The following is a 144,179-nucleotide window of genomic DNA, read 5'->3' as shown; positions in this document are numbered from 1 at the left end:
CCCGCACACATATTTCCTACCTACCAACAACGGCACACGGAAGAAAAAAAATATTCTAGCTACCAAGATGCATGCTTCAAATATATAAAAGCAGAGAGAGACATAAAATACTTATAAATCAAAGCCAACTTATGCAAGCTAAGAAACAAAGTTACTTACTTTTAGAAATTCTGCAGAAATGCTCTTCACTAACGCTGAAAATAAAACACAACTTTCTACACCAGCGCTTTAAGTTTTATACGGTTTTCTAATAACGTCAAAAATAATATGTTAGCCAACGCAACGTGGACCAATAGAAATCCAAGAACCAAATTCTCTAGAACATTCTCCCCTTTTTCTCTCTTCTACATTTCAGCCACATTATTTCGCAACTATGCTTGGTGGCAGAGAAAAAATACAATTCCGGTTATTTATTTCGTAGCCCCTGACCCCGCCTCTGCACCCACGAGAGCGGACGCTACTTCGTGTTTTCATTTCGCCGGTTGAATACTGTTTTGAATCTATCTTCAATAGATGCTCATTGAAATTGGATTTAAACCGGAACTGTATTTTTTCTCTGCCGCCAAGCATAGTTGCGAAATGCATGTGGTGATTTCTGGTTATTTGTATAGAAATAGAGCAACGTATTTTCTGTCACCGGAAAACCCATTTCCGCCCTAGTCAGATAACAAAATTGTCAGGAAAAAAAATGTACGGTTGACTACGTATTTGTTGAATTTTTGTCATTGTGCCAACGTTGATAGCATATACAGAGAGAGGGAACAAAATTGTCGTTTTTCTAGATATCCACAGGCAAAAGCATAATATTTTTTTCAAATACAATATGACAGTCGCTTTTCGATACCGAAAAACTAAATACAATAAGTATATATATATTTACAATATTAATATTTATTTAACAATATCTACCTACGAATTTGCCTCGAACGAAAACATGTCATAGAAAAACATTTTTCCAACCGTAAATTCAAAAATTTTGGCCCCCGCGCGCGCGCGTGTGTGTGTGTGCGTGTGTGTGTGTGTGTGTGTGTGTGTGCGTGGCACATCGTTCCCCCGAGAGAGAGAGGTTTACAAAGGTCACGATATACAAACATTGCCGGAGTTGGAAAATTACGATATGGCGCATTCGCTCACCACCGTTGCCAGCTATCGGTTTTTCTCTCTCTCTAGCCCTTGCCATGTAAAAAAAAATGTAGGTAGGAATTAATAACACTGCGAGAAAATAGAGCTCATGCCTTACAAGAGAAAACCATTAAGGCGAGCTCCACCGAGCTCCACTTTCTGACGTTGAACCCGTGCAGTGTTGCCATCCACCCATCTCTCTCTCTTTTACGGCAGTGCCGACTCTCCTTGCCCAGTGTGTGTAGGTTGGCAAAAATTGCTTTATGCACTGTAAGGCAAGCCTCAAGCAAAGTTGCCAGCTCCTTGCTTTAGGTTAGGTTAGACCAAGAAAAAAAAGCTGTAGGTAGGCTGTCGGTTGTTTAACTCTTCCCCCACTCTCCTCTCTCTTTTTTTTGTAAAAAACCATGGTAAAAATACCAGTAGGTTGGCAACCTTGCTTTATGCACTGTAAGGCAAGCCTCAAGCAAAGTTGCCAGCTCCTTGCTTTAGGTTAGGTTAGACCAAAAACCTTGGTGATTTTTTTCGAGTAAGATGTTGGTAATACTGCGAGAAAATAGGGGGGGGCTTATGCCTTACAAGAGCAAACCATTAAGGCAAGCCCCACCGAGCCCACTTTCGGGCACAGTGCTGGCAACACTGCGAGAAAGGTTGCCAGCTCCTTGCTTTAGGTTAGGTTAGACCAAAAACCTTGGTGATTTTTTCGAGTAAGAAGTTGGCAACACTGCGAGAAAAAGGTTGCCAGCTCCTTGCATTAGGTTAGGTTAGACCAAAAACCTTGGTGATTTTTTCGAGTAAGGAGCTGGCAACACTGCGCCATCAAATAGAGCTCATGCCTTACGAGAGAAATCCATTAAGGCGAGCTCCTCACTTCAGCTCCTCAAATGATGTTTGTGAACTCTCTAACTTGTACTACTAACAGTAACCACCTCACTTTTCAGCGAAAAGTCGTTCATCGTTTCTGGCCACGAGAAGCATACTCGTAATAGTCATCTCTCTCGCATCCGTTCTGAATTACGGGAACTGAACAAAGTATGGAGATTAAGGGCGGGTTGCACCATCGCCACTCAATCCGCCACTTTACAAAGTGCTGGATAACGACAGGCGGGAGATTTAGGCGGCGGTGGATTGTACCAAGCATTTTATCCTCCGCCTTGTAAGGTGGAACTTTCTCCTACTTGCCGTACGACCTGGCAACAGAAACAGAAACTGGAGAAAGTTGTGTTTCGATTGTGTTTTGTTTGTTTAATACGTGCTAATGTCTGCTTGACAATTCCAAATGCATGCTCTTAAACTGAAATATATTTAAAAAAACGAAATATTTTTTTCAATAAAAAAAAAACAGTTGATCGAAGTAGGTAATGTATGTGTTGTACTCTCATTTAATATCAAATGTATGTTATATGATACAATAAAATTCGTAATGTTTCGAAGTAGTGAGGAGTTATTCTTCCAAACTTTCCAAATTATTTTTACGTACTCCAATTGACATATGCAAAGAAAGAATATTCCTTGTCTTATCTTTCAGTATGACATACGGTCACTTTTCTTTAATATTAAACACTACTAAACAGTAACCAAAATTTTATGAAGTCGTAACAAATGCAAGTTAAATTTTTAGTGCAAGGGTGACATATCTGAATTTGTGTAAATATACGGAATGAGAAGAGCAATATTCTATTCTGCTCTTACTAATTTATCATTAGTTTCTGTTAATAATGTATCAATCCTAACCCCTTCTTTAGAGAATACCGGGTATCAGTATTATCAACGTTGACAATCTTATAGTATTCCTCTTTACTATAATGCAGCTTTTGTGGAAGATTAATATTAAAAGTTGGTTGAGTAATAACGATGCATATGAAAATTAAATTTTTGTATTCAAATCAACACAAGTAAAATCGTTAATCAACGGTTCTATGTACATTTTGGGAATTACTATCATCTTAGCACAAAAGGACTAATCAAATAATAATGTAAAGTACCGTAGTATTGTATGCACGCATGTTTTATTTTTATTAAGGAAAAAGAAGAAACTCCAGGCTGTATATACTTTGAGATAGGTAGTTTCGTGCAACGTTATATGCTAGTGCAATGCAAAAACTTATATATTTCTTTACAAAAAACACTATATCAACCCGGAAAATATACCTTGTACATACGTACAAGCTGTGGTCATTTTTAGGCGAGCGGCTAGGAACAGCATTAGCAAATTGAGAAATGCATGCTAATACACCATTGTAATACAAATTGCACGAATCTATATGCTTGAAAATGCATAAAACGTGAACTCAAATTTTTCTGTTTTTTTTTTAACAGTTTTTGATTTTTCAAAATAACTGGCCTAAAAAGACGAGATAAATTATAACTTGCCAAACTTATTTACATGCTTATTTATGCTGTTATATGCCTACTTGGATAGGTTAGGCAGGCCAGGTTTGGTGTTGTTAGCATGTATTTCCCAAGGTTCTAATGCTGTATAGCCGCTCGTCTTTTTAGGCCAGTTATTTTGAAAAATCAAATACAAGATCATGTGTATTGCATATGAATGTTAAAAACAAAATGAGTTCACCTTTTATGTATTTTGAGGCATGCAGATTCGTGCAAGGTTATTATAATGGTGCATTTTCTTTGTATGTACGAAACGTAACACCATTCGGAAATTGTTCCTTGTATATATCTATACATATCAACTCCGTAAAGATAATGCTGTACCTGTGTCTCTAATATTATTTTTTTCTTGCTTGTCTTAAAGTTAAAGTATAAAATATTGCACAATGTAATTAAAATATGTTACTTCGCATAAAATGTTTCCTGTAAATAGTAAATAACGAAAAAAATGGCATTTACGTTTTATGCACTCCCATGTGTATTAGGATAGATTAGGTTAGGTACAAAACAAGTAGGAAATTGTTCCTTGTACATGCGTGTTAATGTCCTCCTCCGTAGCCGAGCGGGTTAAGGCGTTCACTCGTCTTGAGGTCGTTCGCTGCGGGACGGCGTAGGTTCGAATCCGGCTCTGGTCGGAATTTATTCTGCCTACGTATAGGGCCGGTGGCAACCCACCATCGTGAGGAAATTGGGGAGCTCCGAATGAGTAAGCGGTAACCCGGTCGAGAAGACCTACAACGGCTGGGGGTTCGTCGGGCTGACTACCCGTCACCCCAATACTGGTCTTAAGATCTCCACGCTATAACAGGTGACGGAGGAACAGTGTGGGAGGGAGACCAGCAGTCGGTAGGTAAGCCAAGGCTCTCACGGGCTGTCGCGCTATGGGTTATTATTATTATTACATGCGTGTTAATATCGTAAGGATGCTTTTTAACAGTAAACTTTTTCTTTTTGCCAGTTTTGGAAGTTAGCATACAAAACCACACAAATACAATATACGTTTCTTTAAAGATTGGTATTACGTCTTATGTACTATTAGGTATGTAGTTGCTTGCAAGGTTATTATTGTAAATGTGTGTTTTGCTAAAAAACACACCACCATTCGGAAATTGTTACTTGTACATATGTATGAAGTGCACGGTATTATACGTGCATTCTTTGCCAGTAATTATTCGAAAACAACACCATACTTGTTTATTTGCAATTCTACATTCACATCAATGGCGACGGAAGTTACACAAAAAAATATTACACGTGTTTTAATTTTAAAGATTACAAATTACTAGGATAAAATAGGAATTAATAGGAAGAACAACAACATTGAATTTTTTCCAATGGACCAAGGTGAATGATAAATGTAGTATGTGACACTGGTACCTTCCTTCAACCATGCAAAGCTTTGTTGAAAAGAGGCTGACACCTTTTGGGGAAGAAAATATCAACAATGTGTAAGTGCGGCTGTATTGTCAGCTTACAGAAATCACTTCCAAAGTTTCGCTTCTGTTGTCAGCCCTATGGATGCTGGACAGATAAAATGTGGAGCGAGACATGACAAAAGACCACTCTTTGAGAACTGTAATCGCTGTCCCCCAATTATTATTTATTTTTCTTCATAATCTTGTGTAGTAGTAGCTGTGCGTTTATGTTTTTTCTTGTGTAGTGGTTGTTATGTGTTTGTGTGTCTTGTGCAGTAATTGTACTGTGTAGTGTGTTTGGGTTTTTATTGTGTATTAACTGTGGTGTCTAGTGTGTTTGTGTTTGTCTTGTGTAGTAGTTGTGGTGTGCTTGTATGTGGGTTTGTCTTGTGTAGTAGTTGTACTGTCTAGTGTGGTTGGGATTGTCTTGTGTAGTAGTTGTGCTGTCTACTGTGTTTGTGTTTATCTTGTGTAGTAGTTATGCTGTCTAATGTGTTTCTGTTTGTCTTGTGTCGTATCGGTGGTGTGTATGTATGTGTCTTGTGTTGTAATTGTGCTGTCTAGTATGTTTGTGTAGTAGTTGTGCTGTCTAGTATGTTTATTTTGTCTTGCGTAGTAGTTGTGCTGTCTAATTTGTTTGTGTTTCTCTTGTGTAGTAGTTGTGGTGTGTAGTTTGTTTATGTTTATATTGTGTAGTAGTTGTGGTGTGTTTGTGTTTATATTGTGTTATAGTTGTGATGTGTTTGGTGGCCGCGGTGGCTCAAGTCGGTAACGCGTCTGACTACCATGCTCAAGGTCCCGGGTTCGATCGGGTTAGGAACTTTTCTAACGGTGGAAGCGGCCCCGGCGCCTACCCAGCGTCGAATAACATGGGTTTGTGTGTGTCTTGCGTAGTAGTTGTGCTGTCTAATGTGTTTGTGTTCATCTTGTGTAGTAATTGTGCTGTCTAATATGTTTGTGTTTGTCTTGTATAGTAGTTCCTCCATTCATATTGGGGGTTAGGCGTAGAGCTGACAACTCTGCACTGTAAAAAAAAGTCAAGAAACATCAATATAAGGCCATGGATGTTCCCAAGGTAAAATATTCCGGAGGTAAAATAGTCCCCCGTTCGGATCTCCGGGTGGGGACTACTTTGGGAGGTCCCTGGACTAAGGATAAGATCTACATTAGGAATAAGGATCTTAAATTAGGCACCTGGAATGTTCTGAGCCTTTACCGGCCTGGGACATTTCAGTGTACAGTTAATGAGATAGTTAAGTATAAATTAGATGTAGTAGCTGTCCAGGAAGTTAGGAGGCCAGGAGAAGGGAATTGTAAAACTAAAAATTATACTTCTTTCTATGGTGGTACTGAAAATCATAATTTTGGAACAGGCTTTTCATAAATAATAGAATTATCTCGGCTCCTAAAACAGTAGAATTTATTAATGATAGGATATCATATGCAGTTTTACAGGGTAGGTGGTGTAAAATTATTTTAATAAACATACATGCACCAACAGAAGATAAAGATGATAATACTAAAGATGATTTTTATCCAGAGTTAGAACAGGTCTTTGACAAATTTTCTCAGTATGATATGAAAATTCTGTTAGGTAACTGTAATGCACAGATTGGCAAAGAAGATACATTTAAACCCACGATTGGTAAAGAAAGTCTTCATGGATTAAGTAATGATAATGGTATAAGATTGATTACTTTTGCAACCTCAAAGAATTTAATTGTGAAAAGTACCACTTTTAAACATAAAGATATCCATAAATATACCTGGTCTTCTCCAGATGGTAAAACTCATAATCAGATAGATCATATTCTCATTGAAAAGAGAAGGGATACTAGTATAATTGACGTTCGTACACATAGAGGTGCTGACTGTCCCAGTGACAGTTATTTAGTAATTGCTAAATTAAGAGAAAGACTCTCAGTGATAAATCATAAGCAACAAAATCTAAAGGTTGAAAGTTTACTGATGAAAGAATTAAGAAAGATTACCAAATTAAACTGTCAAATAGATTTGATGTTTTGCAGGATTTAAATGATGATGAAAATATAAATGAAACAGACGTAAATAAGAATTGGGAGCACATACGTAATGCAATAGAATCAGCAGCTAAAGAAAGTATAGGATACCATAAACCGAGAAAAAGTAAGCCATGGTTTGATAATGAATGTCATAATGTAATAGAAATAAGAAATCAGGCTAGACTTAGGTGGTTAAATAACTCTGATGATACAAATCTAAACAATTATAATAGAATAAAGTGAGAAGTTAACCGCACGTTTAGAAGTAAAAAAAGAGATTACTTGAAAAGCAAAATTAACGAAATTGAAACAAACAGCAAAAATTAAAATATCAGAGATTTATATAAAGGTGTAAATGAATTTAGAAAGGGGTGGCAACCTAAAGTAAACTTGATAAAAGATAGAGACGGTGATTATCTAGCTGACCCAAGCGATATTCTAAATAGATGGAAGAACTACTTTAATGACATTTTAAATGTCCATGTAGGAGATAAATCAGAATTAAATGAAGTCCACACAGCAGAACCTTTAGTTCCAGAAACTAACTTGACTGAAGTTAAAGATGCTATTAATAGGCTAAAGAATAACAAAGCAAATGGCATTGATTTAATACCAGCTGAGTTATTTTAAATATGGTGGAAATTTATTAATATGTCAAATCCATAAATTAATTTGTTTAATATGGAATAAAGAAGAAATCCCTCAACAGTGGAAAGAATCCATAATTGTTCCTGTGTTTAAAAAAGGTGATAAAATGAACTGCAATAATTACCGTGGAATTTCTCTACTCTCAACAACATATAAAATATTATCTAACATTCTTTTAACAAGACTAACCCCATATGCTAATGAAATTATAGGTGATTATCAATGTGGATTTAAACGTAACAGATCAACTACAGATCAAATTTTTCACATCAGACAGACACTTGAAAAAAAGTGGGAATATAATCAAAATGTCCATCAGCTATTCATTGATTTCCAAAAAGCATATGATTCGGTCAAAAGAGATAAATTATATAATATATTAGTAGAATTTGGAATACCTAAGAAGCTTGTTAGTATGATAAAGATATTGTAATGATCCTGAGAGATCATTCTCATTAGTAACGCTAATGTTTATTTACTCAGTGTATATGTAACCATGTTATTATGTTCAAAGTCATTTTAATTACTTGTTCAATGTTACATGTGTTAATACCTCCTTTGATAATTGTGTTATCAGTAGCGATTTTTTTTATTGTTCTCTTAATAAGACCCTGCGTGGTCGCAAAGAATATGTATTATTTATGTGATAATTGTACATTAATGTTTAGCACACGTTTAATATTATAATATGTATTTATCGTTTGTGCCTTGAGCACGTAGTTCAATCGTCTGCCGTAGAGATGGCCTTGCCTGCTCTAGCATGGTTCCACGTAGTTCGCGTGAACGGCGCTAGAGGCGCTACCTGAACCGAAGCTATATAACCAGCCGCGGAGCAGATTTTCTTCAGTTGGCTTTCAGGTCGGCTCACGATAAGATCTCTCTTACCAACTGACCCGGAAGAAAGGAGCACTCCGCTCTGGCGAGAGGCCAAGCTTCTTAAAGAAGGAAGGAAGGAAGGAAGGTGCACTCCGCTCTTGCGAGAGGCCAAGCACCCGAGAAAAGCCGCACTCCGCCTTCCAGCGAGAGAAGTTGACCTCTGCCTTTGGCAAGAGAAACCCACTCCACTTTCGAGTGAGAGATACCCCACTCCGCTTATTGGCGAGAGACAACAACTCCACTTTAGAGTGAGAGGACCCGCTCCGCTTGCTGCGAGAGGTTTCCTCCCCCTATCAACCTGCGGCACCCCGCCAGGGTAGTGTGGCGTGGGGTTTCTAGGCAACCGCCCAGAAGGAAAAATTACAAGTCAGTGAGATACTACGGTTATCGTGAGGGTGACCCTAATAGATGCCCCTTTGTTCCCCGAAAGCCAACAGTTCCCTGTAAAAGCCTGCAGCTATAAAAGTCGGCGCTAGCAAAAGGACTGCACTTACTGACGTTTGTTGGAGCTAAGGATACGACCCCAGAGGACAGCAGCAGCAGTGTATCTGTTCCCAGTTTATGGCAGTTTGCAGAAGCCATTCTCCCCCCATTGTGTGGCAATATATTGGCCAAGTGAGTGTAATATCCTACACGGGCGTGTGCTAAACTTATAACGTTTATAGTTGCATAAGTGTATCCAGCTACATTCATTAAACTTTCTCTAACGTTGGACACTGTACTTATTCCCGATCCCTGAGTGAAATAGAGTCTCATGCCACCGCTAGAGAAAAGGTTAGCATAATGGGTAAACTTTGCAGAGCGTATGGTGCTACTGATTGGTCGTGGCCAAGTTAGTAGACTTGCATCCAGCTGACGTGCTCGTGTAAGTGTAGTAGGCACTTTTCCCGAGCAGGACGTTGCAAAGTTAATTGGCGCTTACACCGTGGGGCCCGAGGTGTATATTACGAACTGTTAAAGTTGAGTGTTGAACCTAAGTGAGAACATGGAAGGTGATAAATTAGGGAAGAATCTCCGAAGTAGATCTAAGAAAACAATAGATCTAGAGACTCAATTTGCTTGCTGTAGAAACCAGGGAGAGCTAAAAGACTCATTCCAGTGTAGCCAGTGTCATAAAAATTTCCATTGTCACTGTGAAGGGAAAGAGATGACTAATATAACCGAAGGTGAACTTTTGTGTCGGACGTGTTTGTCAATGCCTGCCGTAGCCTCCGATCCTGAACCTAGTTTCTCTGCTCAAACTCCAGCAGCTCCAGGTTTACTAGAGTGGCTGATGAAGGATAAAGAGGAAAGGAAAAGTGAAAAGATTGAGGAAGAAAAACAGCGGAAGAAAGAAATTCTTGATGTTACTCGCTTGATTGAATCACTTGTAGAGAAAAGAGAACTTGAGAAGCGAGAATTTGAAGAGAAAAGAGAACTTGAGAAGCGAGAATTGGAGAAGAAAAGACTGCTAGAAGCTGCTGAAAATGAATCTAAACGTGAAAGTGAAAAAGCTGAAAGAAAGCAAGGGCTTAAAACTCTAATGCAGTTTCATGAAGAGAAAAGAGAAATTGAGAAAAAGGCGTCTGAAGCTAGAAGACAAGAAGACCTGGAGATGTTTCAGAAATTAGTTGAAAGTCTAGAAGAAAGGAGAAAACAAGAGAAGGAGGAGGAAGATGAAAAGCGTAGAGTAGAATTACAGGTTCTTACAGGGCAATTACAGGAGGAAATGGGCAAAACAACTGTAAAGTTAAAGGAGTATGTTCGTGAAGTTGTAGAACCTGTAAGAACTTGGCAAAGTGAAATCAATAGAAACATCGATTCTTACTTGGAGCTGGCCCAGGCTTTAGCCGAGAAGAAAAAAATAGTGAACGTCATGAAGAGAAGGTGAGAAATATTGAAAACACAGTAGAGTCCATTCAAGCTTCTGTTCAAGTGTTAAATGACAGAACTGAAGTAATAGAAAGAGAAGTCCAAAAACAGCATGAAGTTATTGAGGTTGCCACTTCCACTCTTCGGGATGAAGTTGAGAGGACAACTGTAGATAAGATTAAAAATCTTCAAGTACAAAATCAGAAACTGGAAGTAAGCTTAAGGCGGGAATTACAAGAACAAACTGGGCTATTTGTTAGAAGAGTGGACGACTTGCAGGTGCAGTTCCAAAATTTAAAAATTCAACCTGAGCTTACTCATGGGATAAGTTCTCCCATAGTAACTCCAGATAGAAGCTTAAATCCCGAAGCAGAATCATTTGAATTACCAGCTACAGTGCGAAACCCATTCTGTATTACAGATAAAGACCGACTAGAACGGAGAAAGAGACCTCGTGATGGTGATAGTTCAGATGAATTCCCTCCAAGGCGAAAGTCGCACTTTAAGATGCCCAGAATGGCAGATATCGCTCATATACCTAAATTTAAAGGCGATATAGAAGCACAATCTGCTGAGAAATATCTCCGAGAGCTCAATGTTAGCTTCGAGCTCATGCAGGTGCCTGAACACTATCGGCTTGAATTACTTCCCCGAGTTTTTACTGGAAAGGCAGAACATTGGTTAGCCGGCAACATGGATAACTTTGTTGATTATACAGATTTCTGTGATAGGTTCAGAGAAGAGTTTGCCTCTAAGAAAGCTAAGCAAAGGCAATTGGCGGCTGTCAGAAATCGCAAGTATTCTCGATTGGTGTATGAAAACATGGAAAGCTTTGCTTGGAGTGTTTACGCTGCATACAGGAATCTGGCGGAGAATTTCAGTGAAAGTGAAGTTCTTAACTTAATTATTGGACAATTGTCTTATCGGATGAGAAGCCTCTGTCTAGCCCATGCTCCTAGGACAGTGTATGAACTAACTCAGTTTTTGAAGGACTTTGACATCTATGATGAACCAGAGCCTTGGAAAAACAAAGAGGATTCACGAGTAAAGGAAGTAAATGGAGCTAAAAATTTTAAGGTAAGAAACATCGAATCTAGATCTACTGGAAGAGAAGGCACTAATGGTAGGCCTTGGAGATATAATAGAGGGGGTGCACGATATGGTAATATTCGAAATGATGGTCAGAGAAATGCTTTCCTAAGAAACCGTAACCAAGGTAGGAGGTCACCAGGACCTAGAGAAAATAACCAAAACGCTGATGTTCCTAATTCTACTAGACCAAATCCTCCTCGAAACTTGGAAAGGCCTCCTGAGATAAGAGATGACCTGACATCTGAACAGGAGGAAGCTATTGATACGGCTCGTGAGTTCCATCAGAATCAAAGGTCCCAATATTGTCAAACAAACTAGGACCTTGTCTTCTTGCTTCGTTCCCATTTAGGCAAGGGGCTTCGAAGGAGCGACTAATTTCAACTACAAGAGATGTTCAAGAGTTACAAGTTAATTTCCAGTTAACAGAGACAGAAGAAAGTTGGTTACAACAAGAGTTGAAATCTGCACGTGAGTCCAGAACTAAATACAGATCTCCTATTTTTCAGGCCAAACTAATGGACCTTTTGGTGAATTGTGTTATTGACACAGGTAGTGAGTGCTCAATCCTTAGTCATTCGGTGTGGACTAAGTTAGTGGAAAAAGTTCCAGGCATACGAATTCAAAAGGTACCAGAGGTAAGGTTGGTTGATTTCTCTGGAAGTCACAGGAAACGAGTTTATGGAAGTCGTAGTGTTGAATTGGAAATTGGTGGAATGAATTTCAGCACAGAAGTGTTTATCCTCAGAGGTTTCGGAACGGACCTTCTATTAGGAATGCCTTTTCTTAAGCAGCATGAAGCCGAGATTAGCTTCAAAGATAATAAAGTAGTTTTATACTTCGGAAGGACTCCTGAACATGAAGAGGGAAATCCCTTAAATATAGATATAGTACGCTACGTCCAAAGGATCCAAGAAGAGGATGATGAATGGATGAATAGCCCTGAGGACCTCAAAGAGAAGGTCGAAACTATAAATATATTGAATGATTCCCAAAAGCAGGGGTTGTTTGAAGTGTTGCTGCGCTATTTAGAGGTATTTTCTGAAAGACCAGGAACGATGGAAACTGCTGAATGTGAAATTATGTTGAAAACTCCTGAACCTGTCCACCGGGCTCCATATCCAGTACCACTTTCCAAGAGAAAGCCTTTGGAAAAAGAATTAAATCTATGGAAGACGTGGGATATCATACAACCTTCCGTCTCTCACTACCTGAATCCTTTACTGCTAAGGCTATTGAACCAAAATGATCATCAGCGTTGGTCAAAACATTTAACAGGAATTTCATGGTTGCTGAAAAATTCTGTGTCAGAAGTTACTGGATATGCTCCTTCGGAATTATTTTTTAACCGACAATTGCCCAATGAAGTGCTGGACCATTTCACCTGGCCCAATGACGAAGCAAAGTGTGGATCGAGTTAACTTCGATAATCTGCGCCTATTTCAGTGTTCCCCAGGTCGGATAAGTGAAATACTAGGGGAGATCAATGTGTGTTAAGTGCTCAAAAATTTTTCAGAAATTTAGAATTTGAATTAAGAACTTGAACTTAAATTTCTTCAAAATTTTTCCCCAGGAGAGGGGCATTTGTAATGATCCTGAGAGATGATTCTCATTAGTAACGCTAATGTTTATTTACTCAGTGTATATGTAACCATGTTATTATGTTCAAAGTCATTTTAATTACTTGTTCAATGTTACATGTGTTAATACCTCCTTTGATAATTGTGTTATCAGTAGCGATTTTTTTTATTGTTCTCTTAATAAGACCCTGCGTGGTCGCAAAGAATATGTATTATTTATGTGATAATTGTACATTAATGTTTAGCACACGTTTAATATTATAATATGTATTTATCGTTTGTGCCTTGAGCACGTAGTTCAATCGTCTGCCGTAGAGATGGCCTTGCCTGCTCTAGCATGGTTCCACGTAGTTCGCGTGAACGGCGCTAGAGGCGCTACCTGAACCGAGGCTATATAACCAGCCGCGGAGCAGATTTTCTTCAGTTGGCTTTCAGGTCGGCTCACGATAAGATCTCTCTTACCAACTGACCCGGAAGAAAGGAGCACTCCGCTCTGGCGAGAGGCCAAGCTTCTTAAAGAAGGAAGGAAGGAAGGAAGGTGCACTCCGCTCTTGCGAGAGGCCAAGCACCCGAGAAAAGCCGCACTCCGCCTTCCAGCGAGAGAAGTTGACCTCTGCCTTTGGCAAGAGAAACCCACTCCACTTTCGAGTGAGAGATACCCCACTCCGCTTATTGGCGAGAGACAACAACTCCACTTTAGAGTGAGAGGACCCGCTCCGCTTGCTGCGAGAGGTTTCCTCCCCCTATCAACCTGCGGCACCCCGCCAGGGTAGTGTGGCGTGGGGTTTCTAGGCAACCGCCCAGAAGGAAAAATTACAAGTCAGTGAGATACTACGGTTATCGTGAGGGTGACCCTAATAGATGCCCCTTTGTTCCCCGAAAGCCAACAGTTCCCTGTAAAAGCCTGCAGCTATAAAAGTCGACGCTAGCAAAAGGACTGCACTTACTGACGTTTGTTGGAGCTAAGGATACGACCCCAGAGGACAGCAGCAGCAGTGTATCTGTTCCCAGTTTATGGCAGTTTGCAGAAGCCATTCTCCCCCCATTGTGTGGCAATATATTGGCCAAGTGAGTGTAATATCCTACACGGGCGTGTGCTAAACTTACAACTTTTATAGTTGCATAAGTGTATCCAGCTACATTCATTAAACTTTCTCTAACGTTGGACACTGTACTTATTCCCGATCCCTGAGTGAAATAGAGTCTCATGCCACCGCTAGAGAAAAGGTTAGCATAATGGGTAAACTTTGCAGAGCGTATGGTGCTACTGATTGGTCGTGGCCAAGTTAGTAGACTTGCATCCAGCTGACGTGCTCGTGTAAGTGTAGTAGGCACTTTTCCCGAGCAGGACGTTGCAATATGCACCAGTGAAACAGAGAGTAAAATTCGTGTGGGTGTTAATATGTCTGACAAATTTACAATTCATGATGGGTTAAAACAAGGAGATGCATTATCTCCATTGCTCTTTAATTTTGCCTTAGAATATGCTGTTAGGAAGGTAAAAGAAACTAAAGAAGGACTAAAATTAAATGGTGTGACTCAGTTGTTAGCATATGCAGATGATGTAGACTTACTGGGGGATGATGTGAATACAATTAAGAATAATGCTAAAATATTTTTCAAAACTGCTAAAGAGATAGGTTTGGAAATTAACAAAGAGAAAACTAAATATATGCTTACAGGTCGAAACCAAGTGTTAGGTAATAATCAAAATCTAATTATTGATAACAACTCGTATGAACCAGTTTCCAAATTCAAATACTTAGGAGTAATATTAACAAATGAAAATTATATTAAAGAGGAAATAAAAAGTAGGCTTAATTCAGGAAATGCATGTTACTTCTCTCTTCATAAACTTTTGTCTTCTCGTTTAATATCTAAGAAACTAAAAGTTAAAATATACAAAACCGTAATTTTGCCTGTAGTATTATATGGATGTGAAACTTGGTCCCTTACATTGAAAGAGGAACATAAATTGAGAGTATTTGAAAATAAGATCCTTAGGAAAATCTTTGGACCTAAAAGGGATGAGGAGACAGGTGAGTGGAGAAGGTTACATAATTTAGAACTACATAATTTGTATTTATGTCCAGATATTATTAGAATGATTAAATCAAGAAGACTTAGGTGGGCAGGCCATGTGGCACGAATGTGAGAAGAAAGAGGAGTTTACAGGATTCTTGTTGGGAAACCTGATGGTAAGAGACCTGTAGGAAGGCCAAGACGAAGATGGAGGGACAACGTTGAGATGGACCTAAGGGAAATCGGTAGGGATGGAAAAGAGTATATAGATCTTGCTCAAGATAGGGAAAGATGGAAGGCCTGTGTTGCTGCAGCCATGAACCTTCGGGTTTAAGAAGGCTAGGGAGTTAGTTAGACAAATTACTAGGATTGCGAAAGAGCAACTGATGCATGGTGTACATTTCGTGTATTGTGTTGTTTGGTTGAAGAAATTTGTTACAGCAAACACACATTCATTTATTTGGAACGACATTTTAATACAATTTTGTAAGGATGAAACGCATTACTTTAACCTGGAAATCTGAAACGTAAGTTTTTATTTATATATCTACACCCGCATGGACTCAAATCCTACTTACGAAATTACAGTATATCTGCTAATGCTAATATCAATATACAACATTTTCGGAACACACACGAAAATGACCACGTAATATTCAGTTTTACACATATATTTATCAACGTTGCTTTATTTATTGCCGTTCCTGGGATAATTAACAAATCTGCCTTTTTTGCTGTTATTTGGTAATGCAAAACATGCAGCAAACTTAGCAATTTAAACATCTGATCGAGACTTTGCCATTTTATCAACTGTAAAGTACAAACACAGATTATACTAAGTACTGCACGTATCTGTTGGCTGCCCTGTGCTTTTCCATGTTTATCCGGCACTTAACGGCTTAGGCGGAGCCCCGACCGCCACTTACGTTACAAGGAAGGGACTTTAAGTGATTGGTAACGTTAGGCGGACATTGAACAACCGCCAAATGGTGTTAAGTGGGTTATAAGACGTTAAGCGGAGATGGCGCATGAAAATATGCGGCTGGGCAGAATTGCGTTGCTGCCACATATGAGAAAAGCAAAGCTATAGCGAGACAAAAGCCGCTTATTACCGCGCACTGTGTGGTTCGAGCGTCATACCGACCTCTCTCCGGGGCACTTTCGAGTCCCATTCGATACAGAGCTGGTGATCGTGTGAATTGAAAGTTAGTTACAGGCTCCAGAAACGTAGTCCCATATCTACCTAGGTACACATCGGGTACCTCTTAACCTTTTGAGTCCCAAGGCCATTTTCACAAGTAAGCCTCTTTGTCCCGAGCCGATTTTGAGCAAAATGCAGAGTTTCAATTAAATGATTGTAGATCGGAGACTAATTGCCCTAGAGACATGAGTGATATATGTTGTATGCGGAATGAACCAGAGATTCAGACTATATAAAATTTATGCAAATTCGGCGTATATGTGGCGGGGGGAGGGGCTAAATCTCGAAATTCCAAATTTCGGAAAAAAAACATTTGGTTCCCCCACCCTCCCCCCACGAAAAAAGTACATGACAGTGTCGACATGCACATGTAAATGATCGCTGACATGTAAGAAACACAAAAATATTTGCATAATTATCATATGACTAATGTAACTTGAGTTGTAACCCCAAAAGGAATGGTCGGCACGCCACTGGTTCAAGCTTCAAAATGCAGCGGTACCTTGAAATGACTTTAGCTCAGAGACTATTTGCCCTGGAGATATGAACGATATACCGTTGTACGCAGAATGAATTACAGATTCAGACGATATATAAGTTATGCACATTTGGCGTATATATAGAGGGTGAAAGGGAGGAAAAGCCCTGAAAATACTTTTTTTAAAAAATGGGGTTTCTCCCCCCCCGCCCCCCCCGAAAAAAGGGATATGAAAATTTCAAAATGCACATAGAAATTATCGCCGACATGTAAGGAACACAAAAATATTTGCATAATTATCATTTGACTAATGTAACTTGAGTTGTAACCCCAAAAGGAATGGTCGGCACGCCACTGGTTCAAGCTTCAAAATGCAGCGGTACCTTGAAATGACTTTAGCTCAGAGACTATTTGCCCTGGTGATATGAACAATATACCGTTGTACGCAGAATGAATTACAGATTCAGACGATATATAATTTATGCACATTCGGCGTACGTATAAAGGGGGAAAGGAGGAAAATCCCCTCAAAAATACTTTTCTTTAAAAAAATGGTGTTCCCCCCCCCCCCGAAAAAAGGATATGAAAAGTTCAAAATGCACATATGAATTATCGCTGGCATGTAAGAAACAGAAAAATATTTTTATTTTTGTCATATGACCAATATTACGCGAGTTGTACACTTGAAACGAAAGGCTTCTACGCCACTGTCTCAAGCTTCGGAATTGAGCGAACTGCAGTGTTACATTGAAATGACTATAGCTCAGAAACTAAATGCCCTAGAGATATGAAAGTTATACCGTTGTACGCAGAATGAATCACAGATTCAGACGATATATAATTTATGCACATTCGGCGTACATATGGAGGGGGAAAGGGGGGAAATCCCGTCAAAAATACTTTTCTAAAAAAAATGGTGTTTCTCCCCACCCACCCCCCACCCCCGAAAAAATGTCAAAATGCACAAAAAGCAAAATTTTTGCAAATTTGGCGTATATATGGAGGGGGAAGGGAGAAAAGCCCCAAAAAGTATTTTAAAAAATTGTCACTTCACCCAAAAAATGTCCTCGCACTTGGGCACAAAACGACACCTACGCACAACATTCACGGACGAAAAGCTAGAACGCAGTGAAAAATGAGCGCCGATTCTTGCAGCTGCTTGAAATTATACTTTTAGACAATGCAGGGTGACCCCTGTTTCAACTTGTGCTAAAAAAAACAAAGGTTTCCTTCAGCGCGCTTCGAAATTCCATTCTCACAACGCAGATTCAACAACCAGTCTTCCCCCTCCCCCATCCCCCATCCCCCACCCCGTGCTTGCGCCCTCACGGAAAACTTTCATTTTGACATCGGATACTGATAAACAAGCTTCTTTTGAATGCAGTTAACAGGAGGGAGTGAAAAGCATTGCTTTAGAACAACAAAGCCGGTCTTCCTTTGTCGGCAAAAATTTGACCTTGAAAAGCGACGCAAAAGAGAAGTCCCTTTTCCCGCCTTTTCCCCTCCATTTTCATGACGACAAAAGAATGCAAAAAAACATTTCTGTTAAATACATGTGTTAGGAACAATATAAAAAAAACCGAAATTCTAACCAAAAATAGAAAAGTTATAACGTAAAAACTACGACCTTGACACAGCGTCTCGATCGAGACGCTTTGTACCGTGAGGGTTACATTTGGGTATCTCGATCAAGACGCTTGGTACATTAAACCTCTGAACACACGGGTTTGTGCTTCGTCGTGACAACAGCGCGAACTTCTGACACCCGCCTAATTTCATGGCCGTGGGTTTGAATAACTACGATTAGGCAGAAATTTTACTACGTATGGCATATCACATACATCTGAGTTGAGTTGGTGTTTTAAGTCCACTTTATGCGCAGTAAGGTTAATCTGGACCTGATATACGGTTTAAAGTGGGATCCGAACCACTGTGCCATGTACCTCCACCGGGTATCGAAGCCGGGACCACTCGATTACATGGCGACGACGCTACAACTGCGCCATCAGGGAGACCCATACATACATTGAGACTTGAATCATTCTCGTATGGCCAATGTCTACAAACTATAAAAATATGACATAAGAAATTGTAGTTTAAACTTACCAAATGTCAGAGCATACCTAATTTGAAAGAAAAATTGTTTTGATAAGTATATTTGTTCAGCATTGGAGACACTGCAACTCCTGTTTTCACTTCAGTCTCACTCTTTGTGAATGAGGATAACATTTGACTACAATAATAACGAAGACAGCCTGAAAACTGTTCATAAACAACTGTGCATGTGGCGCACATCGTTAAGTATTGGAAAGTAAACAAATGGAAGATATTTGGTGTAATGTATATTGTGCTGCAAACGAGACGTTCTGATTGCGTGCAGATAAGAGTTCGGGTCAAAAGTTTTACTATTATCGGCCCATTGACATTTCACAAAGGTTTTTCGTGTGCATGTGCGTGCAAGCACTGAAAGTATATGTTGCAAATGACAATACTTGCATGTTCTCTGTTGTGTGGTAACATTTTACCTTGTTCTGAACCCTTTATTTGCTTCTGAATACTAGGAACAATTCTGCAGGCGATATTACGAACTTACTGTTTCCTATATGTGTTCGAGTTCATCGATCTCGTAGTTATTTGTTAACAATGCATTTGACTATCGGTTAATAAAATTTTTGAACTTCAGGGAGTATATATGATGATTTGGCATCTTGAGGTCTTATACTAACATCAAATTTTGGGTAGCATTTCTGAATCATGTTCATAAATTTTGCTTATTCGACACGAGAAAGAAACTACTATATCGTGTTGGTATCAAATTTAATATCAGCAAAGAAATTCCTTGAAACTCATAATTTGTACTAGGACAGGACTGTTTGTACTCTGTCCCGCTTATCTCTGGAGCAAGGCAGCGCATAGCTGCAGAAAATGGGTGGGGGGTCAAGAGGGCAGAGCAAAGCAGTACGTACGTAAACGCTGCTCGAAGGCTGGTAACTGCAGTCACTTTTCGCCCCTCTAACGCAAAACCATTCCCTCTCACATGTTCATTGGTGGAGCCGTCTCTAGTCACTACTTGCGCATAGACTCATTTTCGTTCGCTTCCTCCAGATATAAAGGAGACAGCGTATGGTAGTCTCTGATTAACTGGTATGTATCGATTGCTTTCGATTGTTCACTGCAACAATGTAATTAAATCAATGGATATTATTTATATGTTAAACTATAACACTTGTCTGGTCTTACGGCGGGCGGCCTACATGCTGGAAAGGGAAGTGCGGAACGGGGAATACGCCTCATCAGAGATCTAAGTCTACCATAGAAGTCGTCTGAATTGTTAGCTTCCAGGCTGGCAGAGAAACAATGTCTGTTACCGGGAACAAAAATCACAGTGAATCGCAACAGAGAAACAAGTTTCCTGCCATTCTTCACAACAGAAACCATTTTTTTTTGCACCAATGTTGAAGGAATGTTAATGAAACTGGGTTCAAGAAAATACACACCAAGTGAATGGCGGTTATTTATAGATAGCTCCAAACGCAGCCTCAAATGTGTTCGTTTGCATAATTGGAACATATACAGGTCAATACCAATTGGTCACTCGGTTGCTATGCGTGAAAATCAAGCTACAATAGACACAGTGCTAGAGAAGATCTCATATCACAATCACCAATGGATTATCTGTGTCGACCTCAAGGTGGTGAATTTTCTTCTAGGTCAACAAGGTGGGTACGCCAAATACCCATGCTTTATATGTCTAAGGGACGCTAGAGCTAAAGATTAACACTGGTTGAGAAGACAGTGGCCTCTTAGAGAAAGCATGATCGTTGGAGAAAAAACCTCATCACAGAACCTTTGGTTGACAGAAACAACATCATATTGCCACCACTGCATATCAAACTTGGGTTACTGAAGCAGTTCATCAAGGCGGAGCATGTTTTGGCTACCTATGTACAAAATTTCCTGCATTGAGTATGGGGAAAATAAAAGCAGGTATATTTGATGGACCACAAATCCACCAACTCATAAATGACCAGAAATTTCAAGATGTCATTTCTCAATGAGGAATGAGAGTACCGAGAAGACCCGATAACAATGAACCTTGAAGTAAGGGTAGAAATCCTCCTTTCTGCGCAAATAGTTTTCTTCGTTTTTCGATATTCACTTCGAGTTGGATACCGTCTTGTAAGGTGTCAGATGACGTTTTATGGACGGTTTAATTTTCACGTTTCCTATTAAAACGTTCAGGCAGCATTCGCTGATGAAACGAATTGTCTTTTTCGGAGAACTTTTCAATAATGATTTACGGATTTTGGTCGGTGAATTTTTCAACACGTGCAAGAAAGGTGAATGTTTCTTGAAAGAAGACGAATGTCTATTCCTCTTAAAACGTGATTTGGTACGTGTCTTAATCGTTTTCCTCATCTCGATGTTTTAAATATTCCTGAGGAAGATATGCAGTTGAGTAATTCTGGTTAAAAATGTCTGTCTGATGAGGTAAAGGATCCGGTGTTGACTGTGAAAGATCAATATACAAGTAACTGAAAGGTTGCGTGGTAGCATCTATATATACTTTTTCGAATTCCTTCATGAGGTGAGGATGAAGTTGTCGTGCAAAGACAGTGAATTGGTTCATATCTCGTGGAATTTTAAAAAGAAACGAAATGCTTCACGTTCATCGAAATGTCCCTGCAATGTTTTCTTTGATGAAAAAGATTCTGTGTTACAGGCCCGTAGCTAGAGGGGAGCAGGGGGCCAACAGCCCCACCTGAGAGCCTGCTTTACCCCCCCTGTGAAAATATAGAACACATTCCTACCCGGAATTCTCACTAATCTTTACAATTATATCCTATATTGTTCTAGCAACATATCAAAGACACTTATTGATTTGTTGATTTATTAAGTTGTGTTGGATTCCGTATAATGTCGTACCAGGATTGGAGGGAGGATCCCTTCCAGATTCAGACTTCGGCAAATGATTTCGCAATTTTCGATATCTAGAACAGTTGTGACATTTTGAGTAGTCTTGTATTAAAGGTGCCTAATGTGCTTGGATGTTTGTTTGTCTTGGATGTGTGGCTATGAACTTTGAATTGCTTAAATTTTTCTTTCTCATGCCTACCTTTTGGTAATAGTGATTCATATGGTAGAGAGAGAAACTGATATTTGATTTTTGTTACTTAGCGTTGCTTTCCCGCCACTTCTAGCTAATCGCAACAATGAATGATGACGTGAAATTGATGAAGACACACTCACAAACAGAGCCGCAACCACAGGGGGGCAGGGGGCATTGTTCCCGCCGACCTTGGACGGAAGTCCCTCTAGGCGAAGCAAACATTGAAGTAAAAAAGACTAGGAGAATCTAAGAATAGCAGGACAAATGGAAACTCAACATGGAATTAGTTTTCGTGTTCCCTGCATTTTTCTTCCAGATGACCAAGGGCACTTGCAGGGGGCACAGAGGGGCAATTGCCCGCTTCATTTCAAATTTTATGCAAATAAAAATACCTTTCGTAAAATTATCATGCTCGCTTCGCTCGCAATCTCTGCAATTATTATAGTCCAAGTTCAGAGCCATAGCTATGGGGCGGCACGAAACGGCCCTGGGAGCCAAAAGATCTATATGGAAAAAAAATGTTAAAGAGAATGCCACGTCGCCTCGTAAAATTATTTGCGCCCTATTAAATCAATTTCTCTCTTTGAAACTTAATATGAAATATTAATGAAGACACTGTAATCCAAGAAGCCATTGATCAATCAAGGGATTTCTATTTGTTTGTTAGGTATCAAACACATGTATTTCACCTATAATATAATATAATTCACACAATATTTTGAACAATGGTTAACGTAACCAGTAGGCAAACATTGTCTGTAGTGATGCAAGAGCCTCCCCTTTGAAGAAAATAGAATCCGTGGTGGACTAAGAGACCCATGTTTTGGCAAGTACGAAAAAATATATTACAATTTTTTACACAATTCATCAAAGTGTAGATAATATTAATATATAACCATTATTATTTAATTAATTCCATTTTTCTTCCATAACACAACACAATGGTGGCGTTGGTTTCTCGTTAGATTCCTTTGTACGTAAAAATCTTGCATACTGGAAACAAGAGGGAAACATTATGAAGCACGATTTATGAAGGGCTGTTCCTTAATCAGTTCTGCAGAGAGGCCCAAAGGTTGGTACATATTAATCGTCTATTAATATTATCGACCTGTAAATGTCAAGTAGATGCAGTCCCGATTAGCCTATTTATGTTAAACTTTATCTTTATATTCTTTGGCAATCCGGAAAGGTCATTACCAGAATATGGTTATTTGATGTTGCTCGAAGTTTTTTTTGTTCGTTGGAGTTTCAAGATATCATACCTATTCTGTTACTTCTCTCTTTTGGGGAAGGGGGCAAGTGCCTCTGTGTACCCTGCTATATCTGCCAATGCGACACAGTCTATTAAAAATTTGCCCCCTATAGGATTGACTTTGCCCCCCCCACAATGAATTCCTGGCTACGGGCCTGCTGTGTTATGAACACCACCGAAATGTTTTTGTGATGACTGCCTTTTATGAAAAGGTCGGCGACTTTTTCTCCTTGAGCAACCATCATAAGATTATCCAGGATTATGAAATTGGAGTTTTCCGTTCCGCGACTGCCAATCGACGATACCTTTATGATATTGCACATCTCAAAGATTTTGCGGAATACTGTATTTGTCACAAAAATAGCTTTTCGACTTCCTGATGCTCCGCAAACCATCATGGTGAAAGGATGGGAGTAGTGTAATTGGCTATATTATAAACCCGAGAAATGATGAGCCCCCCTCAGGCAGATTTGGCTACACTTAAAACTAGCTCAAGATGTGCATATGAGCTTATTGCTCAAGTGTGGTACTCTGTCTAACCCAAGATTTTTGTAAAAATGTCCTCGGGAATTTCCCGTGAAATGATGAGCCCCCTCAGATTGATTTGCCTACACTTACAAAAGCCACATCTGTGAGATTGTTGTCCATAAGCTTGTTAAAAATATGCTCCTCTTGATATTGTTTTTGGCTACACCTAAAACTAAGCCAAAAAGCCACCCACACCCACCCACACACACACACACACGTTTACTTCTGGTTTATTTCTATTGCATCATGTTGTGCAACAAATTATTATCCAATATTATGTAACAAATTATAAGGCAAGAGCTCTTGCATCATGTTGTGCAACAAATTATTACCCAATATTATGCAACAAATTATGATGCAAAAGCTCTTGCATCATGTTGTGCAACAAATTATTACCCAATATTATGCAACAAATTATGATGCAAAAGCTCTTGCATCATGTTGTGCAACAAATTATTACCCAATATTATGCAACAAATTATGATGCAAAAGCTCTTGCATCATGTTGTGCAACAAATTATTACCCAATATTATGCAACAAATTATGATGCAAGAACTTTTGCATTACATATCAGTTAGTATTGTGAGAGTGGCTGAGGAGTACAGATGTGTTGTTGCAGTGCTCCTCTTATTTTTTTAAAAAAACACAAAAATATAGCAGATTTGTATAAATTGAATTATAGGTTTGTTTGATTTAATATACAGAATTTTCTAATATATTGAAAAAAGGGTTTATATCTGTCCCAGTTTGTTATACATGATACATGGTATTAGGTCATTGCCTTTCTAGGACATGCCTGTGCAGACATGCATTTGTGCTAGGGCAGTGCTTCTGTACTTATTCTATCTTTGTGCATGTAGGCTATTAGCTTTACAACCTGTCATAGGTTTATTAAGTATAGAGTTTTGATTTGAAGCCCAAGAAATTTTATATAATAAACCAACAACAAAGCCAAAAATATTAAGACACTAAGTATATACACTAAATATACAAAGCACACTGCTGAACCCAACTGATATTTTTTATTAAGCATAGAATTTTGATTTGAATCCCAAGAAATATATATAATAAACAAACAACAAAAATGCCAAATCAAAAATATTGTAATCAATGCAATAAGAATATATCCAGCCCCAATTGGGCTAGGCACCAAAAGAATTGTGATCCAGACAAATGCAGAACTCCCACAAAAATATGCCCAAAATGCCATAGAAAATATAGCATGGAATACTTCACATATAAACATAAGAGTACTTGTTCTGCACAGTCATCAACATTGCCCCCACAACCATCTACATCTGGTCTGAAAAGGAAGCTTGAAACACCTGTTAAAGCTAGACCGGCAAAGCGGCCACGCTATGAACCCATCCATAGCAGTTTTAATGGCCAACTTAGGGATCACCGTTTTGTATCAGAGCCAAGATGTGATATTAAGAATTTTTTGAACAGTGTAAATCCTGATGTGCAGGCAATTCTAAATGGCTCTTATAAGCTGTCCCTCAAATTGTTTACACAATATAAGAAACCAAATGGCACAAAATTTACACAGCCCCACATAACAGAAACTGCAGCTGTATATTCAAATGCAAATTTAGACAAAATAATAAGCAGTTTGATAGAGCAATTGAATATTAAACACTCTGAATTTGCAGCAAAAGGATCAGGATGGAGCCTATGCGGAACTCCACACAAGCTCTATGTTAATATTTCTGAATTCAGCCCATTACAAGGATCTACATATCTGCCATTACCTGCCAATATTAAAAACAAAAGAGCCGTGGTTAACATAGAAAATAATGATAAGAAATGCTTTTTGTGGTGTATTTTAGCTGCTTTGTTTCCAGTTTCAAGGCATCCTCTGAGAATAAGTTATTATAAACAGCATGAACATGATTATGATGATGCTATGGAGGGCTTAGAATATCCAATGTCTGTTCAGAATATTGATAAATTTGAAAAAAGGTCAGGGATATCAATGGTAGGCCATTATCTATTAATGTATTTATTTGTTCTACTGGCCGTGGCAATTGCTTGATAGCACCTCTCAGAATCAGTACACTTGATGATGATTCTGCTGTTCCGATTGATCTGCTCTTAATTGAAGGGGAAGACACATACCATTACACTCTGATACACAGTCTTGAAGCTTTAGTCAGTAAACAACAAGGCAAATCCAATACAATATTCAAGTTGTGTAGAAGATGTTTAACTGTATTTGATGGTAGAAAAATGGTGAATGGGGTTCGGGAAGTGAATGCAGAAATTGCTAAAAACAACTTAATTGAGCATCTAAAATACTGTGGCAACCATAAACCTGTTCATATGGTGATGTCTAGTCCAAGTGAAAATGCCAAATTCAAAAAATTTGAAGCCTTGTTGGAACACCCAGCATATATAGTCTGTGATTTTGAATCAAACATCAAAGCCCTTGCATTCTGCAGTCCAGATCCTGAGGAATTTTCAATTACATCATACCAGTTACATGAGCCTTCTAGTTTTTATTATGTTGTTGTACAGGATGGTGTTGTTAGTAAGGAATATTTATACATGGGATCAGATGCCATCAAAGAATTTGCACATAGAATAGAAAATGAGTACCACAACATAGCATCTAATATCTTATTAAAATCAAAACCTGTGTTGCCTTTAACAGAGGATCAGATTGAAGATTTCAACAATGCAGAAAAATGCCCGGTATGTGATTCTGAATTTTCAGATACAAATATCAAGGTGCATCACCATTCCCATACAGATGGTAAATTCTTAATGGCCCTGTGTAATAGCTGTAATATTAAGATCCAGAGACCAAAATTTGTTCCTATATTTTGCCATGGTGCATCCAATTATGATTTCCATCATCTGATCAGGTACGAGGGGTTTGACAAGCAGAATTTAAATATTTTAGCAGAAAATAATGAGAAATATATGGCCATTAGCAAGATAATTAAAGTTAATGGTGTTCCCATTCACTTAAGATTTCTTGATTCCTACAGAATTCTGTCGGCTAGCCTGGCTACACTGGCCACTCAATTATCTGATGATCAATTCAAAATCACATGTGCTTTGTTTCCAAATCAGGACCTGAAATTAATTAGGCAGAAGGGTGTATACCCATATGACTATGTTACAGATTTTTCTAAATTTAATGAGTGTTATCTGCCACCAAAACAAGCATTCTACAGCAAACTCAGGGCATCTGGAATCACTAATGATGATTATCACCATGCCCAGTTGATGTGGAACAATTTAAAATGCCAGCCATTTGGTGATTATCACAAGGCATATTTAAAACTTGATGTCACTCTCTTAGCTGATATACTTCAGGCATTTAGAAAATCATCGATGGAAAATTATAAGCTGGATCCAATGTATTTTTACAGTGCACCAGGCCTAGCATGGTCTGCAATGTTTTTAAACACTAAAATGGAATTGGATCTGATCCAAGATCAAGATATGTATCTGTTTATGGAACAATGTATAAGAGGAGGCATGGTGCAATGTTCTGAGAGATATGTCAGAGCAAATAACAAATATATTCCTGATTATGATCCAGCACTGCCATTAAATTATATACTGTATGTAGATGCCAACAGCCTGTATGGTTATGCTATGATGGATAAACTGCCATATGCAGGGCTTGAGTGGGTTGAAGATTTCAATATTGAAGATCTTCAGGATTTTGATGACAGTGACTATGGTCTATTCTTAGAGGTTGATCTGACAATTCCTGATGATTTACACAACACATTTTCTGATCTGCCCCCAATTCCTGAGGTTGAGTGTTCACCTGGCTCTAAACAGAAGAAGCTAATGATGACTCTAGAGCCAAAACAGGATTATGTCATATATTACAAAAACCTCCAGTTCCTGATGCATCATGGTGTTCAAGTGGCCAAAGTTGGCAAAGTTTTGAGGTTCAGGCACTCAAGATGGTTGAAGCCATATATTGATACAAACACAGAGCTTGGAACATCTGCAATGAGCCAATTTGATAAAACTTTGTTTAAATTGATGGTAAATTCAGTGTATGGCAAAACCATAGAAAATGTCAGAAAACATACTGATGTTAAATTAATTATTGACCCCAGCCTGAGCACAAAATTGATAGCAAAGCCTAATTTCAATTATAGAAGAATTTATGATGACAATATGTTACTTTCTAATATGAAAAAAACAAAGATTAAGTTTGATAAGCCTATTTATGTAGGGGCTGAGATATTGGAATTGGCCAAATTACACATGCTAAAGCTCTATTATGATGTGCTCAAGCCTATTTATGATGATCGTGTAAAACTGATGTACATGGACACAGATAGCTTTATTCTTGATATTCAGACAGAAGATGTTTATCAAGATATATCACAGCCTGCATTGCTTGAATATTTTGATACCAGTGAACATATAAAGATTCAACCCCACAACAAAAAGGTGCCTGGCAAGTTAAAAGATGAGACACTTGGTGATGTTATTGTGGCATTTGCTGGGTTAAGGGCCAAGATGTACAGTTTTGAAGCATGTGGTGGTGCTGTTGTCAAAAAGGCCAAGTGCATTGGCAGAGTAACTGTGGACAAAGAGCTCCAATTTAAAGATTACAAAAATTGTCTCAAAACCCAGAGTTTAATCAGAACATCGGAAAACAGAATTCAGAGTAAAGATCACTTGTTGACTAGCAATATTGTAAGAAAAGTGGCTCTGGACCCACATCATGATAAGAGATGCATTTTATCATGTGGCATACATACTCTACCATGGGGTCATTGTGATTTGAAAAGTGGCAAACAATGCCCAATTACAGAGCATGATTTGAAAAAAATAAACATGCCTATGAACTTATTTGGGTTCAAAAAACAGGCTATTATGGACCTGCCAACACCAGCACCCTCTTCTGATATACAATCTATGATATCTAAACTAAGTGGTTTGTTAATTATTCATCTGAACAGCATACTTGTTGTTGATGTTGATGATGAAACAGGTAAAACATTGTACATATCTAACAATAATTTAAATCACTACCAATTACCTGTAGGTGGTCTATTACAATTTATTACAACTCCCGAGGGTAATATCAAGGTTTCAATGGCAAAAATATTTACAGGATAAAGCACTCAAACATGATTTCTGGCACTGTATATACTGTTTCTGCTGGTGACTGCTTACATATTGAGGTCCCGGGATTCTATGACAAGCTTATACCTTTTTTTATAGAATTAAGAATCAGATATTCAATAATAAATAACCACTAATACAAAATGCCTAATGATATATTTGGCCATACAAGGCATGAAGATCACAGTGATGTGATTCTGATGCTTGATGTCAGAGTCAAAAAATTAAGAAGTGATTTACAAGCTTTACAAACCACACTCAATGGCATGGCGCAATGTTGTTGGTGTGGTAGTGATAAGAAATAGCCATGGCTCTGTTATTAGCCCGACCCCCGCGACCGACCCCCTCTGACTGGTGAAGTCCAACGTTAAAATATTTGCATCCTCATCATTAGTCAGGGGATCCACCTTGCAGTGGAACGCAATAGGTGAGGAGTTGAGGTCGAGCGGATCTGGGACTGGCGCCCCAGGGGGTGGGTAGCCGCTCCCCTAGGAATTTTAATGTGTGTGATTGTTAATTTATTGATATTTCCTGGGGAGTTTTAAAGTGTGTGTCTCGGATGAAGACAGAAATGGATATTATTAATTTTAGAGGTATTGTTATAATGATTGTGTTTGTGTTGTGATAAAGTTAAATGGATAATGAAAGATCCAACAAAAGATCAAGGGACAGTCCCTCCGCTCCCACACCCAAGAGGCGAGCACCAGAGAATGGGGACCAAATAATAATGGAAGAACAAGCAGGTATAGGTAATCAGCATAGAGAAATCGCTAACATGTTTAGATTCCACGTTAATGAGCTGCAAGCAGGTATCGCTCGGGAGAAGTTGACGATACCCACCAAAACTTTGATGACCAAGTTAGTGAGCAAGCTCTTGGCAGAGTATGAAGACCTGAGAACCAGTCTCTAGGTTGCCCAGGCCGTCAATGAAGAATTGAGAAAGGATAAGCAAATGTTGCAGGATGAGTTAAAAGGTAGACAATATTCCTCAAATTCACACGAGAGCCAGTCGAGCAGTAGTCAGTCCTATGCAGATACATTGAAGAAGGACTGCACAGTACCTGATGTTCCCAGGCCTTCTAGAGCCTCTAAACCGACGTTATTCATTAGGGCGAAGGACAAAACTCCTCGAGATATAAGGCAAGATATTACTTCAAGTATAAGACCTGCTCAGGATAAGATTCGCATCACTAGTATGAGACCCGTCAAAGACCTACTTATAGTTGAGCTAGCAACAAAAAATGAGTTGGAGCGGATGCTCGAGAATCAAAATCTTCACTCGAAAGGTTTAAAGATGGAAACAACTAAAAAGAGAAACCCGTTAAAGTAGTGTAATTGATGCTACTATAAACCCGAGAAAGGAAGAGCTTCTCTCCAGCAGATTTGCTACACTTAAAACTTGCTCAACATGGCCATATGAGTTTTTTGTTCTAGTGTGGAACACTGTCTAATCCAAGATTTTTGTAAAAATACCCTCGGGAATTTTTCAGAAAGGAAGAGCTCCCTCAGATTGATTTGTGCATACTTACAAAAATTGCATCAGCCAGATTTTTGTCCATAAATTGATATATTTTTGGCCACACCAGAAATTAAGCAAAAACCCATACATATACACACTGGTTTAAGTTTAATTGGATGCAACATGCAGAGCCCCTCTAGAATTGCTCTGTGTTTGCATGTTTCTCCTCTGTGTCAGTGTGTATAATTCCCGAGACGGTAGTATTGATTTTTTGGTTTGCATGTTTCTCCTCAGCGCCAGTACTTACAGAAATTCCCGAGTATTGCATCAGCCAGTATTGTGAGAGTGGCTGAGGGGATCAGATGTGTTGATACAGTGCTTCTCATACTTACTGGTTTAAATTGAACAATATAAAAATCTGACATTTGTTGTAATCCACTCATATTTAGAGTCAAGCTTATATTTGTCCTATAGAGATTAGATTTAAAATCCAGGAAATTTTATATAAATACCAAAGCTAAAAATATTAACACACATACACACATACACACCTACACACATATACACACACACACACACACACACACACAGCTGAACCCAACTGATTCAGTATAAAGTTTTGATTTGAATCCCAGGAAATTGTATATAATAAACAACAACAAAAATGCCGAATCAAAAATATTGTAATCAGTGCAATAAAAATATATTTAGCTCTAATTGGGCCAGACACCAAAAGATTTGTAACCCAGACAAATGCAGAACTCCCACAAAAATTTGCCCCAAATGCCATAGAAAATACAACATGGAATATTTCACATATAAACATGAAGGTACTTGCTCTGCACAGTCATCAGTACAACCATCTACATCTGGTCTGAAAAGGAAACATGAAATACCTGTTAATGCTTCACCAGCAAAGCAGCCACGCCATGCACCCATCCATAGCAGTTTTAACAGCCAATTAAGAGATTATCGGTTTGTATCAGAGCCAAGATGTGGCATTGAGAATTTTTTGAACAGTATAAATTCTGATCTGCAGGCAATTCTTAATGCACAAAATGGCTCTTATAAGCTCTCCCTCAAATTGTTTACACAATATAAGAAGCCAAATGGCACAAAATTTACACAGCCCCACATAACAGAAACTGTACCGGTTTATTCAAATACAAATTCGGACAAAATAATAAGCAGTTTGATGGATCAACTGAATATCAAACACTCTTAATTTGCGGCAAAAGAGTCCGGATGGAGCCTATGCGGCTCTCCGCACAAGTTATATGTTAATATTTCTGAATTCAGCCCATTACAAGGATCTACATATTTGCCATTACCTGCCAATATTAAAAACAAAAGAGCCGTGGTTAATATTGAAAATACCGACCAGAAATGCTTTTTGTGGTGTATATTAGCTGCTTTGTATCCAGTTTCAAGACATCCTGAGAGAATAAGTTATTACAAACAACATGAACATGATTTTGACGATGCAATGGAGGGTTTGGAATATCCAATGTCTGTTCAGAATATTGATAAATTTGAAAAAAGGGGCAGGGATATTAATGGTAAACAATTATCTATTAATGTATTTACTTGTTCTACTGGCCGTGGCAATTGCTTGATAGATCCTCTCAGAATCAGTACATTTGATGATGATTCTGCTATTCCGATTGATCTGCTTTTAATTGAAGGGGATGGCACATATCATTACACTCTGATACATAATCTTGAAGCTTTGGTGAGAACACAACTAGACAAAACTCATAGAATATTCAAGTTGTGCAGAAGATGTTTAACTGTATTTGATGGTCAAAAAATGGTGAAAGGGTTTCGGGAAAAAAATGCAGAAATTGCCAAAAACAAGTTAATTGAGCATCTGAAATACTGTGGGAGCCATAAACCTGTTCATATGGTGATGCCCAATCCAAGTGAAAATTGCAAATTCAAAAAGTATGAAGCCTTGTCGGAACACACAACATATATTGTTTGTGATTTTGAATCGAATCTCAAACCTCATGCATTCTGCAATCCAGATCCTGAAGAATCTTCAACTACACCATACCAGCTACATGAACCTTCCAGCTTTTGTTATACAGTTATACGGGATGGTGTAGCTAGTGAGCCACACTTATACATGGGACCAAATGCCATCAAAATATTTGAACATAGAATAGAAAATGAGAGCCGTGACATAGCATCTAATATTTTATTAAAATCAAGGCCTATGTTGCCTTTAACAGAGGAACAGATTGAAGATTTCAACAATGCAGAAAAATGCCCGGTATGTGATTCTGAATTTTCAGATGCAAATATCAAGGTGAAACACCATTCTCATACAGATGGTCGATATAAACAGGCCCTGTGTAATAGCTGCAATATTCAGATGAAGAGATCAAGATGTATCCCCGTATTTTTCCATGGAGCATCCAATTATGATTTCCATCATCTGATCAGGTACGGGGGGTTTGACAAGCAGAATTTAAATATTTTAGCTGAAAATGATGAGAAATATATATCTATTACCAAAATAATTAAAGTTAATGGTGTTCCTATTCACATAAGATTTCTTGATTCTTACAGAATGCTGCCTGCTAGCCTGGCTACACTGGCAAATCAATTATCTGATGATCAATTCAAAATCACAAGTGCCTTGTTTCCAAATCAGGACCTGAAATTAATTAGGCGGAAGGGTGTATATCCATATGACTATATTACAGATTTTTCTAAATTTGATGAGTGTTCCCTGCCACCACAAGAAAAGTTTTACAGCAAAATCAGAGGATCTGGAATCACTGATGAAGATTATCACCATGCTCAATTGATGTGGAACAATTTAAAATGCAAGACATTTGGTGCATATCACATGGCTTATTTGAAACGTGATGTCACCCTCTCAGCTGATACACTGCAGGCATTCAGAAAATCTTCCATGCAAAATTATAAACTGGATCCAATATATTTTTACAGTGCTCCGGGCCTAGCATGGGCCGCAATGTTTTTGAACACTAAAATGCAATTGGATCTGATCCACGATCAAGATATGTATCTGTTTATGGAGAAATGTATAAGAGGAGGAATGGTGCAATGTTCCCAGAGATATGCCAGAGCAAATAACAAATATATGCCTGATTATGATCCAGCACGGCCATCAAATTATATAGTGTATGTAGATGCAAACAGCCTCTATGGTCATGCCATGATGCAAAAACTGCCATATGCAGGGCTTGAATGGGTCGAAGATTTCAATATTGAGGATCTTCAGAACTTTGATGACAGTAACTATGGCCTGTTCTTAGAGGTTGATCTGACAATTCCAGATGATTTGCACAATAAATTTTCTGATCTGGCCCCAATTCCCGAGGTTCAGTGCTCACCTGGCTCTAAACAGAAGAAGCTCATGATGACTCTGGAGCCGAAACAGGATTATGTCATATATTACAAAAACCTCCAGTTCCTGATGAAACATGGTGTTCAAGTGACCAAAGTTGGAAAAGTTTTGAGGTTCAGGCACTCAGAATGGTTGAAACCATACATTGATACAAATACAGAGCTTCGAACATCTGCAAAGAGCCAATTTGATAAGAGCTTGTTTAAATTGATGGTGAATTCAGTGTATGGCAAAACTATTGAAAATGTCAGAAAACATACCGATGTTAAAATAATTACTGACCCCAGCCTGAGCAAAAAATTGGTTGCAAAGCCTAATTTCAATTATAGAAGAATTTATGATGAGCACATCGCACTTTTCAACATGAAGAAAACAAAAATTAAGTTTGATAAACCTATTTATGAAGGGGCTGCAATATTGGAATCGTCCAAATTACATATGTTAACATTGTATTATGATGTGTGGAAACCTTGTTATGGTGATCGTGTAAAATTGATGTACATGGACACGGATAGTTTTATTCTTGATATTCAAACAGAAGATGTTTACCAAGATATGTCCCAGCCTGAATTGCTTCAATACTTTGATACCAGTGAACATACAATAATTCAACCCCACAACAAAAAGGTGCCTGGCAAGTTAAAAGATGAGACACTTGGTGATGTTATTGTGGAATTTGCTGGGTTAAGTGCCAAGGTGTACAGTTTTAAAACATGTAGTGCTGTTGTCAAAAAAGCCAAGGGTATTGGCAGAGTGACTGTTGACAAAGATCTTGTATTTGAAGATTATAAAAATTGCCTCAAATCCCAGAGTTCAATCAAAACATCAGAAAATAGAATTCAGAGTGAGGATCACTTCTTGACTTCAAATATTGTAAGAAAAGTGGCTCTGGACCCACATGATGATAAGAGATGCATTTTATCATGTGGCATACATACTTTACCTTGGGGGCATTGTGATTTGAAAAATGGGAATCAATGCCCAATTACAGAGCATGATTTGAAATAAATAAACATGCCTATGAACTTATTTGGGTTCAAAAAACAGGCTATTATGGAGCTGCCGACACCACAACCCTCTTCTGATATGATATCTAAACTGAGTGGCTTGTTAATTATTCATCTGAACAGCATACTTACAGATGTTGATGATGAAACAGGTAAAATATTGTACATATTTAACAATAATTTAAATTATTACCAATTACCTGTAGGTGGGCAATTGCAATTTATTACAACCCCTGAGGGTGATGTCAAGATTTCAATAGGGAGAAATATTTACAGAATTAAGCACTCAAACATGATTTCTGGCACTGTATATACTGTTTCTGCTGGTGACTGCTTATATATTGAGGTCCCTGGATCATATGACAAGCTTATACCTTTTTTTATAGAATTAAGAATCAGATACTCTATAATAAATAACCATTAAAACAAAAATGCCTAATGATATATTTGGCCATACAAGACATGAAGATCACAGTGATGAGATTCTGATGCTTGATGTCAGAGTCAAGAAATTAAGAAGTGATTTACAAGCTTTACAAACCACACTCAATGCCAGTCTTCAATTAGAAATTACAAATTTACAATCACAATGCATGGACCCTATTCTTAAAATTGACTCAGAACTCAAAGTGCTGCTTCAGAAATATACTGATCTGGCAACATTAGATAATTTTCAAAGTTTGGAAGAAGCTGTAGCAGCTCTTCAAGCCAAATTTAAGACCCAGGCTAACAACTCTGAGCAATTGAAACAACAATTGGAAGAGCAGATAAATAATGTCCAGACACAGCTCCAAACAATTGTCAAAAGCATAAAATCACAAGAAGATTTTGATCTAGTGATTTCCACTCTAAAAGAACAGATTCAATCACTCCAAATACCTAATCTGGATCCTCTGCACAATGCCATAGCCGAGGCTAAAGAAAAAATTGAGACACTTGAAAATTTTATGAACAATTTGCCATCTTCTGATGCTTTGAATGCAATAACTCGGAGTGTAGCAAACATCAAGCTGCAACTTGAAACATATGAAGATTTTGGAAAAATTCAAAGTACCATAACCCATCTTGAGGGTACAATAGCAGCAGTGCAAAGTGATTTGGCAAATGTAAAAGAATCTCGCCTGCACGGTATTGTAGATACTCTTGTTAGTGTCCAGCACCAAATCACAAAGCTTGAAAACCTCAACACTGAATCTGAGCTATCTGATTTTCATCACTTGATCGATGATATCCAAACAAAACTTGAAATTTTACAACAATCAACACCCACTCAGGCAGATATAGCCCTGCTCCAAAATGCTATGCAAAATGTGGCTGATGCTTCTGAATTAAACAATGTGAAATTGGCACTTGAATCTTTGCAGAATACTGTTTCAAATCTGCCTACATCACAGGAACTTAAAAATATTAAGAGGGCAGTGAATAGGATATTGAAATCAGAAGATATCAAGAATATCCAGACAGAGATCAAACATCTCACACAGACAGTGGCCACTCTACCAACCAATCAACATATTAATGAACTGCATGCCCTGTTTGAGGATATCAGAAGACAGGTCCATGATCTTACTGCTCAAAATTCAAAATTGGCAGTTGTTGAAAATTTGCAACAAATTGTAGCTAATATCAAGCAACAGCTAGGAACCATGGAATCCAATGAAGCAAATGCTCTGTCTGTTTTTGCCACCCAGCTTCAAGAGATTGTGCAACAATACAAGAAACTTATTGTGGACATAAAAATCAAGCCAGGCCACGATGATGTTGTTAGGACCATCAATGAGCACCTTGAATCTGTAACAAGCAGATTGCTCACAGCAGAAAAAGAAATAACAGGCATAATCGAGAATCCAAAACATACAGTAATTCTTGAATTGTACAGCATCCCCGACAAAGAATATGATTCTCCATTTACACCAGGTGGCAAAATATATATGCTGTCCCCTGCACAATTTTATTACCAATTTTTTGTTGGGGGCACACTGAGACCAATCAAGATCAAATATTGGCTTCAACCACAGGCACACCACTACCCTACCTTATCAATAACAAATGCTGACAACAAAGTAAAAATCACCAGTGTAGAGTTAGAGGATTTTACAGATCCCAATACATTAGAAACATTTTATGCTGAAGATGATGGATCTCTGGAATTTAAAATACAAATAGGGGATAAATTATATTTAGAAAATCCTGCAGTCTCAGCTGCTGAACACCCCATAGTTGCAATATTCTTGTTTACATATTATGTCTAGACAAATTATTGTTGATGAATTACACAGACAAGCCAGACATAATTTTAAGAGACTCCCAGTAGTCACAAAGGGCATAGATGATTTATGGCAAAGCGACTTGATTGAGTTGTCAAGTGGACAGTTGAAAAACTTAGATAAAATCAACAAGGGCTACAAGTATCTACTCACTGTGATAGACACATTTTCAAAATTTGCATGGGCTCTGCCACTCAAATCCAAGACTGGAAAATGTGTTACAGAAGCCATCAGGACAATCATCAATCAGAGTGGAAGATCCCCGCGCTATTTGCAAACAGATAATGGCAAAGAATTTTATATTTCTGTGTTCCAACAATTTATTAAAAGCCAGGCAATAAAACATTACTCGAGTTACAGTGACCTCAAGGCCTCAATTGTAGAGAGATTCAACAGAACCTTAAAAAATCTTATGTATAAACAATTTACCCTCCAAGGTAATTATAAATGGATTAATATTCTTCCAGAACTTCTACATAAATATAACAACTCGGTCCATTCCACAATCAACATGAAACCCTCTGAAGTAACTTCATCTGATGAGCAAAAATTGATCAGGACTGTTTATTATCCTAGATACCAGCCAACAACAAGAAAGGCCAAATACAGGGTGGGTGATCAAGTAAGAATCAGCAAATATAAGCACTTATTCAAAAGAGGCTTTACAAGAAACTGGAGCACTGAATTATTTACAGTGGTTCAAGTTAAACCTGGGAACCTTAACACATATATAATAAAAGACCACCGAGGAGAAATTCTCAAAGGCAGGTTCTATGAACAAGAGCTCAGCAAAACTAAACAGCCTGACACATATCTCATAGAAAAAATCATCCGCAGAAAAGGCAACAAGTTACTTGTCAAATGGCTGGGTCATCCGGAAAACAGCTGGATCGAGGCAAACAAAATAATAATATGAGCACCTGGGATGTTATAAAAAGGTTGCCAGAACCTGAACAACAGAATAAGAGAAATGGCAAGTTACTGCCTGATAATATTAGGTGTCTTATTGTTGGGCCATCTGCTTGTGGTAAAACTACACTATTAATTGATAATTTTTTATTGGCACCCAACTGGTTAGAGTGGAAAAACAGGCACTTGTATGTTTTCTCTAAGAGCTTGGAACAATTAAAATATCAGCAGCTATTGAAGCTATATGATGGATTGGATATTGCCACTTTTGAATCAGATGTTAAGCCACTCCATGAATGTCTCGATAATTCTGTTGTTGTGTTTGATGACATTATACTGGATAATCAAAACAAGGTTAGAAATTTTTTTACACAGGGGCGGCACAAAAACATAGATTGCTTCTACCTGGCACAGACTTTTTCTAAAATACCGAAGCAGCTGATCCGAGACAACAGCAATTTTATATGTGTGTTTCATCAAGATCATACCAACCTCAAACACATACATGATGAATATGTAGGTGGGGACTTGAGCTACAATGATTTTTCCAAGTTTTGCCGTAGGTGCTGGAACCAGGACAGGTATGGGTTTGTCACAATTGATATGACAAGAACACCTAATACTGGAAAATACAGAAATAAAATTAACACTTTTCTAGACGTAGAGACGTATATAAATAACCATGAAAAGGCCAATCATTGATGATCTTAAGTTAAGAGATTATCTTGTAAAAAGATTTAAGGGATGGAAATCAGAGAACCGGGGAATTTATGAAAAACACAAACAAGCAGAACAGCCTGTAATTGATGCTATTAATAATTTAGGTAAGAATATCAAAACTGTTACAGAGCAAAATCAAAATTTGATCACAGAGCTTGTACCTGTAGCTGCAAGAAACATATTAGATTATCCATTCACCCCTCTTTCCAGTATTCATACACCTAGTCCTGTTGCTCCTCGAAGAATTGAAGCTACTCAGGATCCTATTGAATTGGGTCTTCTTGCTCAAAAATATTTAACCACACCTAAAGACAACAAAGATGAGGTGTTTGGCTTATATGCTGACACAGAGCTTGATGGTAGCATCATACATAGAATTGGCAATTTCAGAGTAACATTTATGGGAGATGATATAATTGATTATTCAGAATCTCGTCTCGGAGAAAAAGGTGGTTTTGTTAAGTACCCCGGCACACCTGGGTTGTGGGAACTGATGACTAGGAAAAGGCCTGGCAGCTATACAGATCAAGACTATGAGGATTACAAAGAAATATTAATAAAATCAGATGCTCTATACCAGAACAATGATCCCACACAAAAAAAGAGTCAAGTCTAGCAGTGGGGCAAAATACAATAATTTAATCAAGCCCATATGGTCACAGATCAAGACTGGTAGTGGAATCAAACAATACAACACCCTGCCCAAAGAATTTGTCTGGGTTGATGATGTCAGGAAACTTGTAGATAGGTTATTGGTGATAGCTGGGGAGGAAAATGCTGGCAACCACAATTTTTACAATGAAAAGGTTGGAATTATGGACATGATAAGCACCAAATTGTCTAATTTTATAGTGAATGACACTAAGGGGATTGAATATCTTATAAAAATTATTAATACTCTACCACCTAAATTTTGGAATATTTCTGAGGGTCGGGGCCTGGTTAATGCCATTATAAACAAGCTGCCATTTGAACTACACATTCCAGGCTATCAGTATTGTGGTCCAGGCACAAAATTGGAGCATAGATTAAACAGAGGGGATCCTGGTGTTAATCCCCTAGATGCTGCTTGTAGAGACCATGACATAGCATACAACACACATTCTGATCTTGACAAGAGACATGTTGCAGACAAGAAATTAGAAGAGGCTGCATTTGGTAGATTTGTAAGCAAAGATGCTTCTTTAAGTGAGAGAATATCAGCATTGGGAACCACCATAGGTATGAGCACCAAACAAAAACTGGGGTGGGGGCTGTGAATATGTATATAATAAACCTACAATGAAGGCCAAGGGTGTTATGTATCAAATACCTTATGCAGGTCTTAAATCTCTTAAAACTATTGACAGTCTCTTGACCAAAAAGCAGCGCAAGAAAAAAAATTCTTGTATTGCCAAGGGACATGGTATGAAATTGTTGCTTAGTACCCCCCAATTAAAAAAATTACAGCAATCAAGAAAAAAATTGCATACAGGGGGTTTCATATTTTCTATCCCGGCCATCTTAGCTGCTCTCGGGGCTGTTGGGAGCTTGGCTGGGGGATCAGCTGCCATAGCAAAAACAGTAATAGATGCCAAGAAAAATAGGGCAGAATTAGATGAGCAGAGGCGCCATAACCTGGCCATGGAGAAAAAAGGCAAAGGTGTTAAGAGAGCCATGAATAAGTTTTAAAAAAACAAGAGCCGCTTACAAACCAAGATATTGAAGCTTTAATCAAGCCACTGGGCATCAAAAATTTTAGAGGTGTGTACATGTCTGATTCTTTACCAGAACAACCACTCAACAAAGAGTGTGGCATTGTTAATTTGGATAAGTACAAAAATCAGGGCACTCACTGGATTTGTTATCTTAAATATTTAAACAATGAGGCATTTGTGTTTGATTCATTTGGAGGTGTTCCACCTGAAAATTTAATAAAATATCTAAATTCAGCTAATCTTTATTACAATAATGCCCGTGTTCAAAACTTCAAAGATGTTAATTGCGGACATTTGTGTTTATCTGTTCTTAGATATATGTCTCAAATAAATAAACCATCAATTGAAAATTTTCAAAAAGGCCTTGTGGTATCTGAAACATCATGGGGGTATTCCATCTCACCAGCCAAAATTCAATATTGAAACTCAAATTGCATGATGACATAGTGTATCCCAAAACAATAGCTCTCAGAGCATTTTACGGCATGTACTTGATCCCTAATATTACACACCACAACAATACAATTGCAGTAGGGGATCAAAAAATTGTCATCACTCCAGGGCAATATAATCTGTCCACTCTAAATGCTCAATTACCCAGAGGTATAGTGTTAAGTCAAAATTCTGTCACTCACAGAGTAGAGATTGTATCTGCTACAGAAACAGTGGATCTGGGTACTATAGGAGAGCTGTTAGGCTTTGAGAACAACACAAAACTTGAACCGGCAATCAAACACACTGCTATGAATATACCTAAATTCTTAGCCATAGAGACTCTGAATATTCACTGTAATGTGGCCGAGGGTATGATCACCAAATCAAATGGTATAGGCACTCACAAACAAACCGGCATCATTGCAACATTCAAACCTAATTCCGAATTCATGGAGCCAATCATCTACAATCCATCCCCAACATTATATTTTCCTGTGTGTCATAATAGAATAGATTACATTGAATTGATTGTCACTAATGAAAAAGAAGAATTAGTTGATTTTGCTGGAGCCACAACAACTGCTATCATAGAGATTAACATTTAAATAAAAATACATACAATGGAAAATATTGAGAGTTATGAGCTACAATCATTCCCCCCAAACAGGAGGACATTTGCAAATTTAAATCAACCCAACACAGAAATTGAGGTTGATCTTGATGTAGGGGATGGCTTTATACACCCCCACAGAGCAGATCTATACATCAAATTTGATGTTGTAAAGCTCGATGGAACAGATTATCCGGCAAATTCAAATATAAGATTGGTAGATAATTTTGTGCCGCATCTGTTCTCTGAAATTGAGATCAGAAAGCATGGTGTTGTTATAAACAGAATAGATTATCCCGGCATTACCTCCACAGCTTTGGCCACATTAAAATTATCCAAAACCGAGGCTTCATACTACAAAATCGGTGGATTTGAAGCTGGTGATAAGATAATATCTAAGAGCCACACAGTGCTGTTCCCCATGCGCCTGTTGCCAGGATTCTTCTCAGATTACAAAGATATTATGTGGAAGGGTGGTTTAAGAATCACATTTAGAAGAGCTGCCAATGATAATAATGCTTTGATGAGGTACAGCACATTAAACTCTACAGGAGAAGCTCTGCCTAATACCTTACCAGATGCAGGCAAATGCATTATTCATGCTATGGAGCTAAGAATCCCTGTTGTTGAATATGAGGCCAGTTATGCTCTTAAATACAAAGCTGATATAATAAAAAATCCACAGGTTCCTCTGCAATTTTATACATATCAATGTGTACAGAAGCCCGCATCTGGTACTTATTATGAGTTTGATGCCACAAATTCATTCTCCAGCATACAATATGACATGCCTGATTTTGTGGTGGTACTGTTTCAGACTGGGAGACACAACAATCAGGAAAAAAATTCAAGTAGATTCGATAGCTGCAACATCAAGAACATATATCTTAAAAATGGCAGAAATGAGGTATTCCCTAGAGAAAATTACAATTTAGACATGTCCAAGAATGATTTTCTTAAATTATACGAGGCATTTTCGGCTTTCAAGAGAGTCACTACTGGCAATACTGACATGTATTACACACCAGATGAATTCAAAACACAGAGACCCATGTTTGTAATCAACACTTCAAAAAGAAAACAAGTTGTGGTGAATGACAGAACAAATATTAAAATTATCTGTGAATTCCATGAGGCATTACCTGATGACACCATATGTAGTGTTATTCTCATAGGTGAAAAATCATATGTTTATGATGTAAGAAATGAGAGGGTCACGGAGCAATTCTAGAGGCCCAATTCAAACACAGAGGCCTATTTGGATATAAAACAACACTTTACCGTCAGAAAATATATTACATACCCAAATTTTATAGCACCTCTGCTCGTGGCAGAAAAGCTTTTACCTACCCAAATTTAACAGCACATCTGCCCGTAACAGAAAAGCTTAAATACAGAAATATTGTAATGATTATTCTGTTGCGACAAGACCAAACCTAAATGCAATTCAATTTGCATGACAATATCCGAGAAGGCAAATACTAGGAATTTCCTCAATATGATGGATGGCCCCTGAAAAAGACAGAGTGTAGATAAGAATTTCTCTTTGAGTCCCATGATAAATGACATGTAATTTCCCTCGGAAAAGGTACAGTGCAAATTATGCCAGCAGATAAAATCTCCCAGGCATACAGAAAGAAGGCAATTACTCTTTGATGATGAATAACTCTGAAAAGACGCAGTGTAGATTATATCTGCTGGCATTAATTTCCCGGGCAAACACAATTAACTGCTGGCCAAAACATAGGATTGATCAAAAGATTAGAAGAACATGCAGGCAGTTAATTATGTTTGCTTGACCTCTCTTCCAGTGTATTGATCAGGGAGTTTTGCCTCATAAAAATATAACAGCAGTTAATATGATTTTATACCCAGACAACAGCTATTAAAATATAAAATAATAAAATAATTTTGCTCTGTTGTAAAACACTTTTTACTAGGTTTAAGATCTGGGAGTTGTATATCAACTATCTCAAAATCTCACGTGTGGAGTGCCACACATATTTCAATCTATCAGGACTCGAACCCAGAGCCCCTTGTTTGCAAGACATTTTGCCATCAGAGGAGGCTTCACATTTTACCAGGATTCAAACCCAAAAACCTCCTGATTACAAGGCAATGCACCACTCTCCACTGGGTCTCAGAACCCAATAAATATCAATTCAAGATTTTGACAGAAACAATAAGATGATAAGAGAAGTTGCCATAGTTTTAAGTATAGACAAATCAATCTGAGGGAGATCTTCTTTTCTGAAAAATTCCCGAGGGTATTTTTACAAAAATCTTGGATTAGACAGGGTTCCACACTAGAACAAAAAGCTCATATGGCCATGTTGAGCCTGTTTTAAGTGTAAGCAAATCTGCTGGAGGGGAGCTCTTCCTTTCTCGGGTTTATAGTAGCATCAATTACACTACTCGTTAATTATCTTATACGAGGTTCCCAAATCCTATGAAGACCAAGAATTACTCGACGAGTTGTATACAATGAACTTCGAAGAAACAATGTCCAAAGAAGAAATGGAGAATAATTTAAGTATCCGTTTTAGGACTGGCAGGCAAAGGGAAACTTCTTCTCATGTTGTTATAGAGGTTTCTCCGGCCATGAGGAATTTGATAATTGGTTGGAATCAGCTCTATCTCCATTTTCAAGTGGTAAATATTAAGGACTATATATCTGTTCCAAGGTGCTACAACTGCCACGATCTTGGCCATATCAAGAAACATTGCGGCAAAGAACAGACCTGTGGTAAATGCGGTGGAGCCCATCCCGAAGAACGGTGTCCGACTGTCAACGTACGTATTTGTATACCCTGCAAGAACAGATCCAGAAACTGTGTTAGGAATAACTGCCCAACATATCAAGAGTTGTATGACAGAGCCATCTCAAAGATTAATTATGGGTAGTTCTACCAAAACTGATCTAAGTACAACTATTGGAAATCTAAGCATTATTCAAATAAATGCTCAGGGCTCTCAATTGTCCACTCAAGAAGTGGTCAACTATATAAATACCAAAAATGTAGATATAGCACTTATCCAAGAACCTTATACTAAAAAGGGTAAAGCAGTAAGTGTGCCTAAGAAAATGAGGACATATGCCGTTTCAGACAATCCAAAAGTTCTAACTATTGTCTCAAACTCTAATCTACAAGTATTCTGGCACCTCAATTACTCAACCTCTCACTGTATAGTTGTGGAAATAACGTTGGGGACTGAGAGATGGGTACTGGCAAATTTATATTGTCAGTATAAAGATCCCATTAAACCTTACCTGGACATCTTGGATAAGACTGTCACGGACCTATCAAGCAACAACTTATTGGTAGCGATGGATTCCAACGCAAAGTCCAGACTCTGGTATAGCAAAATCCTGGATGATCGTGGACAAGAACTAGAGGATTTTATAGCAAGCAAAAACTTAAGTGTGATAAATCGCAGGTCGGAGTTTCCTACTTATTCCAATAATAGAGGAGGGACTTCAAATATCGATGTTAGTACTACAAATCACCGAGGGAGGATGTCTGTTGTCAATTGGAAGGTAGAAGACAACCAAACGGTTAGTGATCACAATCTGATTAGTTATAATATCCAACTTATGAAAAGACACACACTTAATAATGACAACATCAAGAGAATCTGGAGTAGCAGAGATCAAGACCTTCTGAGGTCACTGGTCACGAATCAGCTTCAGCTAAATCCTATGAGTAAAGGAAGACTGGCTGAGGATATTGCAAAAACTATTACAAATGCTATTACATCAGCAATTCGATCAATTCCCAAATCCACCAAAAGCTCACCCAAGCATGAGTGGTCCCAGTATATATTGACACGTAGGAGTGTCACCCGTCGATTGAGAAAACGCTACCAAAAGGCTACCACAGAAAGAGACAGGTTGTTCCTTTTGGAAAAATATCGGAATTCCAAGCGCATCTACTCTTCCCTTATTGAACAGTACAAAGTTAAATCATGGTCAAGGTTCGTTCAGCAGGAGATTGAAAGAAATCCTTGGGGGAAACCATACAGAATGGCCTCGCAGAGGAGCAGGCAAAGGTTTGCTCCCGTCCCAATGAAGAAAAGTGAAACTACTTATACTAAGACTTGGGACGAAGCCGTTTCCTACTTGATGGAAAAGTTACTTCCGTTGGATGATCCTCTTCAAGACACTCCAGAACAGCGGATCATCAGAGCGAATGCAAATAATAACTACAACAATCAACTGATGGTAATACCCTTCGCTCAAGAGGAGATTGCACTTATTATCGATAGATTGAGAAATAGGAGTGCCCCTGGTCCTGACGGCATTTCAAATGAAGTCATCAAGATTTTGAAGAACAACTTACTTGGTGACCTTCAGCTACTTTATAATCAGTGTTTACTCCAGGGGATCTTTCCCAATACGTGGAAATTGGCCAGACTTGTGCTCTTTTTAAAGGATGCTAAAAGGGACCCAGTTCTCGTCAAGTCATACAGGCCGATATGTTTATTGGACACCCTGGGTAAAGTTTTTGAGAGACTTATTGCCAAACGCTTAAACGAGAGATTAATCCTTAGCAACAACTCTGAACGGCAGTATGGCTTCCAGAAGGGACGCTCCACTGAGGATGCAATCAATATGGTGACACAGATTGTACAACAAGATCTCAGGAAATATGTCCTTGCTATAACTATTGATATAAGTGGAGCGTTCGACAACGTCTGGTGGCCGTACTTGCTTGGAGAACTTCAAAAGCTTCACATACCAATGGCTTTATATAATGTTATAAAGGATTACTTAAGCAATAGGAGTGTCCAATACACATGGGGTACAGCCAGTATAAATAAAAATATCAATAAAGGCTGCCCGCAAGGTTCCGTATTGGGACCCATACTTTGGAATATCACGATGGAGCCAATTCTGGTGGAGCTCATGCACATGACTGACGTAACTGATGTAGTTGCATACGCTGATGACCTACTAATTATCTTCAGTGCCGACAATCGTAGAGACCTTGAAACGAAGACGAATAATGTTATGTTAAGGCTTGAAGAATGGTCATCGAAAAGTAAGCTAACAATAGCTACCGAAAAAACCCATCAGATATTGTTAAAAGGTAAACTACAGAGATCTCCAGTAATAAAGCTTGGAAATTGTTCTATTCGAGCTGCCTCGGAAGTCAAGTACTTAGGAATATTAATCGAGACACAACTGTGTTTTCGCTCTCACATAGTTAATGTCTTGACGAAAGCAAAAACCACTATGCATAACATTATGAGCATGGGTAATTTGGCGTACCGGCTGCCTTTTGACACAGCAATGCTATATTACAGAGCGGTGTTCGTGCCGACAGTATGTTATGCATCCTCTACCTGGGCAATGATGACCCTCAACCAATATGTGAAAGTCAAGTTACGGGCAGCACAGAGGAATATCTTCCTGAGAATACTGGGCGCCTTTCGGACGTCCGCTACAGCTGCTGTAATAACAATTGCCGGTGTTCTTCCACTCGATTTCGAGGTTCAGAGATATGCAGCCAGATACTGGCTGAGGAAAGGGCAGCGTAATAAGATCGTAGCCCTTCTTGGTCAAAACCTCAACACATTTCAGGACATCGATCAACACTTAGAAAATGCCTGGAAGATGGAATGGGAACAGCATCCCGGTTCCCGACGTACCAAAGGATTTCTGCCGTTGGCGAAGATAAGACCTAAAAACTCCTTCTTCCGACCATCAAAGGGTATTACTCATTTCATTACAGGGCATGGCCCTTACGGTTCCTATTTAAAGAGGTTCGGATTAAGATCTGATGATAAGTGCCAGAAATGTGGAGTAATAGATACACCGGAACACGCCCTTTTAACTTGCGAGAAATTTAACGACGTCTGAATTCGGCGTCTGAGGACCAATTTAAGAAGAGGCTCATTCCAGCAGATGGCGAGCTGCCAGCAGACCTTCAATATCGTCAACAAGCTTGCGGATATAATATCAAGCTATGAGCATTTCGAGTATATAAGGTCAGACCCCACAGAAAGAGATACCAGTCCTGGCTCTACTATACGTGGAACTGTCGCAGTTCAGGATGTACTTAGGAGATCAACTCGGGTACTGAGATCAGCCATTACTGTGACCACTGAGGAAGATCATCAGCAAGAAGAGATCAGGTACTACGAGACAGGACAACTTCCCTTAATAGAGGACGTTTCTTCATAATTTCCATTAGAGGAAAACAGTCGGAAGAATTCGAAGCAGATTCGTAGTGCAGACCTGATTCCAACACTAGAGCGGATGTTGTGGTCTTCATTAAAGGGCACTCCAGTTTTCTACGGGCCCTATTGGACCCTGAATTATTATTCTCTATATTTTATGTATTATATATTATTTTATATTTACCATTTACCATCTTATTCTATATTAAACCTATGCATGCTTCTCGAAAACTTCTCTAGATTCTCAAACTCTAATTTCAAACATCTCGGTTTTATCTTAGGTACCGAGATTTATATTACTCGCTTATCTTCTTATTCAAACTGGTGTAGAAGCGGAGATTCCCAGAACCTAGTTAACCACTCCAAAGTATATCCTTCACTCCGGGACACGAAGAATGCCGCACTCAGCAGAAGCACCAACGACAAACGATAGCTGAGTGAGAGGGTATAAGAAGTGAGAGTGGCGAGTGGTGGCGGAGGTTCGCACCTTCGTGTCCCATTCGAAACCACACTCAATGCCAGTCTTCAACTAGAAATTACAAATTTACAATCACAATGCATGGACCCTCTTCTTAAAATTGATTCTGAACTCAGATTGCTGCTTCAAAAATATACTGATTTGGCTACATTAGATAATTTTCAAAATTTAGAGGAAGCTGTAGCAGCTCTTCAAGCCAAATTTAAGACTCAGGCTACCAACTCTGAGCTATTGAAACAACAATTGAAAGAGCAGATTAATAATGTTCAGGCACAGCTCCAAACAATTGTCAAAAGCATAAAATCACAAGAAGATTTTGATCTAGTGATTTCCACTCTAAAGAAACAGATTCAATCACTACAGATACCTAATCTGGACACTCTGAACGATACCATAGCCGAGGTTAAAGAAAAATTGAGACACTTGAAAATTTTATGAACAACCTACCATCTTCTGATGCTTTGAGTGCTATAACTCGGAGTGTTGCCAACATTAAGCTGCAACTTGAAACATATGAAGATTTTGGAAAAATTCAGAATACCATAACCCATCTTGAGGGTACAATAGCAGCAGTGCAAAGTGATCTGACAAATGTACTCTAGAATCTCGCCTGCCTGGTATTGTAAACACCCTTGTCAGTGTCCAGCAACAGATCACAAAACTTGAAAACCTCAACACTGAATCTGAGCTATCTCTTTTCATCACTTGATCGATGATATCCAAACAAAACTTGAAATTTTACAACAATCAACACCTACTCAGGCAGACATAACCCTGCTCCAAGAAGCTATGCGAAGTGTGGCTGATGCTTCTGAATTAAATGAAGTGAAATTGGCACTTGAATCTTTGCAAAATACTGTATCAAATCTGCCTACATCACAGGAACTTAAAAATATTAAGAGAGCTGTGAATCGCATATTGAAATCAGAAGATATCAAGAATATCCAGACAGAGATCAAACAACTTACTCAGACAGTGGCCACTCTACCAACTAATCAACATATTAATGAATTGCATGCCTTGTTTGAGGATACCAGAAGACAAGTTCATGATCATACTGCTCAAAATTCAAAATTGGCAGTTGTTGAAAATCTACAGCAAATTGTAGCCAACATCAAGCAACAGCTAGGAAGCATGGAATCCAACCAAGCAAATGCTCTGTCTGTTTTTGCCACGCAGCTTCAAGAGATAGTGCAACAATACAAAAAACTTGCTGTAGACATAAGAATCAAACCAGGTCATGATGAGATTGTTAGGACTATCAATGAGCATCTTGAATCTGTAATAAGTAGATTGATTATAGCAGAAAGAGAAATAACTGGCCTAATCGAGAATCCAAAACATACAGTAATTCTTGAATTGTACAGTATCCCCAACAAAGAATATGATTCACCGTTTACACCAGGTGGCAAAATATATATACTCACCCCTGCACAATTTTATTACCAGTTTTTTTGTTGGGGGCACACTTAGACCAATCAAGATCAAATATTGGCTACAACCACAGGCACACCACTACCCCACCTTATCAATAAAAAATGCTGACAACAAACCAAAAATCACCAGTGTAGAGTTAGAGGATTTTACAGATCCCAATACATTAGAAACATCTTATGCTGAAGATGATGGCTCTCTGGAATTTCATATACAAATACAAGACAAACTGTATTTAGAAAATCCTGTAGCATCAGCTGCTGAACACCCTATAGTTGCAATCTTCTTGTTTACATACTATGTCTAGACAAATTATTGTTGATGAATTACACAGACAAGCCAGGCATAATTATAAGAGACTGCCAGTGGTTACAAAAGGCATAGATGATTTATGGCAGTGTGACATGGTTGAGATGGAAAGTGGACAGCTGAAAAACTTAGACAAGATCAACAAGGGCTACAAGTATCTACTAACTGTCATAGATACATTTTCAAAATTTGCCTGGGCTGTGCCACTCAAATCCAAGACTGGAAAATGTGTTACAGAAGCCTTCAGGACAATCATCAATCAGAGTGGAAGATCACCGCGCTCTTTGCAAACAGATAATGGCAAACAATTCTATAATTCGGTGTTCCAACAATTTATTAAAAGCCAGTCAATACAACATTACTCGAGTTACAGTGATCTCAAGGCCTCTATTGTAGAAAGATTCAACAAAACCCTAAAAAATCATATGTATAAACAATTTACACTTCAAGGTAATTATAAATGGCTTAATATTCTTCAAGAACTTTTAGAATAGATATAACAACTCGGTCCATTCCACAATCAACATGAAACCCTCTGAGGTAAATTCATCTGATGAGCAAAAATTGATCAGCACTGTTTATTATCCTAGATACCAGCCAACAACAAGAAAAGCCAAATACAAGGTAGGTGATCAAGTAAGAATCAGCAAAGATAAGCACTTATTCAAAGAGGCTTTACAAGAAACTGGAGCACTGAATTATTTACAGTGGTTCAAGTTAAACCTGGGACCCTTAACACATATATAATAAAAGACCACCGAGGAGAAATTCTCAAAGGCAGGTTTTATGAAGAAGAACTCAGCAAAACTAAGCAGCCTGACACATATCTCATAGAAAAAATCATCCGCAGAAAAGGCAAAAAGATACTTGTCAAATGGCTAGGACTCCCAGAACACAGCTGGATCGAGGCAGACAAAGTGATAATATGAACACCTGGGATTTTATAAAGAGACTGCCAGAGCCTGAACAGCAGAATAAGAGAAATGGCAAACTGTTGCCTGATAATATTAGATGTCTTATTGTTGGGCCATCGGCTTGTGGTAAAACTACACTAATGATTGATATTTTTTTATTGGCACCCAACTGGTTGGACTGAAAAAACAGGCACTTGTATGTTTTCTCTAAGAGCTTGGAACAATTAAAATATCAGCAGCTGATGAAGCTATATGATGGACTGGATATAGCCACTTTTGAATCAGATGTTAAGCCACTCCATGAATGTCTTGATAACTCTGTTGTTGTGTTTGATGACATTATACGGGATAATCAAAACAAGGTTGGAAATTTTTCTACACAGGGACGACACAAAAACATAGATTGCTTCTACCTGGCACAGACTTTTTCTAAAATTCGAAAGCAGCTGATCCGAGACAACAGCAATTTTATATGTGTGTTTCATCAAGATCATACCAACCTCAAACACATACATGATGAATATGTAGGTGGGGACATGAGCTACAATGATTTTTCCAAGATTTGCAATAGTTGCTGGAATCAGGACAGTTATGGGTTTGTCACAATTTATTTGACAAGGAAAGCCAATACTGGTAAATACAGAAATAAAATTAACAATTTTCTAGACATTGAAACATATATAAATAACCATGAAAAGGCCAATCATTGATGATCTTAAATTAAGAGATTATCTTGTAAAAAGATTTAAGGGATGGAAATCAGAGAACCAAGGAATCTATGAACAACACAAGCAAACAGAACAGCCTATTATTGATGCTATTAGTGAATTAGGTAAAAATATTAAAACTGTTACAGAGCAAAATCAAAATTTGATTACAGAGCTTGTACCTGTAGCTGCTAGGAACATATTAGATTATCCAATCACCCCACTTTCTAGTATTCATACACCTAGTCCTGTTCCTCCTCGAAGAATTGAAGCTACTCAGGATCCTATTGAATTGGGTCTTCTTGCTCAAAAATATTTAAACACACCTAAAGACAACAAAGATGAGGTTTTTGGCTTATATGCTGACACAGAGCGTTATGGTAGCATCATACATAGAATTGGCAATTTTAGAGTAACATTTATGGGAGATGATCTAATTGTATATTCAGAATCTCATCTTGCAGAAAGAGGTGGTTTTGTTAAATATCCTGGCACACCTGGGTTGTGGGAACTGATGACTAGGAAAAGGCCTGGCAGCTATACAGATCAAGATTATGAGCATTACAAAGAAATATTAATAAAATCAGATGCTCTATACCAGAACAATGATCCCACACAAAAAAGTGTCAAGTGTAGCAGTGGAGCAAAATACAACAACTTAATCAAGCCCATATGGTCACAGATCAAGACTGGTAGTGGAATCCAACAATACAACACCCTGCCTAAAGAATTTGTATGGGTTGATGATGTCAGGAAACTTGTAAATAGGTTACTGGTGATAGCTGGGGAGGAAAATGCTGGCAACCACAATTTTTACAATGAAAAGGTTGGAATTATGGACATGATAAGCACCAAATTGTCTAATTTTATAGTGAATGACACTAAGGGGATTGCATATCTTATAAAAATTATTAATACTCTACCACCTAAATTTTGGAATATCTCTGAGGGTCGGGGGCTGGTTAATGACATCATAAACAAACTGCCATTTGAACTACACATTCCAGGCTATCAGTATTGTGGTCCAGGCACAAAACTAGATCATAGATTAAACAGAGGTGACCCTGGTGTTAATCGCCTAGATGCTGCTTGTAGAGACCATGACATAGCATACAACACACATTCCGATCTTGATAGGCGACATGTTGCAGACAAGAAATTAGAAGAGGCTGCATTTGGTAGATTAGTAAGCAAAGATGCTTTTTTAAGTGAGAGAATAGCAGCATTGGGGACCACCATAGCTATGAACACCAAACAAAAACTGGGATGGGGGTTGTCATAAATTAAATAAATTTAAGCCACTTAATTAAGCTATGTAAACCCAGAATATATATATAATAAACCTACAATGAAGGCCAAGGGTGTTATGTATCAGATACCTTATGCAGGCCTTAAATCTCTTAAAACTATTGATGGCCTTTTAACCAAAAAGCAGCGCAAGAAAAAAATTCTTGTCTTGCCAAGGGCCATGGTATTAAATTATTACTTAGTACCCCTCAATTAAAAAAATTACAGCTATCTAGAAAAAAATTACATATAGGTGGCTTCATATTTACTATCCCGGCCATCTTAGCAGCTTTGGGGGCTGTTGGGAGCTTGGCTGGGGGATCAGCTGCCATAGCAAAAACAGTAATAGATGTCAAGAAGAATAAGGCAGAATTAGATGAATTGAAGCGCCATAATCTGGCCATGGAAAAACAAGGCAAAGGTGTTAAGAGAGCCATGAATAAGTTTAAAAAACAAGAGCCGCTTACAAACCAAGATATTGAAGCTTTAATCAAGCCACTGGGCATCAACAATTTTAGAGGTGTGTACATGTCTGATTCTTTACCAGAACAACCACTCAACAAAGAGTGTGGCATAGTTAATTTGGATAAGTACAAAAATCAGGGCACTCACTGGATTTGTTATCTTAAATATTTAAAAGATAAGGCCTTTGTGTTTGATTCATTTGGAGGTATTCCACCTGAAAATTTATTAAAATATCTAAAATCAACTAATCTTTATTACATTAATGCCCGTGTTCAAAATTTCAAAGATGTTAATTGTGGACATCTGTGTTTATCTGTTCTTAGATATCTGTCTCAAATAAATAAACCATCAATTGAAGATTTTCAAAAGGCCCTGTGGTATCTGAAACATCATGGGAGTATTCCATCTCACCAGCCAAAATTCAATATTGAAACTTAGATTACATGATGATATAGTGTATCCCAAAGCAATAGCTCTCAGAGCATTTTATGGCATGTACTTGATCCCTAATATTACACACCACAACAACAAGATTGCAGTTGGTGATCAAAAAATTGTCATCTCTCCAGGGCAGTATAATCTGTCTACTCTAAATGCTCAGTTACCCAGAGGTATAGTGTTAACTCAAAATTCTGTCACTCACAGAGTAGAGATTGTGTCTGCTACAGAAACAGTGGATCTGGGTACTATAGGAGAGCTGTTAGGCTTTGAGAACAACACAAAACTTGAACCAGCCATAAAACACACTGCTATTAATATACCTAAATTCTTAGCCATAGAGACTCTGAATATTCACTGTAATGTGGCCGAGGGTATGATCACCAAATCAAATGGCATAGGCACTCACAATCAAACTGGCATTATTGCAACATTCAAACCTAACTCTGAATTTATGGAGCCGATCATCTACACTCCATTACCAACATTATATTTTCCTGTGTGCCATAATAGAATAGATAACATTGAATTGATGGTCACTAATGAAAAAGAAGAATTAGTTGATTTTGCTGGAGCCACAAGAACTGCAATCATAGAAATTAATATTTAAATAAAAATACATACAAAAAAAATGGAAAATATTGAGAGTTATGAGCTACAATCATTCCCCCCAAACAGGAGGACATTTGCAAATTTAAATCAACCCAACACAGAGATTGAGGTTGATCTTGATGTAGGAGATGGCTTTATACACCCTCACTGACCAGACCTATACATCAAGTTTGATGTTGTAAAGCTCGATGGTACAGATTATCCGGCTAACTGAAATATAAGATTGGTGGACAATTTTGTGCCACATCTGTTCTCTGAAATTGAGATCAGAAAACATGGTGTTGTTATAAACAGAGTGGATTACCCTGGCATTACCTCTACAGCTTTGGCCACACTAAAATTATCCAAAACCGAGGCTTCTTGCTACAAAATAGGTGGATTTGAAGCTGGTGATAAAATTATATCTAAAAGCCACACAGTGGTGTTCCCCATGCGCCTGTTGCCAGGATTCTTCTCAGATTACAAAGATATTATGTGGAAGGGTGGTTTAAGAATTACATTTAGAAGAGCTGACAATGATAATAATGCTTTGATGAGGTTCAGTACATTAAATTCTACTGGGGAAGCTCTGCCTAATACCCTACCTGATGAAGGCAAGTGCCTTATTCAGATTATGGAGCTAAGAATTCCAGTTGTTGAATATGAAGCTAGTTATGCTCTTAAATACAAAGCAGATATAATAAAAAATCCACAGCTGCCTTTACAATTTTATACATATCAATGTGTGCAGAAGCCTGCCACTGGTAGCTATTATGATATTGATGCTACAAACTCATTCTCCAGTATGCAATATGACATGCCAGATTTTGTGGTGGTACTGTTTCAGACTGGAAGACACAATAATCAAGAAAAAAATTCAAGTAAGTTTGATTGCTGCAACATCAAGAACATATATCTTAAAAATGGCAGAAATGAGGTGTTTCCTAGAGAAAATTATAATTTAAACATGTCCAAGGATGATTTTCTTAAATTATATGAGGCATTTACAGCATACAAAAGGGTCACTACTGGCAATACTGACATGTATTACACACCAGATGAATTTAAAACACAGAGACCCATGTTTGTCATCAACACCTCAAAAAGGAAACAAGTTGTGGTTAATGACAGGACAAACTTTAAAATTATCTGTGAATTCCACGATACACTCCCTGATGACACCATATGTAGTGTTATTCTTATAGGTGAAAAATCATATATTTATGATGTAAGAAATGAGAGAGTCACAGAGCAATTCTAGAGGGCCTCTGCACAATGCATTGTCTTAGTACTAGATATGCAAGTTGAGGCTGGTGTTCAATTGAACTTAAACCGGAAGTGGACCGGAAATGGATCGGAAGAGTACCGGAAGTCAATATGTGTGTGTGTGGGTGTGTGTGGGTGGGTGTGGGTGGCTTTTTGGCTTAGTTTTAGGTGTAGCCAAAAACAATATCAAGAGGGGCATATTTTTAACAAGCTTATGGACAACAATCTCACAGATGTGGCTTTTGTAAGTGTAGGCAAATCAATCTGAGGGGGCTCATCATTTCACGGGAAATTCCCGAGGACATTTTTACAAAAATCTTGGGTTAGACAGAGTACCACACTTGAGCAATAAGCTCATATGCACATCTTGAGCTAGTTTTAAGTGTAGCCAAATCTGCCTGAGGGGGGCTCATCATTTCTCGGGTTTATAATATAGCCAATTACACTATACCAATTACATTACAAGTTTTGGAATCATGCTGAAGAAACGTCTTACAGATTCTGCAGATAAATGACGATCTTCAGACTGCAAAAATATTTTATATCCTATCAGCCCGAAGAAGGATTCGAACTCTGGACCGTTACAGACACATTTCAGTCTACACAGAATCCGAAACGAAACGATAAATGTTCATGGTCGAATCGTCGTTTCAACAATACTGGCTGAAACTGCTTTTTTCCATTTGTACTGATGACTTGGAACGGTTTTTGTTCTTCTGATTCTGAAAATATTTTCCACCATAACTTCAGGTTTCTCATTGTTTATCATGTCGCACATAGTATCAAAATTAACCAATTCCGATGTGGAGGTATTCAATGTAATCCCTTTCACTTTACAGATATACTGTGATTCGGAGAATCACAAGCAAGTGATTTTCATGCTGTAACTTTTCGGTCCCGTTGAAACAAACTGTTCACAAACCGCATCGGGGCCGAAATCGGTCAATTCATTGGTGAGTTCTCCTAGTGCGTCACCAGTCTAAGGGTGGTACTCCATTTCAGGACTATCTATGTAAATTACTGAATCTGTATCACAATAGCATATCCTGTCACCCAACTTTTCAAGAAGTTCATACAGTTCCAGACGAGAATGGCATGTTGTGAAGGCTGCGATAGGAACATTTACTTTCCTGTTCAGACTGGCAGCCTCTTCAGCATATTTCCAGTTCCCTAAAACGGTGTCTTGATTGATGAATACGAATCCTTCGATCATTATATTTGGGTCAGTCATTTCATCGAGAAAATCTTTTGATTCCTTGAATGATGGTTGTCTGGGAAAGGTTGTTCCGTTGGCAGAACTTGCATCATAAAGAATTAAGGCAGAGTTTAGCCAGAGTACGTTTTCCATGATTGACTTCAATATTGTTTTCTTCCAATAGAATAAGCTCCTTATCGAAATATTCCTGTATGTACTTCTTATTGTCCTCGTCGTTCTGACACCATGAAGGCCAGCCGCTCGCTTCCTGTTTTATTTTCTAGAAGGTGTTGACATAACCAGCAAAAAGTACTTCAGTTTTTGTGACAGGGTCGTGCATCGATGTTTCATACTTCCAAACTTCCGACACTGACAATACCCTGTAGCCTAAACTGCAAGCTTTACGCACCTCGGCGATGACCCAAGTCCCCGAAAGTGGCATTGTTCATCGGAATGGCAGCAACTACCTTCACATTTTAATCTGATAGCACATTCCTTACACAACACAAACATCAGCTTTCCATGCATTTTTGTAGGTAAACCAGGATATAAAAGGGCTTTTGGTGGCAGAATAGTACATTTTATGAGCCACTCCATGTACAAAACCTCATTTACCGAAGGAATAGAAGTTCCTAGAAATATTGTAGGATGTCCGACAGGATAGGCTCAGTATTTGTTGACATAAGGGTACAAACTTGTAAAATCGTAGTACTGTAATTTCTCATTTTCCTTGATCTTGTAATGAGTCCTGACTGTTTCAACTCTTCCTCCATATAAGGCGTCTCGTGGATTTAAAGGAATGCAGCAAACGATAGGATGTGTCGATAGATATCAATCGAGTTCAGGATCTGCTTTCAATATTTTGTTGAAATCGCATTCCCACATTCTGACAACATGGTATCCTTCAGAACGTAAAGCCGCAAGTTTACGGTATGTTGTCACGTATCTCATGGCTGCAGTGTTCAACATGTCACTATGTTTCTGGCTACAACTATCCTGATCGGTTTCATCTTCCTCGTCATCTTTCGGATACATATCCCTGTTAATTGATATGCAGCGTTGACAAGCATGCCAGAAGCATACAAGCGCCTCATACACCGTCTGCGTTTCCTCGTGATAGCCGTCCACTCAGTAACGTCCTCCTATGACATATTTTTCACGATTACGTCCGCCATGAAGAAGTATTACATCATTTTGTTCTTGAACATAGTTTAACCATTTCAATGCAAACCTTGACATCTGATCTGCATGATGGTAACTTCCTTTAGATATTATTTCTATAGTGTTAGCAGGCATAAATTTCTGTCTGTAAATTAGTGAACAGGCAGATGCTATTGTGAGGCAATCCTTGGAAATGTTTTTTTTTTTTGCATATGTCTTGGACAAATAAAATAATAAAATATTATTTTCGTTGTATAAAACGTTCTCGAAAACAATCAACGCGTGTGTACACCCCCCCCCCACACAGACACCTCCTAGTCCTGCGTTCATCCCAGTAAAAAAAATCCTGCTGTATTAAGACAGCAATGCTTTCAAGTAAGCACGTGGTGTGGAGCAGGGAAATTATTCTAAATTTCCTTGCACCCCATGAATTCAAAACAACATTTAGTATAAACATCAGCAATTTAAACTGACGTATTAACGTGACGTGTAACTTGCAACTGCCCCTTTACTCCATCTCTGGCGCCGAGTCATTGGTTCTCAATTTCAGTGTTTCTTGCTGACCAATAATAAGTGAGGGTCGAGCACAGTGCTTTCACACAGAACATAAAATCCGCTCTGTATGGGCAATTGTTCTTCTAGATTATATTTTAGATTAATATAGAAGATTTCACTCCTTGTTTTAATGTTAACAACTGCACAAGCACTTTCGACAAGCAGAAGCGGAACATTTTTCTTGGGGGGGGCACCAGATTAACAAAGTGGGAACATGCAAAATTCCATTTTAGAATAGGACACATGAATTTCCTGTTTCTTACTGTAATATTTATAATTATTATTTCTTAATTTTTGAGTTTTTTTGATAATTTTAAAAGCAGATATTTCCGAAATACAAGGTGGACACAAAGTTGCTTTCCCCAAAACAAGTAATTCTTCATTTATTGGGGAAAGAGACTTTGTGCCCACCGTGTATATGAAAATCTTGGGCCCCGTTCTGCGCTCATTAGGGATTTAATGGAAATTGTGAAAAAATATAGGTCTACATCAAGGACGTATTTAGGGGGTTTAGAGGGTCCGGACCTCCCCTGAAAAACTTATCAAGTACACAAATTAAGTAATAAAAAATACAGCGTAATCCGTTTGGGTATGGATAAAATAATATGCATGTGATTTTTTTTGGTCAAATGTAATTACCTGAAATATTGTATACAAAAGGCTGTAAGGTGGGAGTTTTCTTATACGCTATTAGCAGTTTGGTACAATTTTTAGTTTTCTACATGGCCTCCATTGCGAACTGCACAACTCATAACGGTGATTTAATTTATTGCACGTCTGTTGAAACATCTCTGGGCTGATTGTAAGGGGGTGCATAATGTTCAAGTTGTTGTCTTGTTGAAGTTGGGGCAGTAGAAACAAGTGCAACATGTATAATTAAGGAAAATGACGTATTGTGTTCTCAGAAAAGAAAAATGGCCCATACACTTTAATGCGACTCACTGCACACCACAACGTTAACAACAACGAATCAGTTCAAACTTCATTGTTGTCAACACACTACAGCAAAACTCCCATGTTTCACGCATAAAATCACCAACACGAAAATTTTCCTACTATCATATTTACGTTTCAATTAATGTTTTATTTTATCCATACCCAAATTTTTAACCCTGTATATTCATTTCGCCTTTGTTGTATAATTTCCTCAGAACTTAGTGGAAGACAAGGATTATATTGAAATCATACATACGTCTTTGAAGAACATGAATGACGTATTTTAGGGGTCTGGACCTCCCCTCCCCACCCTAAAGACTTATTAAATATGAAAATTATATAATGTAAATATACTCGTTTAGCATATGTTGCATAATTTCCTCTGATCTTCTTGGAAGACAACAATGATATTGGGATCATACGGCTTTGAAGGACACGAAGGACATATTTAGGAGGGGTCCCGAAAGACTGGCCAAGTACTAAAATTAAGTAATGACAATATTAACATTTGTTTCATAATCGCTGGTTATTAATTTCCTCTGAACTCTTTAGAAGGCGAGGATTATATTTGATTCCTACGGCTTTGAATGGCATTACAAAGAAGGTTTATGTACACTACAACTGAAAATAATAGGCATAAAATATTAATCAGAAACTTACTTTTCTCCAACTGCATGTAATATCATTTTTGTTATTCGATAAATATTCAATTAATCGTCTATTTGACATTAACTTCATTGCCAGGGCCCTTGTTTTTATGTAAAATATTCCGATCTTAACTACAGGTAATCTGCGTAATAAATATGCGCTGTTATATTCTTATACAGTATTTATACCTAATCTTGTATTAATAATATAATATTAATTTATGTATTATAATTAGTATTAATTTGATTTAATCATTATCTTAAATTAAATATTATTATTATTATTATTATTATTATTACTACTACTTCTACTACTCCTGAGACACGTGGTTCGAAACATATTTCTAGATACATGCCTGGTCTACAAGTATCCATTTTAATGCCCGGTGAAATTGGAAAGGGAGGATCAGGATGAGGATGATGTATCGCTGTTTTAAACCATCCCAACCTCTGGTTGTGAACGATACATCCCAAGAGATAATTATTTCCCACCTAGTGGGTATGTAAATTATATTAATAAATATATCATTCTTATTGAGTTCAAGTTTAGATCAGTTAATTTTAGAGCGTTTGTTGTATGTACGCAGCAATAGTGAATTAAGGGAGAATAAAAAAAGATACCAGAAAATATTTTTATGCACTTTGCAAATTTGTACACTACAGTGCCTTCAAGTGTAAATCGAAAAAAATTATGAAGTTTTACTATATTTCTCCTGATAGTTTTAAGAATTTGAAAATATATTTAAATTTTTATTGTTTTTGGTTAAATTGGCTGTAGTTTCAACTTTAGTCAAATAAGTTGACATTTTTTCGTTGTTTACAATGTTGGTAACAATACTCTCTTGAATTCCTTATACATGCATCAACTTTTAATTTTTTAAAAAAATGTGTATCCCAATTCAGCCTGTAATACAAAGCCATTGCAAACATGTTTTTCTGGGGTGGAGGACTGTTGAGGAATATTGTCACCAATGGCAGTCTCATTCCGGCCCTGTTAACCGATATTCGAACTTCACTTCACAATTGGAAAGCTGACGAAATCCTGTTGGTAATTTTCGTAATGAAGTAATCAACAGTTGGTAACGTTGAACATTATTTCCATGTCCAAGAAAGAAATCGCTGGAGAACTTCAGAGTACTTCCCTTCCAGTCAGTACATTTGTAGATTGCAAGACCCAAACTTCTTTTTTGGGGAGGAGGGAAGGAAGGAGACCTCCTGACAGCTGACTGTGTTCACTGTTCCGTTATGACGATGCATGACATCTCACGGGCGTAAAGGCAAAAAGGTAAAGTTCCCCGTGCAAATAACACCGTACCACATATAGGGGTGCTGAGGGTATGCCCCACACATTCTCTATCTCAGTCATTTTGGAGGTGATGTAATCAGCATAATATCCTCTGTGGCAATTGAACCCCGAGAGCCTTTGAATACAAAATGTTCAAAAAGCTGAATGGTTTAGTTCAAAATTATGTTAGTAAGGTGAAGTGGGGAATTCTGGTTTTTACATTACCCCTTTTTGTTGCCTAAATTGTTACTCCTGTACTACTATTAAATGTCAATGTTTTACGGGTAGTTGCTTTTCGCCCTCCCCTAGAAATGTTTTATATACCACACTGATTACGCGCATCCATTCATTCTGGACACTTACCGATATCTCAAACTACAGGCACGTTAGATACAAAAATACGAATTATCGTGAACTGATATCACCAAGTGAGTAGTGTATTGCACGAGAATATTTGTGGCCTATATTTTGGGAGGGGAGGGGATAATTGAAATTGGGACTTAAGTTGGAAGGGAAAGAGAGTCAAAAGGTTGTCCAACTCATTGTAAAAAAACATCCAGAACTATTTAACTAAATAACTGTTACGTTTGATAAATTTTAAGAACTACTGCTTTTTAGTTGTTCCTTACGTCGCAGGAGATTATCAAAAATATCCGTAAGTTGTAAATTTTTAATTTTTAGAAGCCTGAAAATTTGGGGAGCAATTGATCCCCAAACCCCTTGTCCTCGCCAAGTTACATCTGGGACCTTCAAACCTAAAACAAGCGAATTCACAGCGTAAAATCCCCCCTCTTCCTTTCCTTCCTTCCCCTTACCTACCAGATCGTAAAACCCGAGGTACAAGGCACTATTCGCGATTAAAATTAACCGATATGCCATCTGGTGGTATTTTCAGGAAGTACTCTAAGTAGGATACGTTGTGTTGAAGTCTTTAAAGCATGGGGAATATGGGAGAGAGTAAGGTCTACTGTTCAGGTTTTTTTTCTCTTAATCGTTTTATGGGTCAGAACAAATTAAAAGTTTTCATGTGTTTCCACCCCATGGAATCAACAAAATTAAATTTGTTAATAAATCAGGGAAAAAGTAATTGACAGAAGATTGGTATGGGGGATATAACACTGTAATTCGGCAAGAAAATTACGAAGAATGTACGAGTCTGCTTACTTTATTTTTCGAGAGATAAATATATATTACCATGAAAGTAAAGTTTTAAATTGTACTTTATAAATAAAGCTTTTTTTCGAAAAATCATGCCAATGCGTCCATGTATTACCGGTATTACATATGTGTGAAATTTGTAACAGGTGCAAGTCGATTAAGAGGGAAGATGAAATTAGTTTGATTGATTTGATTGATTGATTGATTTGGTGTTTTAAGTCCACTTTATGCACAGTAAGGCTAATCGGGACTGGACCTACAGTTTAAAGTGGGATCCGAACCACTTGTGCCTCCACCGGGTATCGAACCCGGGACCCCTTGATTACAAGGCGACGACGCTACCACTGCGCCATCGGGAAGGCCGAAAATAATTTGAGAATGAATTAATGTCAAATATAACCTGAAAGAAAGTGGACATGCTAATGTTACTGTCTCATTCAGTACGATGTTCTTTTTCAGTGAGTATAGCCTGGTCATGAAATCGTGAATATTATTATTAAACCAGCCTTTCTCTTTCGAGAAAGAACTGCAACGATATGTTCGCAATTTTCTCCTGTCCCAGCTTTTCAAGTACAGGTCAATTTTAATTCCTTTATTTTCAAATAATTTCCGAGAACCCCAGTTACATGACGTGCAGATGATACAGCACTGCTTTGGACAACCAGTGCGTATACATTAGTATCGTCTGCATTTTCCGTGTTATTTTTGCATAATTAAATGCTTCGTTCTCAGTACAGCTTCACGTTTGTTAGAGTACCTGGAATTCACATCGCATTCGCAATATTTAAAAATAATGCGTAATTTAAACGTTTTCTACCATACCAGTCATGACAACACGGTGCTATTTTGTACTACTGCTGAATGTAAACAAAGATTTATCCTACTTATAGCGGCCATATTGGAAGCGACACTAGCGCGCAGGTGGTAATTTTAATCGCGAATAGCTGCGCTGCCAATTTGCCGAAAGGGTATGGTTCATCGCACCAATTTCGAACACCTTCTTGGTCACGCACCGTATTTCATCTTCTGACGTAAGTGCGGAATGCTTTCGTGATTAGGAAGACTTGTTAGTTTAAATCTCTCAGTTCTAACATTCTAACAACGAAAAACTTTTAACCTGGACTGGCCTGAGAAGACGAAATACGGAGCTAGACCAAGAAGGGGTTTGAATTTGGTGCGATAAGTGAGACCAGTTGCAGAAAGTCGGCAGCGAAGATGGGAGCCGTCTGATAGGGACAGAGGGAAATTCGTAGACAGCAATGCCAACGCCTCCCTCGCATTTCTTCGTACTATTGTTAGGTAAGGGTCCAACGACACTCTCGAAATCGCTATTCCTTTCAATATTCAGCCGAGACTTAAAGTACTCGATGTTATCAAAAATATGATTATAAACTGTTACAAATAACAGTAACCTACAAGTAATTCTTCCGGTGCCCATGAAGTGTAATATCCTTCAAGGTGGGTCCTGGACTGAAAAAGGGTTAAGAACCACTGCGTTAGATGAAGAAATGGAGGGATTTAGCGGGTGAGGGCAGATGAAGTAAAGTGTTAAGTAAAGATAAAATAGAGGCTTTCAATAACGGGATAATAGTTGACTTAATGTCGTAATTTAATACTTTTATTTGGGGGATTATGGCATGGTCTGAAAGGGACGCTCATTGGCCTTGAGGGATATAGGCACCCCTTGGAAAACGAATGCAATTTCTGAGAAATTAGAATATTACCTTTTCTTTTACATATATATTTTCGAGGAAATGTCGTTGCTGAGATAGGCCCAAACTTAAGAGAAAGCCTAAGATTCTGACTAAAGAGAGTTTAAACGTAGATACAACAATAAAATAAAAGGGGAACCCCCTACTTGTACCCATCCTAAACTCCATACATTCGTGGGTGTGTGCTATTGTCCTGGTGCCTTAAATTGAGACCAAAACGTCTGGTCCAGAACTCCGGAAAGTTGTTTTGAGCAAGACCTTCGTTGAATAACATGGTCAAGTATTTTGACATTTTCGGTTTCTGCACACTGTAACACCTCTACTGGAATATTTTCAGGTCCTGGTGACTTATTTATCTTCATCCTATCCAGTTCAGTCTCGATTCCTTCCTTTGCAAAAGAGATTATCAGAAATTTGGCGTAAATCCTGTTGTACCTGGATGCAACCCTAGAGGGTAAAGGCGGTGGAAGGTGGTTCTGATCACATTGCCTCCAAAATGGCCGACATTGATAATGTGTGGGGTACTACTCCCAAAACCTCTTAATATGTCTTTATGGCATGTACGCACGGGGAACTCTACCTTACCTTACATCTGACCGTAATACTCGCCCATGGTGGTTTATCGCACCTATAACTACTTTGCACATCTTACCTTCAAAACTTTAAAACCAGTATGTTAGATCTTCCATCATTTATATATTTATTTGCCAAAGAGCTTCGAATGTCATTCCGAAAGCCTAGAAAATAAAAAAAAGCAAACTACACATTATTGGAAAGTTCCATGCTGCTTATGATGTTTTCTGCTTATTTTAAATTATTTAACGGCAAATTTCTATTTATATTGTTACTGCATTTTTCACTTACCTGGTAATATCAATCTTCTGTTCAGATGTAGAGCAACAAAAACATTTTACATTGATTTCCTTGTTTCTTTAGAAACCTCAACATCAATTTTGCTATTCGCGCCATGCTTTGCTGCTTGATTTTTAAGACTGCGTAACAGCGTTGCCTATTTTCAGAACTCCGGCCTCCCTTGGAATAAAGATGGCCGTGTGATGGTCGAACTTTTACAGTTAAATTTGATGGGAGACTTCGTAACCAAGATATTTCCGAATCTAGTGTTACTTAGGTGTTCATTAGGTCCCTTATTATTTACATAAATGACATAGGTAACACAGTTAAGCATAGTACTTATTTAATGATGATTTAAAATTGTACATGTAAATTATAACCAGTGAAGACCTTAGGAATCTTGAAACAGATATTAACTCATTTATCAGTTAATGAGTAAAATTTTAATAGATCAATTCAAACATTTAACATTCGTTATAAAATTCACAAGATTTTTGAAATTATATTATAAATAATTTCGAAATTTAAAAGATTGAATAAATAATAGATTTAGGTATACCTGATTCTCGTTTCAATGTCAGTTTGCATGTTCTAGATTTTGATCTTGCATAAAAAAACTGATTGTTTATAAATGGAGGTACGCTCCATAAGTCTGCAGAAGTTTGGTAATTTTAGTTTTATAACCATTGTTTCAAGGCTACCAAACATCCAGATTTAGCCGGGACATTCCATTGTTTCTAATCCCTACTCCGACTTTTTTCGAAGTGCAGTCGTGATGCGAAAATGTCTCGTTTCTTTTTGGCTAACTCACATTCAGACATTGTTGCTACTAAGTATCAGTTAATTTACAAATATACTATTTTGTAAATGTAAATTACTGGAAGTTTGTTAATTTGCGAAATGTAGTACTATTCGAATATTTCTGAGAATTGAACGTAAACAATAAGCACCAAGCAATACGCCGTGCGACAGCTTTCGTCAAGTCGGAGGGGGTTATCAAAGAGTCTAATTCTTCCATTACTTTGGGCCAATTCTGCACTTGTACCTCTAGCTACTACATCTAATATTTCAACAGCTTATCGGATATTTTCTGCCACCCCCCCCCCCACTTTTTAAGATCCTACCTAAAAGAAATCCTGTTTATTTAATTGAAATGGTTTAATGTGCACAGTTGGCGCCAAACTGTAGATTTCCTTCTGCTAGCCGACTTTCCCGGGCATCACGTGGGCATTTTCAGCTAGTGGCAGAAGCCTTGGAGGTAACACGTGCTCTTTCCTCCACCTACCAGGAGTCGTCGTTTCCTTCGCGTGGGAAATATGAGTTATCCATTGCTACATTGTCATTGACATGAATGTTCCGCTGGTGGAGACATCTGTGCTTGCACTCCCAAATGACTGCTCGCATCACGGTCTGTTGCCACGTTTTCCTCACCTGCGCCGAAATCAGTGGCAACAACGCCTGCAGACGACAGAGAACGTTTTGGCGCGAGCAGTGCAAGGTTAAACCTTCTGCCCTATAGATATAGGTTTGTCACCAGGCATTGCATTACAAATCTTATGTGTTCCTTTAAAACATATAAAGAAGATATAAGAGGAAAAGTCATCAATGGTTGGCAATAACGAGATCGTGTTGATAGACTTCCTTGTGTAGTGTTGACAACATTTACTTTATTCAAATATATTTCAAGACCTTTTCTAAGCTTCTCTTACCAAAATCTAGGAGGGTGCCATAACTGCCACAAAAACTAAGTACACTACAGAATTACCGAACCAATTATATTAGTAATGATTTTTATCTCCTGATTTGTATGTTAAGTATAAGAAAATAGGCCTGAGAAGCAAGAAGTAAAACATTTCCAGTATGCTCATCAAACTAGCTCCGACGAAGAACCCAGCTACACCACCAAGAGACACTGAAATTGGAAGAAAATAATTGTAATAAAATTCTTATTAGAAATACAGCAATAAAAATATTAACCCGGGAAATGTATTCTTAGATATACAGGGTGTCCGGCTTAGACCTTTAACATTACAAAACAGTATAACTTTAGTTACATTCAACTTCAAATAAAACTTATTGTTTGTATGGGACGGGCAACTGTGGCAATTTTCGAGAATCACCAGTACGTCGAGTTGAAATGACGCGCATGCGCGTGTAACGCATAGATTCCAAGATGGCGGAGTGGACGGTTCAGCAGAAAGTGTTCTGCGTTCTTTCACTGGCAGCAAACAAATCTGTGAAGCTTGTTCAACGTGCTTTTAGGCGTGAATTCAATCTTCAACGTCCCGACAATATTCCTTCCTGTTTGAGTATTGCTAAGTGGGATAAACAACTAAGAGAAACTGGAAGTGTTGTGTCGGTGCGCGGGAAGTACGCGAAGGGGAAGGTATCAGAGGAAAACATTGAAGTGATTCGCACTGTATTCACAAAAAGTCCAAGAAAATCAATAAGACGTACAAGTTTAGAGCTCAACATTCCTTGGTCTACTATCCATGACGTTGTGCACAAGAGGTTACGTCTACGGGCGTACAAGATCCAGTTAGATCAACGAAATTATCCTGATGATAAACCTAAAAGACATACGTCTTCGGGCTAAATGTTAACCGAAATTGACAATAACAACAATGCTTTTCTGGACAAGGTGTGCTTTTCTGATTAAGCTGCATTGCACACGTGTGGCAAAGTGAAGAAGCAAAATTGCCGTATTTGGAGAAGTGACAATCCTCATGAATTTCGTGAAATTATGAGAGACTCTCCAAAAGTTAATGTGTGGCGTGGGTTAATGAAAGAGAAGATAATAGGCCATTCTTCTTTGCTGTGCCTCAAATGCCTCCAGAAACCATTTTCCAACAACACGGAGACCCGGCACATTTTGCTATCATTGTACGAGAATTTCTCGATGAGCATTTTCCCAGAAGATGGATAGGAAGAGAATCTAAACCACTTGCTTGGCCTCCGCGCTCGCCGGATCTTTACCCCCTAGACTTTTTCTTATGGGGGTTCATCAAGGACCAAGTCTACAGTATGCCCGTCGAGAACTTGGAAGATCTGCGTAACATAATTCTCCCTCAAATGCTAGTGAATACCTGGACGAAATTGGAATATCGGATCGACATCTGCCGTGCAACAGGGGGACTCATATCGAGGTTGTGTGAAGTGCTGGTGCTGGGGCAAAATAATGCATGAGTTTTTCTACCAAAATGTAAATTTTGGTAATAAAATTGGGTTTCTCTGCAAAATTATGCTCTTTTGTAATGTTAAAGGTCTAAGCCGGACACTCTGTATATATATCTATATCTATCTATCTATCTATCTATCTATCTATATATATCTATATATATATATATATATATATATATATATATATAGTAAACGTATGTAGGGGAACATGGGGCAAGACAGAGTAATTAATATTTAACAGTGTTGTGAAAGTTACTTTTTAAAAGTACTAAGTTACAGTTACTGATACTTGGAAAGTAACTGTACAGTTATTTTCTGATGGAAATTTTCTTGCAAACAAATTACACAAATGAGTGATCATAAATTGTAATAAAATGAATATATGAAGACATTTTGTTTTATTTATGTCTCTGATACATAATGTAAGTCTTGAAATATTAACAACAAAAAAAAAAGATGGAACAAGTCTTCAGTGTAGTGTTCCATGTTATATTAGCCTATAATGTCGAATTGTAATAAAGCATGGATTTTAAAAATTCAATATGCAACGAAGCCTAACATTTAGGCGTTTAAAAGAAAATCCTTTCACCTAAGCATGCAGAGAAGACATATTTACAAACATGGTTGACAAATTTAGCTCTTCTCTCCAGTTGCAAATGTAGTTCCATAAAGTAACTATGAAGTGATCTATTGATAATGTTACTTCTATGGTAAAAAAAAAGTAGTTCTGTCACAGCTACTCGCTTTTAAAAGTAGCTAGTTAAAGTTAGAAATCCTCAAAAAGTAAATGTTAAGTGTACTTGTAAGTGCGTTACTAGTTAATTCCAAATATTGATGTTTAACCACATAGAATGAGACTAAATAAAAACAAACATATTTCATATCAATCCTTTTATTCAACCCTTCCTTGCACATAAAGTTGACTGAAACTAAGAAACATATATGATTATTGTTTTAGAACCTAATTTTTAAAAAATATGTATGTTTCCACGTCTTGCTCCATAAGCGGAGCAATACATTTACTCGCCAAAAAATTCGAATTTTAACATTAAAAAGTTAAAATAGAGAAATGAAATGTTCAATAAGAATTACGACAATGATAAATCGCCCACATGTATTTATTTTTAACATAAAACTCAAGCATGAACACCGTATTCATCCTCAGTGTTTATAACTGTATGAACACAACCTTGCACAACGTTTCCCTAATGTAATATTGTACACAAACCGATAAATTTGTTTCAAGGCTACAATTTTTATTTAGAATTTATCATTCAGGGTTATTTCATAGCAATGACTTGGTATCACTTAGGAGAGGGAATTGAGATGTTTTAATTATATGAATTAATATGTTTGTATATGTAGTAGGTAAACTTTGTGATGTTGTATTTTGCCAATAGCTATATATGTTTAAGACAATATGTTAATTAATTTTTTTACTTTGAGGGGATGGAAGGAATTAGAGGGAAGGGTAAGGGTAAGGAAAGCACTTTATACAAGGTCCGCCCATAAAAAAATACGAACTTTTTTTAAGAAAAGAAAACAAGTTATTACCTTCAAATGACTTTAACACCTTCAAAAAAATCAGCAGAGTAGACAATACATTTTGACCAGAGTTTGTACAGGTGTTGGAAACATTGTTCAAAGTCATTAACAGTAAGTGTTCGCAAAATACGCGTAACATTTAATTTATGTCCGCGAAGTCGTCAAATCTTGGCCCTTTCATAGCCATCTTAAGCATGGGAAAAAGGAAAAAATCAGCAGGCCATAAGTCCGGAGAATATGGAGGGTGACTGATCACTGTCACTGAATGATTAGCAATGTATTGTTGTACACATAATGCGGTATGAGGCCGAGCAATATCGTTTAACATAAACCATTGGCCAGAATCACATAGGTCATTTTGATCACTCTTCCTTTAAGGAGCTTTCAGACCGAAGTAACAAGTAACAAGTAGCACGCGAATACTGTATATGAACATGTCGTTTGCTGTTTGGACGCTATTTTACAGTCTGGAAGTGTCTGTGTCACATCAGTGTGAACATCCCGTGTCGTTTGTCCCATTTATCTGAAAGTTTCCTTACACTCATGTCGATTGCACTAAGGAAATTTTGTGTGTTTCCCCTTGTCGTTTTATGCAATCATGATTATCATCATCGCCGCGATTGCTTTAAAGCGGAAGAAAGAGACCAAAAATAAAAATGCTTCAGTGTGTATATCTTAAAAACAAATGATGATGATGATGATGATGATAATAATAATAATGAACCTTCAGTTAACATGAGCATTCAACGTGTAAATTTTCTCCCGTATTATTAATGAAAGTAACGATAACAGGAAGTGGTCGACTGTCTAGAATGTTCATTAATATCTTCCCGACTACCGTAACAAATATTATAGGAAATATCACATTCATAGAAATTAACTAACTAACTAACTAACTCTCTAGCCTTCTTAAACCCGAAGGTTCATGGCTGCAGCAACACAGGCCTTCCATCTGTCCCTATCTTGAGCAAGATCTATATACTCCTTTCCATCCCTACCGATTTCCCTTAGGTCCATCTCGACGTTGTCCCTCCATCTTCGTCTTGGCCTTCCTACTAGTCTCTTACCATCAGGTTTCCCAACAAGAATCCTGTAAACTCCTCTTTCCTCTCCCATTCGTGCCACATGGCCTGCCCACCTAAGTCTTCTTGATTTAATTATTCTAATAATGTCTGGACATGAATACAAATTATGTAGTTCTAAATTATGTAACCTTCTCCACTCACCTGTCTCCTCATTCCTTTTAGGTCCAAATATTTTCATAAGGATCCTATTTTCAAATACTCTTAATTTATGTTCCTCTTTCAATGTAAGGGACCAAGTTTCACATCCATATAATACTACAGGCAAAATTACGGTTTTGTATATTTTAACTTTTAGATTCTTAGATATTAAACGAGAAGACAAAAGTTTATGAAGAGAGAAGTAACATGCCTTTCCTGAATTAAGCCTACTTTTTATTTCCTCTTTAATATAATTTTCATTTGTTAATATTACTCCAAAGTATTTGAATTTGGAAACTGTTTCAGACGAGTTGTTATCAATAATTAGATTTTGATTATTAGCTAACACTTGGTTTCGGCCTGTAAGCATATATTTAGTTTTCTCTTTGTTAACTTCCAAACCTATCTCTTTAGCAGTTTTGAAAAATATTTTAGCATTATTCTTAATTGTATTCACATCATCCCCCAGTAAGTCTATATCATCTGCATATGCTAACAACTGAGTCACACCATTTAATTTTAGTCCTTCTTTAGTTTCTTTTACCTTCCTTACAGCATATTCTAAGGCAAAATTAAAGAGCAATGGAGATAATTAATCTCCTTGTTTTAACCCATCATGAATTGTAAATTTGTCAGACATATTAATACCCACACGAATTTTACTTTCTGTTTCACTGGTGCATATTTTTATCATACTAACAAGCTTCTTAGGTATTCCAAACTCTACTAATATATTATATAATTTATCTCTTTTGACCGAATCATATGCTTTTTTGAAATCAATGAATAGCTGATGGACATTTTGATGATATTCCCACTTTTTTTTAAGTGTCTGTCTGATGTGAAAAATTTGATCTGTAGTTGATCTGTTGTGTTTAAATCCACATTGATAATCACCTATAATTTCATTAGCATATGGGGTTAGTCTTGTTAAAAGAATGTTAGATAATATTTTATATGTTGTTGAGAGTAGAGAAATTCCACGGTAATTATTGCAGTTCATTTTATCACCTTTTTTAAACACAGGAACAATTATGGATTCTTTCCACTGTTGAGGGATTTCTTCTTTATTCCATATTAAACAAATTAATTTATGAATTTGACAAATTAATGAATTTCCACCATATTTAATTAACTCAGCTGGTATTAAATCAATGCCAGGTGCTTTGTTATTCTTTAGCCTTTTAATAGCATCTTTAACTTCAGTCAAGTTAGGTTCTGGGACTAAAGGTTCTGCTGTGTGTACTTCATTCACTTCATGTAAAAGAATCAGACGTTGCAGCGAAAACACCATTTACTTCCATTATAAGCAGACGAATGCAATGCAGCTGGACCGACACCAGCACCTCTAGCGGTATCATACTCGAGTGGAACCAGCCAGAGAGCCCAGAACAGTGCCGTTATCCACACTACGTTATCCAAGGCGCTGTAGTTTCGCTAAACGATTTACACAATTTGTAACAAAACTTTATGTTGTAACGTTGTTCTATCTTGGTGCGCGTATTTTGTAAGACGCCTGCACACGCATCTGACGCACGCTTGCCCCGATTACCGACTGCCTGTAAGAAGTTGAAGCATGCACTGACGGGACTTTTCGACATAGCTCTTTGCAGTGTTGCCAGAATACGGTACCTTTTTATTTGTTTTTTGTTTTTTTGACAGTTCGGTTTCATTATGGGCAGACCTTGTACTGATTGATAACAATAACCTGAATGAAAATGGAACATTAAGATAAAAATTAACTTGTAACTACAAATGATTTATTTTCTCACATTAGTCTCTTTCCTGAGCATTCAATTTTTGACTAGAAAATTTTTATTTATTGCTATTGCATTTTGAAAAACTTATTATACTAGATGTCTTAATCTACAACAATGGAACAAATATTTATATTTATTGAATTCATGTTCGCTTTTTATACATGCACTTCCGAAAACTTCACGATGGAAGCTTCTATCTACTGAGAATGGTGAAAGGCGAAATTATCTATTTGATTTATTAACGTCTTTGCATGTTTCTCATTCTATTTCTAGCAAAGATAAGAAACCCCTAAATGTTTGGCATTTCTTGATAATATAATTTTCTAAATAGTTTGTGAGATACGTCGACTTGTAATCAAGGTATTCCGGATTCGTTCGTCATTGGACGCACATAGTAGTTTGAATGCGTATCGTTCTTAAGGTATTCGGTAGAAGTGACAAGTCTTCTGTCATTCTTAGCATAGCAGAAAACAGAGAAAGGAATGCTGAATAGGTAATTAGACAAACTTTAGGTTATTGACTTTAGAGACAGGTATGAAGTGAACATTGGAATCGAGAGGGAGCGAGGACAGTTGGCGAGTGGTCGAGATAGAATGAGGTATTGGGTTCGAGAGGGAGTAAGGAAGTGAGGGACGAGTTTGAACAGTTTGTGATTGAACGGGATTGTGACAGGGTGTCAGATATGTGACGGTGACACGTGACAATTGGGAGGACGATCTACGGAAATAACGTACATAAACGAGAGGCAGGTAAAGTCCTTTTCCTAAGTACATCCATATCGGTTCAGTCCTGGAGAGTACAAAATCCAATTATTGTACATGTAAGTTATTTTGCCATATGTTTGAATGTAACCTCTTGCATATATCACATTTAGGTCGATTGATTGATTGATTGATTTTATTTGACTTAGCGTTTTGTGCCTCTTGGCTAATTTGCGAAGATGGGGATGAGTGATGAAATGATGAAATTGATGAATGGACATTCACAACAACCATGCCCGAGCGGGATTCGAACCCGGGACCCCTGGCGTCGCAGCGCGATGTGCTAACAACTCAGCCACAGGGTCCGGCTTAGGCCAAGCGAGTGATAACCATCTGAAAGATGAATGATGAATAACTACACCACCCAATAAAATCTGAAGGTTTCTAGTTCGATACCAACGCAGTATTAACATTGCGTTACGAGTGACACTTTGGACTGTATGTCCAGTCCCGATTAGCCTATCTGTGCATAAAGTGGTCTTAAGAAAGCAAGCAATACTTAGTGATTTTAATAAGGGAGTTTGAAAGTATGAAAATATTTGTGTTACAAATGTTGACCTATGGTATGGTTAAAAGCGGTGAGAGTAGAAGTCACCCCTGCCAGGAGCTAACATTTAACTTTGGTTTTGTCTTATGCCTATGTTCCATTTTAAAGTTAAATCTCGTTTCATATATAGAATGACAGCATTAGATATTTTCTAAATTAATGTCAGTAAGTAATTGACCTTGAGGATACATACCTGCAATGTCCACTACGTTGCGGACCACAATCATACGCCTTCTTATCCTGCTAAGATGCACTTGAAAACCCAGTCTGGCGATCCCACCTATTTCGACTTCATCGCTTCTGCAACGAAAAGAACAGTTCTGCTGTAAACCAATTATGGCAAATTTCAATGTTTGCATATTTCGAAAAGATTAGAAATGGCGCTTTTACGCCTTAATACATTACCTCCCTCGTAATATTCCAACCAAATGCTTATTTACGCCTATGTCTAACGCAGTGTGCACGTTAAATTTCATAACAATACCTTAAATCTTCATTGGTATACGTGTGAATGTGGAGCTCACACATGACTTACAGTGCTTTTTGTATTTTTCCACTATTTTTACTTTCATCAGAACCAAATTGTTCATGATCATTTATTGTATAAATTTATCGAAGTTATTATATAATAGTACTTAATATTTTTGTATTGCATTTCATCTCATCGTTTTTAATGTTGGGCGATATATCGCGATATTGAAAAAATATCGTCCAGGCGACATCAACTAGACGATATATAGTTACGATATTTTGACGATATATGTAGTGTCGGCGATATATAGTCACGATATTTGGCGATACACATCGTGGAGACGATATCTAGCCGATATCACAATCCGGAAAAATATCGTATCCTATTGTTTTGACAATTTGTTGCGATATCAAAATTCCGATATCGTCCATCCCTCATCATTGCCCGCTTCCTCTTCTTTGCCTTCAAAATTATTAATGATGTTTCCAAAAAAGCAATCCTCTCGTTGGGGCACTGCAACATCAATTATTCCATCTTATTGTAACAATGTACGTAGCTCTAGAAGGCCCTCGTCCTTAACTTGTAACGTTCTGTCTCTCTCCGTCGTCTCCTTGTAATCAAGGGGTACCGGGTGCGATACCCGGTGGATGAACATTGTGATTTGAATCCCACTTTAAACTGTAGGTCCAGTCCCGATTAGCCTTACTGTGTATAAAATGGACTTAAAACACCAAATCAATCAATCAATGTTCTGTTTCTCGGTCATCCGCCATATTTTGTGTGGTTTTACATTGAATTGACGTAAAATCGAATTCCGACATCAACGTCGACCATCTAAGTAGCTTCGATTAAAGTTTTGCTAAGGTCCTAATGAATGTAATCGCTTTATTTTCAGTGAATATATCGAAATGTCGGCCTATCAGATAAAATCTGAATGACTTAATGCGTATATGATTGCCAATAATTCTTGCTCGAAGGTTGAAAGTCGTGTTTCGTGGTCTTTTAATACGCGACTACAATATGAGATAGGCTGAAAATCACCGATCGCATTTGGTTGTAAAATCACTGCTCCAACAACCATGATACTTGCATCGGTGAATACCCTTACTTCTTTGCATGGGTCATATGACATCAATACAGGAGCTGTAAGCAAAGCTTCTTTCAATCTCTCATTCGCAGTTTGCTGTTCTTCTACTCATACAAATTTGTTATTTTCCCAAATAACTTTTGCAAAGGGAGTTATATCTCGGAGCATGATTTTAAAACTTTTCTGACATGGGATGTTAACCCGAGAAATGTGCGAATTTCTTTCACAGTTGTTAGTGTTTTATATTCTTGATGGAATAAATGATTTTGTAATTAATCCGGTAACCAAAATATCCATTTTTATGTTGTAACTCTATAATTTCAGTGTAGCCAAAGTGACACTTCTCTATTGCAAGTTTTAATCCTGCGGCCTGTAAACATTGCAACATATTGCCCATAGTTTTCAGCATTTCTTCGAAGGGATTTCTGAAGCAAAAGAGATCATCCACATAATGAGCAAAGTGGTTGGGGTCCATACCAGCGCACGCTAGTTGTACATAACGGGTCATAGCAGTTGGTGAACTGACGTGGCCTTGTGGGACGACGTTCACTTGGTACTGCGACATTCCTGGTATTGTAAATGATTAGTTTATTACTGGTATTAAATTTGCAATACAGTAAAAGTCTTGGTCCCCCATATTGTATAATTTTTCATTTATATTGTTCACACCCAGACGGTCAAATACAGAAGATGCATTCAATATACGACAATCTTGGCATAATCTATAAAACTTTCTTAGATTTTTACGAGGATGACTGGAAAGTTGAAGCATAATTGAGTGGGGGAAATTACCCCTTACCTTAATAAAGGCTTAATCTGATTTAATTTCTTCACGGAGGTGAATTGGAATCTGGTACGGTTTTTTAGTAGAATTCTGTGTCATCTTTTAGCTGAATTCTATGTTTATAATTCGTGGTTTACCTATATCATCTTTTGACCACGCAAAGCATGCAGATATTTAATTAAAGCAGTTAAGAGTTTCTCATTTTGCTTTGGTTCCAAATTCGGATTCACATCAAACCGATTAGGGTCCGGCAGTGTGTTACTGATGTTCCCTGACTCTTCTGTTGCGAAAACATTTGCCTGTCCACAAATTTTGTCTTTATTCTCATCATTATTGTTACTCGTGATTGGCATATCTCATGTTTCAGATTTCCCGATAATGGTACCTATCTATATTGTAACATTGTAATTTAAATTTTCCATTGGAACATCAGGATAGGAAAAATGGCGAGCTTCTACCCGACAACATTCGCTGCCTTATTGTTGGACCTTCTGGATGTGGAAAAACAACGTTATTTATTGATAATTTTCTTCTTGCACCGAACTGGTTAAACTGGAAGAATAGGCACCTGTATGTTTTCTCCAAAAGTTTGGAGCAATCGAAGTATCGCCAGATGACGAAACTGTACGAGGGACTAGGCATAGCTATATTTGCTTCTGAAGTGATACCACTAGACTGCTGTCTCGAAAATTCGGTGGTGGTTTTTGACGATGTGATCCTGCAGAACCAGAATTCGCATTTCTTTTTACTCAGGGTCGGCACAGAGTCATGGACTGCTTCTACCTTGCTCAGACTTTTTCCAAAATCCCCAAGCAGCTAATCCGAGACAATGCTAATTTCATTTGTTTGTTTCGTCAAGACTACACCAATTTAAAACACGCTTACGATGATTATGTAGGTGGGGACATAAACTACAATCAGTTTTCAAAATTTTGCTCTTCATGCTGGAACCATGATGATTTCGGATTTGTCACAATAGACATGACGATTTATTGATTGATTGTTGTTGATTTATTGATTTGGTGTTTTAAGTCCACTTTATGCACAGTAAGGCTAATTGGGACTGGACCTACAGTTTAAAGTGGGATCCGAACCACTTGTGCCTCCACCGGGTATCGAACCCGGAACCCCTTGATTACAAGGCGACGACGCTACCACTGTGCCATCGGGGAGGCAATAGACATGACGAGGAAACCCAATAACGGAAAATACAGAAACAAAATTAATAATTTTCTAAACGTTGCAACGTTACAAGAAACGTCTTGATCTATTATAAATAACTACATACCAAGAAAAAATGAAACGCAAACTTGCAGACGACAACCTGAAGCTGCGTAGCTACCTGGCAAAACGGTTTAAGGGTTGGAAATCCGAGAATCGTGGAATTTACGAAGAGAAAAAGCGTCAGGACCAACCTATCATCGATGCCATCAGTGGACTTGGTAAAGAAATCAAAGATGTCACCGAGCAAAACAAAGAGTTAATCAACGAGCTTGTGCCACTTACGGCTCGAAATTATACCATACCCAAACCGATATCCAGCATTCACACCACTCCGTTCGAACTTGCTCCGGCTCCGAGACGTCAGGCCCTAGGCAGTACCTCTTCGGACAAGCTAGTCGAGCTGGGTCCGTTGGCGAGGGATTACCTAAGCACCGGGAAATTCGAAAAAGACGAGGTATTCGGATTGTACCCAACCATGGAACATAACGAGGGTGTGGTTTGGAAAATTGGAAAGTCAAAAGTCACGTTCGAGGGCGACGACGTGAAAATCAATTTGGGCGAGAAGAACAGCTGGACTAGGTATCCCGGCACCGTGGGACTGTGGGAACTTATCACTAAGAAGCAACCTAAAGATTATACAGACGAGGATTACCAAAGTTACACAGAAATTTTGATCATGACGAACGCCCTGTACCTAAACAACGACGCGACACAGAATCGCGTGAAATCTAGCAGTGGAGAAAAGTACAGGAACCTCATCAAGCCAATATGGACCCAGCTCAAGACTGGCAGCGGTGTCAAACTTTACAATACTCTACCTAAAGAGTTTGTTTGGGTAGACGACGTAAGGAAGCTTGTCGATCGATTGCTGGTTATCGCAGGTGAAGAAAATGCAGGCAATCGCAACTTCCACAACGAGAAGGTGGGCATCATGGACATGATTAGCACCAAGCTTAGCAACTTCATTGACAACGACAGGAAAGGAATAGGGTACCTCATCAAAATCATCAACACCCTGCCTCCGAAATTCTGGAATGTAGCCGAGGGTCGTGGTCTCGTGAACGATATTATCAACAAGCTACCCTTCGAGATGCACCTGCCAGGTTACCAGTACTGCGGTCCGGGTACCAAACTCGAAAAGCGACTGGAAAGAGGAGACAAGGGAGTGAACCCACTGGACGCTGCATGCAAGGACCACGACATTGCCTACAATACTCACACAGATCTTGACGCACCTCATGATGCTGACAGGAAGTTGGAGCATGCAGCTTTCGGGAGACTCGTCAGCAGAGATGCCTCGCTAGTTGAACGGGTTGCTGCATTGGGTACGACCATCGCCATGAACACAAAACGAAAATTAGGGTGGGGATTGTAACTAAATAACCCTTGTGAAAAAAAGCAACTTGTATAACCAACCTATCATCACTTCATTGCATTAGGGGGCAAAGCCTTACCTTTTTCACGATATATAAATAACATACTATCACCATGAAGCCCAAAGGTGTCGTTTACCAAATACCCTACGCAAACCTCAAGTCTCTCGGAGCTCTTGATGGATTGCTTACCAAAAAGCAGCGCGAGAAGAAACATTCCTGCTTGACAAAGGTCATGGAATGAATTTGCTGCTTAGCATTCCTCAGTTGAGGAGGTTACAAGGTTCGCGAAAGCAGCAGAAGACTGGAGGTTTCATATTCAGCATCCCGGCTATCTTGGCAGCATTGGGTGCTGTAGGCAGCTTGGCAGGAGGCAGTGCCGCCATTGCCAAGCCCGTCATCGATGCAAAAAAGAACAAGGCCGAGTTAGAAGAGCAGAAACGCCATAACCTGGCTATGGTGAAGAAGGGGGAAGGTGTGACCAAAAAGCGAAAAAACAACCTCGAAGCTTTGAAAAAGTTTAAAAAAAGAAGAGCCCCTGTCCAACTTCGATATTGAATCTCTGATCGAATTGTTGGGGGTCAATCACTTCAGGGGCGTTTTCATGTCTGATTCTCTACCTTCTGTTGTGAAGAAAAAAGAGTGTGGTGTGGTTAACCTGGACAGTTACGAAAATCCAGGTACACATTGGATATGCTACCTCAAAGCCAACAACAACAAAGCATTTGTTTTCGATTCATTCGGAGGCATGCCACCTGCTGGGTTGATAAAGTATCTCAGTGTTGCCAACCTCTACTACAATGACGAACGTATTCAGGGTTTCAGCGATGTGAACTGTGGCCATCTCTGCGTTTCCATGCTTGTCTTCCTCTCCCAATTAAATAACCCAACAATCGAAGATTTCCAGAAAGCATTTGGCACCTGAAGCACTATGGGAGTATTCCATCTCACAAGCGAGACTTTGCTTCTGAAACTCGCATTGCACGACGACATCATCTATCCTAAATCTATTGCTCTTCGTGCATTCTACAGGAGCGAAAAAATCAGCATCTCCCCTGTCCAGTACAATCTGTCTACGTTGCAGGCTCAATTGCCAAGAAGTGTACTGCTGTCGTAAAATTCTGTAACTCACATGGTGGAACTGGTGTCTGCCACGGAAACCGTAGACCTGGGTACCATTGGAGAGCTTTTGGGATTCGAGAACAACACAAAGCTCGAACCTGGCATCAAGCACATCGGTGCTAACATTCCTAAATTTCTAGCCATTGAGACTCTGAACATACATTCCAATGTGGCAGAAGGTATGATCACCAAATCCTTGCACGGCATCTCAGGGAGTCACAACCAAATAGGTATTATAGCTACGTTCAAACCAAACTCTGAGTTTATGGAGCCAATTATCTACACACCCTCCCACCGATATACTCTCCTGTATCTCGTAATCGGATAGACAACATAGAATTGGCAATTACCAACGAGAAGGGGGAGGTAGTTGATTTTGCAGGAGCCACGACCACTGCCGTCGTGAAGATTAACATATAATAAATAACCATCATGGAGCAAATCAAAAGTTACGAGTTGCAGTCCTTCCCTCCCAATCGTCGCACGTTTGCCAACCTTAACGAAGCGAATCGAGAGATAAAATACGACGTGGACGTCGGGGATGGATTTATTCACCCTCACAGAGCTGATTTGTATATCAAGTTTGATGTTGTGAAGAGAGACAACGGCAAAGCATTTCTTGCCAATGCAACTTTAAGACTTGTAGATAATTTTGTGCCGTACCTGTTCTCGCAGGTGGAAGTTAGAAAGCATGGCGCCGTCATCGATAGGGTTGACTACCCCGGGATTACCTCTGCAGCAGTGGGAACACTGAAACTCTCCAATACCGATGCAGCATACAACAGGCAGGGGGATTCGAAGCAGGTACAAAAATCAAAACTCAAAGTCACACAGTACTGTTTTCCATGCGCCTGCTTCCTGGCTTCTTCTCCGACTACACAGAGATTATGTGGAAGTGTGGTTTGCGCGTCACTTTTCGCAGAAGCTCAAACGACAACAATGCGCTGATGCGTTACAGCACCTTGAGTGCAGACGGTTCAGCACTTCCCAGCACACTACCTGATCCTGCCAAGTGCATCATCCAGTCCATGGAACTGCGCATGCCCGTAGTGGAATACGAAAATAACTACGCTCTCAAGTACAAAGCAGACATTTTGAAGAATCCCCAAGTACCCATCCAATTTTACGGTTACCAGTGCGTGCAGAAACCTGCTTCCGGCAACCATTTTGAATTTGACGTGACCATACAGTTTAACAGCATCCGGTACGATATGCCAGAGTTTGTGGTCGTGCTTTTCCAGACGGGGAGGACAACAACCAAGAAAAAGATTCGAGCCAGTTCGACAATTGCAAGATCAAGAACATCTACCTCAAAAAGGACAGGAACGAGATATTCCCGCGTGAGAACTACAACCTGAATATTGCAAACAACGACTATCTGAAACTGTACGAGGCATACACAGCTTACAAGAGAGTGACCTCCGGCAATGTGGACGTGTACTACAACCCCAACGAGTTCATAGCTCGCAGACCCATGTTCGTCACTAACACATCGAAGGGAAAGCAGGTGGTTGTTAACGATCGCACCAACATCAAGATTGTCTGTGAGTTCCACGATGCCTTGCCAACACCCTGTGCAGCGTCATACTTATTGCAGAGAAAACTTTTGTGTATGATGTCAACAATAAAAGAGTGACCGAACAGTTTTAAGTACAAGAAAAAAAAGAATCGCATAATTCTATAAAAATTATACTAACCGTAGGTTCAAATATTAGATTTTTTGTTAACCTGGAACGCAGTGTCCAGGATGTACAGCGAAGAGTGGAGGCTGATAATTAAGCATACTTGAATTTGAATTTAAAATTTTGGGAGCGTCAGCACTTAGGCTATTTTGCTCCGGTCACATTATACGGGGACCAGCCCCTTACCATTACAAATAACAACTCTAACGTTGCATAACTAACAATCTTAAAATGTTCTTACTTTTGTTAAAAGCTGAGGCTGTAAACAAGCACTCAGCACACAGAAGGACAAAAAACAGGACAACACACACAAAATTATACTGGCCATAGTGCCAGTCGCCAGAGCCTCGTTAGTCATTAGTCCTGGGTGCACTACGTGGAAGTGAGGTTGACTTTTGGGCGCCTACGTGGAAGGTACCCCCTACACCCCAATTGAGCATGCTTCATAGAACATCTTCTTATATTTGTGGAGAAGATTTTTTGAGGATAATCTGAAAAAAAATTAATTTTGATGCATTTTTAGAAATAATCACACTTGACCGCTCAAAAGAAACTGCCTCTTTTGGCCCTGCGTGTTCCCCATTTTCACCCCGTAGGGCATGGCAGGGAGTTAGTTCCATAAAAAAAATCCCAAACCTCCACCTGTTTGCATTTTGAAGATAAACACTATTGTTCTAGTATCTTGGCTATATTAAATTGGAACTTCTGTTACATGAGGTTTTTTTCATACATACATACTATTTACTACATTTGAGGCATGTCTTACTAGTTTTTAGACGATGGTGGCCCCACGGGAGCAAGTGAATCCCACATTTCAGAACACACCTCTTGTCGTCGCGTGCGTCCAGGGCAACCTTTCTCATCTTGTTGGTTGTCAATACATGGTCGACACTCTGGATGCGCTGCTCCACTCCTAGAATTGGCGTCCTAGTTTGAAGAGTTTTGACGTAATCCTCGAACTTGAGGTGCTCTTGGACGACCTGCCTCCCCACACCCTTAGCTTTTTTGTGATGGAACCCTCTGCCCGAATAGCATAGGCTTTGGCGCGAAGACCGGAAAACTCAAGAATTACATCTCCGTCCTTCTCGTCTTTGAGTTTGCCATGCACCTTCTTGTTGCGAGCAAGGATTTTGTATCGGTTCACCTGGGAATAGCCTGACGTGTCAAAAAAGTTCACAAAAGTTGGTACCGTGGCTATATCCTTATCCGTGCGAACGTGGTACACCAAACTATCTGTGTCCGTGTAGAGAAGGCTGATATTGTCGTTATAGTGCTGGCGTAGTATCCCATAATATACTTGAAACATGTGAAGCTTGCTTAGGTCTAATACTGATGCACCAACATAGATTGGCTTGTTGAGCATCACCTCGCTCTTCCTCATATGCACCAGAGCAAGCTGCTCATTGTAAATAGTACATTACTTGAATAACGGGCTTGCTACAAGCTTGCGACATTGTGCTTTGTTTGATATTAGCCTCACATCTACACGATTTCGCACATTCTCCGTGGTTTTCCCAAACACTGCGTTGTTCATTAACTTGAAGAAATCGCGATCGAAATCAGAAGTAGCGACTGTGCGGTGTTTGGTGTTGAGCTCGATGTATGGCCTCAACCATGGAGAATGCACGAACATAAGAACTCGATGTACTGTGCGGACGGTAACCCCTTGCTCCATCAACCACCAGAGGTTTTGATAGTGCAGAACATAACGCTCTTTGGGCTTGAAGTCCATGACGAGCTTTGGTTGGTTCGACCCAGGCGGGCATTTGAATTCCGGGGCTGGAGGAAGGTCGCAGAACAAATCCTGCAGCTCCTCGGAGAACTCAAGGTCCACCTTGGCAAAAAAAACCGCATTCCACATCGCTGAAACCTTCAACGTCAAATTTGGAGGGATCAGCCCACATGAAACCTCCGGAGGGAAGTGGCAGCATCATGGAGTGTCCGTAGAAGTTGTTGACGTCTGTGTACATGATGTAGCTGGGCGGTTGGAAGGGGTCGTAACCGGTGGCCATGTGGCAATTGTTGGCATGCGAGTGTCGCTCCGACACCTGGACCATTCCACCCCGGACGGCAAGTTCTACTAACAGCATCATGGCCAAGTCCGAAAGAAGCTCAAGCCTAACTTTTGTAACAAGGAGCATGGCCGACCATGCCAGTCCAGGAAGACTGTAGACGTATGCAGGGTCCAGCTTGTAGATGGTCTTCGCAGTTGCACGAAACGCCTGGATCACATCAGCGAGGAGCGTCACATCGAGTTTTAGATATGCATCGTGGTAGTCCCAAGATTTTGGCAATCCAGCTCGCACCACATGGACTGAGCATGGTTGTAGTCGTCCTCAAGGAGATGCCTGATCCTCGCAGCTTGCTGTAGAACTTTGCTCGAGGAGTCAGCGACTTCTCTGCAAACTTGGTAGAGTCGGTGATGTGTTCGTAGGGGTAGACCCCCTTACGCCTGAAGAGACCGGCGTCCAAATTTGGAAAGTTGGCAGAGGTGATGAGCATTTGTTCGTCGCTGAGCTTTTTCGCCAGGGCATCGAGGCTGGCCGGAGGAACCTAAGGGAGTCGAGGAAACGAAGTTCGATGGAAGAGCCTGATTCTGGGATTCGCACCCACTTGCTCAAGCAAATGTAACGCTCCTCGTTCTGCGCCAGGACGTTGATTCGCATGTCGTCGTACCCAAGATGTGGCACCAGATGGTGGAAGTCGTACCCCGAGCCACTGTGGAAAAACACAGGGATAAAGCGCGGGTCCCGGGCCAAGAAATTACACCGGTTGCACCAAGGACCAATGTATCTGCCGTTGAAGTGATCATGGTGTTGAAGTTTACGGTTGTTGGTGCTAAACTCCCGGGTGCACACAGGACAGGTAGTAGCCTTCTCGTGCTTGATTTTTTCGTCTGGAGACAGCCGTTTCATAGACTTGGGGGTCAACAGGAACTCCCCTATCTTGTTGGCTTCCACAACCATTCTTTCTAGAAAATGTTTGACTGCGTCGGGACCGCGATACACATAGGGCTCGGGGTCAACAAGTCGGTCTCGCAACACCACAACATAAGCATAACTCGAGGCCTCGTGGAGTTGGTGAGGGGTAGTAGATGAAACTTTGGGATTGGGATCGCATGTGGAGATAGGTTTGAGGAAGGCCTCTAAATTGGCGATGATGCTAGCAGGGTGCTCTACCATGGCACTGTGCATGTGAAATATATCTACAGTGCCAGGTTTGGGCAAGACTGCCACCCCTATCTCGTTGGCATTGCAATAAAGTTTGTGGCGAGCAAGCTTCTCGACAGCGATGTTGGAACCTCGAACATGTTGGTAACCGCGTTAATCCTGTCCCTCGAACATTGAAAAGCACCTGCGCCAAACTTCTATGTGTTGTTTTTGTTTGCTTGTTTGGCTAGAAACAAGTCTGGAGAGGGAACGGATGAGGGTGTAGTGATGGTGAGTTTCATCCTTGATGAGTAAAAGATGGATTTCTGAGCATCTTTGTTGTCTACGTCGCTTACCCGAATAGGGTACACCACATTTTTCTCAGTGAGGCCATAAACATTGATAGCCAACTGCGGGTTATGTGTACGGGCCTCGAACTTGCGAATATCCGAGACCTTCACCGGGTAGTCGATCCCAACTATTGCATCTTTCAGCTCTGGCTCGTACTGCTTGTAGTGGTTAACTCGACGCGGTTGTTTTTTCCATTGGACAGGGTGCAACGCTGCAAGCGCCGACCAGAGAAAGCACTTGGCGTCACTGTTCTGAATATTCAGGGCGGCCTTCTTTGCCACAATGGTACGTGGTAAGGGGACGTAGCTGGACGCGGAGAGAAGCACAAACTTGTTAAGTTTGATACACAGTTCGTGAGGATCACCACACAGCGAACCTCCTGAGCCCATAGCTTGATGCTCCTCCTGCTTGGCCACCAGCTCCTCGGCAAACTCGTTGTAGATGGCCTTTAGGTTGTCGACATCCGCCAGATGCAGCGTCTTCGCCTTGGTATTGTTGTGGAAGCTATAAATTTCATCAGACGGCTTCTTGTACTGGCAACATAGCGATGCGTAGAATTTGGTGGAGTGCGTTGCAAGCGCATCGCTGAGGATGGAAATAATTTTGGCTTGCACGTTCTCCAAAAAGCTACGCACGTCACATGAGCCCTCCGAAGTGAGGAAAAAGTCCTCTAACAAACCCTCGGAAGCAGACTGGTTCGCTTTCGCCACAGGCTTGACGCGTTTGGCGGATGGCGGCAAGTCGGCTTTCGCTTTCCTCTTGGTCGAGCGTGGGACAGGTGCTCCGACGACTTTGCATGTTGTTATATGCCTTTCTAGATTACCAATAGTGATTAGTTTATCGCACCTGGGACATGGTTTTGTAGAGGTCACTTGCTTACCAGGTACACAGGTACGGCGGTGACTTTCGAAATTTTTACTTGAAACACCAGTTTCACACGTAGGACAAATTTTTACCGATTGCATCTTGTTAAAAAAATATTTGTGGGGTATGTTATTTTATATATATTTAGTGGAGTGCCACAAAATAAATGCTTTGCAATAAAAAAAAACCTTGGAAGGCTAATTCACGATGGTGCTGGGTTTGGTGCGTGTTATTTATGCATATGCTATTCTTGCTCCTTAATCAACCCTGTAAATAATTTAAAAAAAAATATGTTTGTGTATAGAAAACACAAAAATATTATGTGTACATAATTCTATTTAAGTTTTTCTACCAAACAATCTCTTTTTTCTAACCCTCAGCCCTCTTGGCGAATGAAGTATAAATCATTCATAATTTCAGAAAAACATAGTTATTTCCGGTCGCCATTTTTTTAAATCAAACCATAAGCATTATTTATGTTTTATAGTATTAGTCGAGCAATAGCAGATAAAACAAGAATCGTTTTCCTACAACCCATAGTTTATGAATTACAAGACATCTTAGAAATTACATCTTGAAATTTAAATTTAAAATAACTCGAAAACAGCAAGCACTAGTCACCATGCCCCAACAGGTTGTAGAGTACTTCTAATTTTGTATCGAATGCTATTAAAATTTTCGAATAAGGGTAAAAACTAAGCCGGCAAATCAAGTTTCTCTAAAAATAAAAAATTGTCTGTAATTCCGAAACTTGAGGGGGGTTGAATCGATTTTATTTGCCAGTCGAATAGTTCTCGTCGAATCCTATCCAGCAAACCTAAAATCATCATCCTAGCTCAATTAGGAGCCAAGAAAATCAATGTCTTGAAAAACGTCTTAAGATTTTTGTCTTAAGAAAATTTTCTTGACAGACCGGAAGTAACATCTTGAGATGCCGGAAGTCGACTTTCTTAAATATTAAGATATTTGTCTTACGACGTTTTCCAAGACATTGATTTTCTCGGCTCCTATGGGACCTAGAACCATGTAACTTTGATCTATGTATATACTAGTACTTTTCCTACATGTACATTCACTTTACAACCCGCCCGATCAAAAAATAAAATTCACCCCCTGCGCGCATGCGCACATGTATAAATTTAAATATAGGCTCGATATTAAAAAAAATATCACTTTTCTTCCTCTCTCTGGCCAAGATTGCAAATAATTTCAGCAATAATACCATAATATTTTTAAACTGTATGTCCAGGTCTCGAACCAGACAACATTTGAGTTGGTGTTTTAAGTCCACTTTATGCACAGTAAGGCTAATCGGGACTGGACCTACAGTTTTAAAGTGGGATCCAAACCACTTGTGCCTCCACCGGGTATCGAACCCGGGACCCTTGAATACAAGGCGACGAAGCTACCACTGCGCCATAAGGGAGGCCCCAGACAACATATTTGCACTACAACACCAAAAATATTCATATCTGTGCATATGGGAAGTCCAATACATAGTTGGCAATGTGTGATGTGATCAGCACCAAAACAATTAATTTATGTGTATGTATATTTAAGTTCCGTGTTGCAATTATGAAATTAAATTTTAAATTAACTTCTCTATCCATCTCTCAATCTATATAGTCTGTTCATATTTTGGCACAGTCATTGTTTACGTAGCAAAAACAAAATTTCAAGCCACATCATTGCTATTTTTTGCGAATGCTCGCTGTAGCCATAAGCATAATTGGATATAGTTGCCGGATTTTTATTTAATTTTAGGTGTAATATCAATAAGCGTGCATAAAAACTAAATATTTTAAATAATAAGATTCGAATAACTATGTACTTCCACTAGATATCAAACACACGCAACTCTTCGATTACATCCCTCTATTTCTTGCCTTCCTCTAACAATTTAACGCATTTCGACCTTTTTTTTATTATTTTTGAAATATGCCCCGCACACATATTTCCTACCAACAACGGCACACAAACGAGCTATATATATATTCCAGCTACCCACATGCTGAAAAAGCAATATACAACTAGTTTTTTAAGAATTCACGAATAACATATTGCTCACAAATTCTTAAAAAATAGTTACATTAAATTTTCAACATGCTCCAAATATATAAAGCAGAGAGAGACATGAAAACATCTTCTATATTCTCTCTTTTTGTATGTTTTTGTGAGTATATTTTCTTCCACAATACATAAGGGCTGTTTGGTTTTTCAGGAAGTTACCCTCCATAGACAATCCCTTACGTCTGTTAGGCTTTTCAGATTCATCTCACAAAAGCAACGCCATATTTATAAATCAAGGCCAACTCATGCAATCTAAGAAGCAAAGTTACTCACGCTTTTGGAAATCCAGATAAACTGTTCACTGTTCTTCTTCAACGAAGTTCAAAATGAAACAGAACTTTTCCACACTAGAGCATTTAGTTTTATCCGGTTCCCCCCCTACATCCCAGCCACGATTTCCAATACTATTAACTGACGTCACTATTTCTCAACAATTGCCAGGGTTACAGCTGTAATCCTGTAGCCACATAGCATCGTCTGTATTGAAACATGAACAAAACAAATTGTATACGCCAGTGCGAAATTCCATATTTATTGTACAGCTACTGAAAAAAACAGGAAGTATAACTTCCGCCATCCAAGCCCTACCTATTGTTAAATTTCTGTATTCTGTCAACATTGTTAGCACGCAGAGGGAACGAAATTGTCGTTTCTATAGATGTCCACAGCCAAAGCGTAATTTTCAAATACGATGACAGTCGCTTTTAGATACCAAAAAACTAATTGCTACAATACAATAAGTATATATATTTACAATTAATAGCAAAATATTAATATTTATTAACAATATCTATCTATGAATTTGTTTCGAACAAAAACATGTTATAGAAAACATTTTCCAGCCGTAAGTTCAAAATTTTGGCCCCCCCTCTTCCCCAAATCGCATTACATACATACATGTGGGGGACCCGTGGCATTACAAGAGCCCCTGCCTCCCAAGAGGTTTGGTTAGCATGCAATAGATCAGTATGCTAGAAAATACAGAGATGAAGAAGAAGAGGGGGGAAGAGGAGAAGAAAAAGAAGATAGAAAGAAGGAAAAGAAGAAGAGGAAGCATTAACACTGCACCGCCAGTTAGCGTCATTAATTCTTCTTCTTCATTTTTACTGCATACTTATCATCTTAGAAGGCTACGCTGTCAACTCCTATTTGTAGGTTAGCCTCGCCTGTGAAATATCATATGGCAAAATGTTTAAAAACAAAAAGGTTTGTGAAGCGACTAGTCAGTGTTGCCAACTCCTATTTGTAGGTTAGCTTCCCACGTAAAATATCACATGTGAAATTTTCTTGGGGTGAGTTGGCAGCACTGAGACCCACTTGAAGTTGCTCAGCCCGTCAATTACTCCTCGTAACTTCCGAACATGTAGTCGTAGAAAGGTCGGGTTTAGTGTCTCTGTGTCCTCCCATACCAAAATAGGAGAACCAATCTTTTCATCAATCGAAAATTTTCCAAGTCCTGCCTGCCTCTTTGTCAACAGGTGGTGGAGGGGGGTGCAGACGAGATTTGGCCCAGACGACACTTAGGTTAATTTAGACCGAGAAACAAAAAAATAATCAGTGAATAAATTAAGTTATATCACGTAAGATCGTAGTGCGAAAAATCCACAAAAAAATCGTCATAAAAGGCTATCACTGAGGTTAAATCGTTAAAAAAAAACAAATCGGCTCACTTGATGTTAGTCAACCCGTCAATTAAAAGCCATTAAAATTGCGCTAAAATATTGTTGAACACTATACAAATCCACAAAAAATCGTCATAAAAGGCTATCACTGAGATTAAATCGTTAAAAAAAAAATCGGCTCACTTGATGTTCCTGAAGCAGGTTTATTGTACTACTGGGCAGGTACAAATGTATCAATTAACATTAATACAAACTCATGATTAGGTTTTATACTGAACTGAGCAATGGGAATGGCAGATAAGGGCGAAGGATAGCTTAACATGATCGGTTTAGAAAACAGACCAATAGCTCCTGCTTCTCCGATGATTCCAGGCAAAAGGATCCTGTGTCGCTCTCATGCGCACCTATTTAAACCCTCGCTTGGCCTCCCGTCACCTCTAGCCAAAGGTCAGTATTCTTACCATTGCCTGTAAAAGTCTTAAGCTACACATTTCTCAGCTGTCTCTGGCAAGGTCTGCCAGAGTCAATATTTCTAAAACCGAGCAGATATGGTACGATCCATCGCTTGGCCTAAATGTGAGATATGCAAGAGGTTACGTTCAAAGGAATGCAAAATAATTTACATGAACAATAAATGGATTCTGTACTCTCCACGACTGAACCGATATGAACATTCTTAAGAAAAGGATATTACTTGCTTCCCGTTTGGACTATGATTATTCCCACAGATCGTCCTTCAATAAGGGTAATTGTCACACACCTGACCTTCCTGTGAGAATTCACTCTGTTCATGCACCACTCTTCAATAATCGCCCCCCAACTTCCTTGCTCTCTCAATCCACGATTCTCACTCCATCTCACTCACTCGCCAACTGCCCCCTCTCTCTCTCGATTCACCTATCATTCTACAACCGCCTCTCAAGTCAATCACCTAACATTTTCCTAATTACTTATTCAGCATTCCTTTCTCTGCTTCCTGCAATGTTAATGATAATAGCAGACTTCTGACTTCTACCAAACACCTTGTGTACGATACGATTTCATCACTCGATATTGAGGAGAATGCACAACTTATTTAGGTCAATTTTCATATGTAGAATAGTCCGTGTTTCTATCAGTATCACTATCTTACAAGCCTTTAGAATCAAACACTTCGTCCACGTCTTCCATTTTTTTGGTCCGCTTTTAACCCAAATCAATTTGAAAAATTACAGAGTAAATAGTATTTAGTAATTATTACATACTTACGACGTGTCAGCATGGTACAATGAGACATCATATTGAAGACATGATATTGGACATTCGCAGTTCAATCCATAGTATTTTGCTTCAAATGTGTTCACTGGTTCCAAGTTGTCTGAAACGAAATGAAATATTGCAATATCACCTAAAGACAGTTACGCTAGTTCGTCATTATTGGGAACGAATTACTACTGACGAAAACAGGCCAGTTGGCGTACTTTATTTGCTTTTATATCACGCATCTTTTGCTGCTTTGAAAATCTTAACTTAGTTGGCGGAGTCTAGTACAGACTCACAGGCATGTGCAGGAGTTTCTGTTTAGTATAGTGTTAAACTTTTGTCTGTATTATGACTCTTATGATGAGAAAATTTTAGTAGATTGAAATTAAATACCTTGCCCCTAAATACACTTTAAAAACTGAGTTAAACCTACACTCTGTCCAAGGAATCTGTTGGAGCTAAAAGCAAGTCCCCTGCGCAAGTATACCCTGTCCCAGCTAACTGTGGAGCAAGGCAACGCATAGCGTCAGAGGAGCGAGGGAAATCTATTGGCCTGAGCGAAGCAGTAGACACTGATGGGAAGACTGGTAACTTCAGTCGCTTTTCCCCTCTCCACATAATTCCGTTTCTCTCACGTGTTCATTGGTGGAACCGTCTTGCTTCACTATGCGCAGACACTTGCTTTCGTCTTCCTGCTCCACGGTTAGCTGGGACGGAGTATAGTGATTCGAGAGAGTTCGAACAATGAACATGAGAAGGAAAAGGAGTGCATGAAGGGGGCAACGAGGCTGTGGCTACCAGCAGTTTACAGCAGTGCGCACTATTGTGCTCCGCCCACTCGTATTCTCCCCTTCTCCACAGTTTTACGTGGCGCTGCCCCAAAAAATCCTGGGACGCAGTAATAGACTCGAAGATTTCATCAAAGAATTCTCGCGACGTACAGTCCTTCAGGTAAATTGCCCAATAGACAGTCTGGGGTCGCAGGATTGCTCAAATTCCTGACTAATCCTCCTGACAGACTAACCTGTTGGCAGGCAGGAAGTCTCCTAGAATCTAGACTGATTAGCGGTGTTCCTTTTCTATCCAGATTTTCTGACTTGTATGTACAGTCATGGGCAATAGAAAAAGGAACACGTAGATCCTGAAATACTCTCCGTTATGTGTGTTGCCTAACTCTAGGGCGATAGCTGGATTTTAATAGCAAATTTTCAATGACAACTTCTATCACCGCCTCAGAACTAGACAACACACACACGCCTTGCAGATAAGGTATTTCAGGATCTAGGTGTCCATTTTTATTGCCGGTGAGTGTACTTCATATTTCCATAATGGGGCGATCCTTTGTGAAGACACGGAAATGCCAACCGCTCTTTCACGTAGTACACCCTATTGCGTTGTTGTGTCCAATTCTTATGTGTCCGGTCCATTTCATCTGATCATCGTTCATTCTCGTCTTCGCGATTAGTCAAAAGTGGCACAAAATCGAAGTAAAATCAAGTCAAATATTTATATCGTTATAGGAATTTTAGAATATTCTATTAATATCCCATATATTCTACATTAAGTATGGCTCTTTATACTTTTAGAATATTTAAACCATTTTTACGAATGCAAAGTCTAGCACAAGCTTACAGCGCTTGTCTCGTTTTACGGCAGTCGGCCTTGTGGTGAATCGGGACTTGTTTATCCCGTTTCCCCACATTCTTCGGCCCACCCTGTATAAGAGGAATTAGACCCGATGCTTGGGAATGTTAGTTCGCTGAGAAACTTCATTTGTTTCCCAAAAAACTCGCATGGGATCGACGAGACTGCCACCTGACGAGCTTCTCGGGGCTTCCTTGTTGGGCGAGCCAGTGTTCTCTCCCAGCCGACCGCGATAACATCAACTCCAGCAACGGTGCTCCACGACGTGATAGCCGCCTGAGCCCATGTGGACGTGGCTCAGCCTTTATCTTCCCGTACACCTGGGACGTCGACAAGAACGTGGAACCTTACGGACATGGAGTTAAGTATTTTACCAAAAGGGTTTAGTTTACCGTGTTACTTTAATTGATAAATCTTGAATCTTTCACCTCCCTTTTTCCCCCTTTTTCCTTAAAAGTCTAGAAAACATCGTGACTTCAGTTGCAAATAATTTCCTATCGCCGGGGATAATTCCTGCAAAATATGAGAGTAGTTAAGAGAAGGAATGAATATGGACATAGTTTTTGTAAGGATAAGTGTTTGTAAGAGATAGTGGGAATCAAAAGAAAAATGTAAATAAAAATTATGGTCGACGTTGATCGTCGTAGTAAATTTTTGTGAAACTTGTCAAGGGGGTAATTGTTAACAGATTCCTGTTTGAAGGGACTTATTTATAGAGAACACGTTGTTACTATTGTTGTTGTAAGAAATCAAAAAAAGCAGCACTTGTTAAAGAAATAAAAAGTATATTGAGAAAATACCCAATCTTACTGTTCAGGTAATGAAGCAGGGCGCTGGGCGCCGTTTAGAATAAGTTCACCTTCCCCTGTAAAATTTCTTGGGTAGCAGGTATTTTTCTGGAGGGGCCAAAAATAAAACAGTTGTATGTTTTCAGTCATATACACGTTAGTTCGTCGGGAGTGGGACCAGTTGAGCCCGCTACAAAACTCCGGACCAGCTGGCGGTATATGCGAGAAGGAATTGGGGCGACGCATTATTTAGTACTTAAAAAACTGGGATTTAGTAGTTTGACCATTGACCATTTTGATTTGTCTGATCCTTGGTTTTCTTCCTAACAGCACGCGAACCACCCGTGATAAAACAACTAAATGTATACAGGGTGTTTCTAAAGGTCGTTTACAACGCTTGGGAGGTGATTCCTCACACGAAAACAAGCAAAAAGTCCAAGTTCCATTTTTACGACTGAGGCTTCGTTTTCGAGATAGGAGCCTCGCAAAAAGTAGTGTGATTTGTGGTATAACCAGCGCACTTATAGCGTACAAATGATGAGCTTATATAATTAAACAGCCCGATTTGTCTACACTTAAAATTATGCCAAGATGCCCATATTCCCCAATTCTTCAAGTGTGATATGCTCTTAATTCCAAGAATTTTGAATCCTAGTGTACAAATGATGAGCCCCCTCAGATCGATTTGCCCACACTTAAAACTATGTCAATTACCCATATGATTTTATTGTTTATAGTGTGTTATTCTGTCAAAATCCCAAGAATCTTGAATTCTAGTGTACAAATGATGAGCCCCCTCAGATTGATTTGCCCATACTTACAAAAGTTGCATCAGCCAGATTGTTGTCTATAAACTTGTCAAAAATATGCCCCTCTTGATATTTTTTTTGCCCACACCTAAAACTAAGCTAAGATGCTCATAAAACCCACACACCCACACCCACCCACACCCACACATATTTACTTCCGGTCCATTTCCGGTCCACTTCCGGTCCACTTCCGGTCCACTTCCGGTCCACTTCCGGTTTGCCTACTTCCGGTCCACTTGAGGCCTATTTCTGGTTTATTTATATTGCATCATGTTTTGCAACAAATTATTAGACATGTGTTGTTTTCTGATTGGTTGCTTATGACATAAAGTGATGATGTGTTATATTCTGATTGGCTTATTGTTTCAGATGCTTTCAATGCGGTCTGTGCTTAGGCTATATAAAGAGATTTTGCATTGCATATCAGCCAGTATTGAGAGAGTTGTTGAAGAGTAAGGGTGTGTTGTTACAGTGCTTTTCATACTACAGGCCTGTTTGGTTTAATTCTTATTATTCAATTTCTGGTATATTGAACAAAAAGGGCTTATATTTTGTATAAAAAATCTGATTTTTGTTGTATCCAGCTTGTTTGTTGTAATCCACTCTTATTTAGAGTCAGGCTTATATCTGTCCCAGCCTGTTATACAAAAATCAATACATAACACTCAGCGCTAGGTCATTGCCATTCTAGGACATGCATGTCTGTGCAGGCATTTGCGGAAGGTCAGTGTAGATCAATATTTATTCTCTTTTTCCACTTGTAGGCTATAAGCTTTACAACCTGTCATAATCAGCATAGAGTTTTGATTTAAAACCCAAAAAATTTTGTATAATAAACCGAGAATAAAAATTAATAATATTAACATATTAAATATACACAAGAAATATACAAAGCACACAGCTGAACCCAACTTATATTTTTTATTCAGTATAAAGTTTTGATTTGGACCCCAGGAAATCTTATATAATAAACAACAACAAAAATGCCAAATCAAAAATATTGTAATCAATGCAATAAGAATATATCCAGCCCCAATTGGGCCAGACACCAAAAGAATTGTGACCCAGGCAAATATAGAACTCCCACTAAAATATGTCCTAAATGCCATAAAATATTTAGCAAGGCATATTTCAATAGACATGTGGGTTCTTGTTCTGTACAGTCATCAACATTGCCCCCACAACCATCTACATCTGGTCTGAAAAGGAAGCATGAAACACCTGTTAATGCTGGACCGGCAAAGCAGCCACGCTATGCACCACCTATCCGTAGCAGTTTTAATGGCCAATTAAGGGATCACCGTTTTGTATCAGAGCCAAGATGTGGTATTAAGAATTTTTTGAACAGTGTAAATCCTGATGTGCAGGCAACTCTAAATGCACAAAATGGCTCTTATAAGCTGTCCCTCAAATTGTTTGCACAATATAAAAAGCCAAATGGCACAAAATTTACACAGCCCCACATAACAGAAACTGTACCTGTATATTCAAATGCAAATTCAGACAAAATAATAAGCAGTTTGATAGATCAATTGAATATTAAACACTCTGAATTTGCTGCAAAAGAGTCTGCATGGAGCCTATGCGGATCTTCACACAAGTTATATGTTAATATTTCTGAATTCAGCCCATTACAAGGTTCCACTTATGTGCCATTACCTGCCAATATCAAAAACAAAACAGCCGTGGTTAATATAAAAAATAATGACCAGAAATGCTTTTTGTGGTGTATTTTAGCTGCTTTGTATCCAGTTTCAAAGGATCCTCAGCGAATAACTTATTATAAACAACATGAAAATGATTTTGATGAAGCAATGGAGGGTTTAGAATATCCAACGTCTGTTCAGAATATTGATAAATTTGAAAAAAGGGCCAGGGATATTAATGGTAAACAATTATCTATTAATGTATTTATTTGTTCTACTGGCCGTGGCAATTGCTTGATAGATCCTCTCAGAATCAGTATATTTGATGATGATTCTGCTGTTCCGATTGATCTGCTCTTAATTGAAGGGGATGGCACATATCATTACACTTTGATACATAATCTTGAAGCTTTAGTCAGAACACAATTAGACAAATCCAATACAATATTCAAGTTGTGCAGAAGATGTTTAATTGTTTTTGATGGTAGAAAAATGGTGAAAGGGGTTCGGGAAGGGAATGCAGAAATTGCTAAAAACAAGTTAATTGAGCATCTGAAATATTGTGGGAATCATAAACCTGTTCATATGCTTATGCCTAACCCAAGTGAAAAGGCCAAATTCAAAAAATGTGAAGCCTTTTTGGAACACCCAGCATATATAGTGTGTGATTTTGAATCAAACCTCAAACCCCTTGCATTCTGCAGTCCAGATCCTGAGGAATCTTCAAGTACATCATACCAGCTACATGAACCTTCCAGTTTTTATTATGTGGTTGTACAGGATGGTGTTGTTAGTAAAGAATATTTATACATGGGAGCAGATGCCATCAAAGAATTTGCACATAGAATAGAAAATGAGTGCCATGACATAGCATCTAATATCTTATTAAAATCAAAACCCATGTTGCCTTTAACAGAGAAACAGATTGAAGATTTCAACAATGCAGAAAAATGCCCGGTATGTGATTCGGAATTTTCAGATACAAATATCAAGGTACATCACCATTCTCATACAGATGGTAAATTCTTAATGGCCCTGTGTAAAAGCTGTAATATTAAGATCCAGAGACCAAAATTTGTCCCCATATTTTGCCATGGTGCATCCAATTATGATTTTTATCATTTGATCAGGTATGAGGGGTTTGACAAGCAGAATTTAAATATTTTAGCTAAAAATAATAAAAAATATATTGCCATTAGCAAAATAATTAAAGTTAATGGTGTTCCTATTCAGTTAAGATTTCTTGATTCATACAGTATTTTATCAGCTAGCCTGGCTACACTGGCCACTCAATTATCTGATGATCAATTCAAAATCACATGTGCTTTGTTTCCAAATCAGGACCTGAAATTAATTAGGCGGAAGGGTGTATATCCATATGACTATGTTACAGATTTTTCTAAATTTGATGAGTGTTCTCTGCCACCACAACAAGAGTTTTACAGCAAAATCAGAGGATCTGGAATCACTGATGAAGATTATCACCATGCCCAATTGATGTGGAACAATTTAAAATGCCAGACATTTGGTGATTATCACAAGGCATATTTAAAACTTGATGTGACCCTCTTAGCTGATATACTGCAGTCATTCAGAAAATCTTCCATGCAAAATTATAAGCTGGATCCAATGTATTTTTACAGTGCTCCGGGCCTAGCATGGTCTGCAATGTTTTTAAACACTAAAATGCAATTGGATCTGATCCAGGATCAAGATATGTATCTGTTTATGGAACAATGTATAAGAGGAGGCATGGTGCAATGTTCTCAGAGATATGCCAGAGCAAATAACAAATATATTCCTGATTATGATCCAGCACGGCCATCAAATTATATACTGTATGTAGATGCAAACAGCCTCTATGGTTATGCTATGATGAAAAAACTGCCATATGCTGGGCTTGAGTGGGTTGAAAATTTCAATATTGAAGATCTTAAAAATTTTGATGACAGTGACTATGACCTCTTTTTAGAGGTTGATCTGACAATTCCAGATAATTTACACAACACATTTTCTGATCTGCCCCCAATTCCTGAGGTTAAGTCTTCACCTGGCTCTAAACAGAAGAAATTGATGATGACTCTAGAGCCAAAACAGGGTTATGTTATATATTACAAAAACCTCCAGTTCCTGATGAATCATGGTGTTCAAGTGACCAAAGTTGGCAAAGTCTTAAGGTTCAGGCACTCAAGATGGTTGAATCCATATATTGATACAAACACAGTGCTTCGAACATCTGCAATGAGCCAATTTGATAAGACCTTGTTTAAATTGATGGTCAATTCAGTGTATGGCAAAACAATTGAAAATGTCAGAAAAGATATTGATGTTAAAATAATTACTGACCCCAGCCGGAGCAAAAAATTGATTGCAAAGCCCAACTTCAATTACAGAAGAATTTATGATGAGAATATGGCACTTTTCAACATGAAAAAACAATGGTTAAGTTTGATAATCCTATTTATATAGGGGCTGTGATATTGGAATTGGCCAAATTACACATGTTAAAATTGTATTATAATGTGTTGAAACCTTTTTATGGTGATTGTGTAAAATTGATGTACATGGATACAGATAGTTTTGTTCTTGATATTCAAACAGAAGATGTTTATAAAAATATGTCCCAGCCTGCATTGCTTGAATATTTTGATACCAGTGAACATACAAAGATTCAACACCACAACAAATGGTGCCTGGCAAGTTAAAAGATGAGACACTTGGTGATGTTATTGTGGCATTTGCTTTGTTAAGGGCCAAAATATACAGTTTTGAAACATGTAGTGGCGCTGTTGCAAAAAAGGCCAAGGGCATTGGCAGAGTGACTGTGGAAAAAGAGCTTGAATTGGAAGATTATAAAAATTGTCTCAAATCATGTAGCACAATCAGAACATCAGAATCCAGAATTCAGAGTGTGGATCACTTGTTGACTACAAATACTGTAAGAAAAGTGGCTCTGGACCCACATGATGATAAGAGATGCATTTTATCATGTGGCATTCATACTCTACCATGGGGTCATTGTGATTTGAAAAATGGCAATCAATGCCCAATTACAGAGCATGATTTGAAATAAATAAACATGCCTATGAACTTATTTGGGTTCAAAAAACAGGTTATTATGGAGCTGCCAACACCACAACCCTCTTCTGATATGATATCTAAACTAAGTGCTTTGTTAATTATTCATCTGAACAGCATACTTACAGATGTTGATGATGAAACAGGTAAAACATTGTACATATTTAACAATAATTTAAATTATTACCAATTACCTGTAGGTGGGCAATTGCAATTTATTACAACCCCTGAGGGTAATGTCAAGATTTCAGTAGGGAGAAATATTTATAGAATTAAGCACTCAAACATGATTTCTGGCACTGTATATACTGTTTCTGCTGGTGACTGCTTATATATTGAGGTCCCTGGATCATATGACAAGCTTATACCTTTCTTTATAGAATTAAGAATCAGATATTCAATAATAAATAACCACTAAAACAAAAATGCCTAATGATATATTTGGCCATACAAGACATGAAGATCACAGTGATGAGATTCTGATGCTTCATGTCAGAGTCAAGAAATTAAGAAGTGATTTACAAGCTTTACAAACCACACTCAATGCCAGTCTTCAACTAGAAATTACAAATTTACAATCACAATGCATGGACCCTCTTCTGAAAATTGATTCTGAACTCAAATTGCTGCTTCAGAAATATACTGATTTGGCCACATTGGATAATTTTCAAAGTTTAGAAGAGGCTGTAGCAGCTCTTCAAGCCAAATTTAAGAGCCAGGCCACCAACTCTGAGCAATTGAAACAGCAATTGGAAGAGCAGATAAATAATGTCCAGGCACAGCTCCAAACAATTGTCAAAAGCATAAAATCACAAGAAGATTTTGATCTAGTGATTTCCACTCTAAAGGAACAGATTCAATCACTCCAAATACCTAATCTGGATCCCTTGAACAATGCCATAGCCGAGGTTAAAGAAAAAATTGAGACACTTGAAAATTTTATGAACAACTTGCCATCTTCTGATGCTTTGAGTGCAATAACTCGGAGTGTTGCAAACATCAAGCTGCAACTTGAAACATATGAAGATTTTGGAAAAATTCAAAGTACCATAACCCATCTTGAGGGTACAATAGCAGCAGTGCAAAGTGATTTGACAAATGTACAAGAATCTCTAGAATTTCGCCTGCCTGGTATTGTAGACACACTTGTCAGTGTCCAGGAACAGATCACAAAGCTTGAAAACCTCAACACTGAATCTGAACTATCTCATTTTCATCACTTGATCGATGATATCCAAACAAAGCTTGAAATTTTACAACAATCAACACCCACTCAGGCAGATATAGCCCTGCTCCAAGATGCTATGCAAAGTGTGGCTGATGCTTCTGAATTAAATAATGTGAAATTGGCACTTGAATCTTTGCAAAATACTGCAACAAATCTGCCTACATCACAGGAACTTAAAAATATTAAGAGAGCTGTGAATCGCATATTGAAATCAGAAGATATCAAGAATATCCAGACAGAGATCAAACAACTTACTCAGACAGTGGCCACTCTACCAACTAATCAACATATTAATGAACTGCATGCCCTGTTTGAGGATATCAGAAGACAGGTCCATGATCTTACTGCTCAAAATTCAAAATTGGCAGTTACTGAAAATTTGCAACAAATTGTAGCTAATATCAAGCAACAGCTAGGGACCATGGAATCCAATCAAGCAAATGCCCTGTCTGTTTTTGCCACCCAGCTTCAAGAGATTGTGCAACAATACAAGAAACTTGCTGTGGACATAAGGATCAAGCCTGGGCACGATGAGATTGTTAGGACCATCAATGAGCACCTTGAATCTGTAACAAGCAGATTGCTCACAGCAGAAAAAGAAATAACCGGCATAATCGAGAATCCAAAACATAAAATAATTCTTGAATTGTACAGCATCCCCAACAAAGAATATCATTCACCATTTACACCAGGTGGCAAAATATATATGCTGTCCCCTGCACAATTTTATTACCAGTTTTTTGTTGGGGGCACACTGAGACCAATCAAGATCAAATATTGTCTTCATCCACAGGCACACCACTACCCCACCTTATCAATAACAAATGCTGAAAACAAACCAAAAATCACCAGTGTAGAGTTAGAGGATTTTATAGATCCCAATACATTAGAAACATCTTATGCTGAAGGTGATGGCTCTCTGGAATTTCATATACAAATAGGAGACAAATTATATTTCAAAATCCTGCAGTATCAGCTGCTGAACACCCCATAGTTGCAATATTCTTGTTTTCATATTATGTCTAGACAAATTATTGTTGATGAATTACACAGACAAGCCAGACATAATTATAAGAGACTGCCAGTAGTCACAAAAGGCATAGATGATTTATGGCAGAGCGACTTGATTGAGATGGCAAGTGGACAGCTGAAAAAACTTAGACAAAATCAACAAGGGCTACAAGTATCTACTCACTGTCATAGACACATTTTCAAAATTTGCCTGGGCTGTGCCACTCTAATCCAAGACTGGAAAATGTGTTACAGAAGCCATCAGGACAATCATCAATCAGAGTGTAAGATCACCGCGCTATTTGCAAACAGATAATGGAAAAGAATTTTATAATTCTGTGTTCCAACAATTTATTAAAAGCCAGTGAATACAACATTATTCGAGTTACAGTGATCTCAAGGCCTCAATTGTAAAGAGATTCAACAAAACCCTAAAAAATCTTATGTATAAACAATTTACACTTCAAGGTAATTATAAATGGCTTAATATTCTTCCAGAACTTCTACATAAATTTAACAACTCGGTCCATTCCACAATCAACATGAAACCCTCTGAAGTAACTTCATCTGATGAGCAAAAATTCATCAGGACTGTTTATTATCTTAGATACCAGCCAACAACAAGAAAGGCCAAATACAAGGTGGGTGATCAAGTAAGAATCAGCAAATATAAGCACTTATTCAAAAGAGGCTTTACAAGAAACTGGAGCACTGAATTATTTACAGTGGTTCAAGTTAAACCTGGGACCCTTAACACATATATAATAAAAGATCACCGAGGAGAAATTCTCAAAGGCAGATTCTATGAAGAAGAACTCAACAAAACTAAACAGCCTGACACATATATCATAGAAAAAATCATCCGCAGAAAAGGCAACAAGTTATTTGTCAAATGGCTAGGACTTCCAGAACACAGCTGGATCGATGCAGACAAAGTGATAATATGAGCACCTTGGATGTTATAAAAAGGCTGCCAGAACCTGAACAGCAGATTAAGAGAAATGGCAAGTTGCTGCCTGAAAATATTAGATGTCTTATTGTTGGGCCATCAGCTTGTGGTAAAACTAAACTAATGATTGATAATTTTTTATTGGCACCCAACTGGTTAGACTGGAAAAACAGGCACTTGTATGTTTTTCTAAGAGCTTGGAACAATTAAAATATCAGCAGCTGATGAAGCTATATGATGGATTGGATATAGCCACTTTTGAACCAGATGTTAAGCCACTTCATGAATGTCTCGATAATTCTGTTGTTGTGTTTGATGACATTATACTGGATAATCAAAACAAGGTTAGAAATTTATTTACACAGGCCGACACAAAAACATTGATTGTTTCTACCTGGCACAGACTTTTTCTAAAATTCCGAAGCAGCTGATCCGAGACAACAGCAATTTTATATGTGTGTTTCATCAAGATCATACCAACCTCAAACACATACATGATGAATATGTAGGTGGGGACTTGAGCTACAATGATTTTTCCAAGATTTGCAGTAGGTGCTGGAACCAGGACAGTTATGGTTTTGTCACAATTGATATGACAAGAAAACCCAATAGTGGCAAATACAGAAATAAAATCAACAATTTTCTAGACATTGAAACATATATAAATAACCATGAAAAGGCCAATTATTGATGATCTTAAATTAAGAGATTATCTTGTAAAAAGATTTAAGGGATGGAAATCAGAGAACCGAGGAATTTATGAACAACACAAACAAACAGAACAGCCTATTATTGATGCTATTAGTGAATTAGGTAAAAATATCAAAACTGTTACAGAGCAAAATCAAAATTTGATCACAGAGCTTGTACCTGTAGCTGCAAGGAACATATTAGATTATCCAATCACCCCACTTTCTAGTATTCATACACCTAGTCCTGTTGCTCCTCGAAGAATTGAAGCTACTCAGGATCCTATTGAATTGGGTCTTCTTGCTCAAAAATATTTAAGCACACCTAAAGACAACAAAGATGAGGTCTTTGGCTTATATGCTGACACAGAGCGTGATGGTAGCATCATACATAGAATTGGCAATTTCAGAGTAACATTTATGGGAGATGATCTAATTGTATATTCAGAATCTCATCTTGGAGAAAAAGGTGGTTTTGTTAAATATCCCGGCACACCTGGGTTGTGGGAACTGATGACTAGGAAGAGACCTCGCAGCTATACAGATCAAGATTATGAGCATTACAAAGAAATATTAATAAAATCAGATGCCAGAACAATGATCCCAAACAAAAAAGAGTCAAGTCTAGCAGTGGACAAAATACAACAATTTAATCAAGCCCATATGGTCACAGATCAAGACAGGCAGTGGAATCAAACAATACAACACCCTGCCTAAAGAATTTGTCTGGGTTGAGGATGTCAGGAAACTTGTAGATAGGTTATTGGTAATAGCTGGGGAGGAAAATGCTGGCAACCACAATTTTTACAATGAAAAGGTTAGAATTATGGACATGATAAGCACAAAATTGTCTAATTTTATAGTGAATGACACTAAGGGGATTGGATATCTTATAAAAATTATTAATACTCTACCACCTAAATTTTGGAATATTTCTGAGGGCCGGGGGTTGGTTAATGACATTATAAACAAGCTGCCATTTGAACTACACATTCCAGGCTACCAGTATTGTGGTCCAGGCACAAAATTGGACCATAGATTAAACAGAGGGGATCCTGGTGTTAATCCCCTAGATGCTGCTTGTAGAGACCATGACATAGCATACAACACACATTCTGATCTTGACAAGAGACATGTTGCAGACAAGAAATTAGAAGAGGCTGCATTTGGTAGATTTGTAAGCAAAGATGCTTCTTTGAGTGAGAGAATAGCAGCATTGCGGACCACCATAGCTATGAACACCAAACAAAAACTGGGGTGGGGGTTGTGAATATGTATATAATAAACCTACAATGAAGGCCAAGGGTGTTATGTATCAAATACCTTATGCAGGTCTTAAATCTCTTCAAACTATTGATAGTCTTTTAACCAAAAAGCAGCGCAAGAAGAAAAGCTCTTGTCTTGCAAAGGGCCATGGTATGAAATTGTTGCTTAGTACCCCCAATTAAAAAAATTACAACAATCCAGAAAAAAATCACATGTAGGGGGTTTCATATTTACTATCCCGGCCATCTTAGCAGCACTTGGGGCTGTTGGGAGCTTGGCTGGGGGATCAGCTGCCATAGCAAAAACAGTAATAGATGCCAAGAAGAATAGGGCAGAATTAGATGAAATAAAGCGCCATAACCTGGCCATGGAGAAACAAGGCAAAATTGTTAAGAGAGCCATGAATAAGTTTAAAAATAACAAGAGCCGCTTACAAACCAAGATATTGAAGCTTTAATAAAGACACTAGGCATCAAAAATTTTAGAGGTGTGTTAATGTCTGATTCTTTGCCAGAACAACCACTCAACAAAGAGTGTGGCATTGTTAATTTGGATAAGTACAAAAATCAGGGCACTCACTGGATCTGTTATCTTAAATATTTAAAAAATGAGGCATTTGTGTTTGATTCATTTGGAGGTGTTCCACCTGAAAATTTAATAAAATTTTATTACAATAATGCCCGTGTTCAAAACTTCAAAGATGTGAATTGTGGACATTTGTGTTTAGCTGTTCTTAGATATATGTCTCAAATAAATAAACCATCAATTGAAAATTTTCAAAAGGCCCTGTGGTATCTGAAACATCATGGGGGTATTCCATCTCACCAGCCAAAATTCAATATTGAAACTCAAATTGCATGATGATATAGTGTATCCCAAAACAATATCTCTCAGAGCATTTTATGGCATGTACTTAATCCCTAATATTACACACCACAACAACAAAATTGCAGTAGGGGATCAAAAAATTGTCATCACTCCAGGGCAGTATAATCTGTCCACTTTAAATGCTCAATTACCCAGAGGTATAGTATTAACTCAAAATTCTGTCACTCACAGAGTAGAGATTGTATCTGCTACAGAAACAGTGGATCTGGGTACTATAGGAGAGCTGTTAGGCTTTGAGAACAACACAAAACTTGAACTAGCCATCAAACACACTGCTATTAATATACCTAAATTCTTAGCCATAGAGACTCTGAATATTCACTGTAATGTGGCTGAGGGTATGGTCACCAAATCAAATGGCATAGGCACTCACAAACAAACTGGCATCATTGCAACACTTAAACCTAATTCTGAATTTATGGAGCCAATCATCTACACTCTATCCCCAACATTATATTTTCCTGTGTGCCATAATAGAATAGATAACATTGAATTGATGGTCACTAATGAAAAAGAAGAACTAGTTGATTTTGCTGGAGCCACAACAACTGCAATCATAGAGATTAATATTTAAATAAAAATACATACAAAAAAAATGGAAAATATTGAGAGTTATGAGCTACAATCATTCCCCCCAAACAGGAGGACATTTGCAAATTTAAATCAACCCAACACAGAAATTGAGGTTGATCTTGATGTAGGGGATGGCTTTATACACCCCCACAGAGCAGTTTTGTACATCAAATTTGATGTTGTAAAGCTCGATGGTACAGATTATCCGGCAAATTCAAATATAAGATTGGTGGACAATTTTGTGCCGCATCTGTTCGCTGAAATTGAGATCAGAAAGCATGGTGTTGTTATAAACAGAGTGGATTATCCCGGCATTACCTCCACAGCTTTGGCCACACTAAAATTATCCAAAACCGAGGCTGCTTACTACAAAATAGGTGGATTTGAGGCTGGTGATAAAATTATATCTAAGTGCCACACAGTGCTGTTCCCAATGCGCCTGTTGCCAGGATTCTTCTCAGATTACAAAGATATTATGTGGAAGGGTGGTTTAAGAATCACATTTAGAAGAGCTGACAATGATAATAATGCTTTGATGAGGTACAGCACATTAAACTCTACAGGGGAAGCTCTGCCCAATACCCTACCTGATGAGGGCAAGTGCCTTATTCAGACTATGGAGCTAAGAATCCCAGTTGTTGAATATGAAGCCAGTTATGCTCTTAAATACAAAGCAGATATAATAAAAAATCCACAGATTCCTTTAAAATTTTATACATATCAATGTGTCCAGAAGCCTGCCACTGGTACTTATTATGAGTTTGATGCTACAAATTCATTCTCCAGTATGCAATACGACATGCCAGATTTTGTGGTGGTACTGTTTCAGACTGGAAGACACAATAATCAGGAAAAAAATTCAAGTAGATTTGATAACTGCAACATCAAGAACATATATCTTAAAAATGGTTGAAATGAGGTATTCCCTAGAGAAAATTATAATTTAGACATGTCCAAGGATGATTTTCTTAAATTATATGAAGCATTTACAGCATACAAAAGGGTCACTACTGGCAATACTGACATGTATTACACACAAGATGAATTCAAAGCACAGAGACCCATGTTTGTAATCAACACTTCAAATAGGAAACAAGTTGTGGTTAATGACAGGACAAACATTAAAATTATCTGTGAATTCCACAATACACTCCCCGATGACACCATATGTAGTGTTATTCTCATAGGTGAAAAATCATATGTTTATGATGTAAGAAATGAGAGAGTCACAGAGCAATTCTAGAAGAATTACATTGTTTTAGTACTAGATATGCAAGTTGAGCCTGGTGCCCAATTGAACTTAAACCGGAAGTAAATGTGTGTGTGTATGTGTGTGGGTGTGTGAGTTTTATGAGCATCTTAGCTTAGTTTTAGGTGTGGGCAAAAAAAATATCAAGAGGGGCATATTTTTGACAAGTTTATGGACAACAATCTGGCTGATGCAACTTTTGTAAGTGTGGGCAAATCAATCTGAGGGGGCTCATCATTTGTACACTAGAATTCAAGATTCTTGGGATTTTGACAGAATAACACACTATAAACAATAAAATCATATGGGTACTTGACATAGTTTTAAGTGTTGGCAAATCAATCTGAGGGGGCTCATCATTTGTACACTAGGATTCAAAATTCTTGGAATTAAGAGCATATCACACTTGAAGAATTGGGGAATATGGGCATCTTGGCATAATTTTAAGTGTAGACAAATCGGGCTGTTTAATTATATGAGCTCATCATTTGTACGCTATAAGTGCGCTGGTTATACCACAAATCACACTACTGCAAAAGGTGACAAAGTGATCATCACACCTAACTAAGACGAATACTATAACAGATAGAGAGGCGGTTCCAAGGGAATCATAAAGGAATCGTATGTGCTCAGTCCGGAAGTCACTATGAAAAGTTCACTGCACGCATGCGCAATGGAGTCCTCAAAGGAATTGGGGATTTCCAGCAACAACAATGCATGGAAAAGGTATGTAACGCAGCAAGAAGGACCGTGACAATGAGAAATACGTTAAAGACAACACACCCCGAACTCAAACATCAAAACATGAGCACGGAACACAAAATCCGAAAAGTTGAACCCCAGTTACACGCGAGGAATGAACGAATCATGTCAATGTCATTTGGCATACGAGAGACACATTACTCCACCAGGAGGAGGGAAAGAAAAACACAATATCAGATGATTACGACAACGTGTATTTTTAGACGCGACAACTACGTAATATCCCCTCCCCCCACACACACAACAAACAACAAATGCTACAATGTCTTACGCACAGACAGTGTGTGTCACTGTACAACAATTGAAGATGTCACTTTCACCACACAAAGGGGGTGGGGAGCAATACCAAGAGTGTTCTCACTGGGATTTGCCGAGGCCGATAATCACAGACGGTTTTAAAAATGTCTGCCGTTCACGTCTACGTAGAGATGACAGTGACGAATCAAGGATTGTCGACTACGAGCAAACAAGCCAGGTGTATCTGCTACCGTCGCCGCGGCGACGTTGATGCGAGCAACGAGGTCCTCAGCTGATGTGACAGGTGTGTCTTATACGAGGGTTTTCATTTCTCCCCAGAAGAAAAAATCTAGAGGGTTGAGATCTGGCGACCTCGGTGGCCAAAGCACAGGCTCATCCCTAACAATGAACCTATTGCGAAACTCGTCATGCAGAAAATGTCGTACATTACGATCGAAATGAGCTGGTGCCCCATCGTGTTGGTACCACATTTCTTGCCGTAGTGCCAAAGGTACGGTCTCCAACAGTTCAGGCAGAACCTCACTAAGAAATGCATGATACGTGTGACCATTCAGGTGAACAGGGAGAATGTATGATCCAATTAAATGATCATGTATAATCTCGCACCACACATTCACTGAAAACCTGTGATGTTGATGGGCCACAAAAATTGCATGGGGTTTGTCAAAGTCCCACACATGACTGTTTCTACTATTGAATACATCCATCCTGATGAAAATGGATTCATCTGTCCACAATACCTTTGCCCGAAGTGAGGGTTTGTGTCCAGCTGATGCAACAACCATTGGCAAAACTCCATACGAGGGCAAAAGTCACGAGGTAACAGTTCTTTACTTTCTGCAATTTAAACGGGTGCATTCCTTCCTCTGACAACACTCGCCAAACATTCACATGAGACGTGTTTCGTGCCCAAGCGAGCACGCGCGTACTGGTGCCAGGATGTTCTGCGACCGCTGTTAACACATCTTCTGCAAACTGATATATGCGTATACTTCGGGGTCTTCCAACTTCTTGCCGCGGTGGAAACACTGACCCTGTTTCACGCAGTCGACTGTCCACTACCTGAAAGAAGGCGTGAGACGGCAAACGTCTATGTGGAAAGCGTTCTCCATAAAGACGCCTTGCCTCACGGCTATTAACACGTGCCTCCCCATACATGAGATGTATGTCTGCTAGCTGCTGGGTAGTGTACGCAACCATCTGTATAATAAGGAGCTGGAACTGCAAAGTATCGTTCGTGTTTAACACTGGCACACTGCACAAATTGGCGTATCACCGTACGAACAACACAAACCAATTGTTGCGATACTTGACTTGCCCACTCCACCACGTCTACTTCTTTTAATACAACATACTAGTACTCTTCAATGACAACCTACAGAGAACTGCTGATCATATCCCAGAACCTGCAACACGACTGGGACGACTGCCGGAGAGAACCAACCCTTCGAGCTCCTCTCGCGGGTACTTGATCCATGAAGGTCAAACGTAGACTACGAGAGCCAGATTTGCCTGCGCAGCGCTTCCAAAACTGGTCTCTCTTACGTCACAGTGATCGCGTGCGAACACTCTTGGTATTGCTCCCCACCCCCTTTGTGTGGTGAAAGTGACATCTTCAGTTGGTGTACAGTGACACGCACTGTCTGTGCGTAAGACATTGTAGCATTTGTTGTTTGTTGTGTGTGGGGGGGTAAGGGATTACGTAGTTGTCGCGTCTAGAAATACACGTTGTCGTAATCATCTGATATTGTGTTTTTCTTTCCCTCCTCCTGGTGGAGTAATGTGTCTCTCGTATGCCAAATGACATGATTCGTTCATTCCTCGCGTGTAACTGGGGTTCAACTTTTCGGATTTTGTGTTCCGTGCTCATGTTTTGAAGTTTGAGTTCGAGGTGTGTTGTCTTTAACGTATTTCTCATTGTCACGGTCCTTCTTGCTGCGTTACATACCTTTTCCATGCATTCTTCTTGCTGGAAATCCCCAATTCCATTGAGGTCTCCATTGCGCATGCGTGCAGTGAACTTTTCATAGTGACTTCCGGACTGAGCACATACGATTCCTTTATGATTCCCTTGGAACCGCCTCTCTATATGTGATAGTATTCGTCCTAGTTAGGTGTGATGATCACTTTGTCACCTTTTGCGAGGCTCCTATCTCGGAAACGAAGCCTCAGTCGTAAAAATTGAACTTAGACTTTTTGCTTGTTTTCGTGTGAGGAATCACCTCCCAAGCGTTGCAAACGACCTTTAGAAACACCCTGTATATATTTGCGCATATGTATTTTTGGTGGGTGTGTTATTTTATTTCTATTACAGGGAAATATACAAGGTAACGAATGTACTGTACTTCCAAAATAATTAAAAAAATGGGTTGTGACGGATTGCCAAGAACAAGAACGAATTGGAACAATACGTCACAGCCTACATGCTGGAAAAGGGAGTGGGGAACTGGAAATGCACCGCAGCCCAACCAGACAAGAGCGGTCGCCGAGAGTTACGATGTCGCGGGAGAACGTGCTGCGCGAACCTCGTTCTACAGGCTGCTGTGCTTCTCATCGCGCTGGATTGGTCGCTTCCCCGCTCCCCACTTTTCTTGCCAGCATGTAGGCCGCCCGCCGTAAGGCCTGGCAAGAGCTTTAGTAATTCTGAAAAATTTCTTTCAGGTCTTAGATTAGTTGAAATACATATGTTATAAACAGCGTATAATAATGAGTTATTTGTACTAGGGTAGAGCGAAGGAAACACTTGTGTAGAATTCGAAAAACGGGCAGTACTCAAAATATGTATTTTCACTCCCTTGCAACACATAGAAAATTTCTCCTCGATTTCTTCAATCTCTACAGTTTTACTTTGCAACAGGATAACGCTCCTTGGCTATACATAGACTCAATCAATGGGCGTCTACTGTTCCACGCATATCACCCAGAGCACGATCGTTTTCTTTTAAATGCCACTGTATCAACTTCCCTCCGTCTCAACGCCTGATGTTCACTACCCTAATATTTACTCTTAAACAAAACTTTAAATCAACTTTCTTAAAATGCTCAAAACAGAGCATTTTAAAAAATAAAATAAAATAATTTCTTCTGTACCTTCGATATTGCCTATACAATCCATTCCTTTTTGATCACAGAGATGTTGATATCCTGCAAATAAACTAAAGTCATGAACTTGATTTATGTCATAGGAAAATGTATTGTTAAGAGACATCCAATATACAGACTCGAAAATATATATATGTATCAGAGACGTAACTAAGGATTTCGTGAAAGGGAGAATATAATTCAAAGGAAGTTATTTCTTATATTCTAGCAGTCGTTTTGCCTCAGAAAAAAGGCGGTTATAACATACACCAATTTCATTCTAGGTATACCGTTGATTTTATCAAGGCATAATAATAACTAACTAAATAACTCTCTAGCCTTCTTAAACCTGAAGGTTTATGTCTGCAGCAACACAAGCCTTCCATCTGTCCCTATCCTGGACAAGATCAATCCAATCTTTTCCATCCTTACCGATTTCCTTAACGTCCATCTCAACATTATTCCTCCATCTTCATCTTGGACTTCATACTGGCCTCTTACCATCAGGTTTCCCATAATAACAGTATTTACAATAGCAATGCATTACAAAATATTCCTGTGTCGGAGTGGTTAGCACATCGCGCTACGACGCCAGGGGTCCCGGGTTCGAATCCAGGCCTGGGCATGGATATTTGTGAGTGTTCATTCATCAATTTCATCCCCATCTTCGTAAATTAGCCAAAAGTGGCACAAAAGGCGTAGTAAAATAAATCAAATCACAAATCACAAAATATTCCTGTTGGATTAAATAAATATGTATGTAATTCCTATGTGTTCTGCGGCAATGTACCTTAACCTCGTGTGATACTATGACAATATTATAAGTGTAAAGCTTTGAAAAGTTAGCATATATTGTCTGTAATAGCATAGCAATCAACAACAGTTTGAACATAAATTCAAGACTTTACATAGGCGTGTACGAAACTTCGCAAAAAAACTAAACATCCCTATAATAGTATACGTATGTTGTTTACGAGATCGTCTATATTAAGCAGCGTTCCTTCCCTAGACAAGATTGCCATCCTAAGATCTATCGAATAAGTATGTGTCGACCTTGCTATGCATTTATTTATATTTTCAGATGTATATCCATCCCTGGACTGTAAAACAGTAATTCTGAAATTTTGTATGTTTATGTGTGTGTCGAGTTTTATCGCAATTATAGAATTATCGAAGGTACTTGTTACAACGACGTTATACATTCTCTCTCTCTCTCTCTCTCTCTCTCTCTCTCTCTCTGAATATATGGATGTGGCTGTACGTGTGAATGAGAGAGGGACACCACGAGGAAGAGAATGACCGAGAACAGAGACTTATAGAATCAGAGTGAGAAAAGAGATGAAAGAAAATATGAGAAAAGAGATAGAGACGACAATAAGTGAGAAAAGGAAAAGAGTGAGAAAAGCCATAGACAAGGAAAGATGTGAAAAAGATGTAGATAAAAGAAGAGATTGAGAAAAGATAGAGAAAAGAAATTAGAGAGAGAAAAGAAAAGAGTGAGAAGAGAGAAAGAAAAGAGTGAAGAGAATAGAAAATAGACAAAAGAGAGAGAGAAAGAAAATAGTGAGAAAAGAGACGGAGAATAGCAAAGAGTGAGAAAAGAGACGGAGAAAAGAAAAGAGAAAGAAAAGAGACCTAGGAAAGAAAACTGAGAAAGTAGTCAGAGAAAAGAGACAGAGAAAAGAAAATAGTGAGAAAAGAGGCATAGAAAAGAAAAGACTGAGAAGAGGGACAGAGAAAAGAAAAGACTGAGGAAGAGATAGTCAAAGTAAGAGAATGGAATGAGGGAGAAAGTTGAAACAACAGTGGTCGACAGAGAAAGAGAGAGAGAGAGAAAGAGAGAGAGAGCAGGGGAAGGCATACAAGTTGGTGAGGATAATTAGGGGGCTATACAGTGAAAAATTAGCATTAAGCATTTATTTATTTCAACAATAAACACTGAAATTACCTTCTCCACCCGCTCCATATCCAATTATCACATCCGTGCAGTTGCATAATTTCATTTTGGCTTCAGCTCTGCACTGAGCAATGCAGCCCGAATAACTGTAGTACCTGTAAGCCCACATCCCTTCGTTCTCTTCTGGAAATCTGCAATTTCTGAACTCTGCAGGTATCGTTCGAGCTTCTTCGTCAGCTATTTCGTCGGTAAGCACGAAATCTACAAGTGCATATTTCGAAACCGTTGTTGAATGTGCAACAAATGATGATCCAAACCCACGTCGCAAGGGAACTTCGTATGGAGCCAATAAGTATGACTAGAAAAAACATATATTAAAATATAGTTTGAAATTATTGCCAAAGAGTAGTATAATAGGTATATTTGAAAACATTTATTTTGTATTTATTCATTTTGCCCCGATTTCAGCTAATTTTCCAAGGGAAAAATATCAAAAAATCCAAATTTTACTATTTTTATAGTATAAAAAATAATTATGTTTTTTATCAAAGTTCAATTACTCAATTCTATAGACCAAAATTCCTCCACGAGCCTAAATCAGTATATTTTTAAGCATACATTTACAATTATCATCTTTTTTAAGAGAAATAGATGTGTTGATAGTGATTTGAGTTATTTGAGTTATTTGCAGTGCAGTATATATAAATATTTCTCAAATATATATTCTGATTAATTTATGTCTGAAATGTATATAATATTTTTAGAAGAAAAGCTATATAAAATATATATGTACGCACCTCAGTGTGTAGAATATTAATAACACATAAATTTATAATTAATTATTATTAATTTTAAAAAATTAGTATTACTGCATCAAAATTGTTCCTTTTTAAAATATCAAATTTAAGCGCCAGTATATATCAAAGTTATTTTGAAGAAGTTTTAAAAATTGAAAAATTAAGAAAATCTTGAAGAATCTTGAAATTATTGCAAGTTAAAGTTGGTAAATTCAATCACACGTCAAAAGTGCATCAAAATTGTTCCTCTTTAAAATATCAAATTTTGAGTCCCAGTATATACCAAGCTACCTTGAAGAGGTTTTTTAAAATTAAAACATTGAGAAAATATTGTAGAAAATCTTGAAGAATCTTGAAAATTATTACAAGTTAAAGCTGGTAATATAATATTTTAAACACACGAACAAACCAGAACTAAAGAGAAATTTCACAAGTCAAAAAAGCTTAACTTTCAGCTTCATGCTATGCTGACAAAAGGGTCGGATAGAGCTTGTTCTTTGCTCTGATGAAAACTCTATTGCTCTGATGGAGACTAATGCTCTGGTGGAGCAAGTTGTTGAAGATCCGAACTGTCTCTAGTATATATAATTTCTTAACATGCATTTTTTAGTTTTAGCAGCATATCTACTCAAGAATGCATACCAAAATGAAATAACCGAGATAGGTACATGCAAATACCTTTATATTCACGGACACAATAAAGCAACGGGTTTTCCCTTGTTAAAAAAAAACTCTCCGATTAGCTGTTTAGGATGTCATGAAAGAAGGTCCAAAACATTACTGAGAATTATGCGTCTTTCCCCCATGGTGTCAACCAACTTTCTGACGCGGGTTTGTCAATAATATGTTGCAATCAATAATTAACGGGTGAATACTCATTTACTGAGAAGTTGCTATAGTGGGGGTCAACCAACTTTGTGGCGTGCCAGTAAGTCTGGAAAATAACTGCAGCGAATACTGCATTCTAATCAATAGTTGTTACAGTAAACAGTACATTGTTTTGCGTGACACGCAACTCGCATGATTCTCTGAACTCATTTAATATTCTACCATGTATAGATTAATTCCGTGTGTGACAGCTCATGATGGGCTTTTGGCAGTTTCCCTCCTATGCTTTTCTTCGTCACTTTTAAGTGTGGAGATTTTCAACTAGTGCTGGAAATAATTGGGGGGTCAGCCAATATATCCCCCCAGCCATTATAGTAAGTTTTTGCGACCAGACTAGGGTTGCTACCTACCCCATATACAGGTTGTAATTTCCCGAGACTAAACTCTCGGGGATCGAACCCATGCTATCCTGCAGTCCTCGTTCAAAGCAAGATGCTATGGAAGAGGAGAACCTGTGTATGGATTGCAACATCATTATTATTCATCTTAATAGTATCTGGTATCAAGTGGATGAAGATACAGGTAAACAATTGCTTGTATTCAACAATAATTTATCGTCTTATAAAATTCCCGTCACAGGGAAAATTCAAATATCTGTTTCTCAATCTGCCTCGCAAATGTACACATACGACGAAATTTGTACAGGATTAAACAATATAATATGATTCTCAACACATCATACGAGGTGGAAGAAGGCGACTTTCTATATGCTGAAAAATGAAACAAATTATTTTTTGAAAAAAAAATAATGGATATATTTGGAAATAGAAAGGACAAGAGATACCAGATAATTCCAGCGACATTGCCAGATTAGACGAGCGTCTAAGAAACTAAAAGCTGATTTATTAATTTTACAAAATTCACTAAATTTAAATATACAAGCTGAGATTACAAATCTCCAAACTGAATTAATTAATCCCATAGTGAAAATTCATGGCTAACTTAAATCCCTACTCTAAAAATATACCAATTTAGCTTCAATTGACAATGTTCAAAACTTGGAGGAGAGCATAGCCAAGTTGAAAAATGATATTGAGAAATTCCGACAAATCCAAACTAGCACATCAGAGCAATTGAAACAAGAATTAAACAATCAAGCAAATACTATTCGTACCAAACTACTTTCTATTAATCAAAATATCAAACCGCAAGAGCAATACGAACAGGTCAATGCTAGTATTCTCGAATTAAGAGAGCAATTTCCATCTTTCGAAATTCCTACACTAGAAAATATTAAAATTGAATTGTAAACTCATGCGTTACACAGGGCCATGACAGAAGTTCAAGCCAAAATACAAACGTTGGAAGAATTTATCAAAAATTTAGCTTCATCTTTCGAATTAAGTGCCATCGCATGCAGTGTTGCCAGTATCAAATTACAGTTGAAGACTTATGAAGATTTTGGGAAGATACAGGGTACCATAGTTCATATTGAAGACACTTTGACAACCATGAGAAATGAATTGACAAATATAAAGGAAACTCTGGAATTCAGGTTGCCAAACATAACCGAATCTTTAAACATAATTCAACAACAGATTACTAAATTAGAAAATCTGAATACCAAATCTGAATTATCCCATTTTCATCATCTCATAGATGATATTCAGAACAAATTACAAATATTACAGCAATCTATGCCTACACAAGATTACATACAACTTAAAAATGCTTTGAGCAATGTTGCAGATACTACGGAGTTGATGCTGTCAAACAAGCTTTCACCACACTTCAAAATACTGTAGCTAATTTACCCACTTCCCAGGAGTTAAGATCTGTAAAAAGAGCAGTAAATCGAATACTCAAGTCAGAGGACATTAAGAGCATTCAATCGGAAATTGCTGTAATTCAAAACACCATCACTACTTTGCCTACCAACCAGATAGTCAACGAACTTCATGCATTGTTTGAAGAAATCAGAAGTCAGGTACTCGATCTTGCAAGCCAGACTACTAAACTGAAACTTGTAGAAAGTTTACAAGAGATTATTTCTAACATTAAGCTACAAATTGGTACCCTCGAAACAAGTCAAAAATCTGCTTTATCAAGTTTTACCTCGCAACTTCATGATCTTAAAGTACAATTTAAACAATTGTATGTGGATGTGAAAATCAATCCCATCGACGATGAAGTGGTACGCATCATAAACGAATATCAAGAATCAGTATTAAGCAGATTAGACAACCTTGAATTACTTCAATTTTTCACTGTTGAGATAGTTAGACTTGAGAGTGTAGCAAATGTACGAGGGCACTGGACTTATGTTAATGCAGGTAATGTTTACAAATTGTATCCCTACAGTCAGTCTCATGAATTTTTTCTTGATGGTAATGTTAGGTTTTTAAAATTTGTCTATATAAAGAAGGGAAAACATGTGGAAGTGCCAAATTTAACATACAGAGAAAAGATGGTGTGTACAGAGCACTTCAGATACCTATTGCATATTGGGATGAATCTGCAAAGAAATATAAAATACATGAGGATGAACAATTATCTGGTTTTCATGTGCAAGCTGGTGGCTAATTATTGTTTGAATTGAAACAATTGTACCCTGAAAATAATCCATTTTATGTCATATTTTCTTATAGCACTCGATGTCAAGACAAGATATAGTTAATGAATTACATAAAGCAGCTCGTCGCAACTAAAACGATTGAGTGTGGTAACGAAAGGGGTGGATGATTTGTTTCAAGCTGATCTGATAGAAATGAGCACAGGAACTTTAAAAAATTTACTTAAGATATATCATGGTTTCAAATATATGCTCACAGTTATTGATACATTCAGTAAATATGGGTGCGCTATTCCTCTAAAAATCTAAGACAGGTACTTGTGTTACCGAGGCTTTAAAGTAGATATTTAGTGACGGTAGGATACCAAAATATTTACAGACAGACAGAGGAAAAGAATTCTATAATTTTAATGTTACCAAGTTAATGAAACAATATAATATTAAACATTATTCTACATACAGTGACTTGAAAGGCAGTATAGTTAAACGATTCAACAGAACATTAGAAAATCTCATGTGGAGGCAAATTACTCTACAGGGTAACTATAAATGGGTACAAATATTACCCGAGCTAGTTCATAATTATAATAATTCAGTACACAGAACTATTCACATGAAACCTGCTGAGGTAACCAAGTCTGATGAGTCTAGGTTGATTTCTATTGTCTATTGTCAAAAATATAAATACACTACCAACAAACCAAAATACAAAATTGTAAATCAAGTGAGAATTAGTAAATTTAAACAATTATTGGAAAAAGGATTCACCAAAAATTGGAGTACAGGGTTATTCACTGTAGTTCAAGTTTTACCAGGGAAAAAAATCATATATCATAAAAGATCATTATAATAAAATATTGAAGGGGAGATTCTATGAAGAGGATCTCAGTAAAACAAAATATCCAGATACATATTTAATTGAAAAAGTATTACGCAAGAAAAATAATAAATTGTATAATTACATGGCAAGGACTGACAGAAAGAAGTTGGATAGATGCAAACCAGGTGATTATATGATACCAACATGGAATGTGGTACAGCGTTTACCAGATTTAGTGGAAACTAGTACAAAAATGGGAAGTTGGTAGCTGATAATATAAGATTCCTCATTGTAGATCCCTCTGGTTGTGGAAAACCCACTCTGCTGGTAGATAATTTCCTGCTTACCCACAATTGGTTAGATGGGAAAAATAGACACTTGTATGTATTCTATAAAAGTTGAGAACAACCGAAGTATTAACAACTTATGAAGCTGTACAAGGGACCTAACATAGCTACATTTGCATCAAAAATAAAACCTGTCAATGATTGTTTAAAATATTATGTTGTAGTTTTTAATGACGTCATTCTAGAAAATCAAAACGAAATCCGAAATATTTTTACACAGGGTCATCACAAAGAAATAGACTGCTTTTATTTAGCTCAAACTTTTTAAGAAATTCCTAAACAATGGCTACGAGATAATACAAACATAATTTGTTTGTTTCGTCAAGATCATACTAATCTCAAACATGTATATGATGATTATGCAGGGCGTGACTTAAATTATAACCAATTTTCAAAATTCTGTTCATCTTGTTCGAACAAAGATGATTTTGGATTTGTTACCATCGACATGACTAGAAAACCTAACAATGGAAAATTTAGAAATAAAATCAACGACATTTGAACTTTGAAACGATATAAAATAACCTCTAATAAATATATCAAAACAAAATTAAAGACAATTTGAAATTATGTGATTACCTGACGAAACGATTGAAAGGCTGGAAATCAGAGGATCGTGGATTCTATTAACAACACAAACGTCAAGACCAACCAATTATCGATGCAATCAGTGGTCTCTGTAAAGAGATTAAGGGTGTCACAGAACAAAATAAAAAACTCATAAAAGAATTGGTACCTCTTACAGCTAAAAATTATGCAGATTTTCCTCCTACCGCTTTATCTAGTATCCATACTCCTCTGACCCTCCAACAACCACCTACTAAACCTATAAGTGAATCAGAGAAAATCGAGTTGGGTCCCCTGGCAAGAGATTACCTGAATACAGGCAAATTTGAAAAAGATGAAGTGTTTGGCTTGTATCCGACCATGGAAACAAACGATGGTGTGATTTGCAAAATTGCGAAATCTAGAGTAACATTCGAAGGGGACAACATAAAAATCAATTTGGGTGGGAAAAACAGTTGGTCCAGATATCCTGGCACTCCTGGATTATTTGAGCTCATCACCAAGAAACAACCGAAGAATTTTACAGAAGAAGATTATCAGAGTTACTCAGATATTTTGATACTGTCTGATGCTTTATATCAAAATAACGATGCCACTCAAAATCGTGTTAAATCGAGCAGTAGGGACAAATATAAGAATCTTATTAAACCTATCTGCAACCAACTCAAAACCGATAGTGGTGTCAAACAATACAATACTTTACCTAAAGAATTTATGTGGGTAGATGATGTGAGAAAACTCATAGATAGATTGCAGGTTATAGCAGGGGAGGAAAATGCTGGAAACAACAACTTTTAAAATGAGAAAATGGGTATTGTAGACATGATTAGCAATAAGTAGCTCATTTTATTGTAAATAATCCCAAATGTATAGGATACTTAATTAAAATTATTAATACTCTAACCCCTAAATTCTGGAATATATCAGAGTGTCGAGGTTTGGTAAATGATATTATTAATAAGCTCCCATTCGAGTTACACGTACCTGATTACCAATACTGTGGTCCTGGGACAAAAAAACGTTTAAAAAGAGGGGACAGGGGGATCAATCCTCTCGATGCAGCTTGTAAAGATCATGATATTGCATACAACACACACGCAGATCTGGATGCTCGTCATGTGGCTGATCAAAAATTGGAAGACACTGCATTTGGAAGATTAACCAGCAGAGATGCTTCTTTGGCTGAACGAATAACAACATTGGGTACAACCATTGCTATGAATACAAAACAAAAATTAGGATGGCGTCTGTAATATATATATAATAAAAATAATAATAAAAAAAAAACATGAAACCTAAAGGAATTGTGTACCAAATTCCATATCATGACCATAACAATTTAAAAATTAATCCAATTTTAACTAAAAAAACAACAGGAAAAGAAGAGACAATGTATAGCCAAAGGAAATGGAATGAAATTATTACTCAGTACACCACAATTAAAACGTTTGCAAAATAGAAGAAAAAATTACATAGTGGAGGATTTATATTCAGCATTCCAGCCATCCTGGCGGCTTTTGGGCCAGTGGGGAGCTTAGTGGGGGATAGCGAGGCTATTACCAAAACTGTAATTGATTCAAAAAAGAATAAGGCATAACTAGAAGAGCAGAAGCGTCATATTCTTGCCATGGAAAGAAAATTAGGCAGTGGTGTGAAGTCTACAGCACTCAGAAAATTTAAAAAAAGCGCTCACAAAGCAAGACATTGAATCTTTAGTTAAAATATTTAAAATTCGACTAGGGGTTTTCATGTCTGATTCTCTCCCTAAAGATAGTCCTCCTTTCTCACGAGAATGTGGCGTGGTGAATTTGGACATGTCGGAAAATATCGGTATAAACAAAATAACAATGCCTTTATTTTCGATTCTTTCGGAGGGGTACCGCCTACAGAATTAATTCATTATGTAAAACATGTTAAAATTTATTACAACGACGGACGTATTCAAGATTTCCATAAAATTTAATGTGGTCATTTCTGCATTACGATGCTCAGAATATTAAATAAAATACATAACATCAAATTACAAGATTTTCAAAAAGCAGTGTGGAATATTAGATATGGGTATTTCTCATCTCTCCAGCGAGACTTCGGTCTTGAAACTACATCTCCACGATGATATTATCTATTCAAAATCCATAGTTCTGAGAGCCTTCTAGAGCATGTAACTGAGTAGTATAAAATACGATATTACTGGAACACAAAAAGTATGACCCCCCTCAAAAAGTATGACCCCCTCACATCGACTTGGCTACACTTAAAACTAGGTCAAGATGCTTATATAAGCTTATTGCCTACAGTGTGCTACTCTGTCTTATCCAAGACTTTAGTAAAAAGCCCTCGGGGATTGCCTGTAAAAAGTATGACCCCCCAGATTGATTTGGCTACACATACATAAAGCTGCATCTGTCAGATTGTTGTCCATAGGATTGTAAAAAATATGCCCCTCTTGGCATTGTTTCGGCTACACTTAAAACTAAGCCAACATTCTCATATGACCTTATTGCCTTTAGTGTAATACTCTGTAAAGTGTGCTTAAATACTTGACAGTCAGTTCAGAGTATTAATATGTTAACCCGAATATTTTAATTGGGCACCAGGTTCAACTTGTATATCTAGTACTAAGACAATGCATTATGCAGAGGCTTTCTAGAATTGCTCTGTGACTCTTTGTTCCATTTCAGCATATACGACCAGTGCATGATCATCACTTATTTTTAAATTCTCATACAATTCCTCCATAGAGCATTGCATAAAGTGTATGATATTTTTTGAATAGATCAATCTGATATTTGACCAATCCAGCTTATCTGTTACAATCCAAAGCATGTGTGTTAACTTATTCTATCCCAGTTTGTCATAGAGGGATAATATGTGTTGGCATTATTCATTGTAAGAAGTTCAGTATCAAGCACAGTAGGTAATTTCAATACTGGTTAACTTTGAAATGTGCCTAGCACTTGAGAAACTCAAGTCGTGCTGTAAGGTCAATACTGCAGGTTGCGTGCCGACAGTTGTTCAGTTCATTTGAGATATGTAAGGCCATGTGGTTATTAACATGGTGCCGTGTCGCCACATCCAGCTTGTCGTGTACACAGAAGATCAATGCTACATGATAAGCCCGTGCGGACACGCATTGGCAGTAAATTATTGCTTCTATTTATCAAGGTAATAGATTATTAAGTTTACGACCCATCATAATTTGTCAGACACATGTGTTTTTTTTAAAAAAAATGTATAGTTTTATTAAGTATATATTTTCTGATTTGAGCCCCAAGAAATTATATATAAATACCAAAACCAAAAAATAGTAACACACTAAGTATACACACTAAGTATACAAAGTACACTGCTGAACCAACTAATTTTTTTTATTAAGTATATAGTATTTGATTTGAGCCCCAAAAAATTATATATAAATACCAAAACCAAAAGCGCCAAATAAGAAATGTTGTAATCAATGTGATAATAATATATCTAGCCCTAATTGGGCCAAGCACTAACATAATTATGATCCTGAAAAACGCAAAATGCCCTCTAAAATATGCCCAAAATGCCATAGAAAATTTTGCAAGGCATACTTCAATAGACATATAGGCTCTTGTTCTGTAAAGGCATCAACATTGGCCCCACAGCCATCTACATCTGGTCTAAAAAGAAAGCTTGTTACATCCGATAATACTAGACCGGCAAAGCGATCACGTAATGCACCTATTCGTAGTAGTTTTGAGGGTCAACTTAGTGATTACCGTTTTGTATCAGAACCAAGATGTGATATTAAGAATTTTTTAAACAGTAAAAATCCTGATATGTTAGCTAATCTAAATGCACAAAATGGCTCTTATAAGCTGTGTCTTAAATTGTATACTGAATATAAGAAACCAAACGGTACAAAATTTACACACCCCCACATAACAGAAACTGTACCCGTATACTCAAATACAAACTTAGACGAAATACTAAGCAGGTTGATAGACCAATTGCTTAACAAACATTCTGAGTTTGCTGCTAAAGAATCAGGATGGAGTCTTCGTGGATCACCACACAGGCTCTATGGTCAAAAGATAGTAAATGGTGTTGATAAAGAATACCGAAATTGCTAAAAACAAGTTGGCTGAACATTTAACATACTGTGGCAACCATAAACCTGTTCTAATGGTTATGCCCAAACCAAACGAAAATGCCGAATTCAAAAAATTGCATAGTCTGCGATTTTGAATCAAATCTCAAACCGCTTGCATTCTGCAGCTCAGATCCTGAAGAATCATCAAGTACAGCGTATCAGCTACATGAACCTTCTAGTTTTTGTTATGTGGTTGTACAGGATGGTGTTATTAGTAAACCATACTTATACATGGAGCAAGATGCTGTTAAAGAATTTGCACGTGAAATAGAAAATTAGTGCCGTCGCATAGCCCAAGATATATTATTAAAATCAACACCTATGCTACCTTTAACAGAGGATCAAATCGAAGATTTTAACAGTACAGAACAATGCCCGGTATGCAATTTTGAATTTTCGGATACAAATATCAAGGTGCGTCATCATTGCCATACGGACTGTCGATATAAACAGGCTTTGTGTAGTAGCTGTAATATTAAGATCCAGAGACCAAAATTTGTCCCGATATTTTGCCGTGGTGCATCTAATTATGATTTTCATCATCTGATCAGATACGAGGGATTTGACAAGCAGGATTTAAATATTTTCGCAGAAAATGACGAAAAATATATAGCTATTAGCAAAATAATCAGTGTTAATGGCAGGCCCATATACCTACCATTTCTAGATTCATATACTTAGATTTCTATCGGCTAGCCTTGCCACTCTGGCCAGTCAATTATCTGATGCCCAATTCAAAATTACACACGTTTCAAATTTAAACCTGAAATTGCTTAGGCGCAAGGGTGTATATCCATACGATTATGTTACTGGTTTTTCTAAATTTAACGAGTGTGCTCTGCCACCGCAAGAAGCGTTCTACAGCAAACTCAGAGCATCAGGAATTAGTGATGATTATCGCCATGCTCAGTTGATGTGGACCAACCTAATTGTCAGAATCTTCGTGATTATCATAAATACTATTTGGCATTCGATGTGACGCTCTTAGCCGATGTACTTGAAGCATTTAGAGCATCCTCAATACAAAATTATTACCTTGACCCGGTCTATTTTTACAGTGCTCCAGGCCTAGCATGGTCTGCGATGTTTCTGAACACTAAAATAAAATTGGATCTAATCCAGGACCAGGACATGTATCTGTTCATCGAACAATGTATACGAGGGGGCATAGTACAATGTTCTCAAAAATATAGCAAAGCCAACAACAAGTATGTTCCTGATTATGATCCTGCACAACCATCAAACTATATATTTTATGTGGATGCCAACAGCCTGTATGGTTATGCCATGATGGATAAACTGCCATATGCAGGGCTTGAATTGCTTGAAGATTTTAATATTGAAGATCTTCAAGACTTTGATGACACTGACTATGGAATGTTCTTAGATGTGGATCTGGCAATTCCTGATAATTTACACGCCGGTTTTCTGATCTGCTGCCCATTTCTGAGTTCCAGTGTCCGCCCGGCTCTAAACAGAAGAAGCTGTTGATGACTCTAGAGCCAAAACAGGATTATGGAATATACTACAAGAACCTCCAGTTCCTGATGCGTCATGGTGTTAAAGTAACCAACGTTGGCAAAATCTTGAGGTTCAAGCACTCAACATGGTTGAAACCATATATTGATACAAACACCGAACTTCGAACACGTGCGGTAACCCAATTTGATAGGACCTTGTTCAAATTGATGGTCAATTCGGTGTATGGTAAGACCATAGAAAATGTCAGAAAGCATACTAATGTCAAGTTGGTTAACGACCCCAACCAAAGCAAAAAATTTATAGCCTACTTTCAACTACAGAAGAATTTATGGCAATCTGGCACTCTTCAACATGAAAAAAACTAATATCAAGTTTGATAAGCCTATTTATGTAGTAACTGTAATATTAGAATTGGCAAAATTACACATGCTGGAGGTATATTACGATGTGCTGAAGCATTTCTATGGTGATCGTATAAGACTGATGTATATGGACACGGATAGCTTTATTATTGATATTCAGACAGAAGATGTCTATCAAGATATAGCACAGCCTGCATTGCTTGAATATTTCGATACTAGCGAATTACCTAGCCATCTGAATATTCAACTACAAAACAAAAAGGTGCCTGGCAAGTTAAAAGACGAGGCACTTGGCGATGTTATTGAAGCATTTGCTGGGTTAAGGGCCAAGATGTACAGCTTTGAAACATCCAGTGGTGCTGTTAGTAAAAAAGCCAAGGGCGTTGGTAGAGTATTTGTAAACATAGAGCTCAGATTTGAAGATTACGAAGATTGTCTCAAATCATGTTGCACAATCAGAACATCAAAATGCAGAATCCAGAGTGTGGATCAGTTGTTGACCACAAATATTATAAGAAAGGTTGCTCTGGACTCACATTACGATAAGAGATGTGTTTTATCATGTGGCATACATACTCTACCATGGTGTCATTGCGATTTGATAAGTGGCAGTCAATGCCCAATCACAGAGCATGCCTTGCAATAAATAAACATGCCAATGAACTTATTTGGGTTCAAAAAACAGGCTATTATGGACCTGCCAACAACAGCACCCTCTCCTGATATACAGTCTATGCTATCTAAACTAAGTGGTTTGTTAATTATTCATCTGAATAGCATACTTACAGATGTTGATGTTAATACAGGAAAAATATTGTACATATTTAACAATAACTTAAACCACTACCAGTTACCTGTAGGTGGTCAATTACAATTTATTACAACCCCCAAGGGCAATGTCAAGGTTTCAGTAGGCAGAAATATTTACAGTATTAAGCACTCAAACATGGTTTCTGGCACTTTATATACTGTCTCTGCCGGCGATTGTTTATATATTGAGGTCCTGGGACACTATGATAAGCTTAAACCTCTTTTTAAAGAATTAAGAATCAGATACTCTATAATAAATAACCGCTAAAAACACAATGCCTAACGATATTTGGCCATAAGAGGCGCGAAGATCACAGTGACGAGATTCTGATGCTTGACGTCAGAGTCAAAAAATTAACAAGCGATTTACAAGTTCTACAAACCACACTCAATGTCAGTCTTCAACTTGAGATTACTAATTGACAATCACAATGCATGGACCCTCTTCTTAAAATCGACTCAGAACTTAAATTGCTGCTTCAGAAATACACTGACTTGGCAACACTAGATAATTTTCATCAGAGTTTAGAGGAGGCCATAGCAGCTCTTCAAGCCAAATTTAGGACTCAGGCTACCAACTCTGAGCAACTGAAACAGCAACTAGAAGAGAAGATTGGTAGTGTCCAGACACAGCTCCAAACAATTGTCAAAGCATAAAGTCCCAAGATGATTTTGATCTAGTGATTTCTACTTTAAAAGAACAGATTCAATCACTACAGATGCCTAATATGGACCCCTTAAACAATGCCATAGCCGAGGTCAAAGAAAAAATTGAGACAATAGAAAATTTTATGAACAACCTACCATCTTCGGATGCTCTGAGTGCTATTACTCGTAGTGTTGCCAACATCAAGCTGCAACTAGAGACATATGAAGATTTTGGAAAAATTCAGAGTACTATACCCCATCTTGAGGGTACCATAGCAGCATTACAAAACGATCTGACAAATGTACAAGAAACTCTGGAGTCTCGTTTACCTGGTATCGTAGACACTCTTGCCAGTGTCCAGCAACAGATCACCAAACTTGAAAATCTTAATACCGAATCTGAGCTATCCCATTTTCATCACTTGATCGATGATATTCAAACAAAGCTTGAAATTTTACAAACAATCAACACCTACACAGGCAGACATAGCCCTGCTCCTAGATGCTATGCGTAGTGTGGCTGACGCTAGTAAATTAAATGATGTAAAATCGGCCCTTGAGTCTCTGCAGAATAAGGTGGCTAATCTGCCTACATCTCAGGAACTTAAAAATATTAAAAGAGCCCTATATCGCATATTGAAATCTGAAGACATCAAGTATATTCAGAGAGAGATCAAACAACTTACTCAGACACTGGCTACTCTTCCAACCAATCAGCATATTACCGAACTTCATACCCTGTTTGAGGATATCAGAACCCAAGTCCATGATCTTACAGCCCAAAATTCAAAATTGGCTGTTGTTGAAAATCTACAGCAAATTATAGCCAACATCAAGCAACAGCTAGGGGGCATGGAATCCAACCAAGCAAGTGCTCTGTCTGTTTTTGCCACGCAGCTTCAAGAGATTGTGCAACAATACAAAAGACTTGCTGTGGACATAAAAATCAAACCAGGCCACGACGAGATTGTTAGGACTATCAACGAGCATCTTGAATCTGTAATAAGTAGATTGCTTACAGCAGAAAAAGAAATAACTGGCCTAATCGAGAATCCTAAGCACACAGTAATGCTTGAATTGTACAGTGTCCCCAACAAAGAATACGAATCACCGTTTATACCAGGTGGCAAACAGTATATGTTGTCCCCTGCACAATTTTATTACCAGTTCTTCGTAAGGGGCACACTCAAACCGGTCAAGATTAAATACTGGTTACAACCACAGGCACACCACTACCCTACCTTATCAATAGCCAATGCTGACAACATACCAAAGATCACCAGTGTGGAGTTAGAGGATTTTACAGACCCCGATACACTAGAAACAGCCTATGCTGAAGATGATGGTTCTTTGGAGTTTGACATACAAATAGAGGATAAGCTGTATTTAGAAAATCCTGTAGTATCAGCTGCTGAACACCCCATATTTGCAATATTCTTGTTTACGTGCTATGTCTAGACAAACCATAGTTGACGAGCTACACAGACCAGCCAGACGTAACTATAAGCGACTGCCAGTGGTTACAAAAGGCATAGACGATTTGTGGCAGGCTGACTTGGTTGAGATGGCAAGTGGAAAGCTGAAAAACAAAGACAAGATCAACAAGAGCTACAAATATCTATTTATTGTCATAGACACATTTTCTAAATATGCCTGGGCTGTGCCACTCAAATCCAAGACTGGAGCATGTGCTGCAGAAGCTTTTAGGACAATCATCAATCAGAGTGGCAGATTACTGTGCTATCTACAAACAGATAACGGTAAAGCATTCTATAATTTGGTGTTCCAACGATTTGTTAAGAGCCAGTCAAAACGACATTCCTCAAGTTACAGCGATCTCAAAGCCTCTATTGTAGAAAGTTTCAATAGGACCCTAAAAAGTCATATGTAAACGCAATTTACGCTTCAAGGTAATTATAAATGGGTTGCTATGATACCAGAACTTCTAGATCAGTATAACAACTCGGTCCACACCACAATTAATAAAAAGCCATCTGACGTAACCAAATCTGACGAGCAGCAATTAATCAACACTGTTTACTATCCGAGATATCAGCCAACAACCAGAAGACCTAAATACAAGGTAGGTGATCAAGTAAGGATTAGTAAATATAAACACATATTCAAAAGAGGCTTTACTAGAAACTGGAGCACTGAATTATTTACAGTGGTTCAAGTTATACCTGGGACCCGTAACACATATATAATAAAAGACCATCACAACGAAATCCTCAAAGGCCGATTCTATGAAAAAGAACATAGCAAAACTACACAGCCTGACACATATCTCATAGAGAAAGTAATCCGCAAAAAAGGCAACAAGCTACTGGTCAAATGACTAGATCATCCGTAAAACAGCTGGATCAAAGCAGACAAAGTGATACTATGAACACCTGGGATGTTATAAAGCGACTACCAGAGCAAGAACAGCAGACTATGAAAAATGGCAATCTGCTACCTGATAATATTCGTTGTCTTATTGTTGGGCCATCGGGTTGCGGTAAGACTACGCTACTGGTTGATAATTTTTTTAATGGCACCTAACTGGTTAGACTGGAAAAACTGCACTTGTACGTCTTTTCTACGAGCTTAGAACAATTAAAGTATCAGTAGCTGATGAAGCTATACGATGGACTAGATATAGCCACTTTTGAATCAGATGTTAAGCTACTCGATGACTGTCTCGATAACTCTGTTGTTGTGTTTGATGACATTATATTAGATAATCAAAACGAGGTTCGAAATTTCTTTACACAGGGGCGACACAAAATGATAGATTGCTTCTACCTGGCGCAGACCTTTTCCAAAATACCGAAACAGCTGCTACGAAACAACAGCAATTTCATATGTGCGTCTCGTCAATATCATACTAACCTCAAACACATACATAACGAGTATGTAGGTGCAGACTTAAGCTACAACGATTTTTCTAAGTTTTGTGGTAGGTGCTGGAACCAGGACAGCTACGGGTTTGTCACAATCGATATGACATGGAAGCCCAATAGTGGTAAATATAGGAGTAAAATCAAAGATTTTCTAGACGTAGGGACGTATATAAACAGCCATGAAACGACCAATCGTTGACGATCTTAAATTAAGAGACTATCTTGTGAAACGATTCAAGGGATGGAAATCAGAGAACCGAGGTTTTTATGAACAACACAAGCGCACAGAACAGCCGGTTATTGATGCTATTAGTGAACTGGGTAAAAATATCAAAACTGTTACAGAGCAGAACCAAAATTTGATCACAGAGCTTATGCCGGTAGCTGCTCGGAACATATTAGATGATCCAATCACCCCACTTTCTAGTATTCATACACCTACTCCTGTTCGTCCTCGAAGAATCGAAGTTAGTCAAGATCCTATTGAATTGGGCCGTCTTGCTCAAAGATATTTAAGCACACCTAAAGACAACAAAGACGAGGTCTTAGGTTTATATGCTGACACAGTGCTTGACGGTGGCATCATACATAAAATTGGCAATTTTAGGGTAATGTTTATGGGCGATGATCTGATTGTATATTCTGAATCTCATCTTGGAGAAAAAGGTGTTTTTGTTAAGTATCCTGGAACACCTGGATTGTGGGAGCTGATGACTCGTAAACGACCTGACAACTATACAGATAAAAACTATGAGTACCACAAAGAAATACTAATAAAATGGGATGCCCTGTACCAAAACAACGACCCTACACAAAAAAAGAGTTAAGTCTAGCAGTGGAGCAAAATACAACAACTTAATCAAGCCCATATGGACAGAATTCAAGACAGGTAGCGGGATTAAACAGTACAACACCCTGCCTAAAAAAAATTGTCTGGGTTGACGATGTAAGAAAACTAATAGATAGGTTGCTGGTTATAGCTGGCGAAGAAAATGCCGGGAACCATAATTTTACAACGAAAAAGTCGGAATTATGGATATGATAGCCACCAAATTGTCTAATTTTATAGTCAACACTAAGGGGATTGGATATCTTATAAAAATTATTAATACTCTACCGACTAAATTTTGGAATATCTCTGAGGGTCGGGGGCTGGTTAATGACATCATAAACAAGCTGACATTTGAGCTACACATACCGGGCTATCAGTATTGTGGTCCCGGTACCAAACTAGGCCATAGACTAAACAGAGGGGACCGTGGTGTTAATCCAGTAGACGCTGCATGTAGAGACCATTACATAGCATACAACACACATACCGATCTTGACAAGCGACATGTGGCAGACATAAAATTAGAAGAGGCTGCATTTGGTAGATTAGTAAGCAGAGATGCTTCTTTGGGTGAAAAAATAGCAGGATTAGGGACCACCATAGCTATGAACACCAAACAAAAACTAGGGTTGGGGTTGTAACAGACTAAATAAAATGGTCCAGCAATATGTGTTACGATTTAAATTTAAACCACTTAATTAAGCTATGTAATCCCCGAATATGTATATAATAAAAATACGATGAAGGCCAAGGGTGTTAGGTATCAGATACCTTATGCATGTCTTAAATCTCTTGGTACTATCGATAGTTTTCTAACAAAAAAAATGCGCAAAAAAAGCTCTTGTCTTGCCAAAGGCCATGGTATGAAGTTGTTATTTAGTACCCCCCAAATAAAAAAAATACAGCAATCCAGAAAAAAATCACATGTGGGTGGCTTTATATTTAGTATCCCGGCTATCTTAGTGCACTCGGTGCAGTTGGTAGCTTAGCAGGGGGATCGGCTGCCATAGCAAAAACAGTAATAGATGCCAAGAAGAATAAAGCCGAATTAGCTGAACAAAGGCGTCATAATCTGGCCATAGAAAAACAAGGCAAAGGTCTTAAAAGAGTCATAAATAAGTTTAAAAAACAAGCGCCGCTTACCAACCAAGATATTGAAGCTTTAATCGAACCACTGGGCATTAAAAATTTTAGAGCTGTGTACATGTCTGATTCTTTACAAGAGCAACCGCTCAAAAAAGAGTGTGGCATACTCAATTTGGGTAGCTACAAAAATCAGGGCACACACTGGATATGTTATCTTAAATATTCAAACAACGAGGCGTTTGTGTTCGATTCGTTTATGGGGATTCCACCTAATAATGTCGTGAAATATCTAAAATCTCATAAGCTGTATTACAATGACGATCCTATTGAAAATTTTGAAGATATTAATTGTGGACATCTGTGTTTATCTGTTCTTAGATATCTGTCCCAAATAAATAAACCATCAATTGAAGATTTTCAAAAGGCCCTGTGGTATCTAAAACATCATGGGCATATTTCATTTGAACAGCCAGAATTAATTCTTAAAACTCAAACTACATTATGATATTATGTATCCCAAATCAATAGCTCTTAGAGCATTCTACAGCATGTACTTGATCTCTAATATTACACAACATAACAACACAATCACAGTTGCGGATCAAAAAATTGTCATCACTCCAGGGCAGTATAGTATATCTACCTAAAATGCTCAGTTACCTAGTGGTGTTGTCTTAACTCAAAATTCTGTCACTCACAGAGTAGAGATTGTGTCTGCCTCAAAGACAGTGGATCTGGGTACTGTAGCAGGGCTATTAGGCTTCCAGAACAACACAAAACTTGAACCAGCCATCAAATACACTGCTGTTAATATACCTTAATTCTTGGCCATAGAGACTCTGAATATTCATTGTAATGTGGCCGAGGGTATTATCACCAAATCAGATGGCATAGGCACTCACAAACAAACTGGCATCATCGCAACATTCAAACCTAACTCTGAATTCATGGAGCCAATCATCTACACTCCATCGCCAACATTATATTTTCCGGTGTGCCATAATATGTAGAATCTACTACTTTGAGTTGGTGGTCACTAACGAAAAAGAAGAATTAGTTGATTTTGCCGGAGCCACAACAACCGCCATCATAGAGATTAATATATAAATAAAATACATACTAAAAAATGGAGCATATCGAAAGCTACGAACTACAGTCATTCCCTCCGAACCGTAGGACTTTGAAAATTTGAATCAGCCCAACACAGAGATTGAGGTTGACCTTGACGTAGGGGATAGCTTTATACACCCCCACATAGCACAGTTTGATGTTGTCAAGCTCGACGGCACAGATTATTCTGCTAACTCAAATATAAGAGTAGTAGACAATTTTGTGCCGCATCTGTTTTTTTCAAGTCGAGATCAGAAAGCATGGTGTTGTCATAAACAGAGTAGACTATCCTGGTATTACCTCTACAGCTTTGATCACACCGAATTTATCCAAGACCAAGGCTTCTTACTACAAAGTCGGTGCATTTGAGGCTGGCGATAAAATAATAACTAAGAGCCAGACTGTACTGTTTCCGATGCGCCTGTTACCTGGATTCTTCTCAGATTACAAAGACATCATGTGGAATTGTGGTTTAAGAATCACATTTCGAAGAGCCGCCAATGATAATAATGCTTTGATGCGGTACAGTTCATTAAACTCTACTGGGGCGGCTCTGCCTAATACCCTACCTGACGAAGGCAAATGTCTTATTCAGACTATGGAGCTAAGAATCCCGGTTTTTTAATACAAAGCAGATATACTAAAAAAATCCACAGGTGCCTTTACAATTTTATACATATCAATGTGTACAGAAGCCTGCCACTGGTAGCTATTAAGAATTCGATGCTACGAATTCATTTGCTAGTATACAATATGACATGCCAGATTTTGTGGTGGTGCTACTTTAGACTGGTCGAGACAACAACCATCAACAAAATTCAAGTAAGTTCGATAACTGAAATATCAAGAACATATATTTTAAAAACGGCAGAAATTAGGTGTTTCCTAGAGAAAATTATAATTTAGACATGTCCAAGGATGATTTTCTTAAATTATACGAGGCCTACAAAGCATAAAAGAGTCACTACTGGCAATACCGACATGTATTACTCACCCGATGAATTCAAAGCACAGAGACCAATGTTTGTCATCAACACCTCAAAACGCAAGCAGGTTGTAGTTAATGACAGGACAAACATTAAAATAATCTGTGAATTCCATGATACACCACCTACCGATACCATATGCAGTGTTATTCTTATAGGTCAGAAATCATATGTTTATGATATAAGAAACGAAAGAGTCACAGAGCAATTCTAGAAAGCCTCTGCATAATGCATTGTTTTAGTACTAGATATACAAGTTGAGCCTGGTGCCCAATTAAAATATTCGGGTTAACATATTAATACTCTGAACTGACTGTCAAGTATTTAAGCACACTTTACAGAGTATTACACTTAAGGCAATAAGCTCATATGAGCATCTTGGCTTAGTTTTAAGTGTAGCCAAAACAATGCCAAGAGGTGCATACTTTTTGCAATCCTATGGACAACAATCTGACAGATGCAGATTTTTGTATGTGTAGCCAAATCAATCGGGGGGGGGCATCCTTTTTACAGGCAATCCCCGAGGGCTTTTTGCTAAAGTCTTGGATTAGACAGAGTAGCACACTGTAGGCAATAAGCTTATATAAGCATCTTGACCTAGTTTTAAGTGTAGCCAAATCAATCTGAGGGGGTCATATTTTTTGAGGGGGGTCATACTTATTGTGTTCCAGTAATATCGTATTATATACTACTTATCTGATTCCAAATGTAAGAACCTACAACAATTCTATATTTGTATGTAATGAAAAAATTATTATTCCTCCTGACAATATAATTTATCTACTTTACAATCTGAACTTCCTAACACTGTATTGCTATCTCAAAACTCTGTAACACACAGAGTGGAGATCGTATCTACTAAAGAAAGAGTATACCTATCCACCATGGGTGAACTTCTAGGTTTCCCCGACAATAGCAAATTAGAAGCACGTATTAGGCACATAGGTACATTTATGCCAAAATTCTTAGCTATAGAAACATTGAATATTCACTGCAACATTGCTGAAGGAATGATTATCAAAGCTGAAGAAAATTCAGTTTATACAGCAAACAAGTCACTGTATAAATCAGGTGTTTCTATCACATATACAAAACTGTCAGTATCTATATAAGCTACTTCAATTTAATTTTTGTATCTGGGTTTCATAACATCATTACCAAATTTATACATCTCCAATTTTGCTAATTCTAGGGCGGTAACACCCACAGCTAATGGTGCATCACACATTACATTGTTATTGGATCTTTCAATGAGAGTCAGATCATCAGACATTCTTGTAAAATCTTTGTATGTGGGATCGGCAATAAGTTTCTGGAGTTTTCTTCGATCGGACACCAAATTACACCTTACTCGATTTATTTTGTTCTCTAGACATTTTCCATGTATGGAGTTATTCATTAATTTATAAAGATTTTTTTCAACTTTAGAATTTCTTTTGATTCGATTGTCTGTATTTTTCTCAATATATTGAGCTAATCAATTTTTCTTGGTCAAATTTTAACCCTTAAAGGATTTTTATTAATTTCATACCATGTTTCAAATAATATTTTAACAGTCTATAATGAAGCACACAATTATTTTTGTTTTCAAATGATAATATCAATTTTGTTCCCTCTGTACCCGAAACTTTTGAGAAACTGGTGCCATAGTTAATCCATAGTGTTCGTCATGGAGATCAGATGGATATTCTAAATCAACTTCCAGTAGACAACCTTTTGGATGATCTTCAGACCAATTTAGGAAATCCCTTTCTTCAAGTTCTTTCTTGCTGATCCATTCGTAATTACCAATTGGGAGTGATTGAGTCATGACATACCCATATAAATTATTCATATCGATGTAAAATATGTATTTAGATGGTTGACGAGGATTATAGCTAGATATATATTTATTGTTAGCTTTATCATATCTTAAAGGACACTGGACTATACCACCACGTTTAGCAGATTCAACAAACATGAGCTGGTCGATATCATCAATAAGACCAATTTCAACTTCTGTATATTTAAACATAGCCTGCCAGGATAAACCGGGTGTTGTATACATAACAACAGGATCTACTTCATATAATTTAAAACAACGTTCTCGAAAAGTTTCAAACACATCAGCCAACTGGAGAGTATCTAAAAATCAAATATTTGTCATCATAATCCCCCATTGTTTTGCAATTTAGTGTTTTCCTGATTCTCTGTACATATTGATAATCTTCCTCACTACATTCTTCATTCTGAAGTTTTTTTTATAGAATTTATCTCTTGATGGTAACTGTGTCCCATTAAATTTTTCCAAATTATCTATGAAATCACATGGGAATACCCCTTTTTTCAGCAATACTAATATTCTTTGGTATGAACAAATTCATCATCGGTTAATTGACTCACCAGAGTAGCTAAACTGCTGGAAAGAAACTGATATGAATCCAGGAATCTAAGAACATTTTTTTTCATTTTCTAATTTGATGGTTTTCTCTTTAGCAATATATTTATCTTTACTGCGTGGTATAATATTAATATTCGAGGTGTAAGAGGTGCTCCTTCCAGGTAGTGCACCTAATAGTCAACCTCACTTCCACGTAGTACACCCTGGACTGCAGACTAACGAGGCTCTGGCGACTGGCCCCATGGCCAGTACAATTTGGTTATGTTGTCCTGTGTTTTGTCCTTATTTGTGCTGAGTGATCCTTTACAGCCTCAGCTTTTAACAGAAGTCAGAAGATTTTAATATTTTATGATTTTAGTTCTGCAACGTCAGAGTTGTTACGTGTAACGATAAGGGGCTGGACCCGGTATAATGTGACGGGTGTAAAATAGCCTTAGTGCTGACGCACCCAAAATTTTAAATTCAAATTAAGAAAAAATCAAATTCAAATATTAATATTCTCTGCATCATATCCTAATTCTTTGAAAAATAAATGTGCATCAAAATTTTGCAAATTGTGAATGAATACTGGAATGAAGTTAGGTTTTTGTATTTTCACTTTACATGAATTACAAATTGTATGAATATATTCTCCATTAAAATGGTTGAGGTGTTTATTTTTTCACTATCAGAAATAAAATATATATTACAATATTTACAACTTAAACTATTATCATGTTCCTGTTGTTGTTCTGGTGTAAGATCCTACATCGGTTCTATATTATGTAAGATTGGAGCAAAAATTTCAACCCACTCTCGAAGTATTTGAATACATTTTTGGGCTGCATCTTTGCCTCGATAAATATATGGATGTGGATTATTTTTTTCCATAAGTGTTTACTAATTTTAGTCCAAAGCTACAAGCTTCATGCTTAGCTATATGTCTTGTATGTGATGTACTTGAATCTTGGTTAAAGTTATTTGCTATTAGTTTTTGTATTGTTTCCAAATCAGCAGAGATTATAAATGGATGTTTATATGGATAACATATAAATGTATAATTATTTAGTATTCTAATAACATAAATTTATAATTATTTTTTATTAAGTATATATTGTTTCTAACATTTTTTGAAACAAAATTAAATATATAAAACCTAACATTTGAAAAAATATATAATTATATATATACATAAATCATAAAAAAATTAACAAAAAAATTAAATTAAACCAAAAACAAAAAATATATAAAAATATACCACATCAGATATAAATGATGAAGCCTCAGATATTACAAATTTTCTAGAAACCCCCTATACGCCTTCATGGCGTGGTGCTATGCACAGGGGAGTACTTTGCCTTTTTTTATTAGTATTCTATATACCGAGGTGCGTACATATATATTTTTATATAGATTTTCTTCTAAAAATATTATATATATCTCAGACGTAAATTAATTAGAATATATATTTGGGAAAATATTTATATACCACACTGCTAATAACTCAAATCAGTATCTACATGTGTATTTTTTTCCTTTAAAAATACACATATACATTTCAGACGTAAATTATAAGAATACATTTGAGAAATAATTACATATACTGCACTGCAAATAACTGAAATCACTATCAACACAACTATTTATCTTTAAAAATATGATAATTGTAAATGTATGCTTAAAAATATACTGATTTAGGCTCTTGGGGGAATTTTGGCCTATAGAATTGAGTAATTGAACTTTGATAAAAAACATAATTATTTTTTATGCTATAAAAATAGTAAAATTTGGATTTTTTTGATATTTTCCCCTTGGAAAATTAGCTGAAATCGGGGCAAAATGAATAAATACAAAATAAAAGTTTTCAAACATACCTATTATACTACTCCAAAGAGAGTTTCATTTCTTACTAAATAAGGTTTAGAATTACCAATATGATGGGAGAGATATGTCCTTACTTATTATGACAAGTTAAAAATGTAGGAAGTAACGGTTTCGATTGTATCATGATTTCACACGTTAAAGAGTATCATATGCAAGTTTCGTAGAAATCTTGTAATTATTGTAAAGTTAGAGAAAGTCGTTAGCTTAGCGCGTGAACAACTTTCAACAACTCTTATGACACAGGTTAGTACTCGTTAAGCTATATAAATATAATTATCTATATGCTAAAGATACGTACGTAAATAAGCGAGACGTTACGGGACGAAAATGCCGGCATCTGCGCCATGTCACGCGCTATCTCGGCCCAGAGTCAAAACAAACGCACTGTATTTTCCCATAGTAAACACTATTGGAGAAAATATGGTGTGAGAAAGAGCTTAGGCAAGCATCCGCGATTCTCGGCGATCACACACTCCTCGTTTGTGGACCACATTGGTGGTGACCTCACCAGCAGACAACTGAGCAAGATTGACTCCAAACAAACTCATCGCGTGGTTTCTTCCTATGCGAGAGCATTGGAAATCCATCGCAAGGGGAAACTTTTAGAATTGTGACAGCAGTTGTGAAACAAGATTGTGATGTGTATCGCACATAAATGTAAAGATGAGATTCCGGAGAATACGTGGCGTAAGGAAATCGTACATTTTGAAAAAAAAATCGAGCCACTTGCTTTACTTGATTTCTCACTGCAGCGTCCGACTGGGGGTGGGGGTGACTTGCTTTGCACTAACAAAACAGAAATTTCTGCAAATTTTGGACCAGGCTACCTTCACCGGCATGTTACTAGTGTTAACATAGTGTGCCAGCATGTCAAGTAAGGTTTTTGAATTACAAGCCGAAATATCTCTGAACCTTGGTAAAAGAAATTAACTGTTCCACAATTAGATGTTTACCTAAAAACATAGTGAATTCATCATTGTTAACATTGTATATCTTATAGAGAACATTACAACAAAAATCATGACACCACTATCATACACGGTGTCCCACTCGAAGGTAGTTCCGAAAAATGCCAGTTCTAGTTAAAAAGCCAGGCGGAAATAAAACGAGAAATCGATATTTCCTACCTGTGAGTGTGAGAAATAGGAGTCTAGTGTCCTACTTAGGCGTCCAAACATGATTGATCACGGCGCTCTATATTCTTGATAGTTACAACCTGAAAAGACAAAACCTAGATCTCGCGCCGAATGTTCTTCCGTAAGTCTCCCAGTGTACTTAATTTGTTCAGGTACACACACCCTTTGGGTGATGGTTAATCTGGCGACCTTGGAGGCCATGTCCCTTTTGAAATGACCAGGAAAGAATGATTCAATCTCAGCTATACTTGCGGCAAAGTTGTGGCTTTTCGCGCCATGCTGATGATAACAACCCAGGTTGAGTTCCTCGTCGTCTAATTGGTTCACAAAAGCCTGGAACATTTCAATATGTAGATACTCGCATAAAGGAAGAAAAGGGGAGAAAGCGAGTGCGGAGCAAAGCAGTGCACACAAATGGTTGGTATAGCTCTTGCCTCTTCTTACGGCGGGCGGCCTACATGCTGGAAAGGGAAGTGGGAAGCGGGGAAACGATCAATCCAGCGCTATGAGAAACACAGCCGCCTGCAGAATGAGGTGCGCGCAGCGCCTCCTACCGCGACGTCGTAACTCTAAGTGCTACCGCTGTTGTCTGGTTGGTCTGCGGCTCATTCCTCTCTCCCCACTTCCCTTGCCAGCATTTAGGCCGCCCACCGTAAGAATAGACAGGAGCTATAGCTAGACTCATATCCTGTTGCACGAGTTTATTGGTCGAGCCACCTGGTAGGGTATCTGAAAACTAGCTCATGGATGGTCCATTCTATTTACTTACAAACAGAGGTCCGCTGTAAACGAGCGAGTAGTCTATTCTGATGCTCTTGTCGAGTGATCCCTGGTTGTCTTTTAACAAACTCACGCTGAAATTATTTTAAAATACATTGATATTATATTACCATTAAAAAAAATTATAGGTAGGAACTATCTTGAACATGTCTTTGTTAACATAAAATAAAAACTGCCAAATAAGATTTATTCCCATGAAATATATTTTATTTTACTTCAACTACCCACCAAGATGTTACAATATTTTAGTGGATATATTATGAAAATTTTCTGGTACATGCTCGTAAGGCTACATAGAAACTTTTCGAATCCTTAAAGAATATCTTCATTTATCTGAAATCTTTAATGTAAATACTGAAACTCCTTGCCAGAGTGAATGTTATTAAATTTCTACCATATATATGAAAGAGTGAGTCAGTAATTTAAATTAATTTATCTTTGGCCAAGCAAGTGCGTTGCAGACAAGAACGTTTTGTGAGAGATGATATTTGTGTGTCTGTAAAAATAGTGTACGGATTACTTCAGATGTATAGTCATTCGGTAGAAATAAATTACAATGAAAATGTCTCATCTTGCTTTAAAAATCTGGTCACCTAATATTAATGCATATACTTTGTATTCCTTGGTAATCTGTAAAAGGATAATATTGAAGTATTCTGTTTTATGTTGCTCGAACATATAGCGATGTACTTTTGGGGAAACCTACCCCTGTGCCCCCGCTAAATCCGCCAATGGTCAGGACAATAGTAACAATGACTGTTCAGTGTTTTAACGTACCTTTGTAGTTACTGCTAGTTAAATTATACTCACTTTGTTTGTGCAGAGTTAAACGTGAAGCATGTTTGTACTTCAAATCCTCCTTCCGCAATGAAAGTGCAACAATCAAACTGTTTTCCATTCACTGAGCAGTTGACGAAAATCTCTGAGCAAGACCTGTGAAGAGAATGAGAAGTTTCACACCATATGGCAGCAGGAGTTAGTTAAACGAACTTGAAAAATCTGTTGAAAATTATTAATATTCCCTTAAGAATGTAACTCTCATACAAACAGAATTATGGGTAGTTTCGAGACGATAGAAGATTAAGGAGACAACAGTTGATTTCCAGATCGAGAAGAAATCCACAGTTTGTAAGGAAGTAGAACACGGAACAGATATACAGGTGCAAAATAGGACTTATTCAGACATAGGCTGACATGTCTTTAAAATAATCCCTCTTTTAATTTTATGTTACAACTTTAGAAAACGATACATTCTTGACAAAGTCCAATACTTGAGGTATTAGGACCTGTGTCTGTAACCGATAGTTCTGTGAGGCCTCCGTAAAGAAGGAAGCTAAAGCAGGGTTGTTGAAGGTCCAGGTTTTAATTAAATTCAATTCCGGTCCAGGAGAGAAAATCAGCAAACGTAAATGGGTCCTGAACCGTAAAGAACCTTTTTATCTGTAAGATATTTCAATTCGGTCCACGAACCTTTTTTCCCTATCAATTTAAATACTGTCCAGGAACTTTTTTGTGAATGAATTCAAATACAGTCCAGGAACCTTTTTTTTCGGATGAATTTAAATACGGTACGAGAACCTTTTTTCAGAACCAATTTAAATTCGGTCTAGGAATCTGTATTTCAGGATTAATTTAAATACGGTCCAGGAACCTTTTTTTCCGAATCAGTTTATAGGGTCCAAGTTCCGTATTGAAATGGAACAATACGAAACTTTTATCGAATACGGGCCTGACGATAAACAATTATCCACTTGTGAGCATGAAAGACTAATCCAGGTGCTGGCTGTCTCGAGAATCTAATGTATAAGATAGAAATGGGCGAAACGCAAACGATGCAGTCACGTTTTCCTTCTCCATGTAGCCCCATTCTCTCGCGCGCGTTCTTTCACTTGGTTGTAGTAGCAGCACTGCCCGTATCTGTTGTGATATCTGCTGGGAACACAGCAACCTCACGTTACCTCATCCACGGATCCTATTGGCTGTGGTTCCTGGATCGGATGCCAAAGCAACACGTGACTGGTTTGTTTGAACTTGACGCCACACTGAAATAGTACATTGCGTTATGTACAGTAACTCTTCCACAAGGTAGTTTTTTAACCTGGCACACGAGAGAACAACAGCGTTTTGATTTATTCTCTGCACTACGTTTTCTACAACAGCAGCGTAACATTCTAATTTAAAACGTAATCGCGGACACTTTTAGAAGGCAACTTTTGATCAGTCAACCCTGGTCTAGAAATTGTAAATAAATTCAATCCCGGACTGGGAGAGAAAATCAGCAAACGTAAATGAGTTTCAGACAGTGTATAACCTTTTCATGTTTAAAGCATTTCAATTCGGTCCACGAATCTTTTATCCGGATCAATTTAAATACGGTACAGGAACCTTTTATCCACATGAATTTAAATTCGGTCCAGGAACCTTTTTTCAAGAATGAATTTCAATTCGGTCCAGAAACCTTTTTTCGAGAATGAATTTCAATGGTCCAGGAACATTTTTTCCCGCATCAATTTAAACACGGTCCAGGAATAATAAAAACACTGTCCAGGAAACTTTTATAAATGTAACAATACGTAACGTGGACCGAATTTAAATTGTGCGAGAAAAAAGGTTCCGGTCCTGAAGCGGAACCCAATTTATGGGTTCCTGGACCTTCAACAACCCTGAGCTAAAGGAGAAAACACCCCTCGGATGAGATAGACGTAGCCTTGCAGAAAGGATCCCCGCTTTCCAGAATCCACCGGCTGACGGGCTGGTGCACCGCTGATGCACGCTTCGGCGTTCCTTATTTCACAAAAGCTTGGTCCACCAAAGTTTTCACCAGGTTAAACCATGACGTCATCAGTTTACACCGGCCTCCAGAAGTGTTGCTTCTGCTGAATCAAAATGGCGTCGTCTGCTTTGAAACGTGTTCTGATTCATAATATCCGTTCTGTAGGCAATAGTACGGAATGCCACGCTGATTTTGTTGCACCGAGTGCGAATAAATTGGATGCAGGCATAAACTGCCGATAGATAGAACTGCCCCTTCACTTGCATGCTAAATGAAATAATGTATGTTGATGTATCAAAACATGCGTCCGTGTTCTGCTGCAACATGCAGGAAAGTCTCCATTAGCAGTATTCGATACTTTTACAAACAATACCGTTTAAATTCGTAGTGCATATTCAAAATGAGATATTATTAAGTGAAAATATACATGAATATATTCTTCATTTGTTTCAGTATGAAGCTTTCCGGATTTCACATAATTTGACGTAATTTTTGGTTCACCAGTCTGATGTACGATGGTGAATTCTGGAAAGCGTGAAAAAAGGAAGATATTTTGACACTGGAAACACTGACAGTTGCCGCTGATATTCTTCAGCAGGAAGACCGCTTTAGTCAGCTCGTCGTTTACAGAAACGCTAGCAGTTGGAGTTAAAGCTCTCCGGAAGAGAGAGAACTTTGAATCTGCAGCAGTTTTTCAGATTTCAGTCGTAAGTTTTCGGTAAAACTACTATTTCAACGCTGAGAGGTTCAGTCGATAAAATGTACAAGTTCGCAAGTGGCCAGTGGAAGTGAACAAACTTCAGTGAGCTTTTGAAAGAAGAGTTCGCAAATTCTTATGTGTGAAATGAGTTGCAGTTAGGAGTTTAATAGTTGAATAGAATGCTAACTGTCTTCGCACGTTGCTGTTAGTTTATGCATACTATACTTTAGAGAACTTATGTTTCTTGACTCGTCGAGATTGTCTTCGTAGCAACTAAGGAAAAGGTACAGCCAGTTCGAGCCAGGATTGGCAACCTTGTTTTGTTCGCAGAGACTGAATTCGTCAGTGGCAACGGGGCATCCAAGTTTTGATCGTGAGGGCGAGGTTGTAACTAGGGATTTACTCCAGTGATAGGATAATAGCTAAGTGCATACCCTTCTACATGGGCCCAACTTGCGTATCTGGCGACACCATCGACGAAACGAGGAACCTCCTCATGCAAAATATTCCAAAGGCAACCTGTTCATACTTATTGTAATATAGCAATACAATTTGGACGTATATTTACATATAATTTATTTGAAAAATGATATACTTACTCATCAGGTTGTTCTTTGGCTTTAAAACAGACTGCTACAGCTGGGACGGTAACATTCCAACTTTTCTCACTTTGTTCTGGCACGTATGTGATTGCGCTGTGCATGAATTTATTACTCATCTCTCGGGAGGCAATGATTACTAGTAGAGTAAAGAATGCCGAAACGCAGAACCAAGCAAACCTGCAAAACATAACAGTAATTTTCTTGAAATGTTATACGAGGGCAAATTGAAAAGTCTTGACCACTATTTTTCTCAGCCGAAATAATAAATATGCTGAGAAATCCAAGTATAAGAATTGTTCTATGTACCTTGCACTAATTTTCCACATAGTCACCACAGCGGTTCAGGCATTTGTTCGATCGCACCACTAGTTTGGAGATGACGCTTTTTTGTAGAATTAGGCCGGTTGATCGTGGAACCACCACCGGACAGCAGTCTTCGTATCGTTGCCGCAAATGAACCTCAGTGATGCCAGGAACTTCGTCAGTATACTGAAATCACTGGGGTCGAGGTCTGGACTATATGATGCATGCTTCAAAATTTCCCATTCGAATGACTGAAATTTAGGTTCTGTTGTTTCTGTGAAGCCATCATTCGCTAGCACTTGGTCAGTTCATCCAAAACTTTTGGGTATCGAATGAAACCTTGCGAAAACCCTAGCATTCGTGAACGATATCGTAAACTTTACCATATGAAATGCCAAGTTCCTTGGAAATGTCCTTCAGATCCACACACCGATCCGCTTTCACCATTGCATACAAGCGGGCAATGTTTTCCGTTGTGAGCGAGGAAAGAGGGAAAATACAATCGCTCATTGTCATGAAGGTCTTCTCGGCCATTTTCGAACTCACAACACCACCACCGCACACTTCTTAAAGCGAGACACTTGTTTCCATACACCAGATGCATTTCCCTATGGCATTCGATAGGAGTTCGTCCATTGCTCCATAGAAAACGAATAACACTTCGCTGCTCATACGACGTGGATGTGTTGAGTATTACAGCCATCTTTATAAACTGACACCAACACCGTACCGAGGAGCAGCCGAGAGTTAGCGCTGGGTCGTTCCA

The 144,179-nt window shown here is 38.1% G+C and overlaps 1 protein-coding gene across 1 annotated transcript; it reads right to left on the bottom strand.

The window, feature by feature from the left end:
* Positions 1–66,528: 66,528 nt before the first annotated feature.
* Positions 66,529–143,947, bottom strand: LOC145991770 (sodium channel protein Nach-like). The gene is made up of 7 exons (XM_083127820.1): positions 143,844–143,947; positions 139,846–139,968; positions 139,025–139,109; positions 112,676–112,982; positions 90,815–90,923; positions 73,960–74,066; positions 66,529–66,662 (listed from the first exon to the last, which is right to left on the bottom strand). Exons 1-7 carry the CDS (start codon positions 143,945–143,947, stop codon positions 66,529–66,531), a joined length of 969 nt encoding a protein of 322 aa, XP_082983946.1.
* Positions 143,948–144,179: the final 232 nt, after the last annotated feature.

This window comes from Lepisma saccharinum, chromosome 8 (assembly GCF_977018435.1).
Source record: "Lepisma saccharinum chromosome 8, izLepSacc3.1, whole genome shotgun sequence".
NCBI classification, from domain to species: domain Eukaryota; kingdom Metazoa; phylum Arthropoda; class Insecta; order Zygentoma; family Lepismatidae; genus Lepisma; species Lepisma saccharinum.
This window is presented reverse-complemented; position numbering and strand designations above follow the sequence as displayed.

Coding starts and splice junctions, on each gene's coding strand:
- LOC145991770 (XM_083127820.1), bottom strand. CDS start 143,947: ATGGCCGAGAAGACCTTCATGACAATGAGCGATTGTATTTTCCCTCTT. Junction 112,983..139,024: donor TTTACAGCGGACCTCTGTTT/GTAAGTAAATAG, acceptor TGTTTTTTCTAG/TCATACTTATTGGCTCCATA. Junction 74,067..90,814: donor TTGTACCATGCTGACACGTC/GTAAGTATGTAA, acceptor TTTTCGTTGCAG/AAGCGATGAAGTCGAAATAG.